The sequence below is a fragment of the Girardinichthys multiradiatus genome, chromosome 10 (assembly GCF_021462225.1).
Source record: "Girardinichthys multiradiatus isolate DD_20200921_A chromosome 10, DD_fGirMul_XY1, whole genome shotgun sequence".
In the NCBI taxonomy this organism is placed as follows: domain Eukaryota; kingdom Metazoa; phylum Chordata; class Actinopteri; order Cyprinodontiformes; family Goodeidae; genus Girardinichthys; species Girardinichthys multiradiatus.
The window spans coordinates 16,420,125-16,564,303 of NC_061803.1; the positions used below are offsets into that span (position 1 = coordinate 16,420,125).

Here is a 144,179-nt window from a genome sequence, read left to right on the forward strand (position 1 = left end):
GCTGCAGAATACAGGTGCTTGGTGAGATGGGGCTGATTAAATGAAACACATACAGCTGAGATAAATGAGCAAAGCTCAGAAGCTGTGGCGGGCATGGCGGGGCCAAACGAAAATCGGACGTTTTTTTTTAAATATCTAGAAGAATGACCACTTACATTTACATTCAAAAGGCCTTGTGGCTAATATGACTTCCATTACATATATTATTTAAACATAAAAAATATAGTAGTGTTAAATACAGTAGTTGTGCTATGGTGCTAATGCTAGCTTGTACATAAAGAGAAATCAAGAGATTTTTTTCAGCTGGGGTATTACATTTTTTTTTGTCCTTCTGTGACGATTCTACTGCACACAAGGTTGTTGCTAGTATTTGTACCCAAAAAAAAAAAGAAAAAGAAATGACATGAATAAATGGACAAATGTTTTTGACAATTTTTTCCACTGCCACTAGATCTGAAAAAACCAAGGGAACAGCCTGTGTGACAAGCCTTATCCTATAAACCTAATGTTCATATCCAACACTCGACCACTCAGAAACAAGTTACATAGCTGACCCTAAAAATGGGCAGGGCATAGCAGGAAAATAGTTTGGTAAGAGGATCACTCAACAAACCTGTAAAACACCTCAAGGGAATTTGTTCAGCCTGGGGGCTGTCGAGTGTCTTATTTCAGAGGCTGTTGATGACTTATATATAAATTAATATATAAATAGTTGTTTTTTAATGCTTGGTAGGAAAAACATGTTTTTGTGGAGCTGCAGAAACTTTTACAGTTGGTGTATTGGAAATTCATGCTGCAGTGTATGAATTTAAGCACTTTCACACCTTACAACAGTGAGTTAAACTTGAAGTAATTTTTCTTGCAACATCTACTATCAGTTCCAATTGCCCTGTCAGCCAGCAGGATTTTCCCTTCAAACATACAGTATTCATACTCTTTCAACTTTTCTACATTTTGGCATATTAGAAACACAAACTACATTTTTAAAGGGGATTTTTTGTGATAGATCAACACAAAGTAGTACATAATTGCATCAACTGCATGATGCATGTTTTTAAATGTTTTTTTACAAACACAAATCCTAAACAGTGGCTCCTTTAAATTTAAGTCCCATTTACTATGATGCCTTTAAATGAAAATACAATGCAACTTTAAGAAGTCACCTAATTGGTAAATAAGAGTCCATCCTTTGTTCAACGTGATCTCATTATAAATCCAACTGTTCTATAAAGGCCTCTGAGATTTGTTGAGAGTTTGGCATAACCTACAAATACATGGCCATCCACCTAAACTGACAGCATTAATCAGAAAACCATCAATAACGGGAGAAGCTGCAGAAATCCAGGTGGGAGAATCTTTCAACAGGACAACCTTTAGTTTAGTTATGCACTCCATAAATCTGACCTCCCTGAAACAAAAGTGGCAAAAGGAAAGCCATTGCTGAAAGCTTTAAGAAATCCAACTTTAAAAAGTGGAGTTTGTCACAAGCCATGTAGGTGGCACAGCAAACAAAAAAATGTACATAACCCTGAACACCATATCCACAGTAAAACATGGTGGTGGCAGCATAATGCCGTGGGGCTGTTTTTTTTTTTTTAGCAGGAACAGGGAAGATGGTTAGAGCTGACGAGAGAATGGACAGAGCTAAATGCAGGGCAACACTGAAAGAAAACCTGTTAGAGGCTGAAAAAGACTGGAGACTGGGGCAGAGGTTCACCTCCCAGGACAACGACTATAAACCTGCATCTGGAGCAATAATGAAATGGTTTAGATAAAAGCATTTTCATGTATTTGAATGGCCCAGATCTAAAAAATGAGGAATTTGTCAGTGCCTCAAAATTGTTCACAAACACTCTCCACCCGATCTGACTGAGTCTGAGCTGTTCTGCAAGAACAAATGCACACAAATGTCAAGTGCTGGATGTGCTCACATTTCAAAACTTGGTTTTACTTTAAGGAAAGTTTTTTGTAAAATAAAAAAACGTGTTTATGCTGTTTTGAAAGTCTGCATATGACATTCTTAAAAAAATGTAATAAATTGTACTTCTGTTTACAAGAGTTAAACAATTTCAGGAGAAAATACATGTCTACTCAAAATGTTAAAATAACCACAAATACTGACAGTAAAAAAAATAACATTATGCAAGTAAACAAGAAATGCTTAAAAGGGGCTCCCCAGAAGCTGTGAATGCTGATGATCTATATGAAGCTACAATGCATCTAAAATTACTAATCCTAAAATAATATTGACATATTTATTGATTGTGAGGTTCATTTTCTTCAGGTGTAAAGATAAATCTCTAAAAACTACATGTACTTTTTAATATTAAGTGATCACTAAAGAGGTACAACAAGCATGAGAACAAACTTGAATTTCTGTACCCAGACAAAGTTTTCTTTCCATCACCGAATCAAATTTTCAGTTTGAAGGCAATCATCTGCCTGCAAAAAAGAAGAGAAATCAGAAAGAAACATCAATTTATTCAAGCATTTTTTCAAATTATTTTTATTTGCACACACTCTTTTTCGCAAGCTGCTCACATTCATTTCGTTTTTTGTTTTGCTCCTGTCCCTTCTTCCACACAGTGTTGGACAGATGTTTTAAATAGTGATGTCTTTTGCATGTTGCCATCAGTTCTAATAAAAGCTTATTTTCCAGAAGACAAGCCTTTTAACACAGCCCTATAAATACAGACAAATGTTAAAATAGCATTTCAGAAGTGAGACACGTGACTGAGGTGTTTCTGTGAGAGTAATGAGAAGGAAACAGAATAAGCAATCCCGCTGATGAATGTGAAGTAACAACAGCAGACAGATGTTTTAACGGGTGGTCTCTCTCTGTGTGTCAGCAGCTGGACAGCGTGTGAACCAGTCCGATGAGAACATATGTTCTCTGGCCTGCAGCATAATCAGAGACTCTCTGATTAACTCAGATCAATTCAGTAATGGACAAAATTACGATGTCTTGCAAAAGTATTCATTACCATTAACATTACAACCACAAATTTTGACACATTTTATTGGGATTTCAAAAAATAATAACCTGAAAATCACCTGTGCATTTAATGATTACAAATAATCTCCATGAGCCATGGGTCTGCTTTGCTAGCTGGGGTGGATCTGTCATTGGAGCTCGCTGCAGCTGTAGAGCAGAGTTTTCAGTGTTGATGCATGACAAAAAGGACTTTAATAATTGTAATCTTTAATAACTGTAATCTTTACAACAATAGTTTCATCTAGCTTAAGGTCTACAAGCTATTTGTAGCTATAGTTACACAAGAAAACATTGAAAACTAGCTGATTAAAAAAATTGCTGAGCGAGTATTTAGATCCTATTTAACCAGTAAATAACACACATTTCATGCCCCCAAATAACTCCACAGGCTCTGATCAGGAGGCAGCTGCACGGTGTAGACGAAGTGGGTGGACAGGAGCCAGATGCAAGCTCCAGATTGACTCTTATGTTACATAATGGGGACTGGTGGTATTGTGTAGGGATTACCCTTAAATTAACAATAAAATAAACAGCATTATGAGAATAAAGAAATAGGCATAACCTCTCCCTCTACTGGGGGGCTCAGATACAACCTGGTTCATCTCCTGCCTGTGTATAACAGCAGAGAGATGGTCTGACTTAAGACTGAAGAAGCTCTGAAGGACTGTTGCAGCTCCACTGCTTGGGAAGGGCTCTGTGCTCCTCATGTTGAGGACATTGACAGCATCACAGACTACATTAACCTCTGATTGGACGACACAGTGCACCTCATGAAGGTACAGTGTTTCTCCAGTAACAAGCCCTGGATCGACCCTGAAATAAACGCTCTCCTGAAGGCGAAGAAGAGTCTTAACATCAGGAAACAAGGATGAGCTGAGAGTTGTGCAGAAAGAAAATCAGCTACAGGAAGAAGATGGAGGACCAACTACAGCAGAACATCAGTGGTGTTTGGAAGAGCATCCCTTCCCCCACCACCATTCTATTCCCTTTAACACTTCAGGTGAGGATCGAGCTGCAAAAGGCTGCAGGTCCGGATGGCGTCAGCTCCAGACTCCTGGGGTGCTGTGCAGATCAACTGTGTAGCATCATGGGATACATGTTCAACATGACCCTGAAGCTGGGGAAAGTACCACAGCTATAGATGACCTCCTGTGCGGTACCAGTGCCTAAGACCACACATCTGAAGGATCTCAGTAGCTACAGGCCAGTAGCACTGACCTCTCATCTAATGAAGACTCTCTCGAGGTTGGTCCTCAACCATCTTTCGCCTCTGGTGAGGTCTTTGTTGGATTCGCTGCAGTTTACCTACCAATCTGGCACTTAGGTGGATGATGCTATCATCTACCTCCTGCATTAAGATATGACCCACCTGGAGAACCCTGGAAGAATTGAGAGGATCATGTTCTTTGATTTCTTCAGTGCTTTTAAAACCATCCAACTGTAGGCACAGACCCACCACACTGACACTGGTGAACATCCAGAGAACTGACATTAAGATAGTGGACTTTTATAAGTACTTGGGTGCTCACCTAAAATATAAACTGCACTGGAGTCACAACATTGATGCTATTAACAGGATGGGTCAGAGCAGAGTCTACCTGCTATGGAGGCTGAGATTTTTTGGAGTTCTGGGGGTGCTCCTTACGATGTTTTCTGACTCTGTGGTGGCATCCGCCATCTTCTTTGGTGCTGTCTGTTGGAGCAGCAGCCAGTGGCACCATCAGAGGAGCAGCATGGCCCCCCTAGAATAAAACTGGCCATCCCAGTGGGCACCCCAGATGTGGTAAGTTGTTGGTTTAATGAATGAAGCTATGTTATGCACGCTTCAGCAATCGCAACTGCCTTTTCTTGTGACCAACTGTTACTGCACTTTTGTTTATGTAGCAATACTTTTAAAAGTCTGCAATAAATACTTTTGAATTCAATCAGTTCAAACAGTGTGATTGAAATTTGTCTAAATTACCCAGTGTTTTGTAAATAGTTTACATAAAGATTATTATTTTTAGAATATACATTTTGATTCATTTTGAAATGTTTTTAATTTTGTAAAAAGAAAGAAATCCTGTTATTTTAAAGGGGACATGTCATGCAAAATCCACTTTTTTAGTCCTTAAATACATTTTGTTGTGCACTTGGAGTCTGTAGGAGTGCACAAAAGTTTAATTTAGTCTGTAAGGATTATGATTATTGATTAATTAATATTTATCAAGAATTATAATTTACAATCATAATTTGAGAAAAATGTATTTCTTAACCAAAAATCTTTATTTACCAATCGAAATCAGAGATGTCCTCTGGTGTTGTAATTGTGGCTCAAAGCCCTTGATAATTACAATTATTAAATTCTCAGTAATAATTGATAACTATTACTAGATGTCACTGTTTAATCAACCGCTTCACCGAAACGTGGGGAACTTTGCCCTTATTTTGACAGACAAATCACTCTTGCTCAAAATAAACACAAACGCTTTCTCTACGTGAATATTTATTAAATCAACAGCCGTGATACACTTCACTATTCCGATCCAATAATTTTCACCTAATCAAGCATGCAACGTTCTACACAAAAGGGGTAAAATAATAACCAAACAAGATAAAACAGCACTGATTGTGTATGAAAATCAAACCACTGAACGGAGCTTTGGGAGCGGCCCCCCCAAAAGTGTAGCTCAGTGGAACACAAGCAGTCATAAAACCCCCAAAGTTGTAAGCTCAGTGCACACAAAGGGTTATAAACTTTTCGGCGACAACCAGTGAAAACACGAGGGTGAAGGCAAATAAAATGGTGAGTTTCCACCATGAGATTATGGCAGTCCAGCTTTAAAATGCACCTGATTCGGCTCTTCGGTGTTCAAACAAAACAGTGAGACACACACACTTCAAAGCGCGGAGGCTTTCAGAGTCCAACAACAATCAAAGTTTCAATAAGACATTGCATGTACATACAACTTAGAACACATTGGACTATAAGTGGCGATTCTAAATCGCCCTAAAATCCTACTCTATCCTGCCCAAGTTATTTCTAATAGAAATAAAACGAAACGGGTTACTTATTGTCGTCTCCTGTGGAAAAGAGGGAAGAGAGAAAAGGGGGGAGTTGTCACGCATCCGCGATGAACTTGTCAGGAGAGCGGTCAATCTCCGTCCTCTGGCCTCCATTGGCGAAAGGGGAAAATATGACTTGACCGTCAGTAGTTGACTGGAACAAAAACAAGGATGGCAATTCCATTTCCTTGAAACCTCCGTGGGGTTTTGGTCACGTGTTGAATTCACGTCTTCGATTGGTAAAGTGAAGTTTCTGGCCTTCCTATTCCAGGAACTTCTTTCATGAATTTTTCTTCTCGTTGGCCAATGGGGGAGAATGAATGAAAGTCCACGTGGGATTTTCTTCTCCAGAATGATGCGCTTCACATGCCAGATAGCGGTCCGGTTTCCAGCGTGAAAAGCAAAGCTGAAGTATCTCATATGGTTATATAGTCCATTGTGACATCAGAGCTGTGACACACACCCCCTTCCTATCAGCCACGATTCCTGCTGGGAGTTGTAGTATCTGACTATCCTGGGGTACAAAATGGCCGATGAATGCATAGCAGCTCCAGCAGCGTGGAAATGGTCCAACATTCAGCAACAAATTGGTCCAATAAGTCTCTCCAGGTGCTGCGTAGATATGGGTGAATAAACCCACACTATTCATTTCACCATGCCCCAGCATCAGAACCTTTTCAAAGTGCCTGGTTAAATTTCATTTTTCATGGAAATGTTCCCACATTAGTGGGAGAATTCCTATTTCCCCCACTTCAAGGATGAGTGTTTCAGGAACCTATGCCAGTATCAAGAAGGATTTACTGAAAGACTTCATCTGATTAAAGGGTCATCTCCTTCTGTCTATGGAAATGATGGACACAGCAAAGCAGTAAGATGAAAATAACGCTGACAACAAACAAAATTTTAGACATGAATTTATTTTGTGTTCATATGATATCTTGGCCATTGTTTAGCTGGCAGTAGCATTGTGCCTTATGCTTATGTTAGTGGTGTGTGCTGCTTTTACCTCCTTGAGGACATAACCATACTGCATGTTCTAAATAGTATTATTATATAAACAGTTTTGCATTGTTTTTGCAATTTTTGTCTTGTTTCTGTGCCGCTAGATAATTGTATCTTTGTTATTAAACTAGTAGTGTAATGCTCTTTGACCTTGAGGTGGGCGGATGTGAAGGCCAAAGCAATTCAGTTCCACTTTATGCAGACCAAAACTGAATGATTTAAAAGTCAAAAGGGAGGATTTAAAAGCATATGTTCCCTTTAAAGAATAAAACTGTTGAAAATACTTATAGGCTGTGAAGCCTCAAAAATACTAATTTCTATTCAGTCTGAAATATAAATGTATAAAAACAAAAGGCAAATAGTCTATGATGATTTGTTGTGTAGTTCATATTATATAATAATTGTATAACTTCAAGGCATTTTCTAAAGTCAGTCATTAGTTTTTATTTTGGTGTGCCACACTAAGATTTTTATTGGCTCCATGTGGCGCCTCCATGAAAATATTCAGGTGGTGCGACTGGCAGTAGCTTATCTACATCTAAGAGGAAGCAGTTAGATAAGTTCAGTAGGAAGGCCAGCTCTATCCTAGGATGCCCCCTCGACCCAGTGCAGGTGGTATTCAACTATATAACCATTTCTGCCATCAACCAGCTCAATACCTTTTTACATCACTGCTGTTGTTTGTACAGTTTTCCATTTCTTGTAGCCTCTTGTTTTTTATGAACGAATATACATGCACGTTTTGTCCATTTATAAAATCACTCTACTCAGTTACACATTTCTTTTAATCTGAGTATATCGTTTTTAATAATTGTACAGTTTTTTTACTAGCTAGCGTGGGGGGGGGGGTGGGGTCTAGCGGTGAAAAACAGACTAAAAATCTTTCTGTTAATGAGAGGGGATTAATTTTCTTTTATTTTAATACTTTCCCTGTCTTGCAAATAAATGCACACCTTTAACATCCACTCAGTTTTTGCAAGATTCTTGTAAAAATATCTGCAATGCAAAGCTTTAAAATCCCTTCTTCAGAAACATTAAAACTGTTCTGAAGAGCTGACAGCTGTGCCATGAGATAATTGAGCTTTAGATGCATAGCAACTGTGTATTACCCCTTTAAAGGACCTGATTCAGCTCAACAGAACTCATTGTGATATTTGTTTTGTCAGTTTGTCTAAAAGCTCTTGGTCTGTGTTAGGATCTGTTGGCTTATTGACTTTACTAAACTGCATATGCAATGATATATAAACAGAGCCTCTGGAGCCCCTAACTGTGAAAACATGACTGTTTGTAGGATTTGTTTTTGACTTGTTGATACTGGAAAATAATAATGAAAAAAGTATTACAGAACAGCAAAGAGAGGTGATATGAGAAGGAAAAAAGGGAGTGGAGATTAAGAAGATGAAGGTGAGTAACTCAGAGAAAACTGGAGCAAAAGTGGGTTGGGAGAGGAGGAGGAGGAGTTGATCCGAAGTGAAGGAGAGGGAGGAGAGAGGAGGCTTAAATCCTCGCACCGTCATTACCAAGGCGCACATGCAGCCCCTCCTGTGATGGAGTGAGAGGGGATGGAGAGAGATGCAGAGAAAAGATGGAGTTGCACAGGGAACAGAAAGCAGGATTACTGATGTGACAGCACAGCCAGAAGAGCGTCAGCGCAGCGTAGAGGGAGAAACTGCTGGAGGAAAAAAATAAATAAATCAGTGCAACAGGATGAGGACCTGCTAGTGCACAGCCTGTCCGACCCAACAGACCTACCATCTGTCCTGCTTTTTTATCTCTGTTCCTAACGCTTCCAGCATCCTCTAACATCTGGATCACCTCACATCCATATGGGAAGGAGGGCCGCAGCGGGGGAGGAACAAACCTAAAATTGATCCCTTTCTTTTTTTGATAAAGGAGGACCTGAGGAGGAGCACAAGCAACTCGGAACCTGGAACTGGACCAAAGGAGGAGGAAAACTTTCTTCAAACATGTTTAAGTGTGCACAGGACCTTTCCCCATGTGTTTGGGAAATGTCCTAACTTTCCATGGATCTGTTCTCTCTGAGGAGGGAGAGGAAGAAAGAGAAAGAGCAGACACCACCGTCAGCAGTGCTCAAGTGTTACAGAGGTTTGTGCTCCTGTCACTGAGGAAGCATTTTATCACTCTCCCTCCCTCTCTGCCTCTTTCACTCTCCTCTTCTCATCCGAGCAGCGGGGAGCCAGACGAATACAGACGGAGAACCAAACACAGCTGCTTAACACACACATACACACACATACACACTAAAGCTGCTGTGCCAGGGATCCCACACCTCCCTTTCCTTCTTTCACCCTCCGTCACTTTCCTCTCCTGTCCCATTTTGATGCCCTGTCTTCACCTCCACGACTACTTGTGAATGTGATGCACGGAGGAAAGCAGACGGGGAGCGGAGCAGCCAGACAGAAGGGTTTTTTAGGGAAAAAAAAGACACACACACACTTGCCATCACGTTGTGAAGTCCTTCAGGAGAGTGTGTGGATATCAAAGGCTGCTTTACACACACACACTCAAGGAGGCGCTGATGAACTCACACTCTCTTGCTCTCACTCAGAGACGTGGTCTAAATGTAGACTCCTACAGGTGCTGAGAGGGGAGAGAGAGGCAGGTGAGGAGCAGGTGAAGGCGAAAAGACACGCTTTAAGGAAAGAAAAAAAGAAAAAGAAAAAGATGGAGCAGCTGGAGTTTAAGTTGGATGAAAGCAGAAAACACAGGTAAGGCTGTCAAACGTCTCTTCTGTCATTGTTAGAGACCTATAATTCAAATCTAAGCTTGAATGGATACAAATCAGTGGATATGGGCAGAATAAGAGTATATTGTGAGTAGTGACACTTTTAGTTTTCGTAAGTGACAAGTTTCCTCGAGAGAAAGCGCTCATCTGTTGCTGACAGAAACAGAGCAGCTGGCTGTTAGTGGAACACCAGCTACTGTATGAGACTGTGAGCTGTTTTCTGTTTTCCTCTCAGAGGTTTGATTCATGTGCGTCTGAGTTCAATCTGTTTTAGTTTTGCTGTTGATTTGCCCTATAATCAGCAGCAGCTCTCTGCTCCAGTTTAACTACATAATACGAAACAATCAGCTGCAGCATTCGTGCTACACTGACCTGTGGGTCCTGAACAGGAGGTTTGGGGCCCTTCATTAAGGCTCAAAAGGGGGTCACAAAATATTTATTACAGCATTTCACTGGAAAAAGGAGCCATTCTCATTTTAATTTTAACTTTCTGTTTATTTGTTTATTTATAGCTCTGTACTCTTGCTATATTTCACATAAATGCTTTTCACATTTGAGCAACACATAATTATGATAATAATTTCACATGAGACCCTAATAATGATAATAATATGTTTACATGATATACTACATATAGTAATGGAGCACAACAGGGCTATTTTTTTCAGGGTCCGTTTAGATCAGATAAAGATTACCTTGAGTAAAAAAGTTAATTTGAAAGAATAATGGTAAACATGATCAACTTGTCTTCCTATGTCTGCAAAAATAAAATAACATATAGATTATTACAATATATTAATGTTGGCTAGGTCATATATTTGTCCTTTGGATTTTTATCTAAATAGTGAGCAAACACTCTGCACACTACAATTAAGTAGCAGCTTTCATGTAAACAAGCTTATTAGACAGAGTGTGGTATTATAACACAAGGTAGCTAGCCTGCAGTCAGCTGCTTAACAGAGATGCTGCTTGTAGATCTAAAACAATTTTTGCTTAACAGCTGATTGGTGTTGCTCCCTTAGTTTTCCTACTGGGAAAAACTATTTACAAACAGCAAAAATTGTCTTGTACGTATTGTCTTATAAGCGAGGAAAAATTGTAGTAGACTTTTTCCAGCCAGCAGACCAGCAGTGTGCAGCAACAAGGTGGGGAATGGCCAGCGTCGTGTTACTCTATGGTCCATTGAGTCGGAGAAAACTCTGGTCATGCTTTCACATTCTCCAGCATCTCAATAAAAGGATTTTAATGCGTAGGGGCAGTATGACGAATAACGTCTGCAGTTTTAATACTGACTGTTTAAAACCTCTGCATAACCTGATAAAAGAAAAACAGCCCACGCCTCATACCAATATGGGCTTTAAGGTCTGCATGTGACTCATTGTAGGTATGTCATATGTGTTACTTGTGCCTTGCTTTACTTTGAATATAGCTCTGAAATGTGTTGTTGGACATGAAAGCTGCAACATGTTTAACATTGACCGTACACAAACCAAGTATGAAAATATATGGTTGCCTCCAGGTCAGAGAGCTACTTAAAACAGATGGACAACTGCGGTATACTGTTTACTTAATAAAAAAACCCCAAAAACTATCTCACATCTAGCACTTTTCATTGTGTAGAATATTTTGTTAAGTCAAGACATTTGTTTGCAAAAATGTTGAGATTAGAGCTAACCTAAGAACTTACCAGTGTTTTCTGGAATCTTATTTATCCATTTTATTTCATTCATTTTTTAATTTCGTCAATTGTCATATCTCTTTTTAATTTTATGCGTCTTTACAAAGTACGCACTGGATTCAATATGTTTCAATGGCCTTTATAATTCATAGCACCAATGTAGCTTTGACTGGACTGCATATATTTTTGTCATGTACCTCAACTCAACTCAATCATTAGAATTTCCAAGCCATTTATATGGTCTTTGATTTGATCTAATTGCAATGATTTTATTAATGGATACTTTTTTTTTTACAAAATTTGACTTTATTTATAAATATCTAAGTTCTGACTGCAACTTTTAAAAGTTCCCAGAACGAGTCTTTGTTTAATGTTCCTCTATTTTCACAGAAGAAGATTGATGGTTCCTAACATCTTGGCTTCTAATAGATACAGTTTTACCTTTAAAGGCCATAACTATCAGAGCAAAGACTTTAAGGTATTCTTTAAGGCACTTAAAGCAGGTTAACCAAGTTTTTCACTGCAATATGGGTTCACTAAGGTTTGTTCAGATTGGTGTAAGCTTCTGTGTGTGAAAAAAGTCCTGATGTCATACTTTGTGGTTACAATTGGCCCAAATACAGGTCAGTAACAAATCACAGAGGAAAGTATGGTAAAGTGGAGTAAAATAAGCATAATAACTTAGTAACAAACTGTCCAAAGCACAGAAAATATAAAAGAGACTGGGAGGTATGTACCTTCAATGTAGTGTGCTGTGTGACATTGTTACATTAAAGTAATCTGTGTGAAATTATAAAATAATAGTAATAATAGTAATAAATAAATAAATAAATAGAGAATAAAAACATAAATAAAGAAAACACAAAAAATTGTTGTATTACTGCATATGCAAGAATGTCATATTTTTTAAATGTATAAAATGATCCACAGGGATTATTAATGGGTTTATTATCTGGAACATTGCCCAGCCAGAACCTATAAAATAAGGCTCAGGGGTTTTGATGTGAGGAGGGGGTTAGCAGGAGAGGAGAGGAGCCTCTTCTGGACTGGTTATGCTTCAAAGTTTGCCTGAAGAAGTAAAAATGTTGGGCTTTATGAAGACGTTTTTGTCTCAGCCATGGCAATAACAAAGACAAGGACTTTTGACTGCAGTGAAGTTAGTTTGAGGTTGGATATTGGATATTCACACAGGATTTAGATGGGTCCTTCTATTTGACCCGATGCAGGCAGTCTGATTACAGGCTCCCTCCACCTGCAGATGGTAGTTCGCTAAAGGACCGTCAATAAATTTCCAAACCAAACACGCTGTTTCATGGTGGTATTGTTTTGTGTGTTTTGGGGTAAATGTTTCGCGTCTGAACAGCTGATTTTATGTGTGATCAGCTGTTTTAGGTTGTTATTAAATACAGCGTGTCCCACCTGCATGTAATTCAGAGAGCTGACAATGTGTCCTTTTTCTTTTCTTTCAGACTTCAGGCATGGTTTATGATTTCTAAATAATTAAGTCATATTTTGGTTGGACTCGCTACGGCCATTGTGGTCCTTAATTTTATTGTAGTCGCTCTAGAGTTTTATTAACTTTTACCCGCAGAAACTCAGCAACAAACATCTAATTTATTCTGGTCCCATGGCCAACCATTGAACAGCAGGCTGTTTACGTCACATTTAGTCTTTACTCAGCCCCAATCGTACCTACTTAAGAGCAGGGACCAGAAAAGTACATACCGGTATGGAAAAAACAGTAATGGAAACGCTCGCAAAGTGGGCTGAGTTGAGTAGAGGCGGCCTAAACGGAGACAGTGGAAAAAAAGCCATCAGTGTATGGTTATACATGGGCTGTAGGAGGCTGAACCAACTAAGGGAAATTGATGAAAGGAAGAATTAACAAAACAAAGACAAAAGAACACCAAAACCAGAAACTAAAACTGAACAGAACATAAGCCAACCTAAAAATGAACAAAAGAGCCAAACTAAAAGTGATAAACAACAAACCAAGTCCTTTACATCATGACAACTGAAGAAATATGCTGGGTCATTCGTACCCTTGACCCTTTTCACATTTTGTTTCACTGCAACTAAAGGGTTTTTGTAGAGACCATTAGAGAAGAATAGGCTTCATGAATACCAAGGAACACAGCAGAGAGGTCAGTGATAAAGTTTAGGAGAAGTTTAAAGCAGTGCTTGGTTATACAACTATACCACAATCTTTGAACATGTCACAGTTCACTGTTCAATCCATCTGAAAACTAAAAGAGTATGGGACATCCACAAACCTAAAAAACCCTGGCTGACAATCCAAACTGAAAGGTATGGGAATTACAATATTGATCGTTACCTCTGGAGGAGCCGCAGAGATCCAGAGCTCTGGAGGTAGAATCTGTTAACACAACAGCTAAAGTCATGCACTCCATAAATCTGACCTCTTTTGAACAGTAGCAAGAAGAAAGCCAATGATCAAATAAAACCTAAGACGTTTTGTTAGTAGTTTGATACAAGCCATAGGGACACAACAAACCCATGGAAGATAGGACCAAAATGGATGTTTTTGGCCTATAATGCAAAACACAATATTTGGTGGAAAACTAACACTGCACATCTCTCTGAACACAACATCTTCAAATTGAAAGATGAAGGTGGCAGCATAATAATGTGGGGATACTTTTCTTTGGCAGGGACAGGAAAAGTGATCAGAGTTGATGGGAAGATGAATGGAGCTAAATACAGTGGAAATTTGTAGAGGAAAAGCTGTTAAAGGCTGTAAAAGACCGGGGTGGAGCTTCACCTTCCAAGAGGACCCTTAAAATGCAGCAAGAGCTACAATTTGGCTGGAGATTAAAGTATATTCATGTCTTAGAATGGTCCAGTCAAAGTCCAGCAGAAATAAATCACATTGAGAATCTAAGGCAAGACTTGACAACTGATGTTCATGGACAATTTCTATTCTATCAGGACGTGAGCTACTTTGCAAATAAGACAAGAGTTCAGTCTATAGAGGTGCAAAGCTGGTAGAGACACACTTTCAAAAACTTGCAGATGAAACTGCTTTGAAGTGTTGACTCGGAGCTGAACACAAATTCACACTACACTTTTCACAAAATGTAAAAAATTGTAAGGTGGTATGAACAGAAGGTAAAATAATACACGAATCGTTCGTCGTCTTCCGCTTATCCAGGACCGGGTCGCAGGGGCAGCAGACTCAGCAGAGACACCCACACGTCCCTCTCTCCAGACACCTCCTCCAGTTCCTCCAGGGGGAGCCCAAGGCGTTCCCAGGCCAGCCGAGAGACATAGTCCCTCCAGCGTGTCCTGGGCCGTCCCCTGGGCCTCCTCCCGGTGGGACGTGGCTGGAACACCTCCCGAGGAAGGCGTCCAGGAGGCATCCGGTATAGATGCCCGAGCCACCTCAACTGGCTCCTCTCGATGTGGAGGAGCAGCGGCTCTACTCTGAGCCCCTCCCGGATGGCCGAGCTCCTCACCCTATCTCTAAGGGAGTGCCCGGCCACCCTACGGAGGAAGCTCATTTCAGCCGCTTGTATCCGTGATCTTGTTCTTTCAGTCATGACCCAAAGTTCATGGCCATAGGTGAGGGTAGGAACGTAGACCGACCAGTAAATTGAGAGCTTTGCTTTTCGGCTCAGCTCTCTCTTCACCACAATGGACCGGCACAGCGCCCCCATTACTGTGGCAGCCGCACCGATCCGTCTGTCGATCTCCCGCTCCATTCTTCCCTCACTCGTGAACAAGACCCCGAGATACTTAAACTCCTCCACTTGAGGCAGGAACTCCCCTCCAACCTGAAGAGGACAAGCCACACGAATCAATGTTTAAAATTATTATTATTTATTTATTTGTATAGCCCCTTCAAAACTGCCAACTAGGCAACCAAAGTGCTTTACAAAGCATACATAAAAAGAAAAAAACGTTTCATAAAAGGTAAATTAGTAAACAACCAACAACAGAAACAGCAATAAAACAATACAAACGCTGGAACCAAACTACTGGATATTAAAAGCCTTTCTAAATAATAAAGTTTTAAGTTTTGATTTACAACAGCCCAGGTCAGAGATAGAGCGTTGGCCCAAAGGGAGCTGGTTTCACAGTCTAGGAGCTGCTACTGAGAATGCCCTGTCACCACAATATACATAGTAGTCCTTGGTACATTTAATAAGAACTGGGATGAAGACCCCTGGGATCTACCACGTACACAAAGACACAACAAATCAGATAAATAAGATGGGGCCAAACCATTTAAAACCTTAAAAACAAACAGTAGAAGTTTAAAACCTTTTCTAAAACGGACAGGAAGCCAATACAAACAAAATAAAAATAAAAATAAAACCTCTTTTGGTGGTACCCAAAAGAAGCTGGGCAACTGCATTTTGGACTAGTTGCAGATGACTGAGTAACGAATGACTGACACCAACATAAAGAACATTACAATAGTCAATTCTTGAGCTGATAAAAGCATGTATAGCTGTCTCAAGGTCTAAGTGGTTAAAAGGATTAACTTTGGACAAAAGGCGTAGATGGTAAAAGCTTGACTTGACTACTGAATTAATTTGCTTACTAAAGTTAAAAACTTGATCAAAAATCACTCCCAGATTTTTAACAGTATTGCTGAAATTAAAATTCAAAGAATTAACATTGGTGATGGCATTATTACTGAATAGAATATGCTCAGTCTTATGTTAATTTAAAAACAAGAAATTTTGGCTCAACCATTGTTTAACTTCAGAAATGCAGTCAAGAAGGTAATGTTGTGAGTTACTGTCACTTGGTTTTAAGGACAGATAGATCTGGATGTTGTCTACGTAACAATGGAAAGACAGTTTGTGCTGTGTGATAATGGCTCCGAGTGGTAGCATATAGAGGGAGAAAAGAAGAGGGCCAAGGATGGAGCCCTGTGCCACCCCACACAACAGAGGCACATGCCAAGTTGTTAATCATAGCAAGTTCTATCAGTAAGATAAGATGTGAACCACTTGAGAACTGCCCTATTGGATGGAGGTAATACATATTTGTTTTAAGGTGCTTAAAGGAATGATCCTGGGGTGACAAATAAAGTCCTACCTGCGCAGTAATAAACAGGAAAAAGACACAAACTGAAAAAAGTGCCTGACCTCCATTTAGAGGTTGGATGGATGTAAAATTAACTTTCTTCTTAAATTTTTTAATAAATTATAGTTATATAAATTTTATTGATTTGAGGGTATATTGAGAAGCTTTTTACCGTATATTTCATAGAGAAAAATATTTTTTCTCTGTTTTTAAAAATTCATAAAGGTTAGTTTTTACCTTAATTATTTAGTATATTAAAAGATATTAAGAACAAAGAAACGATTTCAGCTACACCTGAAAAAATGGGATTCTGACCAGTGACAAACATCCATCACTTTTCCCCCTTAAGTCGCCATCAAATCAGTTTAGGTAATACTGTGTTTGACAAATAACACGCTATTACCCCTGAACCAGGAACAGCCGCTTCGTCCTCATCAGTCAGCTCAACTGAGATACCATTTTCTTTCTTTTCTTTTTTTTTTTGCACTTTCATCCAGCCTTGTGGATGACTTGATGGAGACGAGCTGACATACAGCTCTCACAACCTCGTGCTCACATATGTTAAACATCATTACTCAACCTTCCAAATATAAATTAAACTCTCAATATGAATAAATACATGTGTCAAGCTAAACCCCGGAGCTTATTATGAAACATATCACATAACGTCTGCCACATGAATTTATCATAATTAGGATTTTTAGTGCTAACACTGCAACCCTGTCTGCCCAGGGGGAATTTCTCCTCTGACACATGAAGATTTGACAGCTTTACAGGAAATCGTTGCCAGACGTTATCGTCTGGATGACTGACGTTGACAAGGTGAGAGGATTTCTAAATCGGATTGGGCCTTCACCACTAAGATCTATAGCAATGAAAATCCCAGAGTCTCAAGATCTGTGGCTATCTGTTTTAAACAGACATTAAAAGACATACTGAAGATATATAAAATTAAGACTAAAACCATACATGCACATTGCAATTACTAGTAAAAAATAAATAATAAATGAACGTGAACATACATTTTTACTTTTATTGTAATTTTAAGAGTCCGGTTTCTTTAGATATCTCAAGTCTCATAAAATTCTCCAGACTGTCAGGTTGGCAATCGCAGGCAAGAAGCAGTGAGAAAACAAAACAACTGACTTTTGAAATAAATTGAAATTATTGGGCCTCTATAGCAGTAAATTAAAACAAAGTGCAGTAAACTGGAACAACTGAATATTGTCAGTGGACTAATAAATTAGTTTGTTTCAAAGAGCAAGTAAAAACTTGGGACCAAAGCATTTCGCTGTCATGTTTACCTCTGAGTTTTGAGTATACGCCTGTTCCTTAATTCAGAACTTGCAAGGGTCCTCTTATAAAAACCTCTTTCTTTCCATGTTGTCCTCTGCTTATCCATGATTAGGTCATGGGAATGTTAGCTTCAGAAAAGAAACCCAGAGATTTCTCCCCTCAGCGACACCCAACAGCTCACTCCTGGGTACCCAGGTATAATTCCTGTAGCCCCAGCACCCCAGACTCCCTATGGCCCCACCGCTCTAAATGAGACTGACTCTAGCCACTCTATCTGAGCAAGCTCATTTTTCCTGTAAGCCCTGTATCATGTATCTTCTTCTTGATCTACATCTTATGAGCATTGGTAAGGGTTGCGTTGGAACCAGTAATCTGTGATCAGAGCACCACCTGCATTACTGCAAACTAAGCCCCAATTGTTCTATCCATCTGTTACTAAACCAAGATACTTGAACCCCTTGCTTCGAAGCAGAGATTAATCCCTGAACTGGATAAGCCATCCATTATTTTCAAGTTGTTTTTTATTTTTTTTTTACTTGTCCTGTTGCGGCGTTTCAGGCACACCATATAGAGCAAATGGTTGCCTACAAACAGGATATCTCAAGACAGTGTCCTAACTGCATGATTAACTTTATTAATTCCAGATTCACTCCAGCATCGAAGTAGGCAGTCCACATTCATTGCATAGTGGCCTGTGTTCATATGACCTTTAACCATCTGGAGTAATTGTGTGACGATGCATGTGTGTGTGAGTGTGTGGGTAAATGGGTGGGTGAACATATGTGTAGAAATAAGTGTGTTTTTGTTGAGAAGGTGTTTGTGAGTGCAAGTTTGTCACCTGGAAGTGTAAATTGGCACCAATGTGGCGAGATCAGATGAAGACCTTCAATCCACCGCACCTAATAGCAGCAAAGGGCAGGTAAATTTGGCTCCGGAAGGTTGCAGCAGTAGTCAGCCATAAGCATCACCCCAAGGCAGCCATACGCGTCGCACAGAAGTATGTCAAAAGCAAGGCACAGGAACAGCAGCCCCCAGGCCAAAGAGGCACAGAGTGAGACGCAGAGCAATGTGCCTCCCAAACCCAGCCGCACTGCCATCCCCAGCTACACAGGCCAAGCCTGGGAATTGGTCCCCCCGAAGGACCAGGGCCCGCATCAACCCCCGGCAGCAAGACCGCCAGGCACCAAGCAGGACGGATCCCCCAGAGACCCCAACACGTTGGGCAGGCAACAGCTCACTGCAGCAGTCAGAACATGGAGGGACCATAGTAGGAGGGTCACACTGTATTTCATCCTGGGGTCCCCTATAGAGGTCTAGAGGGATGGATGTCCACCAGAGTCCAGGGCATCCTCTGCTGTCCTCAACCAGCCCCTGGGTGCTGGGCCCCCCAGGCCATCCCCACACTCCCAGTCCCCACCGGGCTGGCACGGACTCATTGTCGGGAGCCAGGGAACTATGCTGTGCCCCCTTATTTTTATAAATATTTTCCAAATTTGCTGTCACATTTGTACACAATGTTTTTGCATTGCATAATGTTTGATTATTTATTTTTTTTTTTTAAAAAGGGCAGCAGAAGGTGTGTTTCAACTATCGAGTAATCATCAGCCTGCCTAGGGGTGGCCAACTCTGGTCTTAGTCCTTCAAGTCTTCCCCCTGATTCAACACATTTAAGCAAAATTAATGTTTCATAATGGTGCCTCTGCTAAGCTTTATGACATTTTGAGGATGTAATCTAGCTATTATTTCAGCTGTGCTGGAGCAGGGACACATAACAAATGGAGCAGATATTTACCTTCACAGAACTCCTGGGAGGTTCATGAGAGTTTGGTTGTTCAGCCCACCTGTGGTTCATCTATCTCTGTTTTGTGTTTTGTCAATGTTTTGAGCCTAACCACTAGTCATGAAACATAAATCATCAAAGACTGAGATTCTGGATACTAGCGGCTTAAATAAGCTTCCCCAGAAGGGTGGCTGGACTCAGCCTTGGAGATAAGGTCAAAGTGGAGCAACTGCTCCTTTACATCGGAAGGGGTCAGTTGAGGTGATTAGGGCATCTGATTAGCGAATACACAGACATGGGGGACTACATATCCCCTTCTGACATGGGAATATCTTATGACCTTCAGAATGAGCTGGAGAGTAGTGCTGCAAATAAGGATGTCTTGGTTCCCCTCCTGAATAGAGGATGTACGACATAAAATATCATAACAGACATCTGCAAAGGAGACCGTGCAAAGGAAAATTGTCATGATATGACATCTTTGACTTTGTTGTGGTCTTGTGTTTTCAACTTTTATTTAGTTTGGGTTTTTGCAGTTTGTTTATTTCCTCATGCTTTAGCTTTATTAGGTTCACCTGCTCCCTTTGCCTCCCTGCCTGCTTGTCACACCTGTTCTTAGTTCCTTGATTACCTGCCTTTGTTCTCACTCTGTCTATTAGTTGGTTTGTTTCATTGTCCTTTGCTGCTTCCTCGTCTCGCAACTCGCTCACACTCGCTTCCCTTGTCATGCCATGTTCCTGCAGTGTTCAGTATGTGTAAGTTTTGAACCTCAACTTATTATCTCATACCTGCAGTGCTTTGTTTTGCTTTGAAAACCTTTTTGGAATAAAACTTGAAGACTCCTACAAACATGCTGCTGCCAAGCTCTTATCTGCACTTTGGTCCGATCCAAACCCAGACTGTGACAAAAATGGTAGTTAAAAATAGAAAAACAGGTAAACAAATTGGATTAAATCACCCAGGGCTAATTATATTGTAGACTGATAAGTCACTGACTTCCAGAAAGACTAACCTGTGGGACAGCTGTAACTTATTGATAAAGACCAGTCAGATTAATCTTTGATTATGACTGGAAAACAATGTCATATGACCCTCTGAAATCAATCTTTAGTGATAACACATCTGCACTTTAAAATTGCCAATCATGTGGTTTGCAAGGCTCATAGAGCGGAGAAGTTCAGCCATCTGACTAGAGGTCTGATGGCTGAACTTCCCTAAGAATATAAATTGATGTATGGAGTAGGGCACTTTCAGGCCTGGTGGGAATTCCAGGATTTGTTTTAATAACACTAGAAAGACAGCTACAGAGTAAAGGCTCACTTTGGGATTTCCTAGACCTCAAGTCTGCATAAATTATCTCCAAAGATTTTAAATGTTTCATCCAGCATTAGAGTGCTTTGTGAGCAGGATGTTGATGCGAGGGTGCAGTGTAATATGTTAATGTAAGCCCACTAATTCATCCACCCCAATTAATGTATTCAAAGCAAAAGCAGGGGAAAAACCCAGGTTCAAGACAGACATGTAGATTATTCTCTGATGATGCTGAGCTTCTTCCTCTCTGCTTATTTCGGACTACTCCGCATACAGACAACATCCTATCCCATGAGTTTACACAATGATTGTACAACTGGTACAGAATTCATCCATTCTGCTCATGATGAACATTATGATATTTGTAGGACTCAGGTAATGGATTCTCTTTGTGGATAAAAGATTGAACTTTATATTAATCAGTCAAAGGACCAGGGAGAGCTTACAAGGTTCATCTAATGTAGCTAAACATGTAAAAACAAAAATGTATGTCAGGAAGCCTGTATGACCAGTATTTTTTATTTTTTAAACAGCTTTCACACTAATCTTGATCAGTGCGGCTGTATATAAATTGTATAGATTACATTTTAAGGATATATCTGGATTTTTTAAATCTTGTTGGTGCCAAGGCAGGTTTCGATTTAAGTTTATTCTGCATAATTAAGCTGCTCCATAATAACAGAAAACATATCAATGATGCAGTTTGCCAACATCCTCACTGTAGATGCTGAAAAAAAGCACATAACTTGAAATCAAACGTTTACCATGTTGGCAATTTGGTGTAATGGTGTTTTTCACATGTATCCCACTCTGACCTCTTTGCAAGAACATTCACTTAATTTCCAATATAATCTCTGTAAAATGATTCAAGCCATGCCGTTTGTGTGTGGATTTCCTTTTTTATAAGATGTTGTAACGGCAAGCAACCTGGAAAAAATTTCTACTTTCTGCACTCACATCCACACGTAGGGCTTATCTGTGACCCTGTCATGTTGTACTTTGCCAGCAGATTATACACTGAAATGAAAACTTGACCTGGTATGCAGTCAACTGATCCACACAGTAAACACTTTTTTGCTAACTCACCTCACATCTATGTTTTTGCAATGTCTTCTTCTTTTGTTAGGCAGCATTAATTCCCTTTTAAGTTTAACGTCACCAGCCATACTTCAGAATCTATGTATCACGGCCGCTTTGCGTAAAAAAATAATTGACATTCAAAACCAATTGTGCTGATTTTCATATTTGTGAAACTGAGTAAATGTAGTTAGCTAGTTTTTTATGTTTTCACACAAACAGGTTATTTGTGTTTGTGACTGAAAAATATGCAGTATGTTAGTAGGGCTGTGTATCTCTGGTCTGTGGTTGACATAATTCATATCTCAATTCACTGCCAACGATCCAATTCTTTTTTTCGATACATAGATGGAAAAAACAATATTATACAACAAGCTTCACCCATGTGTCACAATGCAGTGTGATTAACTGATTTCAGGTGAAACTCTTATTCAATGCCACAAGACATACCAACAAATTATTCTAATAATGCTAATTAAGCATACAGCAGATTATACCAAATGGAAGAGCAAAACCTAGGCCCAGACAATATCTATTTAAAGTAATACTTTAAGGTTGCTTCTTTTGTATTTCAAACAAGATAACCAAAATAAACTCTGTGTTGAGTGAAGATTTAGCAGTGAAATTATTTTTTTTTAGTTTGATAGAGCAGTCAGTCTTCCAGTGTCTTGAGTGGCTCAACCATTGTGGCATTGGCCCGGCTTAATATGCATGTTAGTGCAATATGAAAATTGTGAACTTTAACATTTCTTTTCGTTATATAAACCCTATTGTTTGGCTAGAAAGATAAGACCAACCTAAACTTTATCTAGCAGGACAGGTTCCATTTTGGTTTTGGGCTAACATGATTAGTGCATTTATTCAGTACCTCTTCTGTGACGCCAAGTAGGTCAGGCAGTCACTAGTAAAAAAACGTAACCATCTGTGCATCTATGACCGAAAAATAATTTTCTAGAGAAAGATGGATTTTCATTAGTGTTAGATCTTTACCATAGCATATTACATCTTGCCAAGCTTCAAGTCCATATTTGTGTGGTGAAGGCAGTGGTTGGATAAATCCTTCATTGTATATTCTTCTTTTGACTTGACTCAACAGGGATTTGATTTATCAGTCAGTGCCACTGGTTTATTATTATTATTCACTCTCTTTCATTGGCCTGATTGGTTGAAGTTGGCTTATGGTGAGAGACAGATGGTTCATCCAATCATTTAATGTACTTGCCCTTTTGCAAACACTTTCAATGGACCACTTCCCCAGTGTTTTTTATGACAAATCCTCTCACATGCCAGGTTATGGCTATGCTACTGTAATCCAATCCATATTTTCTAAATAAATGACACAAATCAAACAATCAAAAGGTCTTTTGCATGTTGCAATAATCAAAGCAAAAGTATACATTTCAGGTAACCTACTCTCTATTCCAGATTGCTAAAGTATTCATACCACAAAGCCTGTGTGACGTAATCTTTGATCCGGAACCATTCCACCGGGGTCCATTAGAGGTCTCTGTGCGCGTCCACATGCAGCCCAGATTTTTTTCTCCATTGTGTTTGTCTGCACTGGCAGGGACAATAATAACTTCAGTCAGGGGGTGCCAAACACACAACAGATAAACAAAATGCTGGTCATATCATGAGTACAATAAGAAAAAACAATGTTTTTTAAAGAGATATGGTGAGGAGAGATCTTCTGTCTCCCATTGTTGATAATTTGTATCCCACGTTCAACAAGTATACAAAACCTGCATTGATATTCTGGTGAGAAATAACTTTATTTTTAATTTTTGGGCTTTCTTGTTCTCCTCTTCTGCGGTGACACTGCATAGACCAGTGCATCAATGTCCCCTAAAGGGTCTTGTCTAATTTGTATATCTAAAATTGGAACACTGTTGTTCAGTTGAGCTAAGAAATGCATGAATGTGCTTCTCTCTAAGGTCCAAGATTCATTGTATTTTGTGGGGTCTTTGTATGAGGGACCAACAAACAATTGTGCATAAATGTGGACTCAAAAGAAAATGATACATGGTTTTTAAATTCTTTTGCTAATAAAAATCTAAAACGTGTCATGCATTTTTATTCAGTCCTCCAGATACAAGATGTTTTACAATAACCTTTGGATAAAATTACAGCTGCAAGTCTTTGGGGAATGTATATTTCTACCTCTTTTGCTCATGTTAGATTGACATTTTGCCCATTTTTGTTACAAAATAGGTAAAGTTCAGTCAGATTAAATGGAGACCAGCTGTGAACAGCAATTTAACGTTTGCCTTAGATTCTCAATTGGACTTAGGCCTAGACTTTGACTGACGTATTCTAACACACAAACATGCTTTAATCTAAACAATACAATTTTAGCTCTGTCTGTATGTTAAGGGTTGTTATTTTGCTAGATGGTGTAAACATCCACCCCAGTCTCAAGTCTTGCAGCCAATGACAAGCGTCCTACTTCTAGGCAGGTTTGCAGTTGTGCAAGACCATTTCCATTTGCAGCTGATAGATTGAACATTGCTCTATGAGTTCGAACTTGGGATATAATTTGTAACCTGATCTTTCAAACTTCTCCACAACGTTGTTCCCAACCTGTCTGCTCTTTTCCTTAGTCTTTATAGTGCTGTTTGTTCACTACTGTTCTCTAACAAACCTTGGAAGCCTTTACAGAACAATTGGATTTATACAAGAATAAATTGCACACAAATGAACACAAATGAATAATTGGGTGACTTGTAAAGGGAAGTGGTTTCACTATATTTAATTTAGAAGGCAAAATGCTTACCACACATTTCAGACTTTTATTTGTTCAAGGAACTGAAAATGTATGTTTTTACTTACTCCTTACAATAGCATGCTTCTTTTCATTTTTATGCCATATGAAGTCCTGATAAAATTTTGGTTGTAATGAGGGAAAATCTGAAACAGTTTATAACATGCAGTGTCAGAGGCCCTTTACAAACTCAGCTCAAATTAGGCAGTTTTTAACTAATGACTGCTCCATTCGACTAGCTGTTTCTGAAAACAACAGATTGCTTCTAGTTTTTAAACTGTACATTTCTTCATGTGGACACCTAAGGCCCAGGAGCTTAAAATGTTAAGAGAAATGATTGGTGTGGCAGGAAAGTGAAGAGAGTTAAAGGGGGTGGTTCATGTTTAACTCTATGGTGCTTTGAATCAAAGCTGGGAGTTGTTGTTCATTAGGGGAGAGTCTCTGATGGCCACCGACTCCCTGTGTAACCTATCCTAACTATTAAATATGCCCGTGTACATGAAAATCTCTCTTATTTCTTTCCTTTCTTTGCTGTATGAAAGCCCTTCTGGCTTTACCAAAGGTTCAAAGGTAATACTCCAACAGGGGTCAATCTTCAAACAGCAAACATTCTAATGAAGTAACCTAATTCATATGCAGATGGTGAAAGCTGTGAATTGTTCAGGAAGTGAATATAGAAATATTAATTATAGAAGTGACCAATTTAACACAAAGAACCTATAATTTAAACAGAGTTTAAAGAAGGTTCTTTTTTTATTACGTTGGATTGTTCTCCTTGTTACATTTATTTGTTTTCCATTTGTTCTCTTATTTTGAACCATGTTATAGACATTTTTGTTATTCTAAATATGTTCATAGTAAAGCTGTAAATATATGATAATATATTGTTAGTATTATAGTTTTCTTTGCCTATTGTTTCATATGACCTTTGTATAAGAAGTCTAAACTGTCAAACATTTTGGTTACTCAAACCTTTAGGTGACTCGGCCTGTTTAAGATCTCATCACATCCTGTGTCCTTTCCGAAAATGTTGCATTAATCTTGATCTGGAACAGTGACTAGGGTGAATAATAAAAACAAGCATTATTTATCTTTTCATATCACAGAAACAGTAATCCAAGCCCTAATCCTTCCCTACGACAACCAAAAAATATAACTACATTAGCAACATGCCCACATACAGCACTACTTATGTCTCTTAGGATGATATTATTGTAGAACCACAGTCCACGATCCACAGAAGGATTATGTCAGGATGAACAGATAGGTCAAAATCCCTCATGGTAACATCTGATGGTAACAAGGAATTGAATTATTTTGAACTGAACAGCAGTCACTCCCTAACTATACTAACAACCAAAGTCACATTTATTACAATTTTTATATATGTTTTAGGAAAGCATTTCAATCTCCTGCAGATGGAGTAACAGTTGTTCAATAAATAATTTTTTACATACATTCTTCAAATTTTGTAAAATAGAATTTATCTGTTTGTCTATACCCGGTAGACAGGTCACCAATCATACCAACCAGCGCAGAGAAATAAGAGATAAACAACCATGCATTTGTATAGTCACTCCATACGACAACCATGGAGCTACCAGCTAGCCTAGCATTAATTATTTTTGGACTTTGGGATTATCCTAGAGAAAACCCAACGCATGCACAAGGAAAACATGGAACCATCACACAAAAAAGCTCAGATCGGGATCCAAAACAGAACCTACTTGCTGCCTCCCAACGAGGTCTTTAAAATACAAGTATGAAACAGCCTGACATAAATGATTCACTAAAGATTCAGATGATCAAAACACTCCATATAGTACCTTGCCATCCTGAAATGAAAATCAATGCAGGAAGTGCAATACAAGTTAGCCCTCTCGGACAATAATAATAATAATAATAATTAATTTCATGTCCAAAGACATGAAAATAATGAAACATGCGATTCTGTTATTTTTTTAAACAGAAATAACAATTTTAGATTCCAATTTATGCATCAAGGCACATGTTCTTAATCTATGAATTGTATTGAATTTTTAAGTGCATAAAAGCATCCTTGGTTGGTTGATGTGTTTATAGACCTTAAATGCTGGGAGTTCTTAGTTTTGATGCATTTAATGAAAGAAAAATCTGATTTATTTTTTTTACTTCTTGGCTTGAGATAATTTTACAGAGCTGATCACAGCAAAAAATCCTGAGTTTACCTTATTGATTTGTGCATCTTTAATTTTTGGATGTTTCCCAGCAACACAACTCTGTATTAACGAGTCAAGATCAGAGGGTTCTAAACTTTTCACCTTTTGTTCCACAAAATAACAAGAACATATGATTTACATCCTGGACTATCATGAACTGAAGCATGGAAATCTTGTAATAATCCCGTTTTAAAAAATGTCTAATATATTTTAACCTAAACCTTCTTGCTACCATCCAATCAGTGGAAACAGGAATTGAAGTTTTGTTTTGCCCCTTAAACTGTTAAAACACAGTCAAAAACACACAGTAATACTGAAACACTGCCAGATACAGACAGTAGAGGTTTTCTGAGAATAAAACAGTCATAAAATCAAAATAAACCCAGGCAGCCTATGTATGATTTTGGTCATACAAGAGTTAATCTTTTTCTAGTGGCAAGAGAATGTTGTGACTAGACCCAATTTCTGCCAAGCATATTTGGAACAAGGTGATGAAAAACAATTCTTCTGTGTGAAAGGTCAAATCTGGTGTGCTGGTGTACACTACACAACCGGTAAACCCTTTTAGAAACAGAAAAAAAACAAATGTTTAACATTTTTGTTTATTCCCTTTTGGAGTAGTGATCATGGCAATCCAGATCCAAACTTCTCTGTAAATGCATTGTTGCCAAAAAACCTAAAATGAATGCATTTAATATCTTAACGGTTTTCAAAATAATTATGGGTGTAAATACATTCCATATGAATGCTCTCAGTTTGCATTTATATTTAAATCAGTATTTCAGCTTTTTTGGATTTGAGGCTATTTTGACAGTGTTGACCATATTCATGAATATTTAATAAAGTTTAATCAAAATCAATTAAAGTTGTTTAACACAGCCAAAAAATTTTTTATTGAGGCTCTGAATGTACTTGTTTGAGTGGCGTTGTCACTTTGAGTGTTTCAGAAATCATACCATGTGGAAACACACTATGCTGTCGGAAGTATCGTAATGTAATCCCAGTGATGAGGATTGAGGACCTGTGCAAAAGTTCTGGCATCCTGTCTGTGTGAGTGTGTGTGTGCTGAATCAGAGATGTGTAGACATGAAGAGGTGATTACAGTCATGACACTAGGGGTTGGATTATGGAGGATTACATGCACACTGACTCTGACACACATACACACATAGATTTCATGATGACAGAAGAGTCTAAATTCAAGGCTAATCCTGCCATTCAAAAGGGTCAAACAGAGGAGAGAAATAAGGGGTGGATGTGTAGTGATGGATTAGGATTCATGTCAAAAACATCATAAAGGTAAAGAAGCTTGTATGTGTGACTGCTGCTCTCTTTGCTTCTCTCCCCCTTCCTCTTCCCCTCCTTTCCAGACAGTAGTCTGCCAACATGGGCATTCCCAGGAGACCTCCTCCTCACTCTTCTTGGCCTCCAGTTTTCCTGTTTGTCCTCCTCTTGGCCCCGCTGCAGGCTCGGCCGTTACTCGTCCACTCGTCCATTAACGTAGCGGTGGTGTTCAGCGGCTCCAGCTACCAGAGCGAGGTCAGGGGTCGCCTTAGTGGGGAGAACTTCGTCGACTTGCCAGTGGTGGTCAGCCCTGTGACCGTGCTTGTCAACGACACCAACCCCCGAGACCTGCTAACACATCTCTGCGACACAATGGCAACAGAGAAGCTGCATGGGGTGGTGTTTGAGGATGATGTGGGCTCAGGTGCAGATGCTCAGGTAAAAATATTTATTTTTAATCAATTTTAATCAATCAATCAATATTTGTAAAGAGCTTTATAATAAGGCAAGTGTAACACAACGTTCTTTACGGAGTTTAAAAACAAAGACATAAAAACACATTAGCAATGATAAAACAAAGAAAATGTATAAAAAACAATAAAGTAAAAAAAAAAATATCTGTAAATATGTGTCATTAAAATAAATCAATAGATAGCTGAATTAAACAAACAGTGCGAAAATGAAGGAACGTAATTTTGCAGGTTAGTGAGGAAACACCTGAAGTAAATGTAAAATAACACAACAATCATGCCACACAAATCTACAATACCACATGACCCAAACCACAATCACACCCTGGAGCCCACTGTACCTAACCCCCTGAGCAAAATGTGGACCCAGAGTCAAATGACAAAACCCCTGGTGTAACCCATAAACTCCAATCAGAGCATCAGTTATTTCATTGTGGATTAACAAGTCTGAAACACGGACATACTGAACAATTCTGTTTAATGGAAGACAAAAACCACAGATTTTCAAACCACATTTATCTTGCAAGCTTAAAGGAACTATACCAAAATTTATTTTTGTCTGGTTAAGAAAATTGATTACACAATGTATTATGAACTAAAAGATGTACTTTGATAATAACAATTGACTAATTGATTGCGAAATCGAGCGAGTCAAGGCCTTTTTTTAGTAGGAATAAGCAGTGAACTGGGGACAACACGGTACGACTGTTCTCTGCCAATGGCACAACGAGGGGTGGAGCCTTTTCTAAGCAGCAGCTCCTCTAGCTCGTGCTCATCAGGGTATGTAAACAGAACAGCATGGCTGCCAAAGCACAAGGGAAGGTAGTGATACCTCCATTGCCTAAAATATCATTTACCCCAGATGTAACCATTTTTATGTAAAAGAAAACGAAGTCTCTCGATGAAGCCTTGTTTCCTCCGGAGGCCTGTGGACGATCTTGAGGCGCGTGTTTAGTTTTGTGCATGTTGACTAGGAGGAGACCAGGAAGGAGAGGAGGGATTTTGAGGGAAAAAACGGTTGGAGGCGGAGCTTACACCTCAAACTAAACTGTTCTTCTCACTCATGGTTCGAATTTGTGGAGGATTAGGGATAGTTCCTTTAAAGGTTAAGTATTTTCCCATTATAACCAGTGTTGCCACAGTTACCTTGGAAAAGTAATCTGATTACTGATTATTCCTTTGAAAAGTAACTAAGTTTCTATACTGATTCCAAGTTATTTTATTAGTTATATTTAGCAGCTGCTGACAACATCCCCTCCCTCTGCCTTACCATAAAAATGACAACCACTTTTGCCAATACTCACTTTTTTTAAGTGCATTTTCATCAGTAGCATTGTAGCTCCTGACATTTTAAGTTGAACCTAAAAGCTGTTAACTGAAAAACTAAGTTTTTACAAAAAGAAAAATACAGTCCTTCTTGACTTTACTTTAATACTTTTTGAAAATAAATAAAAACAGTCTTTTTTAGTTCACTTAACATAAATGCTTTTTTGATTAAAAAAAATAAAAAAAGACAGTCTTTCTTGACTTCACTTGACAAATTTGATTAAGAAAATAAGTGTTTCTTGACTTTACTTAAATACTTTTTAAAAAATAAAAACATTACACGTTTTATTGTCCTGACATATTTATTTAAAACTTGCCATTTATAATCAACATTGTTTATAAATCTAACTATTAAAACCTTTTTAACATGTTTTATGAACATGGAGTATAACACCACATGCAAGCTCTATTGTCTCTTTGCCTTATTTTTAAGCTGTAATGGCTTTGAGTGAAACAGTGGTGTGGTGCGAGTGAACCAGTGGTTGTACCTCAGTAACAGAAGTTTTTCGAACCTCTTGTCAAAAAGTTTATTTCTTCTAGGTCTGAGCACTAACCCCCCAAGACTGAAAAGCCGCTTTGTCGCCATTGCCAGCACAGAGAGTACAACGAATCCATATATTATCATCTTTAGATGACACAAACTCAAAGTAGTGACTATATTTCCACTTAGAAAACACACATCTTTCTCCTTCCTGCATTGTGTCACTCAGTGGTTGCTTGCTTGTGTCCTAGTGTTGCATACGTGACATCACTATCCGAGATGCAAGAATAAAGCAAACAAGGGAAGACTACAAAAATAGTAACGCGCAGTGATTTAGATAAGTAACTTTAATATGATTACTATTTTGGAAATAGTAACACTTTAGATTAGTCGGTATTGAAAAAAGTGGCCACAGTAGAGTAACACGTTACAGGCATCACTGATTATTACAAGGAAACTTTTTTTTAATATCAAGATCACAAGAAAGTCATCCATTGTCATGAGGTGGGCACAGGGGCACAGTTGATAGCACTGTTGCCTTGCAGCAAGAAGGTCCTGGGTTAGATTCCCGACCGGGGGTCTTTCTGCATGGAGTTTGCATGTTCTCCCCATGCATGCGTGGGTTCTCACCGGGTACTCCGGCTTCCTCCCACAGTCCAAAGACATGCTTGTTAGGTTAATTGGTAACTCTAAATTGCCCTTAGGTGTATGAATGAGTGTGTGCATGGTTGTTTGTGTGTTGCAATGGACTGGCGACCTGTCCAGGGTGTACCCCGCCTCTTGCCCATAGACTGCTGGAGATAGGCACCAGCTCCCCTGCGACCCACTATGAAATAAGCGGTAGAAAATGACTGACTGCATATTTCGTTTTCTTGTGATAATGAAATAATTTATGACATGGATCATACAGTAGATGTCTGGATGTTGCACAAGTGGAGCAACTGCCTGCCATTTGTAAAGAAGCACAAGCAAATTTAGGTTTTGCTTCCCTATTTTTTTCAACCAAAAAAATGAAATCTGATCATTCCCTGCAGTCAGACGGATTTTAATCTTACCCTACTTTTCCTCTCAGTTGGTTAGATTTAACTGCCCCCATGCACCGTATTCCGACTTGGAAACATGTTGCTTTTTCGCATCATGATATCAGACAGCCTGCAGGCACTCACTGAAAATGTAAAATAAACAAAGTCTGTTTTAGTGTTACATTTCACTCACTCAGGGTAAATCAAAAACAGAAAAAACTTTGCACTCCATCGCACTGCTTTGGTGGACGGCTGCAGGGGTCAGACTTGTAAAGAAGAGTCATGCTGTATGGTGTTCCCTACAACTCAAACAAACAGCTTCCCAGTTACTTTCAAATCATATCCACCTGAAATTCTTCAAATTCACTTATTGAATCGGCAGATAACCAAGACAACAAAAACCAGCAAACACAACAAATCTACCGTGGTTCTGACGTGGGACCTACCAGAACAAAGGAGACTGTGCCAGACCTTTAAGTTAAGTGGCTTTAAGACAACAGATTTGCCACCATGCGCCAGGGTTATAACAATAATTAAAACCACTGACATCGGTTCATAACTTGTTGGTTTTAAAGTTTAACTCAGGGGTGCATAAAACACATCAAGCAAAGAATTTTATATATTTTACCTGATGGGATTTTTTTGGGGGGGTTGGGGTGAATCGGGTGGTAAAGCGGACAATCTCTTATTTTAAACTAACTTTGATTTGATGTACAAATTTGATAACATTAAAACAGTATGTAATAGTGCAAGGCATTTATGCAATAATTTTTTGACAGAAGTTATTTTATAAATGATGATAAAAATCTATTTTTAACAATTAAAGTGAGATTATTCCATGTTTTTAGGTTTGAAACCAAATCAAAAAAAGAAGCTGCAATCTCTTTACTTTTAGATCTAGGTGTGGAGGATCTTGTAAATCTCTCTTTAACCTCAAACTTCACCTTAACAATCATCAGGCATGGGCCTTCTAAGCAGTGGAGTGCTCTAAAAAAAAAAAAAAGTGATGACCACAGAGCACAAGAGGGCCACAAGAATATAGAAAAGCACTTTCAGGAAGCTATCTTCTCTGTTCATGATGTAATTAAGGATCAATGGAGGTCAAGTTGAGGTCTGAAGCATTGAAAGTTTCAGTGGGAAGTGGTTATAAGATTCCTAGAAAGGCCAATCAAAGCCCCTATTTAAATGCTAACAACCTTCAAGAAAATTAAGTTCCCTGAAATGGTGATGTGATGCTGGAGAAATATTAGTGTTTGGTTGAGTCAGAAGTAGAAAGAATCTTTCTGGTGTGATCACCACAAATTCAGCATCAGTTTACAAATAAAAAATATATACTAGTTGAATCCATAAATGGCTTCCTGTCCGGTGCATGTCATCCTTGCGAAAGACTCTAAACTCCCAATTAGAGCAATACGCTCATCTGTGATTAGCAGTGTGGGTGAAAGACAAAAACAAATGTTATTTATTCTTTACTTATCCCTTTATCCACAAAACTAGAAGCAGAAAACAGACAGAGCTAAATCTCCGTAAATCACAAGCTAACGATGTTTAGATGCCATTAAAATTTACAGGATACAGTTTGTGACATTGGTTTGTTACACTGAGCCAATGACATACAAGGTTTATTCAAAGAACGAGCTCAACGTAGTACCTTGCAGAAGTATTCTTACAAATGTAATTACCTTAAAAGAATGATCTGATTTGTACTTAATTTTGTTCAGACGTGACGCATTCTCATAATAAACTGTAAAGGAAGCACAGCCATCTTCAACCTTTAATTGTGACAGTGTACCCGTGGTCCAAAAACAATCATACACTTCTTAATTGATCTAATTACATCACATTCTTTCTGTTTTAACTCTCAGCAAGAGCTAGTATGGCAACTATCTTTTACAGCCAGTGGAGTTAAAGAACCAACACATTTTATAATATAACACAGTCATAAATGAACTTAAATGGATAAAAAAATCCTTTAATTTCACATACTGCTAGTAATAATGCAGACCAGTTATAGCTATCTAAGTAATTACAATGCATTGACAAGTCTGTCAAATGAGTTTTTTTTTGTTAGTATTAGGATTATGAATCTAAGAATATTATTTAATATTTAATATTAATATTTTAATATTTTAGCAAATATCTGTTAAGGGTTGTCCTGTGAATACCAGCCCAGTAAGGCGATGGTATTAGGACAAAATAGAAAGGTGTGAGACGAGCTCTGACATTATTGAACAGCAAAAACTCTGCACATACATGGAATGAATTCACACAATTTCTTAAAATACAAGAATTTATTAACAAAAATAAGTCAACTCAAAGTCAAACATATTTCAATCAACAAACTCTTTACTATGCTAAAACAATCCAACTAAACTACCAAGCAGAATTAAAGAATAACGAAGACTAATGGGCTATGTACAATATAAACAAGTTGATTAAAGATGATTGAGAACCATGACTGAAGGAGTGATGCAACATTACCATTCAATGTTATTTATGTTTGAGAACCAAGGATTATCTTGAAGAATCTGGAAGTGAAGTTAGGTTAGTCTTGGAACTAACTTAAGCAATAATCAGCATACCTTTAAACAACCATTCACAATGCAATATCAGATAAAATATTATTTTAATAAAATAATGTTTTAAATAATGATCTGCTGAATAAAACCAACCTTCTGGATGACTAATTCTTAATGGTGTCTCATTAGCTGCCTTTATTTATTGAAATAATATTTAAAGAAATGTTATTAAAGGAATTGGTAAAATATTTAAGGGAGTATTTTGGAAAAGAGCCAAATCTTTCTGGAGAAATGGGGCTTAATGTTGTTTACTTAGCTATCAAATTTAGTAAAATGATATTGGGGACACATTATTTACTGGATTGAAAATTAAACCTTTCTGGGTAAATATTATTTGGTAGCAAGCACGTGTCCTTACCTGTTAGCAGTTGAAACTAATAAAGGAGGCTGATAGCTTAGCACCAGAATCAAACACACACCTTTTAAAAATACCATCAATAAAAGGGTTAAAATGCATAAGCGCGGACGGCGCGTTATGATCAATCTTCTGTTTAAAATCACCCTTCAAGTAAAGTTTGTCTTAACTTCAAAAACATACAAACAAAGAACACAAAACTGAACACGTGTGCGGCAGATAAGTCTGCTAGCACCAAGATAGCTGAGTTCAACCCGAACAAAACCAAACTTTATAAAATGAAAAACGTTTTGATCATTTCAATCTAAATCCTTCTCTATTATTCTGTCCAAACACCAAACCTCGTATGAACGTGTTGAGGAGTTGTCCGGGTGACGATGAAGTTTGAAGAAATGTCCACAGTCAACAAACGGTTAGCTTTCAGCTAACCTCCATAGCTGTGGGGGTGTTGAAGGTGCGGCCGCTCTCTGTGAACCAAGGGTTAGCTTCCAGCTAACCTCCGCAGCAGTGGCTGGAAGACGGCTCGTTCTGTCTGCTGACCAACTGCACGTTACCGTAACCACGGTGATGCGGGGCCGTTGTCCTTCCTTCAGACTCGGCTTCGTAGAGACCGCGTCTCTGCAGGGAACTCTGGAACACACTTTGCTTCTGCAGGCCTCAGAGAGAAAGTAAAGCACTGCTTATACCTTAATCTCCCTTTTATGAATGAATACCAGATTTTTTCAACAGTAATTCATCATTACTTAACTTGTGCATATGATTGCGTGATCTTATGACACCCTTGGATCCAATTTGAAGAGTTTGTCTTTTTGCCAGCAAAGAGACATTAGTGCGCTTGTCTCTCCGGCCAGCCTCGCAGCGGAGTCCCGGGTGGAAGAGATCGGACCATTGGGGGAAGTGGGGTTTTATGTGGACAGTGTCATCACGGGAAGTTTGCTGTTACCCCCAATTCCTAAGTTGTGCCGGAAGTAGGTTAATGCAATTTATTTTGAAAGTTCCAGAAAAGTCCGTACCGCATTTCCTGTTGTAACTCATGGCTGTGGGTCCCAACATTAGTATGTGCAAACTTTCATAACATTTTTCTAGAATTTTAAACCATCTTCCTGTGACAGCTTGCATGTCACAGGAATTGTTTCTCTTAGGCAATAGGAAATTGCACATTGCAATCACCCAACCTAATGCAAACCCAAAATGTGACCTCCATCAAGCTCTGTGAAGTGTTGGTAATGTTGTTTTAAGCTTCAACAATGGCTCTGAATCAACTTGACCCTTCTCTGATTTGTACCTCTATTTTACCTGAATGCATGGTTGGTACAAAATGTCTCATGGCAGATGACACTTTTTGTTGCTTGGCACCCAGCTTGTTCAGGAAGGAAACAATCTAAAACACAAAGGTATAAAATGGGAAAAGGGCACAAATGACCAGGGCCCAATGTACAAGACATAAGCATGTCTACCAAATGCCAGGGTCTTTTGTTGGTAGGTGAGTGTATCATTGGATTCTTTTAGGTTTAGCCCATGATCCATTTTCTATACCTGCTCAATCCTCACAGGATACTCGGGGGGTGGGGTGCTCTCTTGGGTTATTGAGCAAGAGGTGGGGTATAACATGAACAGTTTGATAGTTCATCTCAAGATACCACGGAGACACGCAACCATGCTAACACTCTTACCTAAAGGCAGTTTACAGAAATGTTTTGCACTGTAGGAGCAATCCAAAGTATCTGAAGATCACGCAAACTCCACACAGAGAAGCCCCGGCCAAGTTTTAATCCAGGACCTTCTTGCTTCAAGGCAATAGTGGAACTGTGGTGCCCTATTTTTAACCATTTTGCAAGAGATTACAAGTCTACCATGAAGCTGTACTATATTTATTTCCACTTTCTGATGCCATTTTTATCGTGGTATCCCCGGGTACCTACGAAAATTTAAAATCTGTTTACACAGGTTTCTAATACTTAATATTTAATTATCACTAATGTTTTCGTTTTTTCATTGAGCAGTCTTTAACTGTTGTTGAACACTTATTTCTATCTGTTTTCTCAGGTGGCAGAAGTGGCACAAATCTTGGACTTCCTCTCCACGCAGACAGCTCTGCCCATTGTGGGCATCAGTGGTGGCTCTGCAGTTGTTATTCCATACAAGGTACTGTCAATACACCAACATGAGGCTGCGGTTTGATTTGAAATTCTTAGTCTTCTTGGCAAGCTGGTGAATGGTCTTCATTGCTGATATAGTTTCAAACAAGCAATGAAAAATCATGAATATGTATAAATGAGTGTAATTGTGTTTTGGTATATTATAAAAAGCTTGTAATGTAAATGTTGTCAGGAGCAGCACTCACTCTTCACAGACTCCCGTCTTTCTCGGAACTCCTTTTCATTGGCATTGTTAATCTTAAAACAACTTATGTAGGTCAGAGTGGTGAAACCTAGTTTTTGCAAGAAACTTGCTGCATGCAAATATTTGGAAATGAGTGAAATATCAGCCTTCGACCCTCATTAGCTTGTTTAATCTCTGCCTGGGAAAAAGTCTGAGTTGTTGGCAGGGAAACTTGACATAGACAGATGACTTTTACAGTCAATCTGAGCTTCAATCAATCATCCTGATGTACTAAATGGGCGGCAGGTTTTGTCTGCTTAGATGTAGGATGTATCTCTGTGATGAATAGAAATGCAAAGCAGTGAGCTGTGTAGTTATATTGTAAAGAAGAGATTGATGACACCAGATGGATTCTTAATCTCTACGTTCTCTCACTTTGAAGCAGGAAAATGGATTCATCCCGTCTTCCCGCACTTTCTGCTCATCTGCCCTTTTTTCCTTAGTCACTGATCTGCCACACTGAGCACCTTGTATTTATAGAACTAACTTTCAGACAGTGAAGCACATGCAAATAAACCCTGTCACACATGAGAACACACACTCACACAGAGGCATGCAGAGGCATATTTTTTTCCACACCTATTCACCACCAAGGACTCCACACTGAGCTGAAATGCAGCTGTGCACCAGCAAATGGTGGATTTCACCCTTCAGGAGACATTTTGTGAACTATGTTGCATTTATTAGCTTCCTGTTAATCAAAAGCTATCCACAGATGTCACATCATACACAAGTATTAAACAGGAGAGGGTTTTGGGGGGTAGTGATTGATTTACTGTATCTTGATGGCAAAGTGGGAAGGGCAGAGTGAGTGAGTCAGTAAGAACCTGAGAGAGGAGAAAGATGCTCAGATGATGCTTGACTGACAGCTGCCTGCTGGCAGCATTTTACTGTCTTAATGATAAGTCTCCCTTTACTCTTTTTTTGAGTAAAACACTCATCCTTGTTCTCACACTTCTTTTATCCTTTCAATTTTAGTTTTCTCTACTCTATCCACCTCATATCCACAGACTCGTTATTCCTTAGAAAACTCTTTAACAAATATATGTTTCAGTAAGTTTAAAGTAAGTTTGTTTTCATGCCGTTAGAATCCTTAAGACAAATTCTAGAGATGTCCCGGGGGCCACTCCTCTGTGCTCTGTTGGATCTCCAGAATGGCAAAACATTTGTTATTAGCCCGATGAGGAGCTTGAAGCCACTCTGTTGTGACGGCATTCAACCAAAGATCTAAACCAATCTGCCATCTTTGGCTGAATCTCCCCTACATCCACTGAAAAGGAACGTTTTAATGACTATCAATACAATCCTTGAAAAAAACCCGAGGACACCCCATGATTGAATAGATTGTAGAACCACCTTTAACAGCAATAACTCTCAGTGCAGTTATCAGTAGCACAGCTATCTTGCTGTCCTACTAATGCATTTTAATCAAGTTGAGATCAGGACGTTGTGCACACCTGTCATCTGCTTGGGTGCAGGCTTTGAGCGTCTATAGCTATCATGTAAGAAAGCTACAAACTCCTGTGGCTGATGTAGTTGTTCCTATGTTGTTGTGTTGCAGCTGCCCTCCTGGATCATTCTCCTGAACTTCTCACCCTATCTCTAAGGGATAGCCCATATTTTGAGGTGCTGAGCCTTATCCCACCAGTGTTCTTGACTGGTATATTGATGTCACACCATTGCTTTTCATTTCAATGGCATAGGAAGACACAATGCCACAAGGAAGTAACTCTCTGGCATCAGCTTAATATGCTTTTAAAACCCATCACCAGATAAGCCAGGCTGCCTTGGATATTTTGAAAAGAGTGCCGTAGGTCCAACATGACACATCTATTGCACATGTGCATCACTGTTACAGAATTGATGCAACTGTGACTCAAATACCTCAGCAATGACCTAATTACCATTTCATAATCTCAGCATATGTCTGCACACATTTGATGAAGATTCACTCACCTCAGCATGCTGAATGCTTGAAAATGAAGACAACCTACTCCTAAATAACTCTGCTAAGAATAATCGGACCAAGGTTGCACTCATAATGAATTAATATTTGATTGCAAGATGGTCAGTTTCATTAAATATAAAACAATCCAAATGGTGAAATCAAGGTAAAAGCAACATACCCCATCTTGATGCAGCATAATACTGTAATTTCCACAAACTTGATACCAACACACACACTATTTAGAAGACATACCTACTGCATTTCAATTCCTTGTATAGTCCCACATAATGCATTTTTCAAAAAACCAACATACTTTGTTTCATAGAAAACGGTGTGACAGTAGCTGTTTGTGCTGGTCTGCTGTGCGCATTTTGGGCAGACATTTGTGCTTCTTTCTCACCTTTTCAAACTGTGTTTCCAAACAAGCCATACTTGTTCAGTTTTTTTTTATTTCTTTTATCATAAATTTTGACATTTAGCATGCTAATTGAGGTTTATAGAATGTGAGATGGAGCCCTTGGGTTGTCATTTAGCTGAGAATTGCGTGATTTAGTCTTGGGATGTATTTACATGGATGTCCACCCCTGCGAAGATCAGCAGCTGTCTTAAATGTTCTCCACCAGCAAAATCAAAACTCCTGCTTTAAACTCCAGCTTTTCGCTGATGATCAAATGCATTTGATTAGCAGCACCTGGCTGACATTTTCTCTCTTAAAATGGCCCTCTGCCTTTTCTTTTTTGCTTTCAAATTGTGATCACGCAAACTCAGGTAAAAACCGACATTCTCTCCACTGGCTCTAAATTTTTCATAGTTTGTCAGTCCTGGACCATTTCTTTTTTTTAATTTCTAAAGCTGGTCATAACTGGTTCATTTAGTCATTCTCTCCAGCTGACAGCAGCAACAAACAGACTCAGTTTATCCATTGCACCAGTCTTTCTATTTTTCGGAAAGGTTCACAGTGGTTTAGTGACAGCTCTCTATATAGGACCTTACCAAATCCTGTACACTCTCGCCTTCACTTTCTTTTCCTTTTTTTGTTGTCATCAAGAATAAAAAAGCTTGTCAAAGGTGTCTGGCTCAATGGGACAGGTGGATTGAACGAAGAAAGATGCATACATGAGTGCATGATTCTCTTAAGGGATAAAAGAGCTCAGTGCTACTTAATTATCAATAGCCTGATGATGATGAATGCCTTTGATGGTGGTTTAAAAAGACGCGGCAGCTGCCTGGGCCACCTATTTATGGTTGCTGTCTCAGTGATCTCTTTCTATTGCAAACAACAAGAAGGGAATGACACAAAGATGAAAAGATTGAAGGGAGGAGAGGAAGTGTGTCATTTGTCATCCAGTACATACATCAAGCAGGAGCAAGGAGGAGGAAATGATAAAGTGTGAGAAATGACTGAGAAAAGGGCATAAAGACTGCTCAAAGGGCCCTGTGAGGGAAGAGGAAAAAGTATGTCTCTCTAAGGAGTTAGAAATCATAGCCTAGATGAGTTTCCTCTTTTTGTGTGCCTCTGTTCTTGGCTTGCAGTCACTGTAGTGTGTTGGATGTAGGGTGCTGCTTCCAGATGTGTGGTCATGGGAGTTGACGAGCAGCAAGGAGAGCGGGATGACAGCACAGTACCAGACGGGACAAAACAACAAGAAACTTTAATGTGTGAACAAAACTTTCATTTAACAGCTAAAATATTTCACTTTCGGATAAAGAATTATGGGAGCACTTTTCAAATGCTGTAATATTATAGTGTCTTGCAAAGTATTTGTAACCCTAAACCTTTTGAACCAAAGTAGTGCTTAATCTATAAAGAGCAAAGACTTTCAGCCATTACTTGCAATTTAGATAGCCCTTTGCGCATTTTGGCACAATTTTACCCAAGTCATTTCAGTGTCTGGGGTCTGCATTTCCTGGATAAAAGGTTCTGGTGTGGAGGTATGACTTTCAGATTACCCCAGAATTGTTGTGGGGCGGAGTTATGTGCTGAGTGATGACTGGTGGTGGACCCTTTCTTTTAGTGTCCTGACTTCTGTCTGTCTGTCTGTCTGTCTGTCTGTCTGTCTGTCTGTCTGTCTGTCTGTCTGTCTGTCTGTCTGTCTGTCTGTCTGTCTGTCTGTCTGTCTGTCTGTCTGTCTGTCTGTCTGTCTGTCTGTCTGTCTGTCTGTCTGATCAGATTTATTGAGTGCAAAAATTTATAATTGTCCTGTCAATAAATTCCTCCACCTGAGCTCTACAGCTCTTCCAGAATTAATGTGGGCCTCTTGACTCCATCTCTGATAATACTCTATGGCCTGGCCAGTCAGTTTAGGTGGACAGTCCAAATTCACCACAACTTTATCTCTTACTTTTCTGGTTTGTTCTTATCATTTTGTTTTAAAACAAAGATCAAAATTTTCTTTATACAGTGAAGTAGTATCAAATCTCTGTGCTTCGGCAAACTGTTAAGATCAATACGTTATCAAAAAAAAAATACTTATTGTTGTGTGTGATGATAAAACTGAGAATAAACAAAGCTGTTATTACAGCTGTATCTTATAGTAAAGTATATGCCATTGTTGTTTCAGGCATATATGTTCTAAATGTTTGGGGATAAAAGTCCTGAGACCTGGTTATGTTTGATTGGACTGGCTCAAGAATCCAGACTTCTCTTACTGGATTCTAGTGTTTGTTTCTTTTATTAGGGGTTTCTTGGTTTGTTCATGTGGCCAAACTGACCCACTTTCTCTGTTTATCCTTCTGTTTATCCCCCCACCCCTCGTTAATTTTGTCTCTCCCCTGGAAGCAGAAGCTTCCTAAAGAGGTCATAAGAAAATCAGAGCCACTGCACAGTGTTCCCACTGGAAACTGGAAACTACGGTAATGGCCAAGGCACCTCTAACCGTGACAGCAGGCTTCCTGTATTTTTAATGAAGTTGTTAGTCATACCGGTAATATAATAGGGTATGTATGTATACAGATGGCCATTGTGGTTTTGTAAATTTAAAAGGTCAGATAACAAAAGTCACTTAAAAACATATTCTGCCGTTTTTTAACCATTCACCAAATCTGCTTTAAAAAAAAAAACAAAACAAAAAAAACATCCCCAATGCTTTTGCAAACTGCTTTTCATGTTGCATTTGGAGTAATGGCTTCTGAAAGGCCTTTTAGCCCATGTCGTTACAATCCTTGTTTCACTGTTCATGATGAAACTCTCTTACCAGCTTTACTCAGCATCTTCACAAAGTCTTTTCCTTTTTTTTTTTCCCCCAGACCCCTTTCCCCGAGGGGGTCGGGGTCTGGGCCGTGGTCATTCAGTTCGGGCGTTGCACTAGTCTGGACTGGTGCTCGGGCTGCCTGCCTGTCTCCACCCTGGAATGGGGGGGACCAGGGGACCACCTCCTGGGTTGCCCCTCTGGGGTATTGGTACCTGGACCTGGGAGTATAGAATATATATTGGGAGTGCGAATGAGTGAACGGCATCCATTGTTGTGTGCCTGTACACTGTGTGTGTGGGTGTGAGTATTTTTATGTGTACGCATGAGACTGGTAATGTGTAATTGTGACTGTGTGTGCCTGTTTTATGTCAGGTTGGGTCTTGGGCTGTTCCCTCTCCTGTATCACCTTAGGCCCCCCATCAATTGTAGGGCCTATTTCCTCCCTGCCACAGGCCCCGATAATGGCTGTTGACTCTGCCCGCCGATGTATTGGTCGTTCTCGGTTGCTGGGTGCTTTGGTGTGTGCTGGCTCACTCCTGGTCGCTGCCCTGGGCCCCCTGGCTCTTCAGGGCCTCTGTGTCCATTGCAACTGAAATAATCCCAAAGCAGTTTCTGATATAAAGTTTGTTCTTATATATTTTAAGGCCAAACATGAAGCATCTGCTTACAGAACAACTTCAAACGCCGTCTTCTGTATGCGCGATTACGCACTCAGAGGCACCCTGCGCAAATTAACAGAGAGGGAAAATAATCTCATCAGGGCAGAGGCTGCGATGAGAAATCTGCTGCTGTTAATAGTGATGACAAAGGTTAACAAACTGTAAGAGTCCAGAAAAGCAGGTGCAGAACAGAACAGAAGGAAAATAATCAGCAACTGGATATTCCTCATTCAAAATGAAGAGCAACAGCCCCTGCATATTTCAAGAACCACAGCTTTTGTTCACTTTTCCTCTAGATCCGCTGGGGGCAGTAGCAGCCAGCCATTAGCACACGCATATTCCTCATTTAAATAGAGCAGACTGCACCTCTTTTGTGCCTGTTATCCGTTGCACATGCAATCTTTAAAGATTGTGCACAACACGCCCACTTATTGCATGTGCAATTCTTTTTTTGCACAAGCAATTTAGTGCTCCTTATTTGGGATCTTTGAAGATCAGGCCCCAAGTTTCAACTGCACAAAGATACTGCACCAATTGATTTCAAGTTTCTAATGTAATTGCAAAATCAATGGGTATTATCACCAACAATATTAGCATTAAAATAAACTATTCAAACCATTCTGTTTATTGTGTGCTTCAGACTATATGCAAAATAACTGCCTTCAAGTTTAATTTTAGTGATGTGTAGTGAAAATATGTGAGCTAAGCTAGAAGAAGGTACTCTTCTATTCACAAAATGTCTGCCTATGTCTTTGTATTTTGTATGGATTGAAAATATAATAAAATGAAAACATAACAATATATTAAAAAAGGTCATCATGTTTATTGTCAAAACCTACATTTCTCTCTGTAAAGCAGAGCTTCTGAAAATGTGTGTGACCCAGTTTACCAAAAACAATCATAGTGTTTTTCTTGAATATCACACACAGATCAATGCAGTCAATTGCAAAATAGATCTGTCTGAAGTTTGACAGCACAAAGCTACCCCCTTGGGAGGAGAGGACTATGTGTGCAGCCAACATGTCGACGGTCTTCCTGTCACATTACCATACGCTGCTTCAGTAAGACTGCTAATTACGCCTGCATGTGACAGCCGCGCTGCCAAGGTAGTGGCAACACGACGGCTGGGAGGGATAGATGAGAGGAGAGGAGGGCGAACTCTTGTCTCTTCATGTGGGTGTGCTCCTGTGAGAGGCAGATGTGGAAAAGAAGGTCACTTTGTTGTAATTTCTATTAGAATCCACAACCGAGTGAGTGAAAGAGAAAATCCTCCAATATGTCTGATTCTTACCTTAATTAGATGGCCATAGAAGGGAGTAGACCAAAGGTTTTATCAGATTATGAGTTTGTGTACTAGTTCAAACATGTCTAATAGCCATTAAATTGATGTGTCTCAGATGTTTTCTGGTATGTTGGCTGAAGTAGGGAACTACAGTAAACCGTGGCCGTCTATCCATTTTTTATTTATTTAGTAACAACCTGATATACCTGCGTTCTGCTATTTTTACAAGCTATTTTGATGCGTAGCCCAGCTTATGGTCTGGTTGCCACTTCTTCTGTGAAGGTGATTCTCAAACAAGCTCAGACAGATAAAACTTGTGGAAATACATAGAGGAAGAGTCTTGCTCTGATATTCTCGTGGTAGTCCTCATGCTGCAGCGCTCTCTTGGGCTTTGCGGAGGCTCTGAACTGTGGGAAAAAGAAGATCAACAGAAGGGAGAGATGACAGGTAGTCACCTCTGAGACACGAATAGACAGAAAAGATCTGAGACCTCGTCCCTAGCGGCGTTTCGTGATTTAACTTCTTCTTCTCCTACACATTCTTTCTTAAACATACATTTAAGACTTCGTCTTATGTTTCTTTTTTTGAATCATATAATGAGAAAGTGTTCATAATTATTAAGGAGACTTTGTTATGCTGATTCTTATCTTCTTACACAAGCTGTCTGTTAGCGAATCCAATTCAGAAAATTATAACTTGTGTCAAAGCCCTGCATACTCTTACTCTTGTTACAAAACAGGTCTGCCCATGCTCTGCAGCAACATTAGCCTGCTTAGATCCCCAATCTCTATAAACATTTAAAAAGAGGTGGGAATAGATCGTCCAGACGTTGAGACAACTTTCTTTATGAAAATTCCAAATGCAATTTTTTTAATTCACTGAAAATGTGACTATTATTGTAATATTAAGACAAACAAAATACAACACAATGGCGAAATAAAACATATTCTGAATATTATTTTTACTTTATTTAAATAAAACTGTAAATATTCATTTTAAATAAGTATCCTGACTCTTTATAATGACCTTCAACACAGCTGAGCTTCCTTTTTCTCTATGTCAAATCCTTCCTCATCTTGAACCTTTTAAAATACCAATACAAAGTAGTGTGCAGCTGGGAAGTTAAAGTGACATAATACATTGAATTTAGACGTTTTTTACAAATGAAGATCTGAAGGCTGTGGTATGCATTAACAACAAATATCCAGAGAAAAGTGGCCAAAGCAATTGAGTCAAAGGACAACTTGAGAATCTTATTTTGTTGTGTTGAGACAGAATAAAGATTACCCGTACAAATCAAGGCAAAATAAAACAAAACACCTTGTATATGTATAAAACAATGCATACACTTTATTTTTCTTCCTTCCTTCCTGCCTCGTTCCATTCTTTCTTCATTCATTGAGTCCCGCTTTGTGTCCTTTTTTGTGTCCTTCCTTCTGTCCTTACCATCTTTCTTTTCTCCCTTCTGTCAAAAATTTTGTAACCTTTCACAAGCTTCAGTGTGCTGGAATTTTGTCCCATTCCCCTGGACACAATTGGTTTAACTGGGTCAGGTTCGTAGGGCACTGACACATCTTTTTAGAGTTTCCTACATATATTATAGGGGACTGAAATCAGAGCTTTGTGATGGCCACTCTAAAACAATAATTTGTTGTCCTTAAACAATTTATGCTATAAAGCAGGGGTCCCCAACTAAAATAGCAAGAGGTCCACTACCTCCATTATCCAAACACTTTGGGGTCCGAACATTTTAAATCAACTGAGACACATAGTTTCTCAAATTTTTATTTAACATTTAATCAACACTAGAGTTTTTGGTTTTTTAAACTACGGATGCCCATAAAATCATCTGCCGAGCAGAAAAATGCAATCCAATTTAAGCACCAATATTAAATGCTGGGTCTGTACATCTTGGTATAACAGTTCAGCTCTTCTTGTGATTGTGGTAGACATGGCAATTTACTTAGCCCTTCTTAAGTTGCTGTTCTTCTTTTCCATCTAAACGTGTTTCTGTCACAGTTTCCATGCACTCTGATCATTTCCTAGTCAGTGAAAGACTTTTTGTGTTTTCCTAACATCCACTGTACTCACAGTAAACACTTGTATGCTAGCTGTTGTGCTGTGAGTGACTTTGTGTATCAGCCGTGTACAGGTCCTTCTCAAAATATTAACATATTGTGATAAAGTTAATTAATTTCCATAATGTCATGATGAAAATTTAACATTCATATATTTTAGATTAATTGCACACTAACTGAACTATTTCAGGTCTTTTATTGTCTTAATACGGATGATTGTGGCATACAGCTCATGAAAACCCAAAATTCCTATCTCACAAAATTAGCATATCATTAAAAGGGTCTCTAAACGAGCTATGAACCTAATCATCTGAATCAACGAGTTAACTCTAAACACCTGCAAAAGATTCCTGAGGTCTTTAAAACTCCCAGCCTGGTTCATCACTCAAAACTCCAATCATGGGTAAGACTGCCGACCTGACTGCTGTCCAGAAGGCCACTATTGACACCCTCAAGCAAGAAGGTAAGACATAGAAAGAAATTTCTAAACGAATAGGCTGTTCCCAGAGTGCTGTATCAAGGCACCTCAGTGGGAAGTCTGTGGGAAGGAAAAAGTGTGGCAGAAAACGCTGCACAACGAGAAGAAGTGACCGGACCCTGAGGAAGATTGTGGAGAAGGGCCGATTCCAGACCTTGATTTCCGAATGACATGCAGAATTTGCTTTCATTCGAAAAAAGTACTTTGGACCACTGAGCAACAGTCCAGTGCTGCTTGTCTGTAACCCAGGTCAGGCGCTTCTGCCGCTGTTTCTGGTTCAAAAGTGGCTTGACCTGGGGAATGCGGCACCTGTAGCCCATTTCCTGCACACGCCTGTGCACGGTGGCTCTGGATGTTTCTACTCCAGACTCAGTCCACTGGTTCCGCAGGTCCTCCAAGGTCTGGAATCGGCCCTTCTCCACAATCTTCCTCAGGGTCCGGTCACCTCTTCTCGTTGTGCAGCATTTTCTGCCACACTTTTTCCTTCCCACAGACTTCCCACTGATGTGCCTTGATACAGCACTCTGGGAACAGCCTATTCGTTCAGAAATTTCTTTCTGTGTCTTACCCTCTTGCTTGAGGGTGTCAATAGTGGCCTTCTGGACAGCAGTCAGGTCGGCAGTCTTACCCATGATTGGGGTTTTGATTATGAACCAGGCTGGGAGTTTTAAAGGCCTCAGGAATCTTTTGCAGGTGTTTAGAGTTAACTCGTTGATTCAGATGATTAGGTTCATAGCTCGTTTAGAGACCCTTTTAATGATATGCTAATTTTGTGAGATAGGAATTTTGGGTTTTCATGAGCTGTATGCCAAAATCATCCGTATTAAGACAATAAAAGACCTGAAATAGTTCAGTTAGTGTGCAATGAATCTAAAATATATGAATGTTAAATTTTCATCATGACATTATGGAAATTAATTAACTTTATCACAATATGTTAATATTATGAGAAGGACCTGTAGCTTCTTCTTTGTCGTTTTTTGGCGGTTGGCATACAACGATGTGGTGCACTACTGCCACCAGCTGGCTTGGAGTGTGGACCAAAATGTCACTGACATACATAGCTGCCCACTGCGCCTCTTCAAAAGTCAGACGCAGCAAGAATAAAATGTCTATAGTGAATGAGAAAATTATTTGCCGTCAAAACGCTCTGGGTCCGGATTTGAACTGGAGTCCAGGCTTATGGGACCCCTGGAATAAACTAAGACCATGCACTCTTATTGCATTGTTTATTTGGAAAGCGTTAAGTTCCTGACTGATGTTTTTAGATGTTTCTTCCATTTTTCCACATGACGTTCTTCCCTCAAGATGTGATTTATTTTGTGAAGTGCACCAGTCCCTCTTTCAGCAAAACACCCTCACAACGTGATGCTGCCAACCCCACATTCACATTTGGCATGGTGTTCAAAAAACATTTAAGCATCCCCTTTGTTGACACAGTCTTTGCCAGGCATTCCCTTGCTGTTTATCTTTCTGCATAATTCTTTGAACAGAACATGGCCCCTTCAGGCATCTAGAAATTGTACGAGGATAAACCAGAGTTGTGGAGGTCCCTAAAACCTTTCCAGGAATCTTTGATTTCTTTAGATTTTTTCATTATGTCACACAAGAAAGTAGTTTGTTTGAAGTGTTGCCTGGAAATACACCCATAGCTTTCTCTTAATTTAACTGAAATGTTGTGATTTAACCTAAGTGTAAAAAGCCATCCCCATACCCATTTGGGCTTTCCCAAATAGTTTAGATACATTGCAAACAATTTTCTGAATTTGAAGAAATACAAAATGGTACACATAACCTTTTATATTTGTGTATGTAAATATGTGGTTTCAACTTTATGTTCTAGTTGTTGGTGAAAATGTCAAAACTAATTTCAAATTATTCTGAAAAACTACAAGATGTAAAGTCCTTTGAGAGATTCAAAACTGTTTTTCACCGCTGTCTACCTTTAAATTCATGTAACTTCGTTTGACTTGAACTTACCTGCTATGCTATGAAAACAGGGCTGTTTGAAAAATAATTACACATGAACTAAATTTATTTTAAAAGATGAAATTTTGATTTATTCTGGCCAAGTTTTAAGTTCTTCCTCATTCGTCCTGTTAAAATATATTTGTTTGCCATCTCAAAACCTTAAACGCGTAATATTTTTATTGACTATAAATTTAACATTTTTATTGTAGACAGCCTTCAGAAAGATGACGTTATTAGCCCGAAATTTATCTTGAACTGAAAACAACACTTAATGAAGTGTTTACAAAACAATTAAAAGATTTACCCAAATATATTCATATTTATGATTTTGTTTTCTCTTTTTATTATATCACAACAGCAAGATTCAATATATTTTAAGTAAGATATTGTGTGATAAACCAACACAAGATTTTCAAAACCATTTTCATCTAAAAATCTGAAACGTGTGGTGTGGTCTCTTGAGTAATAACTTTGCAAACTTATATTTTTGGCTGCAATTACTGATTAAACTCTTTTGGGGTGCAACTTTGCACATCCAAATACATTGTTTGTATTTGTTTCCAAATACATTGCTATTTGGTTTAGTCAGATTAGATGGAAAACATCTATGAACCTTTAATTTGAACCCTAACCCTACATGGCTTGTGGTAAACTGCAAATGGAAAATTTTTTCTCCACATTTCCATGAAGGCCAGATTTGTTGAGTGCATAACAGGTGGTTTCCTTGTACAACAGATTCTCCTACCCGAGCTGTGAATCTCTGCAGCTCCCCCAGAGTTCCCGTGGACCTCTTGTCTGCTTCTCTAATCAATCCTCTTCTTCCCGGCCCGTCAGTTTAGGTGTCTTGGTAGATATTTTTTTGTGTTGTTCAGTTTCTAGTTTCAGATAATTGTTCAAAGCTTGGGATATTTTTTTAAAAACCTAACTCTTTAAACCTTACCTCAATGTTCTCCCTGACCTTTTGGCAGTGTTTCTTGGTCTTCACGATGGTGTTTGTTCACTAATTTTAGCTAACAAACCTACACCTTCACAGAACAGCTGCATTTCTAGTGAGATCAACTCAACACAGTTGCACTCTGAAGGCAGTTGGTTGCAATGGGTTTTTATTTGAGATTTAAAGTAAGGGGGACTGAAGACTAATGCAAGCCACGCTTTTCAGATTTTTACTTGTAAAACAATTTAAAACCTTTCCTTCTTCTTTAAAATTGTGTGTTTGTGGTTGTAGTTTGACAACATGTGAAAAAGTGCCGTAAATACTTTTGTCAAATCTGTAAGAAAAAGTACAGATTATATGAAACGGTTAAAAATACATAGCAAATATATTTCTTTAAGTTTTCTTCAATTAAACTTTTTGGCGAGCCACCAGTGGCTCTATCTGGTGACCCCTTTTGAAAACTTTCTATAAGCACCCTTGTATGTCAAAGTGTCTTATGTTCTGATTGCAGCGTGACAAGAATACACATGATTCATGCTTCATGATCTGTCCTTGTCATGCTTCTTCTTTGTCATCCAGTTCTCCTCCCCTCACTCTTGTTGCCATTTTTATGAGGAAGCTTCTTAAATGTGTTAAACAAGCCCACCCCTGTCAATGCACTGAGTTGGTATGCAAATGTATGCAAACACACAGACTTGAACAACATTGGACCTCCCCTTTTTGACAGAAAGAGAGCAGCAGGACTGAGTGTTTTCACTTTAAGCACACTTCTACCAGACTGAGGCAGAAAATGGAAAATCCAAGTCTGTTGTAAAATGAACGTCTCAATAAAGACACAGGATGTAATATTTATATTGATAGCCAAAGATTATTATGCAAATCAAACCTGCTGCATCATTACTGCTGGAGGGTGCATGCTGCAGCTGATGTATAGTGCCTATAACTCAAATTTTAGGAGGTTATGCTTCTTTGTTTAGGACATTGTTCGCCTAGATTAAAAATCTATTTATAGGCTAATTCGTTTAACATCAACACATATAAAATATGGTCAGGATTGATTAATGTTGTTTTCCTTAATTTTGTCTGCTACTCCATTCTGAACATAAAAGGCAGTCAAATCACTTACTGTAATGTTACAATTGAGTCCAGTGTTTTGTTGGGTACAGCTATAATGTTAAAGTAAGATGAAAGCAAACCTTTTAAAGCATTTCTGATAACCCACAGAACTATATCAGTAAAGGAGACTTCACTTGTTTTTCACAGGCTGAGGGATCCTCCTTTCTACAGATGGGAGCCTCTCTGGAGCAGCAGGTCATCTGCATGTTCAAGGTATGGAAATACATTTAGCCACATCTTGTTTACACCCTAGAGAGAAAAAAAAGGTTATCATAACAAATAATTAGAGGGTCAATCATGACTTCTGGGATCTCCGTAGGCCGATTAACACCATTGAGAGACATCCAAAGAGTCAGGAGGGGAATCCCTGATTTGAAGTTATGGCCCAATTTTCACAAACTAGTCCAATCTGGATTTATGGTGGATTGTAAATGTTCACATGGGATTAGATAACGTTATTGTCAAATATGTTTGCAAGTCAATCTCATAATCCCACTAAAGTCTGTTAGATTGTAATTCCAGCTCGTTTACGTAGACAGAATATTTTTAATAACTTTTTTTTTGTCATAGTGACACTTATATGAGGGAAAGGGCATGCAGGATTTGAACATTTCTCAAGTTGTAGTTTATTTAGGTAAACCCGAAAGTAGATTGTTTGGAAAATTCTCTATTAGTCAGTCAATCATTTTCTACCACTCATTCCATAGTGGGTCGTGGGGAACCTGGTGCCTATCTCCAGCAGTCTACAGATCGCCAGTCCATCGCAGATTCTCTATTAGTCTAATGTTTTAAATAATACTCAAATGACCCCTTCAGATATTTTAATAATTATTCATATTTTATTGCAGTAGACAATGGGATAATGAGATAATCCCACATTTGTGTTAGTGTGGAACAATTTAGTAAATGTATACTGTGTAAAACTGGGATCAGAGGAAAGCAACTAGTTCCCTCAATTTGGCCCACATGAAAAAATCACAGTGCCTTGCAAAAGTTTTCTTAGGCCTAAAAAATGTTTCCACCCGCAAAACCTTACTGTATTTAATGGTGATTTTGTGTTAACCAACATGGACTATTTAATGGTCAGCTTGAAGGAAAATTGTGCTTGGTTTCTTAAAAGTTGTATATGAAAGGCTTTTCTATGGTCTTCCGTTTATGTGGATGGACACTCCTTGACACTGAGTGCGATCTCCTACTCCAGGAGTACTTTGGTGATCTTGTGACACAGATCTACGCCCGCCACAATAGTGGTGTCCAGAATGAGACACCACTGGAAATTAGACTAATACAGCATTTATATTTTTTTATTAACAGTTGTGGTAGACTCCAGGAAAGAAAGGAAAAAATAGAGCTCTGGTCAGGATTACAATTGGTTATCAAAAGGCATACATTTGCTAATCTGATTAAGAAGAATTAAAATCACTTCTATTTTAGAGAATATGTCATAGGAAAAGTAAGCATCAGAAAACATGCTTCAGCTGCAGCATTACTGCTACATTCAAATCATCAACAATCATGGGCTGGTTAGATTGCTTTAATCTGTAACTCGGTGCGTAAATGTTGTTAAATACTCTTTACTTATACTTTATTAAGATCTTTTCAAAAGGCTTTAAAGAGTGCATTACTCTCTCACTCTCTCGCCATCTCTGTGGAGATGCTAATTAAATATTTACAATAAGGTTGTTAGATTTTATCAGTAAATTCGAATGCAAACTCTGAAAATAATATTCAGCATAGGTGAGTGGTTTTAAATATTGTGTTTACAAACAAAAATAGAGAACCACAGTCATATGATTAACAGTCAAGAGAAAGCATGAACAGCAAAGAAGCATAAAGATAACTGATTTTAATATGTTGGGGATATTCAGCCAGTCAGTCTGCATACTCCCACCACAAATCTTCAGCATTAGTTCAGGATCCATCAAAAAGTTCTACCTCTCTAGCAGGGCCGTTTTCACCTCTGTCTGGAAAAAAACTACCTTCAGTTAATTACTCAGGCTCCTGAAAAAGTTACTGAAGAGGAAATGCACCTAAAGAAAAATCAAAAACGTCCAGCGTGTATGTGTTTTCAGCCCTTTTTACCCTGATACCCTTAAATAAAATCTAGTGCAACTAGCTGCCTTCAAAATGACGAAAATAGTAAACAGAGCCCACCTATGTTTAATTTAATCTTGGTATAAATCAGAATTTTCTGTGAACATTAGTTTACAAATGGCATCATGAAGACCAAGGAGCACACCAGTTGTTTATAAGTTTGAATCAGAGGTAGGTTAAAAAAAAAAAAAAATCTCAACCAGGGAGCATTGTTCAATCCAACATACAAAAATAGTGGATGACACATTCACAAACTTAGCAAGACATGGCCATCAAACTCAACTGCCAGGCCTGGGAGCATTTCTCAGTAACACGGTCCAAAGGCCCATGGTTTCTCTGGAGGAGCTGCAGAGATCCACAGCTCAGGTGCAATCGAACAACTATTAGTCATTCACTCAACAGATCTGGCATTCAATGAAAAGTGAAAAGAAAAACGCCATTGTTGAAAGAAAGCCACAAGATGTCCCATTCGTAGTTTACCACATGTAGGCCTGTAAGGCCCACAGCAAACATGTAGAAGAAGGCTGGTCAGATAAGATCACATGCAAAAGCCTGTGTGTGGAGGAAAACCTACACTGAACACCTTTCCCACCAATAAACATTACTATGGCAACATCATGCTGTAAGGAGGCTTTTCTGCAGTAGGAGCAGGGAAGCTGGTCCGAATTGATGAGAGGATATATTGAGCTAAATGCAAGGCAATCCAGGAATAAAACTTGTTAGAGGCTGAAAAAGGCTTGAGACTGGGATGGAGGTTCACCTTACAGCAGAAACAGCCCACATACAATGAGAGCTACAATGTTATGTTTCAGATAGAAACATATTCTTGTGTTAGAATAGCAGAGTTAAAATCCAGTCCAATTAAACATCTTGGAAATGAATGTGTACAGATTTCCTTCTTCCAACCTAACTGAGGTTGAGGTATTTTCCAACGAGTAATGGGGGGAAAACAAATGTGTCTCTAGATGTGCAAAGCCCTAAAAGACTTGCGGCTATAATTGCAGTGAAAAGTGTTTCTACAAAGTATTCATGAAAGGGGGCTGAATATCAATGTATGCCACACTTTTGCCACTAAAGCCACACAATTTTTAGGGGTATGATTCCTTTCGCTTGGCACTGTGGGATTTCTTTCCACTATAATTGGTGGTCATTTGTAAACATTTGATCCTTTGTTTGTATATGTGTACCTTGGTAGGTTTTGCAGCATTAAAGCCATTTGGGAGGTGTATGTATTCACTTTAGTCTGAACCACATTTCTTGTAAAGCAAAAAGTCCTTAGAAAGCTATTTATGTTGTAATTTCATATTTGTAATTGTTTGCCTTTACCTCAACATGTCTGTGTCAGATCTTGGAGGAGTATGACTGGGCCGGGTTTGCTGTGATCACCAGCTTGATGCCGGGCTACGACACCTTTGTGGATATAGTTCAGTCCTACACAGACACTTCCTACTTTCTATGGAATCTGCAGGATATTTTGTCAATGGAAATGTCTGTTGGCACTAATGATTTGAAAACCAAACGCATGCTACAGCAGGTAAAGTTAAAAAGCAATATGCATCTTTTCCTTAGTGTAAAGTGTACTTCATGAAAATAGCAAAGCTGATAAGGGGCTCAATCTTTTACTAAACCTATATCTTCTTTTTTCTTTTTACCCCTGGAGTGTTTGGGAGGCCCTCAGGACATAGTTGCTAAAAGCTAAATTATTACACACTAATTTAGGAAATCATTCTTTTCCAAGCTTTTGCTCACACAACTGGTCCAATATAATAAAACCATATAAAACATATAAAATATGTATCTGGTCTTCCAAACATAGACGGTTTTACAGTGCTTATACATAGAAACTCTTTGTGAAAGGTGATTAAGCAACTATAAATTAGTTGTTTCATTGCCAAAACATCAAAGGTTAGACAGAAGTATCTTTTTAAACCAAAACCTGTTGAGATAAAAATAATGATTTGTTTCCCCCCAGTAGCTGGATAGATTGCTCATTATCTGTGGGTCTATGTTTACTATGAACCCAAAACAGAAAGAAATTAAAACTTTAAACATTTTTTTTATCACAAACTAAATCATCATTGCATATCACATATTTTCCTGATATCATGCAGCTCTAGTCTCAGCTACAGGATGTCGAGTAGAGACAGTCTAATTTTAATTATTTTACATAAATTTATTACTTGCAACTCATAGTGCTTAATCTGAGTATGCTATTTTGATAACTATACAGTATATTTTCTTATACTGTAAATTTTTCCCTTACTGTACAGTCAATTCTTATTAGTTGTTTTTCACAATTTTTACCTTTGTGTGTGTCTGCATGCTTCCATTTGCCTTTTACTTTGCTGCTGATACATCAGAATTTCTACTCTATATCGTGGCCCTGGTTTCGAACCTCAGCCAAGTCACCACTTGTAGCAGCCTGCGGGTTGATGACTTTAACAAAGAAGGGGAGACAACACCAGGTGGAAGCTTTCAAGAAATATAATTTATTTATATAAACCAAAATAACACTAAGTCAGTTTTCAGTAATGCGGGTTAGAATAGATGTTTGTAAATCTAACATGAAAAATTTCTATGGAAATACCATGCAAATGCAAGTGTCAAGGCTGCGTAAAGATTTACGAAGGAAAAACGTTTCCGCAAAGTGCTGAAAAAGTTTTGAGTTGAAATCCTTTTGGGTTGATCAGCTTACAACGTCCTTACAAACCCCACTTATAAAAATCTGAATTATTTTTGAAAGTGCTTCGCCATCTCTAGTTAGTTGAAAAATCTACATTTAACAAATTTCCAACAAAAGTCAAAACTATTTCTGCCCAAATAACTAAGTGTTCCAAAGCTTTGGAAAAGAAATTAGGACTTTATCAAACAATAGCTGCTTACATTGTAAATTATCATGATTAGGTGGGAAGGAAATGTTTGATTTTGTTAAGCTAACTTGCAATCTGGACATTCTTACTGATTTTATATTAATTTCCTCTTTTCATCCATGTCATTTAAAGTCTTAAGTGTCAGATCTCATTCTGAACAGAACAATTGGGATATTATTTAACAATTACACCTTATTTTATAGTTAGTTTATGTTTGGATTAATATTGACAATGGAAACGTACATTTGTAAACCTCAAATGTCCTTTTGTTAAAACCACCAGTTTAAATGGTGAGCTAATGTTACTCACTTGAGAGGACCAGAAGAAGTTTGTAAATCTGATGTTGTGTCCTGCATATTTTATAGACAACAGATTTCTTGTCTGTTTGCAGCTGGACTCCCAGGTCCTGTTGGCGTACTGCTCACATGAGGAGGCACAGTACCTGTTTAGTCTAGCAGGCGAGTTGGGTCTGCTGGGGCCCGGCTACATCTGGATCCTCCCCAGCCTTGCCGTAGGCAACCCCAACAGCCCCCCACCTGCCACCTTCCCTGTAGGTGTGATTGGTGTGATTACGGACCAGTGGAGGAAAAGCTTGCGGCAGAGGGTGAGGGAGGGTGTCGCCATAGTAGCTAAAGGGGCAGAGAGTTTCAAGAGGGTTTATGGTTTCATTCCTGAAGGACATGGAGATTGCAATAAACCAGCAAAACAGTCCGACAACAATACCCTTTTCAGGTAAGACATGTTTAATTCATCATGTCTTAATTTTTTAACAGCAAAATTTTTTCATTATCCTTCCTTGTGTCTTACATTTGCTGAGTTTCATGTTGCTGTGAAGTTTGCACCAAGAGTTAGTATGATGTTCAAATTTCCCAAAACGTTGCACGACAAGCCAAAATGTTTGAAACCAAATAACGTTTTAACAAATTAAGATCATAGGCTCATTTATATAATTATAGTAGACATAATTAATTTATACACAGTCACTTGTTAGACTTTTCAGGTATGACCAGTATTTTATTTTAGAACAAGAGACAATCAAATGCAGTCCACATTCATTAGAAAAAACAACATTGAAATTGCCCTTGGGTGCTGAAAAGAAGCTCTGAAGGAGATGAGGTCTTCAGCATTGTAAGAAGCTTAGTCACAGTATTCTCACAGCACTAAATTGTTCGTATCTCGTCTGTCACTTTATCACCATTATTTTATAAAAGTGTTGGACTCTTGCTGCACTCTTGTGAAACTGGTCTGTGTTTGGTGCTGTCTCTATATACTGACATATTCAGCTCATTTAAAAAGATTAGTTAATCTACTGTAAGGAATCATAAATGTATGGAACCTATGAATCATTGCTAGTGTGACAGATCGCTAAGAGCACTTTTTCAAAATGAGTCACATTCATTCAGCTGCACTTATATCAGTCACACATTTATACTCTGATACGCAGGTCTATTGGCCTTCAAGGGTTGAGTGCCATCAACTTGTGGTAGGAAGCTGGAATCTAACTCAGAACCTCTCGATTGCCAGACAATCGGAAGGTTGCTCTCTATCGATCTCTAAAATTATAAAACTACTTTACTACTAAGAAAAATAAACTGTTATGCAATAATTTCAAGTGAATAGGTTGAACTGGTTGGTTTATGAGTACAAAATGAAGGCAATATTTTAAATGGCAACCTGTGGGTATAAAAGGCAAATATTAATTGGCGAAGGCTCTAATTGACCCAAAACCTAATGCACACACTTCATATAACAGTAACTATAATAGAAGCTTTCAATTACTTGATCACATGAATTTACATGCTGAGTGCAATTGGATGGCACTTAATGAGACAGATTTTGCTTGAACAGAAAATATTTTGGCATTCTGAACATACGAGATCGTGCTACGCTCCACTAAACTATGATTGTTACCTCTATGTTGAAGGACAGTTTTAGCTTTTGCTCCTTGAACTCCTCTGTGTAAAATATGAAGTAAACATCGTGTGTACCTCTTTTACTTTTGTTGGGAAATGTAAAATAGCCTGGAGTAATTATTTAAAGCTCAGTCTATCTTGGATTTAGACCTCAACAGATACCAAGACCATTTAGTAGTAGCATCCTGACATCCAACCAATCAACTCGGATGAGCTGCTTCCTGTCTAAGACATTAAATTAAACCCTCTCAGGAAAGCTTTAGGCTCGATTAGAATCTGATTATTGTGAGAGTGTGTTAGTGTAAATGAATATAAAATATCCAATGCATAGACTGCTAAAGTTATACACTTCGATTGTGTACTTTTTACGAGGTTTTGTTTCTTTTATTTCTGTTTGGCATACAGGCACATGCTGAATGTAACATGGGAAAGAAAAGACCTGTCATTCAACAATCAAGGCTTTCTATCCAACCCCTCTATGGTCATCATTGCTTTGGACCGGGAGAGGCTGTGGGACAAGGTAAGCAGCAGCATGAAATAAACCACAGAATCACACATTAAACCTTCAGTTAACAATGCATCTGCAATGAAACGTGTTCTGTGGTACAAAATTTCTGTGGTCAGAAATTGATCTTTGGATTCAGCAATATTATGGACGATTAACAAAAGAAGCCTAATTTTCAGATTAGATACAAGTTAAAGAGAAACTCCTTTAGAGAGCAATTTCAAAGAACATTTGGGATTCATTGTATTGTTATTACAGCTTATAAAAGGCCAAATATAGATGTGCCATCACCCTGAGCCATATCGCCTGCGAATGTTTCCTTGTGCACGTTTCTGCTTGCTGATCCCTGCAAGATGATTCTGCTGCTGCTCTGTATTAAAAAGAAACACATCTTTTAGCTGGGGGTTTTAAAAAATGTTTTTAATAAAAACTGGGCTTCTGCAAATAAAAGGCAGTCTTTGCAATAAAAACTCATACTTGTAGAAAATGTAGCATGAAAATGTAATTTTCTCCCATCAGCAGACTTTCAGTTCTGAAACTTCTTATTGTCAGTTATTTGGAATGTCAATTGAAGCAAAAGTCATTGTCCAATTTTTTTCAGTTTTTTTTTTTTTTAAAGATTATGAAGAGACAGATTGGAGACATTTGCTTCCCCTTCATGTGCCTTTGAGGTAATTGATATCTAAAAGTCGATTTCAAGTACAGTGAATTGAGTAGCTCTCAAAAGTGTACAAACCGCTGTTAAAATGTCTGAGACCATGATTATTAATTAAAAATATTTTCACCATGAATATGACATATTCTTTACAGCTCAACTGAAAAAACAAACACATCTGTTTGGAGGAAAGCATAAAAAAAGAAAAAAAAAGGTGCAAAAACTGGTTTCATAAGTCTGCACATTCTTAATACTTCACTAAAGCACATTTTCACTTTCAAGTCATTTTTTTATTCATATGGATGGACTTACTTCTATTCATTTTAGCATGGACTTACTGTAATGCTAAAAATAAAAATCCATCTTCATCTTTAGCTTTCTACCAGACACTTGAAGATTTTTGGTCAAAACTGACTGCTCCCAATATTAATCAAAAAACATTTCCATCTGAAGAAAAGTAACTGCAGATCATGATGCTGCCTTTACCATGTTTCACAGTGGGCAGGGGGTTTTAGGAGATTTTAGATCAGGCCTGAAGTGGTTTATGCTTCCTGCTGTAAAGTTTTAAGGAGATTCTGATTTCATTTTCCAGCAGAACTTGGCACTTGCCCACACTGTGAAAAGTACCAATTCATGCTTTAATGACAATGGTATCACTGTGACTGATATAGTATTCTATTTTTCAGAGAAACTGAATTTTGGATGCCATTATCAATATAGGTAATCAAAATAAACATGTAAAATATGTCAGTCTGTGTGGGATGAATGTATGTACCACAAATTCCATTTATTTATTGAAATTTTGAAATAAATTTCAAATGTATTGAGATGCACTTGAATATTAAGGACACAAAATGTAATAACTTGCCCCTTCCTCTGTTTTATGGAGGATCTGCCTCCCTCTCATTCTTCATAACCTGGCCTTGCAATCTATAGTGTTTTTACTCCCTTTTACACATTGAAGCACACACACCGAGTTGGAGCCTGGGGGTGTATTGAAAAACTGCGACTAACCAGAAAGGTCTGAATATAATCTCACAGCTACGGTTGAACTCATTTATTTCTGTCCTGGGAAGACTAACCCACTTTGTCAATGTCACTTCCTGGCAGGACTGTATGTTTTAATGTGTGTACGAACCTGGACCTGTAATGTGCAAAACTCTCAGATGCTTTCTGTGTCTTTATATTACCATGAGAGTTAAAGTTTGCAAGTAACAAAACATCACATGCAAGGTCTGAATTTTCTGAAGCCTTTTCCCATTTTATTTTCATCTCATAACATTCAGATCACTCACTCCCTGTTCATCCTCTCTCGATTATGTCCTGTAGCTCATCTGTTATAACAATATGTCACAGAGCTCTTTTTAAGGTCCTTGTACTTGTCGTCTTCTGCTTTATCCGGGACTGGGTCACGGGGGCAGCAGAACTAGTAGAGACACCCAGACGTCCCTCTCTCCAGACAGCTCCTCCGGATTCTCCGGGAAGACCCCAAGCGGTTCCCAGGCCAGCCGAGAGACACAGTCCATGTCCTGGCTCGTCGCCGGGGCCTGCTCCTGGTCGCTGCAGTTTAAGATTGGTCCATACCCAGTAACTGAAAAGAGCTCCAGCAATTTCTAGGATATGCCAACTTCTACCATTGCTTAATCTGTGACTTTAGTTTACTTACTTCTCCTCTCACAGCACTCACCTCAATTAAGAAACAATTTGCCTGGTCCCCAGAAGGCGATGTCGCCATCCAGACTTTCAGGAAGAGGGTTTACACTGCCCCTATCTTGACACATCCAGATCCCAAGATCCAGTTTGTTCTGGAGGTGGATGCCTCGGATACCGGAGTTGGAGCTGTACTCTCAAAACGATCTCTTTCCAATGGTAAGCTCCACTTGTGAGCATTCTTTTCCAAAAGATTTTCTTCTGCAGAGTGAAACTATGACGATTGAGATCGGGAGCACTTCGCCATTAGAATGTCCTTGGAAGAATGGAGACACTAGCTGGAGGGCACCTCTCAATCCATGATCATTTGGACAGACCATAAGAACCACGCCTTTATCCAATCTGCCAATCGCCTTAATCCTCCTCAGTCATGTTGGTCCCTTTTCTTTTCCCGTTTTGACTTCATTATCACCTACCATCCTGGCCTCAAGAAGGTTAAACCTGATGGTCTCTCCAGGCAATTCTCCATGACAGAAGGCTCCCCTGAACCAACGTGCATCATTCCGCTGTCATGTGTTGTAGTCATTTTCTCCTGGTACCTGGAGAACTGGATCTGCAGAGCACTACAGGATGAACCGGATCCGGGAGAAGGTCCACCCTCTATGTCCCATTCAGCATCAGGTCCCAGGTGATCCAGTGGGCACACACCTCAAAGTTCTCAGCCCATCCAGGTTCAAGTCGTACAATTGCTCTAATCTGCCGATACTTCTGGTGGCAGTGTCTCGATAAAGATGTGGCTGAAAATGTTTCTCCATGTACCACCTGTGATAGCAATACAGACTCATACAGAGCTCCTGCTGGGTTACTCCAACCTTTGCCCTTACCTATCCATCCCTGGTCACATATTGCATTGGACCTTGTTACCGGGTTACCTCTTTCCAAGAATAAAAGTGATTGTATCCATTATTGATCGCTTCTCAATGGCTTCCCATCCTATTGCACTCACTAGGCTCCCATCTGCTGTGAACAGCATGACTTCTTATAAATCACCTTTTTAAGCTCCATGGCATCCCATCTGAAATTATCTCTGACCTGGGACCAAAATTCCTTTCACAGGTCTGGATTCCCAATCTGGGATTTTTGTTGCCAAGACTCAGCTATCTTCGGGTTTACAACCCCAAACTAATGGTCAATGTGAAAGACTTGACCAAGAACTTGAAAATATTCTCCGCTGCCTCTGTACAAATAACCCTACATCCTGGAGCAATTACCTGACTTGGGTCGTGTATACACATAACTCTTATGCCTCTGCAGCTTCGGTCTATCTCCTTTCAAAGCCTCACTTGGCTATAAACCATCACTTCTCCCCACGTCTTTCCCTAACACAGTCCTACCTTCTGTCAGATCTAAAACCAGACCAAGGCCGCCCTCTAACGAACTTCTCACCAAAATGAAAGGTACACTGAAAGAAGACAAATCCCGGCTCCCACCTACTCCCCTGGACAGGAGGTTTGGCTACCCTCTAAGAACTTTTCCCTCAAAGCTTACCCTAAAAAGCTAACACATAGGTTCCTTGGTCCCTTCAAGATAGAATCTATTATTAGCACTACCTCTGTCCGCCTAATTCTGCCTTTTCACCGTCGTGTCCATCCTACTTTTCATGTGTTGCAGATCAAACCAGTCCTTTTTAGACCTTTGTGTCTGCTTTCTGTCTGCCACATTGTGAACTTGTGGCATAGGGGTCTTGGAGTCCAGTATCTGGTCGACTGGGAGGGGTACAGTCCAGAGTATCTATCCTGGGTTGCCCGACGCTTTATCCTGGACCCCTTATCTCCAATTTTGAAGCTGCGGCTTCTTCCTCCTCTGGACATCCACCAGAAGGCGTCCGTTTAGGGGGGATGTGTACAGGGGGTTTGCTGTATTTGGTTTCTGTCTCTTCCTGCAGGGGGTGATTGGCAGGCTCAGCCTCACAGGTGCTACTAGTTGGACCTAATCAGGAGGTTTTCTTAAGGAGCAGAGACCTGTAGGGAGACCTCAGTTCGCTAGCTCAGCTAGAATGGTAAGCTGACCAGCGTTCTTAGATAATCTGTTTCTTTGTAAACCTGCTTTTACCAAAGTCTTTGCTCCTTCTCTCCAGACTGAACTCATCTGCTAAGGAATTCCTGACCCTGTTCTTCAAGCCTTGTTCAAGTGATCTCCTTGGAACTCCTCATCCTTATATCCAACCCTGAATCTCCATCCCCTTCCTGATATCCTCCTCCCTGGTTCAGCGAGACACCGCCAAGAATCACTTACTCTCAGTGCACCTGCCTGTCCACCCTCCAACCTCATCATTCACCTGAGCACATCATCTGAAAGGATCAAACCGTGTGAGAATCAGACCTGAAACCTCCCCGTTACTCCTCCTGCTAACCCTGCCTCTGTGAGTCACCTACAGTTTTCTGATCTGTCTCTGTCCTTCTCCTACAGTAAGTACTTTTCTCACCAGCTCTGTAAAAATATCAGAATCATTGCTCTGCAAGACCATAATCATCTTAACTCTCTTCCCCAGAGTCAAGCGAGAACCACCCTCTGAAGATCCGGTTGTTGAACCATAATCTCTCTGTTATCTTTCAATAAACTGGTTTGCTTTTCTGCCTGCATAGTTGTTGCCCATTTTCATAGCCTCTTGTTTTTTCATTACAACACTCAATAGAATCTCTGCACTAGATTCATGGTCAACGTTTTTAGTTAGTTAAATTTGGGAAAAAATAACATTTTAATTAAGTTGATCATAATTGGAGTTTTGTCCGCAACTATGTGAATTACTTATACCATTGTATAGTAGTAGTAATCAATTGATAAATCTCGGAAATAAAGAAATCCCACCCTTCAGGTTTGATACAATCACTGATCAGCTTCTTGCATGTTTCCACTGGTTTTGATGTGATTTACGTATCTTTCTGGATAAGCTCAAAATCTTTGAAGTTCGGAGGGCCTCTTTGCTGTCACCCTGGCTCAAATGTCATCTATCCTGAGCAATACAACTCAAAAACAAAGAAATCTGTTTGAATAAAAATAAATAAAAAAGATTGTGTGAGCTTACTCTTAGCTACGTTCACACTGCAGGTCAGATGCTCAATGCCAATTTTTTTTTGCTGAAAACTGATTTTTTTAGCGTGGTCATTAAAACTACTAATTATATCAGACGCCAACCTGAATGGTTCACAACCCCAAAGCGACCAATCACACAGCAGCGCACTTTTTGCGGAAGTAATAATACATGTCAAGGTCTTTGTGTTATTATTATGTTGTTGTGCCATGGGAGCCAACAATATTATGAACATAAAGGTAAGAAAAATGAGAGCACAACTACAATCAATGGCCTTTTGTGGAACAGTGACTGCTACCTCTGTAGAGCATGAGCAAGGACAATAACGTAAAAGTCAGATGAAATACAACATGACCGTTCGGACTGCGGATGCTTTAAAAACTGTAGGATACTTATCCGATTTTGTGCCTCATATGAAAGTGGCACAATTCGGATTTCTCTGGAAGTAAAAAAGATCTGGATTGGGCTGTTCAGATTGCTATGAAAAAGTCAGATATGGGTCACATATGGCCAAAAAGTTGCATTTGGGTCACATTTGCATGCAGTGTGAATGCAGCCTTAGATATAATACTATGGTGAAGCACCTTTTTATTTAACTCATCTAAAGGAACATAACTCCAAAGCAAGATACCGCCACCACCATGTTTCATTGTGCGCACGGTATTCTTCTGGTGATTAACTGTTTTTAAGCCAAACATGCCTTTGAAATTTGTGCTCAAAACTTCATGCTTTGTTCCATCAAACCCTAAAAACATGACCTCACACCATAACTCCCGCAATGTTTTTAGTAGATTTTAGTCAGGCCTGATTGTTTTCTTTGGAAGAAAACAATTCTGTATTTCACCCTACTATAAAGAACAAAGGATATTGCTGTTGTACGAAGAAAACAACCAGTAATTGTTGGAAATTTCTGCAGCACCTTTAGGGTGCAAAAGGACTGCTGATGTAAACTAACCAAAATCTATTATTTGGTAGAACACATCAAATGATGACATTTATTTTTGAGTTGTACATTGTCCCATTTTAAGTGACATCAACATTTAAAGTGTTGCTGTTAGCCTCTTGGGAGTCTTCCTGACCAGTGTCAATTTTGTCTTTTCAATAACTGTGGAAAGAATACAGGTTGAACAGGATTTTCAAATCATTATATTCTGTTTTTATTTACGTTTTACACAACGTCTCAACTTCATTGGAATTGGGGTTGTACCAGTTTTTACAATGTCACTGTTGTCTTACATTTTCTCCAATTATTGATGATTGTCTTCATTGTACCATGACTTAGAAATAGGACAGTGCTCATCTCCTGACTGATACTTTTGTAACCTCTCTGCACACGATCGCTTAAGCTAAAGGTTGCAAATGAGCAAATAAGCAGGAAAATCCAACTAGAGCAGATTAACTTTATTTCAGCTTCACTATAATTAATTGAAGGTTTGAACTCAAGAAGACCAGCCCCTCTTCACCACCCAAAGCCCTACCAATGGGGATTCGAGCTTTAAAACTGGATCAGGGAGCAATGGAAGAAAGTCATGTTTTCTTTCTGCCCTTGACTTGGCCTAAACGTTCTCCACATTTCAATCCAATCGAGCAAATGTGGGATTTGCTGAATAAACAAGTCAGATCCATGCAGGCTCAACCTTGCAGCATACCTGATTAAAGGATCTCCTGCTAAGTTGTTGGTGCCAGATTCTAAGAACCAAGATGCACAGCACATCTTCAGTGAGGTAGTGGAGTCAATGCTTCACCGGGTCAATTTCATTATCTAAAAAATGTATTCCTCATTTATCTTAAAGTCCAGACATGTAAATAGGGTATGAGTATGAGTGAAGTGTTATGGCTGATGCTTAAAGAAGCCCAGAGAATATTTTGTTTGTGTGTAATATGCTTTTACACTTCCATAATCCCTGCTCTGTATCTTAGCCTAGTTTATAGTATTCCATATGTTTTAACACCTTCCTGGAGGGAGCCATCAGCTGAGCCAATAGCGCCATGTTCTCTTTCTATAGATGACACACTTGTCCCTTCTGCAGCTAACTGTGCACTGTTTTTCATCCTGTAGACTGAGAGGCTGGGAGCTTTTATGTTTTGCTATGTTTCTCTCCTAGATAAAGACACTAAAGTGGCTATTCCTGTCATTAATTATCTTTTTTCTGTTTAACATAGAGTAGTCCTGGATCAGTGCTTCTGTACTTTTTGTGTGTATACTCTGTTTTCTCAAACCCCTATTTGGTCTCAGTAGAAGGCTGTTCACACTGAACCAGGTTTTGCTGGAGGTTCCTTCCTTTGAAAGGGCATTTCCACTCGACACTGTCGCTACAGGCGTGCCCAGTGTGAGGGATTGCTCAACAGTTAATGACACTACATAGGCATTCCACTCTCCACTGTTCAAAGATCAAGTTTGAATATATGTAATTGACTTTGAATATACTTATATGATTGGATTAAAATGACTGATATTTCTGTGGATAAATAGCATGTTTTTTTTTGTTTGTTTTTTGTAAAGTACCTTGAAATGCAATTTATTTTTTGGATTGGTGGTCTACAAATAAATTGAATTGAACTGAAGTTTGCTACTCCAATGGGGAATAAAAAGTAAATGAAATAGCTTCTATCTTCTCTAATATCATGTGTATCTATCCTGTAAAGGCATAACAAAAGTAACTGTTCTTCATTATGGACAGTGGTCTGATTCTGTCATTCAAAGGAAGATAACTCCCTATATAGTAGTTTTTTAGTAAATATGTAAAATTCATGTATCACAAAGAAAGAACATCTGCACGAGTGAGCCTAGAAACCAATCAGAATAGGTAATAAAAAAGTATTTAAGAAATTGGGTTTTCCTGTTCAGTAAGTCAGCAAACATTGAGTTCAGTGTGGCTCATTGGGTTGGCTGATGTGACAAAGACCATTTCATAAAGTTCAGAGCTGACATCTGAAGGGCTCTTCCAGTTCCAGTCCCAAGATTCTTTTGTTTGGATTAGAAAACACAATTTGTTACTTCCTTTGAATACTACTCTTGTTACACTGTCAAAATCTGTGTTAGGTAATTTATTTTCAGTTCCTTGAGCTTTATCACAAAACAATCATTTGAAGTTCACTGCAAATCCACCAAAGTCAGCCACAATGTAATAATACAACATAAAATTTCATAAAATTGTGATTTTATGTGGTAGCCTAACAAAGAGTAGCACACAATTAAAAAGTGGAAAGGAAGTGACATTGCTGCAGTGACAGCTACAAGTCTTTGGAGGTCTGTCTCTACCATCATTGCACATCCAGGGTCCTTATTTATGAATAACTGGTGCAGAAATGGACAAAGGACAAGTTGTGTGATTCATGAAAGGTGCATATAATGGCCAATCCTCTGATATGAACATTGGTAAATGTGGCTGAAAACCCTTGTGATTTAAATACCGCACCCCTGTTTAATCATAGTTTTGGTGACCTCTCCCACAGAATTTGCAACTTTGATAAATTAATTATGGTAAAATAGACATTTCTGTCAGATTTGTACATGACAGCAACACAAAGGAATAATACTGCTAAAGGACACAAACAAATGTAGTTTATAACACAAAACGACTGCAAACGTAGTGTGATGTTTTATTATTTTAAATAGAATTTTAAAAGTGCTGGATGAGGTCACGTGTCAATCTGATAGCTCTCAGATTCACCAGTTAAAATCCCTGCAGAGCATCAACTTGCAGCTCCAGTCTACAAGCGAGAGGCAGGATACACTCTGGACAGGTCTCCAATCCATCGCAGAGCAACACAGAGACATACAAGACAAACAAACATGCACACACTCATTCACACCTAAGGGGAATTTAGAGATAGTCATGTTTTTGGACTGTGGGAAGAAGCTGGAGTACCCGGTGAGAACGCACGCATATTTTTATTCAAATAATTATTATTAGAGGTGGGTTTTGCACAAGTTATTTACAGCTGCAGACTTTTTGATTCTTCTTGCATGCTGGCTGCTCTTTTGCCATGTTTAATGATCTGTGCAATTAGTCAACAGTTAATGAAAGACCAAGTATAGATAAATAAACTAAAACTGTAAAATGGTCATATACATGACAAATTCTTAGCTCAGTTAAAGCTGGCTAAAAATATTTACTTTTCAGAAAATAAAATAAACACGCATACATGATCTGATATCTGTGGTGGATTTTGAGTCTATCCTTTACACATTACATTTTGAATGTAGGCCAAACATTAAAATTATGGTCTCAACTGACCAGAAGATCTTCTACATGTTTACTGTTTTCACCACGTCTTGTGGCAAACTGTTAATTTGACTTCTTGCTTCCTGGGAACAATTGCTTTTTTTTCTGGTAGTTTTCCTCTCAACAGATTCTCTTACCTGAGTTGTGGATCTCTGCAGCTCGCCCAGAATTACAATTTGCCTTTTGGCTGTTGTTGTGAATAAAGCTCTCCTTGCCCAGTCTGCGAAGTCTATACAAAATATTTCATATTTGATTCAGTAATTAATGAAAGATTGAATAGTGCTTCATGAGAGGTTCAAAGCTGGAAATGTTGTTTCATAACCTAACCCTGCTTTGAGCTTCTTTTCAACTTTATCCCTAACTTGTGTGTCATGTTCACATTCTAAATAAAGTTGTTTCTTCACCAATGTTCTCCATTTTATTTTGGTGGTTATACAAATGCACACCACAGGTTAGAGATTTTCTTTTGAAAAAACTTGAAAACAATTTAACCTTTCCCTCCACTTCACAATTATGATCTACTTTGTGTTGATCTGTTGCTTTAAGTCAAAAGATGTTGCAGTGTTGTAATGTGACAGTGTCTGAACATTTGTTGAGGCAGTAAACTTTTTAAAGAGCCAAACAAAAAAACTATTATAAACTTAAGTTGCCACTGGAACAGTTCACATTTATGAACTGTGACTTGTAATTGTTGAGTTAGAAAAATTAATAACTGGAGCATTATTCAACAAAATGAACACATATTAAGGGTAGATCAAGGGTTTTATAATTGTAATGCTGTAAACTGCCTCTTTTTTTTAGCTGTAGGTGTTTGTCACTCCCCTTGTTTAAAGAGATTTAAGTCTGTGCAGAATTTGTTAAACTCGACTGTGCTCTCCTTTTATGTCCTAATCCCCAGGTCAGCACATGCAAATTCTGTTAAATAATTTAATAAATTCACCTATGCCTGTAGGGAATGGCTTGTGAAAAGAAAAGAGGTTGACATGAAGGTCGCCGCTCAGATTCGAATGGGCATGTTCGCAATACCAACTTGCTCTTTCTCTCTCCACGTTTACCATTTCAGGTGGGCACGTTTGCTCGCGGCATCCTTCAGGTTCGCTACCCCATCTGGCCACGGTATGGCAGCTTCCTGGAGCACATATCTGATGACCGTCATCTGACGGTGGCCACCCTGGAGGAGCATCCCTTTGTCATGGTTGAGAACGTGGACCCAGGAACCGGCACATGCGTCCGCAACACTGTGCCCTGCAGGCGTCAGTCCAACCATTCAGACAGGTACAAACAGGAATACTAGTTTCTTCCATGTGCATGTAAATGACCTTCATACTACATATTCACATACATATAAATCTTGATCCTGATACTATTTGTCATGGTTTTCTGAGAATTTTTCTGTTTCTGTTGTGTAAAACCTAAAAAGAGAAACATTTTGATAATTCCTGGCTCACCTTAACTACTGATATGGAAACCAATGAAAGTCCAAACATAATTCTAGAGTTGCAGCATTCCAATAAGACCCAAACATGTGCCTACTCCCTTTTTTGTCTGCTCCAGTTAAGTTCATTGCAAACCTCCATAGTTCATTTAACGCAGAGTAATTGTCTCTGCATGAAACAGTTAAAAAACACACACACCTTTGGTGTCAAACACAGATTGGTGCATGGGAGAAAAGATACATACAGATACATACAACAGCTATTACCTCCAACTACTTCCACACCATCAGCTTCCTTATGTTCAAACCAACACAAACATTATAGAGAAGTTCTAGCAATTGCAGTTCTTTATTTTTCTCTTCACAGTTTTAAGTTCAACAACACAATCACTCTGATATACTGTGCTGCACAAGTATCAATTCTTGTAGAACCTTTTCACATTTTGTCATCTTATAAATGGATTTTGCGTGATAGACCAACATAAAAGAGTGCATTATAGTGCTGTGGTCTGCATTTGTACTCAGACCCCTTCACTTTAAAACCCCTCACTAATACCCAATTCAAATCATTATCTGAATATAGAGTATGGGACAACTGTAAACAAAACAAAACATGGCTGTCCAAATAAACTGACAGGCAACTCTGGAGAAGCTGCAAAGATCCAAAGCTCGGGTGGGGGGGGATCTCTAGACAGGACAACTTTTAGTTTTACACACCACAGATCTGACCTTTATGTAAGAATGAAAAAGGACCAAATGATTGATGAAAGACGGCCAGAACAAGTCCCGAATGCAGTTTGCCAAAAGCTTTGTTGGAAACACAGTAAACATGTAGAAAAGACTGTTCAGTTCACATGCAAAACGCCATGTTTGGCAGGAAACTAACACTACACTCAACCCTGAACACACTATTCCTGCTGTGAATATTGGTGGCAGCATAATGCTGTGGATGCATTTCTTAACGGGAACTTAAGACTGATCAGGGTTGATAAGAAGATGGAAAAAAATTTGAAAAAATTTGTTCAAGGGGTATGAATGCTTTTGCAAGGTACTGCATATATTCAGTGCCACTATAAGACATAACATATCTTTTTCTGTGTTAACTAATGGTCACCCAGTAATGTTAGTTCGACTTAACTCTGTGTAATCGTCTGTGTAACAGTAATGAAGCCCTGTACAAAATCACATCAACTTTAAAAAAAAAAAACAAACAGGTACTTCTAGATAGATAGTTTTTCTTTAGAACCACTGGACAAAGGTGTCTGTATGTTTGTACTTGCTGGGTACTTAAGATTTTTTGACAAGGAAATAAATCTTTCAAAACATCACATTAGTCTGAGCACAACAAGCTAAAACTTTTTGTCATTGCTCTTGTGAGCATGTTTCTTTCACTCACGAATCTGGAGAAAGCTGGGGAATTCCCTGTTAATAAAGAAATGTGAGATATGGAATGCTTTTCATAAGTATGTGTAAAAGGGGCATCATTTCCAACCAAAGCACTTTGCAAACTGCACCTAAACAGAGCTAGGGCACTTTTTCATCCATCTTTGTAGCTCTTTGCGTAGTATTTTTTAAACCGTGCATTATTTTGACAAACTTTCATGCATGTTGGTTTATTATTGTTTCCTCTGAGAGCAGGATAATGCTGTTATTTGGATACTACTATAGAAATAAATCTCTTTTCAGGTAAAATTACAATTGGTAGAATCTATGTTTTTGACTGTCATATAGACATATACTGTATCCAAATAATTTTTTTTTTACTGTTTTTTCGTATTGGATGGTGCAAATCATGGAGCACCAACAATTAATTAGCTTTTTGTTGTTGTCATAGTCCTCTTTATTCTAATGTAAACTACCCACCTCTACATGCATCTACATGTATGTTAAGCTCAATAATTATACTTTAATTAAAATGGAGGTTCTCTATTCTCTGAGTCAGAAAACCACCGTAAGTTTCAGCAGCATGCATTCGTAGAGGAAGAGTCATCACAAGGGACCGAGGGACACAAGGGACCAATCTGAGGTAGATTTTGGATGTGGACTATGTCAACCTTGACAGCAAAGGAAAAAATGGATTCCATTATCTTTTCTAAACCCCATTTTTGAGACAAAGAGACTAAAACCTTCATCAATCTATTAACTAACTGAGTAACAATCTCATATAGTTTGAGGTCATAAAAACATTTATATCCTGGAAATTCTGGAAATGCCATCCGCATGGCATAAAAGGTTGTTTTGACTAGATCTTAAAGATCCAGGGAGAATATTTTCAATTAACCTGGAGGAAAACCTTGTTAAAAAGGTAAACGTTCAAATTTGACATAATTTTTTTGCCACAAAGAAAAAGATTAATAATGTTGGAGATCTGAATCCCAGCATATACAGAATTCAAGTCAACATTTCTCCTTTCTGCAATAAGCTTTAGAGATTTCAGTTGATGTTTGTCAGAGCAAAAATGTTGTGGTCGGAGTGCATCTCAGTGAGGGACTTGTAATCAAATGTATGTATAATTTTAACACTTTGCAGATTAAAGAGAATCTACAATAAATCCAAATTGTTTCCCCAAAAATGACTGCAGTATTATGTTGTACAATCGATTCACCCTGAAAAACAACAGTTAAATTAAATCATTAAAAGTCCAATGATAATCTTCTTTAACATTTATTGATTAATCAATTCGAAATATTGCACCGAAAATTTAACCTCAAAAAAAAAAAAAAAAATGTCTGGAAACCAAAAAATATTTTTTATTTAATCAGCCTGAAACTATTTCTCTTTCATAAAAGGGATTCTAAACTGATCTTAATCTATCTGAAAGTGACTAAATATTAAAAAACATCACTTGTTAATTCATGTATGTTTGCATGGGTATGTTGGTAAAGCTGATTGCAGAGGGAACCATTTCTGGCACATACATTATAGAACGAGTTATGTGCCGGCTGTTCTTGGGTGCAACGGCACATTGATTGCCAGTAAAGAAGATTTATCTGTCCAACACTGGGACATCTGTCAAAACATGGGACAATGTAGCCTCTTTCTGGTTCTCTTTCACTATTTTGCTCTAGCTGCCATGTCCCATTTGGACTGTGACCAACAAACAGGAAGGAGGAGAGTGGACTGCTTCTATATAAACCTCATAATCTTTCTGTGGGACTCTGAGAATGAGAAGCTTCACCGTACAGCAGATGTTTAGCATGATTAAACTTTTTGTCTTGCTCATTAAAACCCCTTCCTTTGGACAGATGATAGCTTTCTTTGCCAGAGGGCTGAGCTCACCTCTCTGTGCTGATTAAAAACATAAATTCAGCCCTAAACTCCAACTCCTGTATGTCCGAAGTACTATATTGTGGCAAGTTATGCACTGACCAGGTGCTAATTTAATGTGGGTTATAATTTGATTAGGTATTTGACAGAAGGTTGCTTGACTGGAACTTCAAAAGATGGTCACCGGTTTTGACATTTTTTTTTCCAGCTTTACAAATTTGAGAATTTTCTTCTTCTCAGAGTTTTATCTTGCTGTATCACCATATTTGACCAAAGTAACTGTGAGCTAGAGCAAGTGGGCATATTATTATGACCACCTCTGTAACATTGTAGTCACCCAGCTGGTCAGCTATCAGAATTTAACCCTTGTCAAAGCTGCTCATATCCTTACACTTTTTCATTTCTCCTGCTTCTAACACATCATCTTTGAGTAAAGAAATGTTCAACTGTGGTCTAATGCATTTCATCCATTAACTGGTAACCTGATCAAGAGGTAAATATATGGGTTAAGAACACTGTCAAAAACAACGTGTATGTAAAGACGGAAATGTGTGTATATGAGTCAATAGTTGTGCATAAGTAAAATCCGAAAGAGGTATTGTATATTTTCTCTATAAGAATACAAAATAAAATGTTACAGCTTCAAGAAATTACAAACACAAATTTCAAGTTTACAGTTGTGGTTTATTCTTTATGAATACAATATGCTATAACAGTTTGTGAATACGATTTATTTTCTTTGAGAATACGAATTTACATCAGCGACTTGGTATCACGTGATCTCAGGCTCAGAATGTAGTGGGTGGAGTTATACATTATGTACAGTAGGTGGCAGTATGCACCTCTGACTTTGTTGCGAACCGCCAACAGAAGAAGAGAAGAAGAAGCAGCAGCATTGGCGCCAAGATGACGGACCAAGAGCATATATTAACGACATTAAGACATATATAAACTTTTTAACATTACCTGGCTTTGTTCCGTAGTTTCTTGGTCCGTTCTTTTGGCGCTAGTGCTGCTGCTTCTTCTTCTTCTGCTAGCGGTTCGCAACAAATTCAGAGGTGCATACTGCCACCTACTGTACATCATTGTATAACTCCACCCACTATATTCTGAGCCTGAGATCACGTGACACCAAGTCGCTGATGTAAATTCGTATTCACAAAGAAAATAAATCGTATTCACAAACTGTTATAGCATATTGTATTCATAAAGAATAAACCACAACTGTAAACTTGAACTTTGTGTTTGTAATTTCTTGAAGTTGTAACATTTTATTTTGTATTCTTATAGAGAAAATATACAATATTTTACTTATGCACAACTATTGACTAATATGCACACATTTCCGTCTTTACATACACGTTATTTTTGACAGCGTTCTTACCCCATATAAATAGCCTTTTACACTTCACCAGTTGTGATAATGTTATGCCTGATTGGTGTAAGTGTAACACACATTATACCGACACATATGTCAAGTTTAATTTAGTTTTTTTTGTACGTTTATGAATGATCAAAATAAATATTAAGTACTGATTTGCTTTATCAACTGATTTGAAGTCTGGTTCATCATCATTGCCTCCCTCCTTCACTTCGAGACACTTTATCCAAAGTTTTCACAGTTTGTTGCTGCATTCACCAGATTCATCTGATAAAAAAGCAATTTGAGATCCAGGTCAGATGATACTGTGGTTGCCTTTGCTGTTAGGCTGATTTAACTGTAGTTTTATGTTAGGTATGCTACTGATCTGTCATTGGTAGTTGTGTCCTAAATAATATACTTCTTAAATTATAGGGGAAGGATTTGACTTTATTCCAATAAAGTTCATTGTATCTGTATTCTTTTGTTAGAAGACACACAACATTTTTGTCTCTGAGGAAATACCAGACATGTCTTGACTGAGACTTCTATCTTCGTCTGTCTAATGAAGACGGAAGCCTGCTTCAAAACTTGTCAGGTATGTCCTCAGAGACAAAAAAATTGTGTCTAATAACAAAAGAACATGAAGACTATAAAGGTTTGACTTACTTGTAGGAAGATTTATTTCTGAGCATCTGTGTTTGACCTTCCTAAAACTCCTATGAATAAGTGCGAGTGAATCTCTGCAGGCAGGTGCCAAAAATCTGGTGAAAAGTGGAGTCTCTAATAAAGACCCAAGGTCATGGATTCTTTTCCATCAGCTATAGTGAGTTTCTGCAGTCCGTCAGTGAGTATATTTACCCTTTAGACTTTATGTACAGGCAAGGGATAAACTAAGTATACCCCATGATTCAAATGCTTGTAAAATAGCAATAACTTTAGTTGTTTCCTGTATGACTTTATCAGACTCTCTCACCGTTGTGTCCCACTTTTCTTTACAATATTGTTATGGTTTCCAGAAATCTGTTTCTTCACACCTCCCTTGAGGTCTGACTACAACATTTCAGTCAGTTTGAGGTGTGAACTTTGAATGGTCCTTTGCAACACCGTGATTTCTTTCTTATTTCCCATTCTTTCATAGATTTGCTGCTGTGTTTGTAATCATTGTCCTATTGTATGACCAAAATTTGCGCATTTGTCCGCTGTCCATCAGATGGCTTTACATTTGACTCTAAAATCATTTTGGTAAAAAGAGGATTTCATAGTCGACTCAATGACTACAAGCTATGCTGGTCCTGGTAAACAAACCCAACTAACCCCACTCCAGCACCATGCTCAATTGTTGTTAAGGTGTTTGACCTAATATGCTGTGTCTTCCTACCTCGGCTTTGAGTTAACAGACACTTGTATGCTTCAGATGAGCAAACCAATCATCAGCAAACGTGACCATCTCAATATGCGTTTTGGCAGTTCCTCTTGCCACATTTCAGGCTTCAAACATAAAAATATAAAATTCAAATTTTTTGCGAAGAATCAACAAGTGGGACACAATCGTGTAGTGGAATGAAATTTATTGGATGTATCAAACTTGTTTAACAAATAAAAAACTGAAAAGTGGGGCGTGCAATATTATTCGGCCCCTTTACTTTCAGTGCAGCAAACTCACTCCAGAAGTTCAGTGAGGATCTCTGAATGATCCAGTGTTGTCCCAAATGACTGATGATGATAAATAGAATCCACCTGTGTGTAATCAAGTCTCCGTATAAATGCACCTGCTCTGTGATAGTCTCAGGGTTCTGTTCAAAACACAGAGAGTATCATGAAGACCAAGGAACACACCAGGCAGGTCTGAGATACTGTTGTGGAGAAGTTTAAAGCCAGATTTGGATACAAAAAGATTTCCCAAGCTTTAACCATCACAAGGAGCACTGTGCAAGCAATCATATTGAAATGAAAGGAGTATCAGACCACTGCAAATCTACCAAGACCCGGCAGTCCCTCTAAACTTTCATCTCGAACAAGGAGAAGACTGAGCAGAGATGCAGCGAAGAGGCCCATGATCACTCTGGATGAACTGCAGAGATCTACAGCTGAGGTGGGAGAGTCTGTCCATAGGACAACAATCAGTCGTACACTGCACAAATCTGGCCTTTATGGAAAAGTGGCAAGAAGAAAGCCATTTCTCAAAGATATCCATAAAAAGTATTGTTTAAAGTTTGCCACAAGCCACCTGGGAGACACACCAAACATGTGGAAGAAGGTGCTCTGGTCAGATGAAACCAAAATCAAACTGTTTGGCCACAATGCAAAACGATATGTTTGGCGCAAAAGCAACACAGCTCATCACCCTGAACACACCATCCTCACTGTCAAACATGGTGGTGGCAGCATCATGGTTTGGGCCTGATTTTTGTCAGCAGGGACAGGGAAGATGCTCAAAACTGACGGGAAGATGGATGGGGCAAAATACAGGACCATTCTGGAACAAAACCTGTTGGAGTCTGCAAGAGACCTGAGACTGGGACGGAGATTTATCTTCCAACAAGACAATGATCCAAAACATAAAGCCAAATCTACAATGGAATGGTTCACAAATAAACGTATCCAGGTGTTGGCATGGCCAAGTCAAAGTCCAGACCTGAATCCAATTGAGAGTCTGTGGAAAGAGCTGAAGACTGCTGTTCACAAACGCTCTCCATCTAACCTCACTGAGCTCGAGCTGTTTTGCAAGGAAGAATGGGCAAGAATTTCAGTCTCTCGATGTGCAAAACTGATAGAGACAAACCCCAAGCGACTTGCAGCTGTAGGTCCTATAAAGTATTAACGCAAAGGGGCCGAATAATATTGCATGTCCCACTTTTCAGTTTTTTATTTGTTTGACACATCCAATAAATTTCATTCCACTTCACAATTGTGTCCCACTTGTTGTTGATTCTTCACAAAAAATTTGAATTTTATATCTTTATGTTTGAAGCCTGAAATGTGGCAAGAGGTTGAAAAGTTCAAGGGGGCCGAGTACTTTCGCAAGGCACTGTAGTGACTAATGAAGGCAATTGCTTGCACTGGATTTTTTGAGTTAATTTGGAAAATATTTAAAACCATGTAATATTTTCCTTCCAATTCAAAATTTAGAACTACTTTATATTGGATAGTACAATACATAGTGTGGCTGTAATGGGACAAATTGTGTAAATGTTTCGAGAATTATGAATACTTTGTATGAGAAATGGTGATTTATAGCGTTGCACTAAATCTGTATATATTGAGAATAAAAAACACAAACAACTTTGTCTAAAATGATTCCAGTCAGTTACAGGGGTTTTTCGATAACTATAAATCAAACACTTAACATATTATTTTAAGAACTTGCTTGAGACATTGATCATTTCTCTTTTGAATGGTCTGTTGCACCTTACCTTGCTGTGCTCTGCAGATGTAAGGATTGCATAGTTTTAAACTGACATCAGTGTAAAACAAGTTGGAATAACAGAACAGACCAACTCTGAGCACTCCATGGAGCTTAAATACTTTACTATATTTATTAAATTGACTCATAATAAAACCTTAGAATAGTAATGCTTTGATTTTGTAAATATACAGAAATATACTTTTTATTCAGAAGTTTGAATAAAGCTGTAAAAATAAATGTAATATGACACTTCAAAATTCTCTAAATGAATACAGAAGCTGTGGATTGCTGCACTTCTATGATTAAATTAGATATGATTTTGTCTAGAGTATTCTGTTTTCTTAATAAAAGCACACAGCTTGTTGTCCAGTGGTGGCATGTTAACTTGAGAAAAACAAGCTTTGCTTTCTGGAGATAACGAGTTGGTGACAGGTGGTTCTGGTTTTTGCACCCAGTTTCATCATTTAGTATTACAGTCATGATGCTGTTCGTTAAAGATGGATGTTGCTTCATGTGACATTTCTATGTTGAGTCAGCAGGCAGTATTTGTGATAAAAGCACTTCTTTTGGTTTTGTGGTTTCAACATTATTTGTAGTTTTCATGAGACGAGGATATTTTTTATGTTGACATTATGTAAACAAATTAAGTTATCAACCTGTTTTCTAGGTATAAGGCCACAATTAAACCCTTGTTATGAAAAAGAAACAGCTTTCTTGTCACAAGATAAGGATTGGAAGCATGTCCTGTCCTAGTTTTAATAATTAGGGAACATAAACCATCCAGCTTTGTTAGAGTTTGTGTCATGGTTTTGTTTAATTGTCTGACCCACATGCACGAACACTTTCTGGAGACAAGAAAGATTTAAAGGTTTATTGAAAACAAAGATGAATGTGGTTAAGTTAATCTTGATCCTGGCTGGAAACTTCTCCGCAACATAAGATTGCAGCATCACTGGGGAGGTGAAGAGATGTGAGTGGAGGTAATATGACCAGGTGATGATGGAGTCAAGAATAGTGGAGGCTTCGTGGTAAATGTAGGTGACAACGCCAGGGAAATGTGTGGAATCTGGGGATGAGGCTGGTGTGGTGTGGTGTGTGGTGGAGAAGGAGGGCAATGAAACTGCAGGGGTAAAGGTCTTGAGGTGAACATTTGAGGACGGATAGGTTGCACAGAGGTGAGGAAAATGAGGAGCCTAAAGGCTGCCAGCAGCGGGAATGTATATCCAGATGTTATTTTTTGAAGGTAGATGGCTTGAGGCTTGAGATCCAGGAACACTCAGATTTAAGCTTGGAGTCAGTGCAGGGAAGCCTTGAACAAGGAACAAACGAGAGGAGAATGTCACATCAGAAACACAAGGAGAATCAGAAGGGTTAACTTACCACTTTAGGTTAACAGTCAAGCTTCTAAAGACTGGCAGCCAACTCCTAATATACTTCCACAGATTGTGGGAGTATATTGATCCAGAAGCACACCTGTGATGATCAGACCTTCAGTACTCCAACAGCGCAGGTAACGTTGTGCCCTCCAGTGGAGAACCTAGTGACTCCAAACAGAATAACACAACACAAGAACACAAACTCCTGGATACCTGACAGTTTGATTTAGAACCTGGAGGTACTTGGGCTGCCAGTTGTAGTATTCAGAAAAAAATGGCTGAATTATTTCAGTTGAATTCGGTCTAGCATATTTATATACCACACAATGTCATCACTAAACAACTTGCAAGGCAAACAGGTCCAGTTCATGTCCAGAAATATATAATAAAATCCTTCCAACATAATCCAAAAATAGATGGATTCTGTTTCAATGACATGTACTGTACATTCCAATTTGATCCTGGTAATAATACAATGCAATCAAATTCAGTTTATAATGCCAACTGGTATAGGTTACCTATCTAAGAAAATCCAGCTGATTGCATTGAGTCGTTGACTTTGCAGCAGTCCTTCATCCTGACTAACATGTGGTGACAGAGAAAATGAATCTCTCTTTCAACAAGAAGAAACCTCCATCAGAACCAGATTCAGTAAATGCAAACAACTGCCATCACTTCATGGGGTTTGAAAGGGCAGGGCAGACACAGACAAAAACAAAGAAGAATTCGTCCTGAAGTATTTTCTGAGTACTAAATAATACTAATACTAATGGCATCAGCAGCTGTGGCTTTATCTAGGAGAGACACAAGGGTAAACATAGAAGCCCTGAGCCTGCAGTGCCACCTGTGGGATGGAAAAGAGAGTTCCTAGCTCCTTGAATTTCTTTACCCAGGAATAAGAAAAGCTTAAACAGGATGTCTGAACCTAGTGTATAATCTAGAGAGAGAGTATGAACATATGAGCAGCCAAAGCTCAGCTTCTGACCCCTTCCAAGAAGAAGACATATTAAACGTGGAAACAAGGTAAATATGAATAAACTAATTGTGTTGTTGAGCTATAAGCACCAACAACCAAAAAGATGATCAAGCATGTTGATGTGCTTCATCAGAAACTTCACAAAAGAGAAGTGCAGCAAAAAAATTCAAGAGCATCTAGTCTGAAAGTGACCAAGCTAACTAACAATTCAAGCTAAAAAAGTATTTACCTGCATTTTAAACTTATTAAAACACTGGAGCTGCATGTTTACTGAATAAGATCATAGAGTACTGTCTGTGAAAATTTAATGCAATAAAAAATAACGAAAGTGCCAATAATTTCATATTTATATGCAAGAAAGCCATACTTGATTTTGAGCTTGTGGTAGGAAACCTAAAGCTTTCCAGCTAGATCTTTAACTTTAGGTTACATTTTTATTAATTGGAAAATTCAGCTTCTGAGTAAAAATGCAACACATTATTGAACTGTATGCTTTAACCAATCATGCATTGCTAATAGATGAAAATGTTTTATTGTTTGTTTTTATGGAACAACATAACAGACTGACAAAGTCTGTGGCACTACTGTTTTAAAATTTCTGTCAGCCTGTTGATACTTAGAATTTACTGAGATTGTTCTTGTTAGTCCAAATCAATCAATCAATCAATCAATCAATCAATCAATCAATCAATCAATCAATCTGTATTTATAAAGTGCTTTCCACACCCAAAGAACCCAAAGTGCTGTACAGGTCCATAAAATAAAAGGAAAAAAACAACAAATACACATTGAAATGCACCATCTATAGTAAAACTAATAGAGTCAGAGCAGTTAAAACAACTATTAATAAAACCAGCTGGATTCGTCTGCTTAACCAGAAGTAAAAGCCAAGTTAAAAAGATGAGTCTTTAGAAGAAATTTAAAATCATTCAAAGTCTTGGCCATCCTTACAGTGAGTAAAAGATCATTCCAAAAACTGGAAGCCACAACAAAGAAAGCTCTGTTTATTCGCTCAGCTCAGAAGATGAGTCCTAGGAACATAAAAACTTAAAAGGTTCCCTGACCACAGAGTTCTGCTGGTAACATGCTTGTGTAAGTAAGGAGGTGCCTGACTGTTAAAACATTTAAAAACAAGAAGCAAAATCTTAGAAACAATTCTATAATGTGCAGGATACCAGTGCAGGAAGAACAATATGGAAGTAATGTGCTCATGTCATCTTTCACCAGTTAGCAGAAGGACAGCTGCCATTTGGACTAGCTGCAGGTGACAAAGAAGGAAATTGTTCATCCCGGTATAGAGAGAGCTGCAGATCCAGTCTAGAGGCAATGAAAGAGTTAAACTCCTTTTCAATGGCACTATGAATTAGATAGGGCTTTATTTTAGTGATAAACCTCAGATGGTAGAATCTAGACTGGACTTATGAAATTTAAAATTGTCAAGCAAAAGCACAGTTAAAACTCTGAGGTTCTAAAACCAGAACACCCTCCAATCCACGATTATATCTTGACAATCTGTTCAAGAACAAACTCTCTGCATGTTAGGCTTGTAAAACCTTGGTGTTCTGTAACTAGCCCATGCATAACATTTACTCTAAAAAGTAATCTTATTCATTTAGCTTCTTAGTTTTAAATTAAAGCGGGTATTGGATAAATGAGGAAACATTAATATAATTAGATTTTTGATTATGTAAGGAAAATGACTGCTGTGATCATTTGCTTTGAGAATTCATCATGTAGCTCAGGGACTGGAAAAACTTTGGTTTTCCTTTTCAGTTGCTGTAGGATCCCAGCAGTCACATTTTCATCTCCTGCTCCATCTTCTCCTCTTGTCCTCTTTTCCACTTGCCCTCCTTTCGCACCAAACGAAGCTGCTGCCCTGTCTGTATTTGTCTGGGTGTTTATCATGTCTTTCCTTTCACACGTTTACCATTTCCTTCCCTCTTTCCTGGTCCAGCTGCCTCATCCTCTTCTCATGTATTTCCTTGCGTTTTAATTTGAAGACCACACACTGAAACATAAACACGTTACTGCTGCAAACTCCCAGATGAAAATGAGCTGCAGGTGAACATGTGTTTGTATGTTAACGGCCCAGTTTCAGATTGTTTGTGAGCACACGGGTGAATGGAAATCAGTGTTTGTTGACGACAGGTGGTCGGCTCCTGCAGCAGTTAATTAACACGCCGTTTTTCTGAGTTATTCCCATGAAAGAAGCAAAGCCACGTTTTTCCACAATTAACAATTTGGAAAACAATCAACTATAATCTTAATTGCTCACTTGACTTTTTTCATGTTTTCATGTTTATGTTTTGCTCATTTATTTTTTCTACATGTTGTCTTTATCATTCTACAGCACTTATGTTCACTCAACATGATGACATACTTAATATATCCTTCAGTAAGGAACACAAACACGCAGTCCCTCATTGATTTTTGGCCTGTATTTCAGTTGCCGTTTCGTGTGTTGACCCAATTTTCCATCTACTTTAAAAATAAATATTTTCTCTCTGTACTTGATTACTTTTGCCTGTTTTTACAAGAATGTTGTTGTCTTCCTTTTCACCCCAATAAGTAGCAAGGTTACACAGAGGAAGCTGGAAAAACAACAGACCTTAATAGATCTTGATTGCAGGCCAGCAGAGTCACTCAACCTTTAGCCAAGGCCTCTGTGGGACTGTGTAAAAGTGTATTTGTGCATCTCTGCAGCTTTTTGGCGTTCCTTCGCAAGTCTTTGAAACACACCTTTTAAGCGGCATTGATTTTAGCTAATGAACCTCAAAGCTCCTGTCCTTCATTTTGATGGTGCTGACAATGGTCACTGTCAGCATGAGAGCCTGGAAGTATTTAGCACTCACTCTGCGAAACAAGTATAACAGCTTTGATGCCTTGAGTGAAATGTAGCAACAGAGTGGGTCTTTGATCATAAGATGACAAAAAAAGTATATAGGTGTGATGTTTTTTTTTATTTTATCTTCCTTTTCTAACAGCACTGTCCACTCAGAGTCCTACACCAAACTGTGCTGCAAAGGTTTCTGCATAGATATCCTCAAGAAGCTGTCCAAAACCATTAAGTTCTCCTTCGACCTCTACCTGGTCACTAACGGAAAACATGGCAAACTGGTGCATGGGATTTGGAACGGAATGATTGGGGAGGTAAGGCTGAATACTGAAGCAGATGTGTGCCAAACGGTCAGAAAACTGTGTTGTAAAAGGTCCCTCCACAAGTTTGAAAGTTTTGTTAAGCTGGGTAGCTATAAAGTGATTGAAAATGTCCATCAGTTTTTCCTTCTCACCTGTCTTGGAAACTCATAGGTTGATTTCCATAGTGTTTAAAATGAAATACACCTTCTTTACTTTGGCCTGATTTGTCCAAAGATGTTAATGAGATAGCTTCACATTTGATTCTGGAATACTCTAGTATACAGATAAGTTTGTGGTCAAATCAATGGTACCAAGGTCCTGTGGCTGCAAACCAGGCCCATATTCTTGAGTGTTGGAATGAGGTGTTTATGCTGACATGCAGTGTGGTTTTCACCAAACATGAAGTTGTACATTATGGCTAAAAATCTTTACTTTGGCCTCATCTGTCTGAAGGACTTATTGCAGATGTCTAGTGGTTCGTTTAGATGTGACTTTTAAAAAAAAAGGCATGCTCCACTATTATTTTAGAGCGAAGAAGGCAAGTCATCTTTACAAGCCATACCTTCTTCAGTCTTTTTAAATTTTTTGGTCAAGAACTTTAACAACAATTGCATTTGCAAATATACTATTGTTTGCTGTTCTGTGCTGAATGCAATCCCCCAACATGATGCTTCCACCAGACTGTGTCACTATAGGGATTTTGTCTTCGAAATAGCGTAAGTTTTCCAGGGTCTGATTTGCTTTATTCAAATGCAACTTTCCAAACCTCTATGCTGTTTTCCTTTTCAAGAGAAGATGCTTTTTGCTGGCACTCTTCCAAACTTTTTGCTATTTTCAGATCCAGGTCAAATGTTTTGTTATTTTATGGAAATATGAATCAGTTGCAATCAGTTTATATGAAACACTTCTACATACAGACTTAAGGGCTTTTTGATGATGATAGTCATTATTATTATTATTACTATTGGTAGTAGTAATATTAGTATTAAATTGTAAATTATTAAGTTGTAAAATTATTAGGTCAAATGTGTTTGTTTTAAATTTGCTTTCGAAATGAATTTGAGTCAACATCATATAACATTTAACGTGAACAAACAAAAATTATAACAATATAAATAATCACAGGGATATTTCCAACACTACTAACCATTATTTAATTTAACAAAATCCAAATTGCCATCAGTTTTTGTTTGAAATATATGACGCTTTCCATTCTTAAAGTCTCTTTTCCCAGTAGCTGTTACACACACTTCAAGAAAAAAGTAAGAAATAATGTAATGCTACATGACTCACTGAGACAGAATGAATCTCTCTTTAGTTTAGAGATTGTGTACCTGCCAAACTACATCAAACCCAGCAGCAGCCAAATGTGAAACATTCTGAACAGATGTTCTACAGAGCAGCCTTCACGCTTGTGTTTCTGTGCCCGAGGGCATTCAGCTACTGTTACAGTATAATTGTGTCTGCTTACGACATTTATGAAGCCACTTTGGATTTGAGCGATCTTGAGATGGAGTGTACAGCTCCTCCTTCATGCTCAAATAAAAAGACAAATATATTTCCCTGCAGACAGCTACTATCTGAGTTCTTACACACAATTGCACACTCTTTCCTGAGGTCAGTAGTCAAATGAAGAACTTAAAAACTTCACGGGCTGCATGAGTGAAATTTGAGAAATCTTCCTGCTGTGAGAGCACAATAATACTTCTTTGTCATCCTTAAGTAAAGATTGGCCATGAAACTTTGTTTGTTTTAAGTACAGGAAATGTTGTTGGCCAGTTTCTCTGCATCACTACACTCTTTCTCCAGTAGTTTGTTCTGTTTTCTTTGTCTTTTTTTCCTCCATCAGGTTTTTTACAGGCGCGCTGACATGGCTATCGGCTCTCTCACCATCAACGAGGAGCGCTCCGAAATCATTGACTTCTCCGTGCCGTTTGTGGAGACAGGTATCAGCGTCATGGTAGCTCGTAGCAATGGCACAGTATCACCGTCTGCTTTTCTTGGTGAGAAATAGATCTTCCACGTTCATTTTGCATGCTCCCATGTTGTCAACACCCTCATTCCTAGTTCTTAGTTCTTTGAGGATGGCCTATTTAAACGAGTCCTGTGTTTGGAGGCATTTCAGGATACTTCCCATTAGGCATTAAGCTATACCACCAGTAACTGTAATCTAGAACTAAATCCTCTTGCATACCATACAAACACCTAAATCCCCTTTCTAAATGTGTACAACAAAATGTAGCACAGATTCCTAAATGGTGTCAGTTCACTGTTTTCCTCTCAGCTGTCTTAAAAAAGCAACATCAATAGATTGGATTTGTAAGCAGAAAATAAAAAAATAATAAACAAATAAAGATTGTTACTAAAATCCTAGTTTGGAATTGTCCTTTTCCTTTTCTCTCAGAGCCCTACAGCCCAGCAGTTTGGGTCATGATGTTTGTGATGTGCCTGACCGTGGTGGCGGTGACGGTGTTCGTTTTTGAATACTTCAGCCCGGTGGGCTACAACCGCAGTCTGGTGAGCGCCAAAGGTGAGTTCTACACCTTTTTTTTTGTTTAACATGGACAGTCCCTTGGAAAAGAATAAATGTCTCTTAACCATTTCACATTTTGTCATGTTACAACCAAAAACGTTCACATTTTTTTACAAATAAAACCCTGAATAGTGTGGTTTGTATGTGCGTTCAGCCTCCCTGAGTCAATACTTTCTAAAAACATTCTGTTGCAGTTACAGCTGCAGGTGTTTAGGTGTACAATTGTTCCAACTTTGCACGTCTAGTGACTTAATGTTTTGCCAAATTTTCTATCCAAAAAACGCTCAGTCATGTTAGATGCAAATTAAACGTCAATTAAACATCTGTTATTAAGTCTTTCCATAGCTTCTCAATTGGATCTAGGTCGAGACCTGACTTGACCATTCGAACATGTGTTTGTATTTTTAGGTTTAGTTTAGGTACAAGTACAGCTAAAAAAAAAAATCATAAAAAAGGTTATTTTTTGTTACTCTTTTGAAAAAGTGAAACTCTTCATTACACATAGAGGGACATATTTAAAGCCTTTATTTCTTGCATTTTTTTATGATTATTTCTTACAGATAATGAAAACCCAAAATGCAGGTCCAGGCATGGAGATAATCAGCCTGTGTTTCTGCTGAGGTGTAATGGAAGCACATGTTGCTTTGGTAGCGGCCTTCCGGTCATCTGCATTGTTAGCCTGCTGTCTCTTATCTTCCTCCTGACAATACCCCATAGATTCTCTGTGGGGTCCAGGTCAGGTGACTTTGCAGGCAAATCAAGCACAGTAACACTATCGTCATAGAACTAGAGGGCTAAATATAAATGCATGCCACACTTTTTTTATTTTTATTTATAAAACTTTTTGAAAGTCAAGTATAATTCTTCTCACTTCATATTTATACAAAACTTTGTGTTGGTCTATCATATGAAAATCCCAATAAAATACAGTGAAATCAGTGGTTGTAATGTGACAAAATGTAAGCATGTTTCTAGAGGTGTGAAAGTTTTGCAGGGTACTGTAAGGGAATGTAAGATAGAAAAGCAATTTGTCGTTACAAACACCCACCGCTGCCAATATTTATCCCCTAAAATTCTATATTAGGAGTGTGAAATAACTCAAAGGAGTAAATTTTGCTATTTATGTACAGTTTTCTAAAAATACCCACCATGTACATTGAAACTTCTCAGTTTCTATTACGCCAAATATGTCACAGTAAGCTTGCCTTAATCCAGTGTCCTGCAACGGAGTTGCTAAACAAGATTTTCAGGAGAGGACCAATCAATCCCTGAATGCAGTACTGGCAGAGCGTGCCTGTCTCCAGGTCCAAAAGGTCATTTCCTTGTTTCAATTAGCAATCTGGGCTGCACTAATTGAAGTGTGATTGATGAAGGTGGTAACCTCTGCTGCTTTGCTTGATCAAGAGTGGCAACACTGAAAATGGGCTGAAGCAGTAAAATTTGTCTCTTGTTTGGGACTTTAAACAAGGGCATGAAAAGGTTCAGGATTACTTACACAGCAAACAATGGACAACCATGACAAGGGAAACTAATTGAAATACAATGTTATCGCTATTACAGAGAAGGAATGTAAAAAGTGCCAGTTGCACTTAAAGATTCAGTGGAATATATACAACCCAATTTTTTTATTTTGATATGTATAATATGCTCCGGTTATTTTTGCTCTAGCCATATCCTGAAAGAAATGCAGTGTTTAAAAGATTACACCAAAATGACTTATGGGTTCCTGCAGAACACTGTCCTCCTGAACTGCCAAAAACATTCTAATAATACTCAAGGGTTTCGTGTCTTTACGCAAGAAGATCACAGTGAATCTTTGGCATCCCCGGAATGGATGTATGAAATACACTGCTGAAAAAAAATAAAGGGAACACTTAAACGACACAATATAACTCCAAGTAAATCAAACTTCTGTGAAATCAAACTGGCCACTTAGGAAGCAACACTGATTGACAATCAATTTCACATGCTGTGCAAATGGAATAGACAACAGGGGGAAATCTTTGGCGATTAGCAAGACACACTCAATAAAGGAGTGGTTCTGCAGGTGGGGTAGAGGGTGAAACGGGAGTGGATTTTCTCTCCTGTCCCATCTCACTCCCACAGAAAAATGTCTTGTCCCATCCCAATCCCAGGGCAGCATGAAAAAAATCCTGTCCCATCCCACTCCTGGTAAATTGACTCATCCCGCTCCCGTTTAGAATGACCCCCCCCCCCCCCCCTTCCACTCCCATTTTTGTTTTCTTCATTTAGTCTTTTGGCAATTTCTTTGAAGGACCAGTTAGGTCCCTGTTTTTAGCTGTAGTAAAGGCCAGTTAAAGTAAAAAGAAAATAATGAAGAAATAATAAAACATCAAACAAGGAAACAGAACATGCCTATCTTAGCTGAATAAACAAAATGTACATAGTTGTATTTTAGTCATTTATTAAGCGATTGTTTCCTTTGAACAATGACATTACTTTTATGTTTCAAATTGTTGAAACGAAAGAAAAATGCACCTAGGAAGAGAACTGCACTTGGTGATCAAAAGTGCAAAAAGGCATTACTTTCACAATTTAGAAACTGTAGCTCAATGGTTCACAGCCCTGGTCCTCAGGGACCCCTTCCCTGCAAGTTTTAGATGTGTGTCTGCTCCAGCTCACCTGATTCAAATGCTGACATGACCTCCTGGCATCAAGAATGGAGGGTCAACCTGGAAAAAATATAAAATCATAATTAAATAATCACTGGTGTCCTTGATTACGACTAAACACATTTTACAAGCAGCAGACTGCGTGTTAACACCACTACATTCAACTCTCCTGAAGTTTGGTAATATTTGCAACTTTCCTGTCAGCTCTATGAGTTTAATAGATAAGTCCTTACTTCTGACTTTACGTTGCAAATCCAATTTTACCACGTCCAGTTCTCCACCTGCGTTTGCTCCCTCCATTCTGCACGCAGGTGGAAAACATCGAGCAGAAGCACTGTTGGCTTGTGGGTCTTGTAGTTCCTTTGACTCACATTATAGTATAGGCTTCTTGGAAAAAAACTACACAATGGCGGCGTCGATCCAAGTTTTTGTTTCTTAAAGTTTATAACAAAGTCTCAGTTTTACATTTCCAAAGACGATTGATTATAGTTTATTTTCCCTCCTATTGGTTAGCTCCCACTCCCGTCTACTCCTGTTAATTTTGTATCCTGTACCCTCCCAATCACTTGATCTTTAATAATGCTGTCTCCCATCCCACGGGATTCCCACTCCTAATATAGAATTTTAGGGGATAAATATTGGCAGCGGTGGGTGTTTGTAACGACAAATTGCTTTTCTATCTTACATTCCCTTACAGTACCCTGCAAAACTTTCACACCTCTAGAAACATGCTTACATTTTGTCACATTACAACCACCGATTTCACTGTATTTTATTGGGATTTTCATATGATAGACCAGCACAAAGTTTTGTATAAATATGAAGTGAGAAGAATTATACTTGACTTTCAAAAAGTTTTATAAATAAAAATAAAAAAAGTGTGGGATTCCCGAAAAAATGTCAGCCTCTAAGTTGGGGACCACAGACCACTTCTCAGTACCTATGCTTTCTGGCTGATGTTTTGGTCACTTTTGAATGTTGGTGGCACTTTCACACTCGTGGTAGCATGAGACGGACTCTACAACCCACACAAATGGCTCAGGTAGTGCAGCTCATCCAGGATGGCACATCAATTCAAGCTGTGGCAAGAAGATTTGCTGTGTCTGTCAGCGTAGTATCCAGAGCCTGGAGGCGCTACCAGGAGACAGGCCAGTACACCAGGAGACGTGGAGGAGGCCGTAGGAGGGCAACAACCCACCAACAGGACCGCTACATCTGCTTTTGTGCAAGGAGGAACAGGAGGAGCACTGCCAGAGCCCTGCAAAATGACCTCCAGCAGGCCACAAATGTGCATGTGTCTGCACAAACGGTTAGAAACCGACTCCATGAGGATGGTATGAGGGCCCGACGTCCACAAATGGGGGTTGTGCTCACAGCCCAACACCATGCAGGACGCTTGGCATTTGCCAGAGAACACCAGGATTGGCAAATTCACCACTGGTGCCCTGTGCTCTTCACAGATGAAAGCAGGTTCACACTGAGCACATGTGACAGACGTGACAGAGTCTGGAGACACCGTGGAGAGCGATCTGCTGCCTGCAACATCCTTCAGCATGACCGGTTTGGCAGTGGGTCAGTAATGGTGTGGGGTGGCATTTCTTTGGAGGGCCGCATAGCCCTCCATGTGCTCGCCAGAGGTAGCCTGACTGCCATTAGGTACCGAGATGAGATCCTCAGACCCCTTGTGAGACCATATGCTGGTGCGGTTGTCCCTGGCTTCCTCCTAATGCAGGACAATGCTAGACCTCATGTGGCTGGAGTGTTTCAGCAGTTCCTGCGAGATGAAGACATTGAAGCTATGGACTGGCCCGCCCGTTCCCCAGACCTGAATCCGATTGAGCACATCTGGGACATCATGTCTCGCTCCATCCACCAACGTCACGTTGCACCACAGACTATCCAGAAGTTGGCGGATGCTTTAGTCCAGGTCTGGGAGGAGATCCCTCAGGAGACCATGCGCTGTCTCATCAGGAGCATGCCCAGGCGTTGTAGGGAGGTCATACAGGCACATGGAGGCCACACACAATACTGAGCCTCATTTTGACTTATTTTAAGGACATTACATCAAAGTTGGATCAGCCTGCAGTGTGTTTTTCCACTTTAATTTTGTGTGTGACTCCAAATCCAGGCGTCCATTGGTTAATAAATTTGATTTCCATTGATGATTTTTGTGTGGTTTTTTTGTCAGCACATTCAACTTTGTACAGAACAAAGTATTCAATGAGAATATTTCATTCATTCTGATCTAGGATGTGTTATTTGAGTGTTCCCTTTATTTTTTTTGAGCAGTGTACTTTATGGCAGTAAAATAATCTCACACTAAAAGAAATTTGAAAACTGTTTTCAACAACATGTATGGGGACATAATTAATGGCACCCTCTCCTATGGTCTCTTCTCTCCAGTTCTCCAAATCTTCTGTTGGACTTGGGTCTTGTGACTGAGATTGTCATTGAAGAAGGTTGATTTTGTGTCTTTGTTGGTTTAGCCACATTGAGGTTAATCCAATCTGAAAGACCCAATGATCAATTAATGAATTTTATACTTATTTAAACACCTACACCTTTAAGGATTAGTTGTGATTTTTAGGGTGAGGTTCTGTGAAGTAATTGTTGTTAAAAGAGTTGTGTGTCAAATGTAAAACTGTTTTAGCTGACTTTTGTAATTTAAATTAACTAAATAAAAACGTTCATATTAGTGTGATACAACATTATGTTAGCAGATATTAAGTCTACAATTTCACAACAGACCATTGTTATGCTTGGTACTGTTTTGTCCAGCTAAACAACGTCTAAACTCATTTCTATGGTGTTACCGTGGTTAAGCCTGCAGACTCTATCAATCTGCTACATTGATAGAGTCAGATTAGACAGATTGATAGAGTCAGATTAGCTGCGACCTGCTGATGTCTTCTAGCTCTTGCTGTACTATCCTCTCTGTGTATGGCAGCAAATAAAACATGGCTCCCCATCCAGCCTTGAGGTTTGGGGCTTGAAGAGATTCATATTTATACCCCAGGGAAACTGAAAGTCATGGATTATTATTATTATTTTTTTAGAACAACTCAGATTAACCTAAAGGAAAATCTCAAATAAAAGATTCCAATAATTGCAGTTGTACTTGTGACATGAACAATCACATTCAGTGAGTTAATATATTATTGAAAAGTTAATTTATTTTGGTAACTTAATTAAACCTAACCTAGGTATGGGCTAACCTATCAAAACAACACTTTAAAATATTCTAAACATGGAAACTGTCATTATAATATTATAAACAGTCGTAGTTACAAGTAATTTTTTGGAAAAGATTCATAATTAAAGCCATAAAATAATCCCAAAACTAATTAGCTGTTTACCATTCTCAATTACAGAAAAACACTGTCACAGAAACTCTGGCTTTTTAGGATAAAGCTTATCAAACCCAATGAAGGTCTTCAGGCTTGCTTGCACTGAGTGGTCACAAATCATTTACTGCAAACCACAATACTGGAGAGGGAATTTTGTTACCTGACATGATGAGAAAACCAGAGGTGAAAATGTTACATCTTTAAAAGTTGTGTACACTACAAAAAAGAATGACTACCACTAGATAAACTTGACAAAATGTTTAATTAAAGCACAAATCAGTCACCAAATTGGCCATTTATGTTTCAATGTTTCCACACTTGGCAACCAGTCTTAAAAAAGATTACCCAAAATGTCATATTCCACTTGAGAATCTTTAAACAAACGGTTTGTTGAAAAAACATAAAATGGAGCCTACTATTGACGGTTTTATTTCCTCTCACTTATGGGGTTAATTTTCACTAATCTTGGCAAACAACAAAACAAAACACTTTTATCATCTTCAGATGGAATAAAATGCTGCAGCAAGAACTTAAACGTGAACAGCTAGAAGACACGACTTGTGCTTCATTGTTTCTCTATTGATTAGCAGTTACTTTAGGGATTTATTAACATTTGTTTGCACACAAACTCAGACTTTTAGATCAACTGATCAACTGATCAGAGATTTACAGCTCTTTAGACCTGTAAAACCTTGTAGGGACTATTTTCTAATTTTATGTCAAGCATTTTTGAGTCTAGTATTTCCAAATCACTTTGTGATTTATATGAGAAAGTGGACAATTTTAAGGCTAGAATAAATAATTCTATGTTTGCAACAGATTACAGTTTATCTTTCTTTCTTCTGGTTTGTGGAAACCTTTGTGTTGAAATTCTGAATTGATCATTCAAACGTTGACTATCTCCACAATGTCGTTCCTCAGCTCCAGGTGGGCCGACGTTCACGATAGGGAAATCAGTGTGGCTGCTGTGGGGAATCGTCTTCAACAACTCTGTTCCCATTGAAAACCCCAAAGGAACCACCAGTAAAATCATGGTCCTGGTCTGGGCCTTCTTTGCGGTCATCTTCTTGGCTTCTTACACGGCCAACCTAGCTGCTTTCATGATACAGGAACAATATATCGACACTGTGTCTGGCCTTTCTGACAAGAAGGTAAGAGGCTGAATAAACAAGAATTCAATAATAGCGATTAGGAAGTTGGCAGTAATGCAAGTCGGCTGTTTTTGCAGTGCTTTGAGATATAGAGAAAACATCCTAGCCTTTATCTACAACTCATGCCAGTGCATCATCTCCTCTCCATGGTGTTTGCAATCCATTGACTAATAGACTGTGACCACAGCCGAGCCAAAGGACTCACAGAAAGCTGCTTAGATGGAATCAAGCAAAAGTATTTTGTAGTGAAAGCCTATGTCCTTTTCCTATCAGTGGGAAGTCCAGTGGTGTGAATGATTAATCAATTACAGCCGTCTGTCTATGCGGATGCTGTCTGAGTCTTAACTTGTTCTGTCAGTATTTAGGGTCTGTCTGTTCATCAATATTCCCTATGTGGTCTCTATTTCCAGTGTATGTAACACTGTTGGATCAAGATCAGAAAATGTCAAATGATTTTTTTTAAAATAGTAAAGCCAAATAGAAGAGCAAGACTCACATGTTCTTCATTACTTAAATCCAAACAAACACTCAACCTGGAAACCTGGTTCTAAAAGCAGTAATAAATTAGAACAAGAATCAGTACAAGAATAGCAGATACTTAAATGTGAGATTCCACATAGCAAAGACTTAGGTTTAGGTCACATCTTTCTGGTTTAATGTACTATACAAAGCTAATGTCCTTTCTTATTCTTTCTATCATCACAAAATGTTTTTAAAAAATCTGAATCAACACTGTTTTATTCTTCAAATTGTTTGGGCTGCAGAAGTGTTGGTCAGAATCAAACAAAAAAAAAACCAAGTTAAACCTGGCTGGCATTGTTTATTATTTTTTTGTAAAGATCAACTTCCTCCAAGAAGAACTAAAATAACTTTGAGAATTTCATATGAATGTTACTGAGAATATTGCATTTAAACCTGAACCCAGCTGTGCTAAAACCAGTCAAGCAGAATCAGCAAAATAATAACACTGGGAGCACTAATGCACCATGAGGGGTTGTACATTTTGAATAATTTAAAACCCTTAATTGACATTCATTTAAATAATATAAGTGTGATGTAGCAAAATTGACAAAATGAATGAATAGAATCTTAATTTAATAGGGACAATACAATTTGACATAGTTGCAATACACAGAATGCAAATGATGGGAGGTACAGACAGTTTATAGCTATTGCTAATTGTCAACTTTTGTCCCTAGTTATGCTTTTACATAATCAACACAATACTATTTAAATGACCAACTTGCTAAACCTACATTAAATCATACAATAAAATACATATACATTGTAAAGACAATACAGTAGTAAACATAATAAAATAACACATATAAAAAACGGTAAGCAAACACTAAAATCCACTAAAACAAAGAAATAAATAGGGAAAAGGGAACAATTAAAAACCCCTTTCAAGTTAAATGTGACCTGGCTCATGACACAATCAGTTCATTGGTGCAGTTTTATGTTTCTTTCAGCCAACCTTGCTGTATGCAGTTTTATTACTAAAACTAATTTGATTTCAGGTGCTAATATATTCTAAAGCCAACAGCCCTAAACTGAGAAAGTAGGCTGCCCAAAGATAGTTTTTATCTGGGGTATTTTACAGTTACCAATCACCAAGCTCTGAAAATATTCATGAAAGATTACTTTTTCTGTTATTTCATCCAGACAGGGTAGCCATGTGCAGGGGTGATCTAAATTCCCCAAAACAACAGTTTCTTTTGTGTAAACAACAACTGACAATGACGACTGTTTTCTTTATACCTTACAGACAATTATATTGTTCTGCAAGTTGTTTATTTGACATTGTTGTTGATGATGACAACTGTTGCAACATCAGCAAACATAAAGAGGTAGTTTATACTAAATTAGACATCAGTGTTGGTCAGTGAGTAAAGAGCAAAGAACTGAGTACACATCCCTGAAGACTCTGTATTGTCATTATAATAAGAAGTCTAAAGTCTAGTTACAGTTATCTTTTTCAGTCGATGTAGAGAGGGCATCACCAGAGTACGGTCAGTTGTATTAGAGCGGCAGTCTCCAACTCTCTAACTCCAACATAAAATTGCAGGACAGTGGTTCTCGAGGACTGGAGTTGTAGACCCCTGTATAGGTGAGGGAGTTCTGAACACATTATAGAGCAGAAGAAAAATGTTAATTGAAAGAAATGCACATATTACTCTGTGCAACAAAATACAAGATCTTTGATAAGAGATCCCAGTATCTTACTTTTAGTAGTGAATGTTACAAAACTACAGGATCCAAAGTCAGTTATATTGTGTTTAAAGGGTATGGTTGATGAGGGACCTCCAACTTTGCAAGTGTTAAATCTTCAGTTTTTCCAGTCTTATGGGAAGATTTTTCTTAATTGACAAGTCCATCTACAAATGGAATAATTCATAGTTTTCCACTTTTCTAGTCTTTAACTTTGCGTACAATAAGAAATAAATGTTTCACCACAAGTCACTAAATCATTGAGCTCTTTGTGGTTAATCTTTATTTTAGGAAGAAGAATAGCCAGAATGACTTGCTTTGCAAGTCTCGTAAAATATTGCAGACCTATTTGTTTCTAATCTCTAGCCTGAAATGTGGGCCTCTAGTCTGTCTGCTGTGAAAATGCAGCAGCATTTTAGTTGACTGTATTGTAGTTCCATCTGAAGACTGATTATATATGACATATTTTTAAAAGTATTTGTCTGTCTACTTTCACACTTATATGAACTTTGATGACATCCTATTCCTAATCTATATGGGCCAATTTGTTGATGTACACACCCCTTTAATTATTCTGTACACTTTTTTAGGTTTAGGAGTGAGTTCATAGTTAGAGAAGAAAACCATTATTGCAGCCTTCGCTCTAACTCATCTCAGAGGTGGTCAAGAAGGTTGAGGCCAGGACTCTGTGCAGGCCAGTCAAGTTTCCCCACACCAAACATTATGCACCTGCCACCATGGAAAAGATTGCAACACCAGAATTCATAGATTTGGTGGTGTGACCCAGTACTTTTGCCAATATGGTGTGCATTAACATGCTCACTTACATGCTCCCATGTTGATTGGATTCATTCGTTTAGCTCAGCTGAAAAGGTCAGTGCGTTTGCTAAGATGAATAGGTCCTTTCTGTTTACAGTCTTATTGAGCTCCAACAAATATATTCGTGCTTCACTATGCTGAACGTAACGAAATGTGAACTTTAGGCCCAGGCTCAGCTGGATTACGGTAAAGTATATGTAGCACAATTGTTCAAACAAATACGCATTGGCTAATGTCAGGTTTAATTACCTTGAGGTGAATGAGAGATCAACAGTCCATTTATTAGGATTTGCTGCTTATTGAACCAGTTTTGAATGCAACATTATTTTTTCCCTCCCTCCATCTAATCATCGGTGTGTAGCATTTTCTTATCTTTTTTCAGTACTGTGTTTTTTCCCTTTACTTGATCTCCTTTTCTTGCTACTGAACTTTTCCATCCTGTTAATTTTATTTTATATTGTTATTTTGTCCTTTGTCTACTTTCATGTCTTCCTTTTCTAATTTATTTCAATCCTTTTCCTTGCCTGATGCATTTGTCTTTTGTTTATCCAATCTCTGTCCTTTACCCTTGATCTTCTTCACTGTCACTTTGCTTTCCAATTTAAATGGATTCTTATTGGTTCTTGTTTTTGATCAATATTTTCCTGGTTATCACTTTCTTCCAGTGCCAATAGTTGTCCTTCTTACTTCTATTAACTTTTTTCAGTCAATAGTTTTATTTTTCATTTTTGGCTCTCATTTTCTCACTTTATTTACTTTTTATCTTTCTGTTTTCCGTTAACTGCTATCTTCTTTTACATATCGTATTTTTCTCTTTTTTATCAGCTGATTTTAAGAAAAAAATATCAATTCTTCCACAGCTCGTTGCAGAAGTATTCTTGTCCATTGTACTTTCCTACATTTTGACACAATGCCACCACAAACCCTAGTCTATTTTGTTGGGATTTTATGTAATTAACCAACCAAAAGGAGTGTATGATTTCGATCTGGAAGAAAAAGAAAATGTTTACTTTTTTTTTACAAATAGAAATCTGTGAAATGGAAATAGAAATGTGAAATGGATTATTATTCAGCCATCCTAAATCGATACTTTGTAGGACCAGCAGCGCAGGGCTGTCCAACTCAAAACCTCAAGAGTCAGTGTTCTGGATATTTTAGATGTTTCCTTGGTCCAACAAAGTAAATCATGGGCCTCCTCAGTGTAATATCAAGTTCTGCCGAGGCCTTGTAATGAAAGATTCATTTCAATAATTTATGCTGAACCTGGGGAACATTTTAAACATCCAAGAAACTAGCCATTAAGGACTAGAGTTGGACATATCTGCAACAGAGAATGTCTCAAGCCAGCAGGACAGTAACCCTGAAGATATGGACAGTTTAGATCAAAGCATAATCATGGGATAGAATGACCCAGTCAAAGTCCAGAACTACATCCCACTGAAAATCTGATCCAGGACTTGAAAACTGATGTCTATTTCAATTCAATTCAGTTTATTTATTCAGCACCAATTCACTACATGTCATCTCAAGGCACTTTACAAAGTCATTTCAATCGAATCATACAGATTTCAAGTTAGGTACATACATTCCAATTGTTCCTAATTTTCAAATTGGTTAAAATGGTTTCTATCTAAGAAAATCCAGCAGATTTCATCGAGTCAGTGACTTGCAGCATTCACTCCTCCTGGAAGAGCATGTAGTGACAGTGCGCAGTAGCTTGCTTTGACTTTGCAGCAATCCCTCATACTGAGCATGCATGTAGCGACTGGAAGGAAAAACTCCCTTTCAACAGGAAGAAACCTCCAGCAGAACCAGGCTCAGTGTGAGCTACCATTTGCCATGACCGACTGGGGGTTTGAGAGAACAGAGCAGAGACACAAAAAGAACACAAAAGCACTGATCCGGGAGTACTTTCTATGGGATAGAAAAATAAAACATTATTGGTAGTAGCTCCTTTAGTGGCTTCATCTCGGAAATAATACAGCCTAGCAGTTGAACTCTGAGGCAGTTTTCAAGTCTAGAGTATGAAAGAGAGCACATACAGTTAGTCACAGTAGAAGCTCAGCCAGTAGCTTTGTCTAGGAGAGACTGAAAGACAGGGCCAAGTGTATCATTGGTAGAAGGAGAAACATGAAGTTGTTGGTAGGAGAAGCTCAGCTGATGTCCCCCTTCCAAGAAGGTGCCACAGCTAAACACAGAGCCAGGCCAGATGTAGCTTCTAGGAAGAGAAAACAAAGAGAGAGCATAGAGTTAAAAGCTGAAATAACAGCAAATAATGTGAAATTGAAGAGTAGTATGAGAATGTAGCAGAGTAAGGGAAAGTGGTCATTATGTCCTTCATCAGCCTAAGCCTATAGCAGCATAACTACAGAGATAGCTCAGGATAACGTAAGTCACTCTAACTATAAGCTTTATGAAAAAGGAAAGCTTTAAGCCTAGCCTTAAAAGTAGACAGGGAGTTTGCCTCACGTACTAAAACTGGGAGCTGGTTCCACAGGAGAGGAGCCTAATAACTAAGGGATGTGCCTTCGATTCTACTTCTAGAGACTCTTGGAACCACCAGTGAACCTGCAGCCTGAGAACAAATTGCTTTGGGATTATTTCAATTGTTAAGGACACGGGGACAGAAATGAAAAGGAAAAAATAAGAAGCATGAAAGAGAGAGAGGTGGGGCAAAAAAGGAAAAAGGGAGAGAAGGAGAAAAGAATGGAGCAGAGAAAGGAGGATGAAGAGATTAAAAAACAACACCCTGCTTGCTTCTACGCCTGCAGAAACATTCATATTAACAGCTTTTTTACCGAAAATTGAGCATTACTTATGAATGCAAGATGTAATTAGCGGTAAATGAAGCTCAGTATATATATTTGTGTATAAACACCTGTGGGTCTGAGTGTGAGTGCACTTGAGTATACAAGGTTTCTCCATAAAAATATGCAATAGCGAATGTGAGGAGCCACAGACCTGTCCCCCTGGTCCTGGGAGTGATATAAAGGAGATCCGGGCTATAGACATCCAAAGGCCCCCCAGAGCACAGGAACCCCGGGAGAACCACCGCCGGGACAACCGCAACCCCCCCAGAGAAGAGCAGGGGAGAGTCCCAGGCGAACCACCCAGCAGCCACAGTGCAGAAGCCCCAGGGAGCTGCAGCGATGCCCGAGCAGATCGAGCCATGGACCCAGAGGCTTGAGACCCCAGGACATATCACTCCCCAAGCAGAGGCCCAACAGAGCCCAGGGGTCCAGGCCCTGGCAAGCAGCCTCCGGGAATGAGCCAGCACACACCAAAGCACCCAGCCCCAGGCACCGAGAACCACAAGTACTCCAGTGGGCAGAGACGCCAACCATCGGCAGGTAGTGTGACAGGGAGGAAATAGGCCCCGCATTTGATCAGGGGCCTAAATTGATCCAGGAGAGGGAGCAGTCCAAGACCCAACCTGACACAAAAAACAGACACACAGTCACAAGCACACATTCCCACCCTCTTGCGTACACATAAAAACACTCACACCCATGCACTCAACATAAAGACAAACAACAATAGACATTGTACACTCCCTCACACTCCCCATACATACTTTACACTCCCAGGTCCAGGTGCCAATACCCCATAGGGGCAACCAGCCCTCGGACCCAGGAAGTGGTCCCCTTTCCTCCGGGAGTGGAGACAGCCAGACCGCCCCAGCACCAGCCCAGACTAGTGCCGGCACCGCCCGAACCCCAACCCCGACCCCCATCCAGAGAGGGGGCCATGTACAAAAGAGGGGTCTACCTGGTCCAAATGAGCTCACCAACCAGAGCTGCCACATGATGAAACAGTCCCAACCCCCCAATGAATTCTGATCTCAACTCCATGAGCCCCCCACCCCAACATGAACCACAACATGAACTTCCCCACAGGGCCACCCCCAACCAGGACACAGATATCGAACACATGCCCCCGAACTCAAACGCCATGAATCCCCTCCCCACAGAGGCACAGCCCCAAAGGTGAGCTCCTTCCCCGAAAAGCTGATGACACCACACCAACACAGCGCAAGCTCCACACACAGCCCCACTCCAAGCCCCACTGCTGCATTCCTGTCCCCCACCACACAGCGAGCCATGACGGCAAGGCAAGGGCCCCACGCAACGCCACCCAGCCTCTGCCTACAGGCGCAACAGGGCAGACACCACCAAGCACCATGCCCACAACGGAATCCCCACCCCACACCAAGATGGGACAAACTCACCCGGCAAGACGTCCCCGGCCAGTGGCAAGCACCCGGGGCCAACGTCCCTTACCACGCCCCCGCAACCACACAAACAGGCCACATCACTGCCATTGCAACGATAGACCAGGGAGAAACATTATCCAGCTCATCTCCACCATCGCCGCTCAGCCGATTCAAATGCCGGTGACCCCACATCCAAGAAGAGGAAACAGCCCCCCGCCCTACACGCTGCACCCCCTCCCCGCCACCCTCTGGCCCGCCGTCCTGATTCCCCCACTAGACACAACAGCCAGCAGAGCAGCATACCGCCAAGCACGCCCAACCATCCCGCCACCGTCAGCAGCCCCAGGCTGCCAGTCCATCAGAGAGAAACATGAACCAGCCGGGTAACCAGGCACAAGCTATTTTTTATTATAGAATGGACTGTCTTTAAATGTGCAAACCTGGTAGATATACCCCCAAAAACTTGCTGCTGTAACTTTAGCGAAATGTAGCTCTATGTATTAATAACTCAGACTAACTAAATACAAATGCTTTGAACACTTTCCAAGTAATTATTAAAAAATAAATTGAAACCATATATCAATTTCCCTCTACTTCACTGTTTTGTACTACTTGGTGTTGGTCGATAAAATACACTGTAGTTTGCAGCTGTATTGTGATTAAATGTGGAAAAGTTCAAAGGGTATAAATCTTGTTTATTTGTATTCCCCTACCTATCTACAAACGTTTTTCACCTCTCCTCTCTTCTGCTGTGTCTCTTCAGTTTCAGAAACCGCAGGAGCATTATCCTCCTTTTCGCTTCGGTACTGTTCCAAATGGGAGCACAGAAAGGAACATTCGCAGCAACTATCCCGACATGCACACTCACATGATGAAATATAACCAGAAGGGGGTGGAAGAAGCTCTGCAGAGCCTGAAAACCGGGTAAAGATTTGCTCACACTATAAGCATAATTATTGCCTGGAAGCTATATTTAACTGATTCTTGTGACAGAGCAGTCATCAGATGAAAAGACGGCAATGATCACTATTTTGGTGACACAGCAGAGATTTGATGCTCTTTGTGTTTTACAACCTATTTCTGTTTTAGGCCAGTGTGATGGCTGTATTTTTAGATGCAGTCATATCTTTTGTTACTTAATTTGTGAAATATAAAAAACACTATCAAACACTTGACATGTCATCTCATCTTGAAAACTTGCTTAGATTTTGAAGTCTTTGAAGTTGATTTCTTGAGAATGTGCATATACCTTTTTTAATTTTCCTATGCTGGTGTTAGACGAAAATACATTTTTTTTAAAACCTGAAACATGACTGCAAAGTCAGCCCTTTAATGTGAGCATCCTTAGACTTACATTTTAGCCACACCATCCTTAAAAGAGCAAAGTAGCTTACAATACAGGACAACCAATTCTGTTACACTTTCCAAAAGATTTTTATCCTTGTTAGATGATGATATAGACTGACTCGTGTTGGTACAATGAGAGCAAATCATTAACAACGTGATGGCTGACAGCATCTTTAATGTCAAAAGACAGGCCAGGAGATTGACAAATTTAGTTTCAAAAGTAGAGCATGACATTTCCAAAATCTAAATATATGATAAAATTCCTATAACGTGTGAAGTGCCTTGTTAACTATAGCCATATGGAGCAGCTACTGCCATAGAGTGCTTCTTTCCAGAATTTCACTGCCCTTTGGTATTTAATGATCAAGCAGCCATGAAAGTCCTTCAGAGTTCTTTGATTAAATTTGGCTATGCCAGTGGTGACCATAATCATTCCTTGTAAAGCTAACTAAAGAATAATTGATTGATGGTTGTCTTAGGCATGTTTCAAGTGAGATGATTATTTCTGAAATTAGCTACAGCAAAGTTTTGGGTAGAAGGTAAACAAATCTCCTGTACTTTCCATAAGTTTGCACTAAGGAGTAGGGTTGTAAGACAGAAAGATTTTCTGCCAAAGAAAACAGCCAGACCTGGCTAAAATCCCCTAAAACCTTGCAGGAGAATGTGTTATATTCGAATGAAACCAACCTTTAAACTTTGAGCCACTATTTCAAAAGGTTTGTTTGGCACAAAAACTAGACTACAAATTACTAAAGGATAATAACAATCATGAGGAAGGATGGTTGTGACATACATTGTTTGCGTCACAGATGGATCTTACTGCTTTTCAAGGTGGGTGAAATTATAAATTGTTGCAAATGCAACTCAGTTTTGACCTGAAACCTTTAGTGGCCTTTTAGGAAGCTGAATATGAATTCATTTTCAGCATGTCAGTGTCAGTATATCCAAATCATGAAAAGAATGTCTTAATGGGAGGAAAATAATGTTTTGCAATGGCCGAGCCTGAGTCCTAAACTAATTCAAAGAGAAACTCTGTGAGGGTTGCCTAGAGAGGGCAGTGGACAAGAGAAGTCCTCACATTCTGATAGATTTGGAAAACTTCTGCAAGGTAGAAAAAGGCAAATATCACCAAGTCAAGATCTTACATTTTAATAAAACCCTACTAAAGAAGATTGAACATTGAATTGAATCAAAATGTGGTTTAACAAAAGTATAATTTTAAGGTTGTTTACAGGTATGCAACCAGGTTATTTAAAATGTTTTGTATATTTCCCCCTTATAGATGTATTTGTTTGTCAGCAGATTTTTGCTGCATAAATTTGGCATTAAGGTGGAAAACGTTTTCAAACCATCTATGTTATTTTTACCCCACAACACAGTTTTTAACAGGGTGGCATACACTTCTGAGACCTGCTGCATATAAGAACTACATTTGATCTACTTTTCTGCAGGAAACTGGATGCCTTCATCTACGATGCTGCTGTCTTAAATTACATGGCTGGTAAAGATGAGGGTTGCAAACTGGTGACGATTGGCAGTGGGAAAGTATTTGCCACAACAGGATATGGCATTGCTCTGGAGAAAGACTCTCGCTGGAAACGACCAATTGACTTGGCATTGTTACAGTTTCTTGGAGATGGTAAGCTAAACAAACTGCAATGTACAGGTTAATATTTTATACTTCTAGAAAAATAAAACTTCATCTGTAATTCTAGACCACTCTCGGCACTTTTGTCTTGACTATTACCAAAGGTTCCCATGTGATTCCTGCATAGCATTGGAAATGGTGCAGTATTTTAACTTCAAAGCCCTTGTCCAACTGACTAACCTTCTTGTCAAGGATGACATTAGTTGGTTCTAAAAAATTACCCATAGACCAAATAGCAGACTTTGGTGCGAGGTTGAAGTTCTAACACTTCATGACAATTTTTGACATTTTGATCTAAATATATTATTCATTGTGCATTCATCCCCCAGGGGAATAGGCTTATCTCATGACAGATGTATTTCGACTTCAAAGTCTCAAGTCTTGGGTAAGTTCTGCTTTGCGCATGTTCTATATATAATGAGGTAGCTCATGTGCAAAAGTAGAAGTTATTCAAACATCTGTGGTACTTCTATTCCTTCCAAAATATTCTTCCTTAAAATAAAGTCATGTTAAAAGAAAGTACACTTTTGGTCAATTCCTTGGTTTTAATTTATAGTCATTGATGACTACTTGTTTAACAGTGTGTTGGTCCTCCTTTTGCTGCCAAAACAGCCCTGATCTATTTGAGGCATCAACTAGATCCCTGAAGGTATGCTGTGGTATCTGGCACCAAGATTTTAGAAGGAGATCCTCTAAACCTTGTAAGCTGCGAGATGGAGCCTCAGTGGATCAGACTTGTATGTCTGGCACATTTCACATTCATTAAACTAAGATCTAAGGAAGTTGCAGACGAAGCCAACATCTCAAACTCGTTATTCTCCTCAAATGATTCTTAGACCATGTTTGCTTTGTGGCAGGTTGCAGTATCCTGCTAAAAGAGAGCACATCCAACAGCAAGTACTGTTTTCTCAAAAGGGTGTATGCTTAGCTAGGTGGTACATTTCAAAGTAACATCCACATGGACACATATTTAGTAAACACAGTTCAGTTCTGATGCTAATGTGCCTATTATTGGTGCGTTCAGCAGTCGAGAGAGCTCAGCATGGCCATGCTAACTGGCCTTCACTAATGCAGTCCCATGCAAACTGTGAGATAATGTATTCTGACACCTTTGCATCAGAACCAACATGAAGTTCTTTAGTAATTTGAAATACAGTAGGTTGCCTTATTTACCACAGTTCCTTCATTGGATGAATTTTTATATAAATTGATGAATTCAGTCTGATAACACTCCTGCATAGCAGCAGTTTGTCGAGATGCTTTGACCCAGTTGTCTAGCAATCAAAAAAACCTTTCTTCCCTGCTTCTGGCACATAAACTTTGAGAAGTAATTATTCACTTGCTGCCCCATTTATCCCACCCACTAATAAGTGCCATGATGGTAATCAGTGTTATTCAGTTCACCTGTCAGTGGTTGTTATGTTATCCTTGATTGGTGTGTAAATAATATGACCATTCTACCAGCTTCTAAAGTTACTTAAATCTAGCTTCAACAATACCTTTCTTCTTTGCTACTTGTTTCAAAAGACAATATTTGTTGAATGCATGACTAATAGTCATCAAGTTCAGAGGTTTCCTAGCTGCTCCTCTGGTTAATGCTGTCCTTGCCAAGCCTGTAAATTTCAATGGAAGGACACTACTTGGTAGGTTTGCTGTCACTGTGGAAAACCAAAGTAGTTTTTAATTGTATTTTTGAAGAGCCTGTTAAAAACTGGCTATAGTACCATCCCTGGTTAAGCAATAGAACATTTGTGGGAAAAAAAAGCATTTTAGAACTTCTAATATTGTGTAATAAATATATCCACATCTTCTGAAATATTTGAATGACCACTGAACAGAACCTAACTTTAGGAATCTGGAGAAGAAGCCTAGACATTATGTAGATAGAACTTTGCTTAAAAGCTCTTCATTGCATTCATAAAATTGTCAAACAATCACAACCGTAAGTTATAATTTCACAATCAAAGAAACAACAAGATAAAACTTTATAGTTTTGCAAGAAATGTACATTAAACACAATTATGCAATTTTTAATGCCTGATTTAAAAAAAAAAAAATCTACAGAAGTGAAATACAGAGGCAGAAACAGTTTGCTATGTAAAAGGTATAGCTGGGCAGTGATGACCAGAGAAGGCAATCCCATTGACTTATTGTACGTCATCTCCTTTGCTCCTGTGTTTTGTGATGTGACAGATGAGGACATGTGAGCCTCTTCCATTCAGTGGGATCAAGCAAAGTTCTTAATAATCCTCTGCTAAGTAAACATCTTTCTTCGTCCAACACGCCTCCTGCAAAAAGGATAACTTTAAAGCAAACTCCACAGTCTCATTCAACTCAAAATGCTCTGCAAGATCACTTAAAGGTGGTAATTTAGCTTTCAGTTTTATAGGTGTTTGAATTGAGATCCTGCGACTCCACATATACTAAATCTAACTTGTGACTGCTGTTTAAGGCTGCAGAGACAGAAGAACATTTTCAGCATGCCTTATTTTAGTCTGAATACCCTTCATGTCATCTTCCAATGTTAGATCTGTTTGGGAACTTTAGCAATAAATCATTGGACCCTGGCTTAGGGCTGATATGTCTGAAAAATGTGGTAGTGTTTATCGCAGTTTAGGATAAGATGTAGTGTTTTACACACTATACTCCATTGTTCAGACATAAATCTTTGATCAAGACCAGTATTACCATACAAACAAGGAATTTAAAAAGGTTCTTTAGGCCTGCTCAGTGATGAAGAACAGATTAATCACTAGATTGAGATGGATTATTAAACAAGGAAACTGCTGAAGGTTTAGAGCCACAAGTGCACAGTGGGTCAGCTGCTTTGTCAGTTTCGCTGCTCAGTGTTAATGGTTTAGGTTGGGAAAGCTGGTAAATTATTATTTATACCTTTTCACTTTTGATAAAATCCCTTTGACATATATTTGTGTATGTCCTCAACAGATTGAGAACATACACAAAAAGAAAAAAAACGTCCACTCTGTCTGCACTGGGATCAGTGACTGATCATTTAATATACACCATACTAGTGCTTCTGTAAATTGTATGAAAATTATGAAATGTCATGAAATTTTAGGAAATGTATGAAATTAATAAGTTAGTCAAATCACAACCTGACACACAGTAAAAAATACAGCAGAAAAAGGTACGTACAACTCTTGCATACAAGTTATTTATCTCATTATCTTAAGTAAACAATCCTTGTTTTCTCAGGATGACAAAGTATTTATTTATCTTAAATTTCACAACCAGAATGTATTTTATAGGGATTTAATAGAATAGACCAACAAAAATCAGTCCACAATTGCGTAGAAGAAAAATGGATACTGGGTTTTCAAAAGTTTTAACAAATACAAAGTTGAAAAATTTTTCAGTTAGCTGGCTTTAGTATTAGCCCTATTCACACTGACGCTCTCAGTATAAATGCAACTTTAAAGGGTATGATTTACTTGCATGCATACCAAAGCAGATAGGTTGGGCAAGGAGAGCATTAAGCTGAGAGGCAGCCTAGGCATGGTTACTCTGGAGGAGCTGCAGAGATCCACAGCTCAGGTAGGAGAATCTTTTGACAGGATAACTATTAGTTGTGCCCACAAATCTGTTTTTTTATGGAAGAGTAGAAAAGGAAAATGTATTTGTTAAAGGAAACCATAAAAATCCTGTTGCCAGCAATGTGGAAGAAGGTGCTTTGTTCGAATGAAACCAAAACTTTGTGGAGGAAAACTAACTTTAGCCAAGAGTCAACTTGTGTTCTTGAAAAAAATCACATTAAAATCAATAGTTCCAAAATATTACCCCAACAAAACTGTTTTATCAATTTATGGATATTATGTGTTAATTTTAGGTAAACAAGACGATGTTTTCATCGTGTCTTCACACTCTTTTGTTCCACAAATCCATTACATTAAGAACAGAAATGAATAACATTTACTTAGCACAACGTGGGATGTCCATTTTATCGTTTTCATCACCCCTTGGAAATTCTGACACTTCCTTTTTGCCCCCTCTCATTTATAAACTTGTAGGAGACACGGAACGTCTGGAGACGGTCTGGCTTTCTGGTATCTGCCAAAATGAAAAGAATGAAGTGATGAGCAGCAAGTTGGACATTGATAACATGGCAGGTGTCTTCTACATGCTTTTGGTAGCGATGGGCCTCAGCCTGCTGGTTTTTGCCTGGGAACACCTGCTGTATTGGAAACTGCGGCACTCTCTACACAAGTCTCATAAACTTGACTTCCTGTTGGCCATCAGCAGGGTAAAGATTTTGTAAAAATCCTACATTCACTGTTAGGTTGGGTTTTTCGACTGTTTATATTAATTCTCTAGTGGTTTAGAAAGGAGACAAGAAGCTGCCTATTGACTTTTACTTTGACTAAATGGTTAGGTTATTAACTGTACTGCTTTATGTGGATCAGTTGTGTAAAATATTTGTAGACATATTTAAAGACTTGCTCAATAATTTGATTAATAGAGTTGTATTCCACTAACAACTTCTAATACAAAGCTAGACGGTACGCTAATGAATGAGTACATCTAATAGCAGGGTATTACTTTGAGGGGAAGTCTCTATTTGATAATAGCCAGGTACACAGACAAAGACAAAATGTTAAAAAGCTTCTGTAATCCTGTTTATTTAGCCTTTGAATTTGATAGCTTTAGCTGTAGTTTGTTGTTAAATTGTTTAAGGATGTGTGTAACATGAGAAATCTCTTGTGATTATTATTTTAAATATATTATTTAATATTTAATATTAATATTTTAATATTTTATTAAATAATTATTTTGTCTGTTAAGTGTTGTCTGGTGAATACCAGCCCAATAAGGCGGTGATATTAGGACGATAATGAAAATGGTATTACTGCATTACTGAACAGCAAACCTCTGCACACATGTGGAATAAATTCACACAATTTCTTGAAGTACAATAATTTATAACAAGAATAAGTAAACGCAAAGTCAAATATTTCAATCAACAAACTCTTTACTATACTAGAGCAATCCAAGTAAACTACCAAGCAGAATGAAAAAATAAGAAAGACCAATAAACTCTATATACAATATAAACAAGTGAATCAAAGATGGTTAAAACCATGACCAATAAAGTGATGCAACATTACCATTCAATGTTATTTATGTTTGAGAACCAAGGATTATCTTAAGGAATCTGGAATTGAGGTTAAGTTAGTTCCAAGACTAACTTAACCCCTATAATTGGCATACATTCAAGCCCCCATTCACAATGCAGCCTCAGGTAAAACATTATTTTAAGAAAATAATATTTAAAAGAATGATTTGCTGAATAAAACCAACCTTCCAGATGACTAATTGTCAATGGTGTTTAATTAGCTGCCTTAATTTAGTAAAATAATATTTAAATAAATATTATTAAGGAAATATTAAAATAATATTTAGGGAAATATTATTTTTCCTATTACCAAACCTTTCTGGATAAATGAGTGTGTTTAATTAGCTAACACATTTAGTAAAATAATATTTAGGGAAATATAATTTTTCTAGATTGGAAATTAACAACCTTTCTGGATAAAGGATTCCTAATAGACTCATAAGATGGCCATAGGCGTAATTTGCCGGGGGGATAGTGGGGTCATGACCCCCCCAATAGTTTGATCCAATCACTATAAACCCCCAATAAAATCACATTATTTCGATTTACAAAAAACATCTTACATGAATAACATGTTAATTTTCTTTATTCATTATCAATTTTGGGTACAACATTAGCATGTTTAATCATCTGGTAATGTAACCCCCCCTCTCCCTGCAAAAACTTGGTATCGCCCAACCTGCTTTCACTATAAAGCAGCGGCGTTCACTGTTTACTTGTGGAAGCAGCTGCTGGGCAGTGAGTGATTCTGGACACTGTGATTCTGGCTATTTGGGGATATTATTTTAAATGAGAGCTGACTGTAATGAAGAGGTGGCAGAAATATTAGAAACCGTTGTGAACCCCCTCCCCGCCCAATAAAGCGCTTGGAAACATTTATTTATCGTTTACGATTTATTGAACGATGAGTTAATAGTTGGTTTACATATTTAAACAGCAGCACATAGGCATTCAATGCGATAGGCCGTCCAACTGTGTTCAGCGTCAAATACAAACAAATACATTATATTTGTTCTGTCAATGCAACCGAAATAATGTTCCGTGAAGTTTACAGTCTCACATGTATCAGTGCTTACGCAGTTTACATAAATACTCTTCTTCTCGTTGGTCTTCAAAATGTACATGCAGAGGAATGTACACTATCGCCCATGCGCTCGCAGAATTTGATGGGTCGCAGAATTTGATGTAACACCGGCACTTATTATTTCCACTTAAAGCACTGCTTAGAGGTACAAAATACACCTATTTACTGTCACACCTTCTACTTCTGAGTACAGTTTGGTACGCTTGAAAATAAGTGCCTAACCCCCCCAATGTTGGACCCAAAGTTACGCCCTTGAAGATGGCGGCGGGTTACGTGTTACTTTAGCCATTAGTGGTTGAAGCTAACCAAAGGAGCTTATAGCTTGTTATCACTAATTTAAAATCAAATATGTACTTGTAAAATACCATCAATAAAAGGATCAAAATGCATAAGCATTGACGGCGCATTATGGCCGATCTGTGTTTAAAAACCACCCATTACATAAAGTTTATCAGGTCTAAGAGTTTGTTTGCTCGCCGGCAAGGAGTCATTTCCCTTTGGGATTAATAAAGTATTTTTGAATTGAATTGAATTGAATTCGCACGTTGTGTCCCTCCGTCCGGTTCTCCTGCTGGAAATCCGTGTCGTAGAAAACAGTGATGTCATGGGGAGTGAGCCATGACTCCTCCTCCTGGGCTGGGTTAGGTACAAGTTAGTTTGACACTAAAATGTGTAGAAAAGTTCATACTGACCTTCAATTATGTACAGCTTAGAGTCCATGTTCATCTATGTTGTAATCCATGGCTGGGGTCCCAACGCTCTAATGGACGTAAGTCTTAAGTATATCATTTGACTATTGTTTCATAAACTTAAAAAAGAAATTGCTGTCATTAGTTCCTATTGAGCAGGTCTAAATTCAAATTAAAGTTGGCCCTCTCAGGAAGAAAAGTCATGGGATTTTGTTCCTTGTCCATGCAATAAGACTTTTTTCTGAAGGTGACTTTAGGCTTGGCATTGCTTTGCATTTGCTGGAGCAATCATAACACCTTTAATTATTTGTTTTTTTCAGTTCTGGGTGAATGCATAATAAATTGGTACCTTTAACATGCCTCAGGGCCAAATTAATTCATTAGCAAAACAAAGGATTTAAATTACTTCCAAGTTTTTGGTTTTTTAAAAGTTAATGAGTGGCTGGTTTCTGATCCAGAGATTGCTTAAAATTCTGCTGGAAAACAATACATTTTGGAATCTGATTGTTTGAAATAATCTAGGTATCTTATTGTCTTTGTCCTACTTCTTTTTCGTAACCAAATTTTTTTTTGCTTGTCTTTAACATTCCAGGGTATTTACAGTTGTTTCAAAGGAGTGGAGGATCCTGGACATTCATCTGGTTTGGCCAAGCCTGACCTGACCTCCAACTATGCTCAAGCAAACATGCTAAAGATGCTTCGCACTGCCAAGGACCTGGTCTCTACTGCAAATGTTGAGAGCTCCCTGGACAATGCTACCAAGACCATAGAGCAGTTGACCCGTCATGGTGGTAGTATGCCTGTTCGCGTCCCACAAGTTGCCACTGAGGCTGTTCCGGGGGGCTTTGCTTATGTTGCTGAAAATCACTGCTCCATTCCTCAGGGCTCCCTTACCCCGCCTCTGACTGGTGTTACCTCTTTGAAACAACACAGGGGTGTAACTAGGCCAACCCCACTACGCTACACACTTCCAACTCATTCAACATCGTGTCTGTATGACAGACAACTTCCTGTATCCAGTTTGAGCACCCCCCACCTGGCTGTAGGGGAACCGCTCCCTCATCAGCACCCACACCACTACCAGACTACAGGGAGGGTCTATGTAGGCTCCCATTCTCATTCCCCCTTTATTGCCTACTCTGATCTCCAGCTGCCTGACATTTACACATCTCATCCAGTCTCCTCACCTCAAAACCAACATTTCCAATTAGGCCTCTCCCAACCAAAAAGGAGGTCCAAGAGTTTTCAGTGTGAGAATGGGAATGTGGAAAGGAGGACATATGGGGATCAGGGAAAGAATGACAAAAGCACTTTGAGTCTGACTGAACTTAAAGCCAATCACCTCCAGGAGAACCATATCTCTGCCCCAAGTGTTGACAATGTTTACTCAGGAGAGGGAATATGTCCCCGGGTGGAGAATTACAGCTCTTGGCCTCCAGAGGATCTTGTGCTGAGAGGACGAAGGAGGCACCGCCGCCCATCTTTTCTTAAAGCAACTTGGGGCAATGACCAAATTCGTCAGCTTGAAGAATCACAGTCTTCTCTATCCAGCCAATCCCCTTCAACCTTGCCAGACCTGTTTCCATGTATTGTTACTCCTACAACATCTGCCAAGCCTTACAATCCTGCCCATGTTCGAAACAACCTGTGCCTCCCAAGGAACCAGGCCTACCTCCACATACGGGAGGACCAGAGGAGGCCAAATGGACGGAAGGGCCAGAGACTGCGCTACTCCCACTCCACTCACCTCCCAACATACGGAGAAGCAGTGCGAAATGGAACTGGATTAGGGCGGGGTATGGTGCGCAGAGCCACAAGCTTGCTCAGTCGACAGTACACACACTATCTGAACTCATACCCCGGACTCCCAATCTACCACAGCCCACTGGATCTCCAGCACCACAGCCAGAGTGCCAGCCCAGTGTGCCAGCTGTTGGCCTGTGGTGGTGGGCGATGTGGGGGTCAGAGAAGCCTATTGTATCAAGACAATGTGTATGGAGCTTATGGGGTCTATCAGGGACCCCAGACTGGTTCGGAGGCCCAGGTAGTGCAAGGCGGAGCAGGTCAGCCTGTGGGGAGTCCTTGTGTACTTCGGCCTTGGCGACGTGTTTCCAGTCTAGAATCTGAAGTTTGAATTGAAACATTAATGGATAGAAACTGTGATGATACAGAAGACGAGAATAATAAACGTTACAACTTCAGAAAGTTTTTTGCTGTTAGATTTACAGTTGTATTTATTTTTATTGTGTCTTTGTGAGGTAAAGAATAGTAATTTGGATCAGATGCTAGAAAAAGACTGCACTTTCACCAATCTACCCTTGATAAAGTTGTGGAAAGCTGGGTTTGACTGGTTTAACTCAGCTGCTGCTTCCCCATAAACAGTGTTCATCTTTTTACAGGATTCCTTGTTATTGGCACAGGGTTAAACTGTATTCTGAGATTTATTCCTGTGTGTGTGCTTGAAATTTTCTATGTGGATGGCTAGAATTAAACATTGATTATTATCTGGTAGACAAACTGTTTACATCTGGAAAGACAAGCTGGATAAGCAGCCATCACTAAACATTAGACATCTGAAAACAGCTGAAATTAAGATGTGAAGTGTTTACTTTTGACATGAGGCAATCAATACTGATTTTAAATAGACACAAAAAATTGCCAGTTTTCTGAAGCAAATATAATCACTCTGAGTCATAATGATGAGTTACAGGAAGCAGCCACTTTCAACTATCAACACAATATGCAAAACAATTCCAGAATTAGAACAGCATTGACCAGCACTAGGTGTCTTAAACCACAGATGTCATTCTCACTGTATCTACATATGAGGCTACAACACACAGGCCTCACATTGAATAAATTATGTATTCTAAGTACTATAACCTTATAGTCGAATGTGTTATTTGAGGTTGATTAATGTTATATTCATGTATTCTACATATATCAGGACTTTATAATCACTCGTTTTTTCTATACACACCTCTGGCACATTCAATTTTTTCTGTTTAAAAACTGCTGTCGGTTTAATGCGAACATTTGGTACTATTTTATTAACAGCATCAGTTAGCAGATGATCTCTTTCCCTTTTTTGACTCTTTTATATCCCTCTTCATCCCTCTTTTTACCATCCCCTCAAACTGTTTAATTATTGAAATAAATGAGGTGAGTGAAAACTATTATAGCATCTATATTACCAGGCTCCTACACCCTGTAATTAATCACAAAGACCAATTAAAGAGTCTTTTTCGATGAATATATAAGTGTCTTTTTTTAGAGCCTTAGCTTCATTCACTTGTGAAGTATATAAAGAAAACACTGTTTTTATTTGGTGTTTATTGTGGGGAGTTTTTTTTTTTTATGAATCTTGCTATGATTGCTCTCTTAGTGTGGTTTAAGTTAATTTAACCATTTCCACACAATCTCCGGTGAAATTTGATATGATTTGATCAAAAAAATACAAATGTATTACGTATGTTTGCTTGCAAATCAAATATTGGATTCATTAAAATTAATATTATGTTGCAATATGCTACATACAGTTGCAAAGACTTCAACAAAGGTCAGTAACTTTTAGGATCTTCTGTCATTTTGCTCTCTTACTCATCCAATACAATTTATCTAGAGCCATGAAACCTTTTGACCCCTAAAAATAAGATATAACACATTTCTTGTTCTTGTTTTTTATAATTTACATTTTTCCTTGCTCAACACAGAAGTTACTTACATTTTTAAGAAAAAATTATACTTGCATCTGTGAATATTTTTATGCATAGCTCTTCTTTTAAATAATCATAACCTGTAATAATGCAAACCTTTTTTAGTTGATTTTCCAAATTAACTGAAATAAAAAAAAGAAGTGGTTCATTTTGGAACTGAAAAAAAAAACTAGATTGAATATTGTTTACCATTCCTCTGATTATTGTGGTCAAAGTGACAAAAACACCACTGGAGAGGTGCATGCAGCTCTAGAGAAGCAGGTCACAAACCCTCAGCATTGAAAAAAGAGAAATGTCGACACCATTCCTGCAAACATCTTTGCTTCATTCAATTGTAAAGCTCATTAGAGAAATCCAAACCAGGATTTTTACTCAGCCACTGATTTGTCTTTGGAAATTCCAAAATGAGTCTTCTAATAATAATAATAAGGATTACATCAAAAAAGGTATCAGAAATAATAAGGCCACAATTAAATGAACAACTATTGCTCCTCCGGTATCAAAAGCTAGTGAATAAGCTAACTGCACTAAAAATCTATTTGATGGCCGGATCACAGGTCATAAAAAAATCCTAAGTCTGTGACTCATGGGTAGCTTAAACTGGTATTTTTCTAACTTCCTGTGGCAGCTAGCTGTACTAACGTTTAAATGAACAAAAACAAAATGGGTAGATTTTGTTTGAGTAGTGTCAGTACTTTATTTTATTCCCCCACTAATTAATTACTAAAATGATTTATTTCATCAACATGTCTACTTGTAACACGACCCTTGCTGTTGCTTGTGTAAAAAATGGTTTCCTGCATTAATACTTTTACAGGATTTTTCAATTTTGTTTCATGGGCCACTTCACTCATGCATCTGTGTTATGCATATTAAGCCAGTGACAATGAATTACATAGTTTTATTTCCCATTTTCCTGGCTTAATGTAGATAAGGGATGCACTACAATATGAGCATCATACCCTATACCACTCCACTGTATTGCCATTTTTAAAGAGTGGAGGGGTTAGAGTACCCTTGTGATCCTGAGGACTATGCAGTCCAGGGTTCCAGCTCCTGGTAGGGTCTCTCATTGAAAATTGACCACATGAGAGGAGTCAGACAAGGGGAGATTTAACAATCTTGTTGATGGTAGACCAAAATGATTGCTTGTGGTTGAACCTTAGCTCCTGAACCTTGACAGTGCTCAGACAATGAATGTTGTAGAAGACCCCTTCACCTGGACCCACCACCTGTACAGCAAAATATTGAAGTTGATTTTACTGTAAGCATGTTGATAGGCAAGGCCTGAGTGTGACTGGGTGGAACAATGTTCCACGTCTGAATACAAGCAGTTTTGTTATTGGATTTCTGTGTTAAGCATGAGATATCCATGACGAACACCATATTGGTTCATAGGGTGGTCCCTAATTATGAGTTCTACTATTGCCCCGCCCCTCATTACCCCTGTGATCCAGTCTTCATTAGGATAAAATCCCAAACAAATTATGACTCCACATAGGACTTTGTGGCACAGTGGGCTGCTGTTCAGATTCTACACTCAAGAGCTCCTCCTCATTTCCGATTTTTACTTCTGCCTAAATGGTCTTTTCTTCTTTACCCAAGTCACTTCATCATACATGGCAGTAACTGACATTATACTGTTACTATGCCCAGTCTAGGTATGTGCCTCTTATGTAACAGGAAATAGTGGAATATCAATAAGAGCATGGTAGTCTGTGAGTTTAGTGTAATAGTTAAGTTTAAACAAGTTGTGAAATAAGAGTGAATAACAAATGAAGAAGCTTATGTGGTTCCTGATCCAATTCCCCTTCTCTGATCCTGTTATATGGAGGTCAGTCGAACTGCTGAAGCCTCCTGGAGGAATACGCTCCATTGTTTGGGTCGGACTGTGCACATGTACACTACACAAACAGACCAACTTTCAATGTAAAATATATGTTAACCTGATAAAGTTTGGTTTGAATTTGATGAATCAGACAGATTTTCAAACAACACATGCTTGAGATAAATTTAGACAGATAAGCCATTTTAACTGAAGGTGACTGGATGCTACGATTATTCTCTCCCACTCTCTCTCTCTCTCTGTTGTGATGATGAGATAAGAGAGCAGGTGAGTAATGTTTCAGAGACCAAACATTGAGCACTTTGATTTTTCTATTACTCTCTACTGGAGCATTGCCTTAGACTAGACTGTAATATTGATTTAATCCTCTGCTTTGCTACTGATCCTGTATTTTTAAGCTCAAGGTAATTGAGCAGTGGAAAAGAGCTCTGGAGCCTTTGGTCATTATGTAATAACATTTAACTGTGAGCATAACAACAAAGTCTTTGTATCCTCTTGAAGTTGTTTTTGCTTATGCTTCAAAGCATTAAAAAAGAAAATCTGTCTAAAAATATGGATGAAGTACTATTGTATCAGGTTTCCTTAACCACCTTGAAGATTGGTTGAACAACCTATATCATACTGCCCAGGGTACACTGCACTATCAGTTTGCACTAGACATTTTTCACACCCAGTTGCCACAACACCTGTCATACTGACCATGCAGCAGTTCGTACCCACAGTGGGAACATTTGTACACCTGACGATTTACAGCCGTTTTCAATAATTTAATCATAGTTTACCAGGGTTTCAGATTTTTCTTGGTTACAAGACAGAGTGCAAGGAAGTCTGGTTAGAAGCAAATAGAAGAACTCAGATTGTTTGATTTGTTTGATAAATAAATAGAATAGAAAAATGTAAATATAATATAAATTTATAATTTTAAAGATAACTTTTATTATATTTATTTTATTCTCCTCTGTAAGCTTTACAGTGATGACTAAACCCTGTGATTAGGATTCTCCCCGCTCACTGTTGTCACCCGGTGCCTAAGAGCCTTGACAGATTGTGGCATACGTTTGTAATTGCGTGTCTTGTGGCAGCATCAAAGCTGATGAAGGACCTGTTTTGCTGTGTGTTGAAAGATGAAGGACTATATGTCAGTCATGCATATATAAGCAATCAATGGATTTTGCTGCAAACGTATAGAATATAACACCACCCATCATGTTTCACAAATATTCCAATAATCTTTCCTCAGGGAGGGATGCAAATTGAGAAATTAAGAACAATTAGACGCCTTTACCTGCGTGGAGGTTTAATATTCATGTCAGGAAGAATCCGATGCCTGTGAGGACCACCTAAGAAGTTGAAACATTATTCATTTATTCATGTTTTCACAGAGACACACAGCACTTCCTAATTTTCCACCAGGGACATTCAACTGTTTCATCTGGTGCAAAAATCTTTTTGCTTTTGATTTTCCATCAGACAAGATTAATTCCAAGATGAATAAACTGAATTTGGTTGCCCGGTAGGAATTTCTAAGTATGCAGATGAACTCCGAGCTGCAACCTTGACAGGGTCATCAGCCACAATGTTTGGATTCACCAGAAGGCAGGAGTCCAGTCTCCTCACAGCTCCTGGCTGCTATTAAATTGCGTTGTATATTGCGGCAAACAGCTCCAGATGCTCCAGGTCACCTTGAGACAATGGGCTCCAATTACGGATAGGTGAAAAGGAAAGAAAGAAAGGGGAAAACATAAAATGAGAACAACAATATCTGGGCCAGTGACAAAGGTATTTTTGAAGGGGGAAAGGAATGGAGAACATAAAAGACATATTAATAAAGAATAAATACCACTTACAGTCATGTAAAAAAAAATAGGATGTCATGTGAGAGCCGGTGTGTTCTACAAACATATTTGGACAAATGGATATATAGTGTCAGTTTTTATAATACTGAGAAAATCAAGTAAGGAAGCCAAACAACTCAATTAAAAGAAAATATTTTATAAATCTTTTCTAAAATATTAAATGTACATACAGTATATATAATAGATTATGGTATGTAATACCATAGATTATGGTATGTAATAGATTACAACAACTCCATGTTTATTCCTAATACAAGTGTGGACATGATGAGAACGATATTACTCAGCATTTCAGATAATTGAGAGTGAACATCAAGTAAGATCCAAAAAGCTGTCTGAGGCCTACAGTAAGAAGACTGAAGCAGCTAATGAGTCTGATAAAAGCTTCAAAGAGGTCTCAGAAGAATTTAAAATCAGCCATTCTGCTTTACAGAAAGCAGCCTACAAGTATAGAACATTCTAATCAGCTGCATGCATGCCCAGGTACAGCCCTCCAAGCAAGTTCACGCTGAAAGCAGTCTGCAAGATGTTCAAGGAAGACTCCTAAAACAAAGTGCATGCCTTTACAGTAAAAAAGAGACTGTGTTTCATTGTAGGTCTGCAAATAGGTAACATTTGCTCTCTAAGACACTTTGTCACAGTGAACAAAGACGAAGATCAAACATTTTATGGAAAAATGTTCTTTGGACAGATGAGTTTAACGTTGAGTTATTTAAAAACAAAATACATGGTTGGCATAGATCAAACACAGGACAATGTACAGCATGGAGGTAGATGTGTCATGGTTTGCAGTTGCTTTGCTGGAGGAGGACCTGGCCAGTCCACTGTTCTAGAATTCCCCATAACGTCTTCCATGTATCACAGGGTGATTGATTAATATTTGAGACAATCTGTTAAAAATAAACATAAAGCAGAACTGAACTCTGCAACATGTCAATGACCCAAAACATACCAATACTGCAAACTAAGAAATGGAAAGTCATAGACAGAGTCGAGGCCCAGATCTTTAATCTGTTGAGATGGGTGACTTCAAACAAACTGCAAATGTAAGAAACTGCTCAAACATCCCACAGCTGAAAGTGAGGAGTGAGGCAAACTTTCCTCAGACAGATTTTGAAATTCTAGATGGCAAGAAGAATTTTACTGATGTAATTTCAGCCAAAGGGGGTAAGGCTATATGGATGTAGGGTGTACTACCTTCTTCTGCAGCTCGAACAATGCATTGCAGTTGAATTACTATCTCTTTTAATTCAATTCAATTCAGTTTTATTTATATAGCGCCAATTCACAACACATGTTGTCTCAAGGCACTTCACAACAGTCAGGTACATACATTCCAATTAATCCTAACCATTGAACAGTGCAGTCGGAGTTAGCTTTTTATTCAAATTGGATAAAAAGTTTTTCTATCTAAGGAAACCCAGCAGATTGCATCCAGTCAGTGACTTGCAGCATTCCCTCCTCCTGGATGAGCATGTAGACACAGTGGACAGTCACTGGCGTTGACTTTGCAGCAATCCCTCATACTGAGCATGCATGTAGCGACAGCGGAGAGGTAAAACTCCCTTTTAACAGGAAGAACCAGGCTCAGTGTGAGCGCCATCTGCCACGACCGACTGGGGGTTTGAGAGAACAGAGCAGAGACAGAAAAAGAACAAAGAAGCACTGATCCAGAAGTCCTTTCTATGGGAAGGAAAAGTAAATGTTAATGGATGTAGCTCCTTTAGTCGTTTCACCTAGAAAGAAAGAACAGATCAACTCTGAGCCAGTTTTCAAGGTTAGAGTCTGAAAGAGAGCACATATAATTAGTTACAGTAAAAGCTCAGTCAATTTCCATGTCTAGGAGAGAGAAAGGGTTTGATATAACAAGTATTAGTTTCTTTTGAATAGAAAAAATGAAACAAATAAAACAAAGTTATTAAAATTAGACATTAATATGTGAATATTATAAATAAATTAATATTCAGTTGGGTATATTGAATATTTCACATCTCTATAAATGGCAGTACTTGTTCTACTTAAACAAAACGATGCATTTGATAAAGATTACCTCCCAATTTGGATTTTTTTCTCCTTATCTAATGCATTTGATACCCTTAATTTTGACATTCTAATTAAGAAATTACTAAACATAGCATTGGGCTTCGCACTAGACTGGTTTACTAGCTATTTGTTTGGAAGGCATCAACATGTATATGAAAATAAATAACAATCATCTTACAAATTCATCAGTCATGGGATGCCCCAAGGTTACATTTTAGGGTCCCTTCTCTTCATTTTGTGAATAAATGTCATTGCTAGTTCTTTGTTTGTACCACATGAAATATTATTATTATTATTATTGCTAGTGACACAAACTTGCTTTTATTTCCACCAGAATAAATTAACTTAAACATAATCATTAACATGCAAGTAGTAAAAATAGATATCTGGTTTAGGTGCAACAAAATTGTGGTCAATATTATTAAAATAAATCATATTTATTTTGTTTGTCAGTGTGTTTTTTAAAACACACTGACAAACATCATTGTAGGGGACAGTTTTAGAAAATTTCGGGGATCTTAATTGACAATTTTTTAAAATTCATATTGGTAATTTAGCAAAAAAGTATTTAAATATGCAGCTTTTTTGGTCGAGTTTGGCCAATTTCTTTCAGTCTTTCCACCCTACACACACACGCACATATATATATATATATATATATATATATATATATATATATATATATATATATATATATATATATATATATATACACTTAACTGTGTTTGACTGCTCTTTGACATGACAGAGCAACACAAAGTAGAACATAACTGTGAACAGAAAGGAAAATAGCAAGCCCTCTTTACTCCCAAAATAAAATCCAACTCAATCAATTGCCTTCAAAAGTTACCTTAATTGTACATAGAGTCTGCTTGAATGTAATTTATTCTTAGAGATTTGTTAGAGAACATTACAGCATCATGAAGACCAAGGCTTACAGCATGCAGGTCATATACAGGTCCTTCTCAAAATATTAGCATATTGTGATAAAGTTCATTATTTTCCATAATGTAATGATGAAAATTTAACATTTATATATTTTAGATTCATTGCACACTAACTGAAATATTTCAGGTCTTTTATTGTCTTAATATGGATGATTGTGGCATACAGCTCATGAAAACCCCAAATTCCTATCTCACAAAATTAGCATATTTCATCCGACCAATAAAAGAAAAGTGTTTTTAATACAAAAAACGTCAACCTTCAAATAATCATGTACAGTTATGCACTCAATACTTGGTCGGGAATCCTTTTGCAGAAATGACTGCTTCAATGCGGCGTGGCATGGAGGCAATCAGCCTGTGGCACTGCTGAGGTCTTATGGAGGCCCAGGATGCTTCGATAGCGGCCTTTAGCTCATCCACAGTGTTGGGTCTTGAGTCTCTCAACGTTCTCTTCACAACATCCCACAGCTTCTCTATGGGGTTCAGGTCAGGAGAGTTGGCAGGCCAATTGAGCACAGTGATACCATGGTCAGTAAACCATTTACCAGTGGTTTTGGCACTGTGAGCAGGTGCCAGGTCGTGCTGAAAAATGAAATCTTCATCTCCATAAAGCGTTTCAGCAGATGGAAGCATGAAGTGCTCCAAAATCTCCTGATAGCTAGCTGCATTGACCCTGCCCTTGATAAAACACAGTGGACCAACAACAGCAGCTGACACGGCACCCCAGACCATCACTGACTGTGGGTACTTGACACTGGACTTCTGGCATTTTGGCATTTCCTTCTCCCCAGTCTTCCTCCAGACTCTGGCACCTTGATTTCCGAATGACATGCAGAATTTGCTTTCATCCGAAAAAGTACTTTGGACCACTGAGCAACAGTCCAGTGCTGCTTCTCTGTAGCCCAGGTCAGGCGCTTCTGCCGCTGTTTCTGGTTCAAAGTGGCTTGATCTGGGGAATGCGGCACCTGTAGCCCATTTCCTGCACACGCCTGTGCACGGTGGCTCTGGATGTTTCTACTCCAGACTCAGTCCACTGCTTCCGCAGGTCCCCCAAGGTCTGGAATCGGCCCTTCTCCACAATCTTCCTCAGGGTCAGGTCACCTCTTCTCGTTGTGCAGCGTTTTCTGCCACACTTTTTCCTTCCCACAGACTTCCCACTGAGGTGCCTTGATACAGCACTCTGGGAACAGCCTATTCGTTCAGAAATTTCTTTCTGTGTCTTACCCTCTTGCTTGAGGGTGTCAATAGTGGCCTTCTGGACAGCAGTCAGGTTGGCAGTCTTACCCATGATTGGGGTTTTGAGTGATGAACCAGGCTGGGAGTTTTAAAGGCCTCAGGAATCTTTTGCAGGTGTTTAGAGTTAACTCGTTGATTCAGATGATTAGGTTCATAGCTCGTTTAGAGACCCTTTTAATGATATGCTAATTTTGTGAGATAGGAATTTTGGGTTTTCATGAGCTGTATGCCAAAATCATCCGTATTAAGACAATAAAAGACCTGAAATATTTCAGTTAGTGTGCAATGAATCTAAAATATATGAATGTTAAATTTTCATCATTGCATTATGGAAAATAATGAACTTTATCACAATATGCTAATATTTTGAGAAGGACCTGTATATGTGCGTGTATATATCTACACTCACCAGCCACTTTATTAGGTACACCTTACTAGTATCGGGTTGGACCCCCTTTTGCCTTCACAACTGCCTTAATCCTTCGTGGCATAGATTCAACTATGTATTGAAAACATTCCTCAGGGGTGTGGTTCATATTGACATGATAGCATCACGCAGATAATACAGTTTTATCGGCTGCACATCCATGATGCAAATCTCTCGTTCCACCACATCCCAAAGGTGCTCTATTGGATTGAGATCTGGTGACTGTGGAGGTCATTTGAGTCCAGTGAACTCATTGTCAGGTTCAAGAAACCAATCTGAGATGATTTGTGCTTAATGACATGGCGTGTTATCCTGCTGGAAGTAACCATCAGAAGATGGGTAATGTGGTCTTAAAGGGATGGACATGGTCAGCAACAATACTCAGGTAGGCTGTGACATTGACATGATGCTCAGTTGGTACTGAGGGGCCCAAAGTGTGCCAAAACAATATCCCCCACACCATTACACCGCCACCACCAGCCTGAACCGTTAAAACAAGGTAGGATGGATCCATGCTTTCATGTTGTTTACGCTAAATTCTGACCCTATCATCCGAATGTCGCTCAGAAATTGAGACTCATCAGACTAGGCAACGTTTTTCCAGTCTTCTATTGTCCAATTTTGGTGAGCCTGTGTGAATTGTAGCCTCAGTTTCCTGTTCTTAGCTGACAGGAGTGGCACCCGGTGTGGTCTTCTGCTGCTGTAGTCCATCCGCCTCAAGTTTCGACGTGTTGTGCGTTTAGCGATGCTCTTCTGCATGCCTTGGTTGTAACGAGTGATTATTTGAGTTACTGTTGCCTTTCTATCAGTTAGAACCCGTCTGGCCATTCTCCTCTGACCTCTGGCATCAACAAGATATTTGCGCCCACAGAACTGCTGCTCACTGGATATTTTCTCTTTTTCGGACCATTCTCTGTAAACCCTAGAGATGGTAGTGCGTGAAAAAGTATATCAGCAGTTTCCAAAATACTCAGACCAGCTCGTCTGGCACCAACAACCATGCCACGTTCAAAGTCACTTAAATCATCTTTCTTCCCCATTCTGGTGCTCAGTTTGAACTGCAGCAGATCGTCTTGACTATGTCTACATGCCTAAATGCATTGAGGTGCTGCCATGTGATTGGCTGATGATGTGATTGGCTGATTAGAAATGTGCGTTAACAAGCAGTTGGACAGGTGTACCTAAAAAAGTGGCCGGTTAGTGTAGCTTAAACTATAACATTATAAACGTTTCTAAAGACCACTTTTCTACACACTGAGGCATGCTGAGAATAGTTATCCTCAGAATGGTTGTATAATGTATATGTTACTTACAAAAATTACTATAAACTGTATGATATCTATCTAGTCTTCCTGCCTGTGTGCATCTTTACAACCTAAAAAATAAATCTAAATGATTCTGAAGAAAAATTTAATTGTACCAGCATTGATGTTGTGCGCAGATGACTGTAGGTTTTGAAGGAACTTGATATGAAGTTAATAATGTCACATTCAATCACCATGTTTAAAAAAAAGCAAAAATACACAACTATAATGAGTGTGTAGCTGATTATATTAGGAAGCTGTCTTATGGATCAGTTGGTTGGTGCTAAAATGTTATTTCTATTTATGTAACCACTGATTTTAGTATTGTGTTAGTTTGCAAACATACCTTAACTGTACTGGCTAATCTATCGAGACTAGAATGCTGGGAATCTTGGGAAGATAACTGGACTGAGTGAAGAGAAGAAAGACGAGATTAGGTTTCCAGATTGTGATAAAGAATAGATAATAATTTGAATTCCTGGGCAATAATGAAGGAACTAAAGAAATATTATGGGGAAAAAGTCACACAAGATCTCAGACATCATCCGTTTCTATCTAACAAATTGCATTTTCACAATAGTGTCATTAAAGAGATATTCACGAGCACAAAAACTGGAAACTATTTCAGTGACATACATTCAGAAATGTGACGTAAATGACAGCTCTGGTTGTTTTGACTTCCACTTGCACATTAACCAAATCATCAAAGTTGTACAGAATTCTGAGTGTGACAGCTGTCTGCGCATATGAGGACACGTTTTATTGTGCTGCAGGATGCAATTAAACTTTGAATTTGGAGCTCTGTTGTGTGTGCGTGTGTGTGTATATACGCGTACAGCAGCTCCTCCTGCATCCGAGACAAGACGATTGGATCTGCCAACCAGCGCGAATGTTAATTACTTCAGCAATCTTCAGGCTCACTTCTCTCCAATCACTCCCATCGCTGGAAATGGAATGAGCTCGGTCTTCGAAGGAAAGGCCAGCCCAAGACTGAACCTCCGATTGGAATCTGTTTTGAAAAAGGAGGAATTCAAATGAGCTGAACAGTAAGAAGGATATTGAGAGCATAGCTGCATTCCAAATATTTAGTTGGTCTCTCACTCACTCACCGATCAAGCATAACAACATGACCACAGATCATTTTTTCATCCTGGTGTTTTTGATCTCGAAGTTGGGATTAGGCGTTTGACAAAAGCTAAACATGACAGATTTGTCTTTTTGGGGCTGTATAACTGCAGATCAGTGAGAATGAGCATGGTGACCTCTTTCCACCACTGAAAGTGGCAACAATGGGCATGTGAGCATTAGAACAGGACCATGGAGCAGTCAAAGAAGGTGGGCTGTTATAATGAATCACATTTTATTTTAAATCATGTGCATGGCTGGGTGTGTGTGAGTCGCTTACCTATGTAACACATGATTCTGGGATGTATTATGGGAAGAAGACAGAGAGATGCTGTGGGGAATGTTCTGCTGGGAAATCTTGAGTCCTACTATCTATGTGGTTGTTACTTTGTAACACTTCCTTAAGCATTGTTGCAGACCATGTACGCCTTTTTAATTCAAATTGTACATTTTGATACCTGTGGCTTGTGTCTGTTGAATAATGCATCCCTGCCACAAACAATCCAGTAATTTAGGAAAGGTTTAAGGAGCACAGCAACTTTAAGGCATCATAATTCCCCTGAGCTCCACCTAATTGAACATCTATGAGATCTGCTGGCTAAGTAAGTCCCATCCATGGAGTCTACACCTCATGTCTTACCTTTATTCACCCCAGACTATCAGCTACAATTACAGTGGAACAAGAAACTAGCCCTTTTTCACTAAATGTAGCCTAGCCACTAATTATGACCCTACACAATAAATTAGAAGAAAAAAAAAACTGTAGTTTGTGAAAATAAATTTGAGGATGAAAAAAAAGTCTAAATTGTAATGTTCTTAGTCCTTCACCTCATCTAGCTGCTTCCTTAAACCTGATTTTTCGTCCCCTCCAAACTGTCATCAATCTCTGTTAAGACCACCGTCTCCAATCCTGAAGCACACCTGGTTGCTCAATGAGATTTTTTGGGGGAGAGCAATTTCCTTTTGGTACATAAAGGTCTGCTTAGTGTGTACACAGGTCATATATCATCAGGGATGCCCTCAGCAGGAATAAAAGAGATGCTAAAAGTGGTTAGCTTCTCATCATCTGATAAACAAATTAATTCATGCAACAAGAAGACACTGGTGGTGAAGCAAAGTAGCAGAAGGCTCACATAGTGATTAGCAGGGTTTACGTAGCTGACATCCTGTGAAAATCACAATAAAGCGCAGACCGTCGGCCCAACTTTTCCTTTTGAAATGGCAGTTCTGGGGATGTTTTGGCAACGATTACCTCAACAAATTAACAAAACCCTATGATGAGCCCAATGACAGTACAACGAGGAAACCAATCCACATATCTCAAGGTTTGTGATACATCCAACTCCCACACTAGCACTGCAGGCAGAGGAAGCCAAAACCATGGCCCTCTAATTAACTAGTCCCACCCTCCTGACCGAACAGCCAGGAGCGATCTGATTATCAGAAACATCTTTGGGTAATAGGAAGCTCAGCAGTGCGATCTGCTCTAGGAGGTGCGCTGAATGAGAGATGGATAAAAAGCATTTGCAAGTGTGTTGCAAAGGCTTTTTTTTCACTTTGTTACATTTCAACCACAAACTTAACTGTGTTTGACTGCTCTTTGACATGACAGAGCAACACAAAGTAGAACATAACTGTGAACAGAAAGGAAAATAGCAAGCCCTCTTTACTCCCAAAATAAAATCCAACTCAATCAATTGCCTTCAAAAGTTACCTTAATTGTACATAGAGTCTGCTTGAATGTAATTTATTCTTAGAGATTTGTTAGAGAACATTACAGCATCATGAAGACCAAGGCTTACAGCATGCAGGTCATATACAGGTCCTTCTCAAAATATTAGCATATTGTGATAAAGTTAATTATTTTCCATAATGTCAAGATGAAAATTTAACATTCATATATTTTAGATTCATTGCACACTAACTGAAATATTTCAGGTCTTTTATTGTCTTAATACGGATGATTTTGGCATACAGCTCATGAAAACACAAAATTCCTATCTCACAAAATTAGCATATCATTAAAAGGGTCTCTAAACGAGCTATGGACCTAATCATCTGAATCAACAAGTTAACTCTAAACACCTGCAAAAGATTCCTGAGGCCTTTAAAACTCCCAGCCTGGTTCATCACTCAAAACCCAAATCATGGGTAAGACTGCCGACCTGACTGCTGTCCAGAAGGCCACTATTGACACCCTCAAGCAAGAGGGTAAGACACAGAAAGAAATTTCTGAACGAATAGGCTGTTCCCAGAGTGCTGTATCAAGGCACCTCAGTGGGAAGTCTGTGGGAAGGAAAAAGTGTATCAGAAAACGCTGCACAACGAGAAGAGGTGACCGTACCCTAAGGAAGATTGTGGAGAAGGGCCGATTCTAGACCTTGGGGGACCTGCGGAAGCAGTGGACTGAGTCTGGAGTAGAAACATCCAAAGTCACCGTGCACAGGCGTGTGCAGGAAATGGGCTACAGGTGCCGCATTCCCCGGGTCAAGCCACTTTTGTACCAGAAACAGCGGCAGAAGCGCCTGACCTGGGCTACAGAGAAGCAGCACTGGACTGTTGCTCAGTGGTCCAAAGTACTTTTTTCGGATGAAAGCAAATTCTGCATGTCATTCGGAAATCAAGGTGCCAGAGTCTGGAGGAAGACTGGGGAGACGGAAATGCCAAAATGCCAGAAGTCCAGTGTCAAGTACCCACAGTCAGTGATGGTCTGGGGTGCCGTGTCAGCTGCTGGTGTTGGTCCACTGTGTTTTATCAAGGGCAGGGTCAATGCAGCTAGCTATCAGGAGATTTTGGAGCACTTCATGCTTCCATCTGCTGAAACGCTTTATGGAGATGAAGATTTCATTTTTCAGCACGACCTGGCACCTGCTCACAGTGCCAAAACCACTGGTAAATGGTTTACTGACCATGGTATCACTGTGCTCAATTGGCCTGCCAACTCTCCTGACCTGAACCCCATAGAGAATCTGTGGGATATTGTGAAGAGAACGTTGAGAGACTCAAGACCCAACACTCTGGATGAACTAAAGGCCGCTATCGAAGCATCCTGGGCCTCCATAAGACCTCATCAGTGCCACAGGCTGATTGCCTCCATGCCACGCCGCATTGAAGCAGTCATTTCTGCAAAAGGATTCCCGACCAAGTATTGAGTGCCTAACTGTACATGATTCTTTGAAGGTTGACGTTTTTTGTATTAAAAACACTTTTCTTTTATTGGTCGGATGAAATATGCTAATTTTGTGAGATAGGAATTTTGGGTTTTCATGAGCTGTATGCCAAAATCATCCGTATTAAGACAATAAAAGACCTGAAATATTTCAGTTAGTGTGCAATGAATCTAAAATATATGAATGTTAAATTTTCATCATGACATTATGGAAAATAATGAACTTTATCACAATATGCTAATATTTTGAGAAGGACCTGTATGTCATGGGATGGCCCATGATTACCAAGATACCGAGAAGCTATAAGCACTGAAGCTAAAAAATGTTTGGGTTTAAACCTTCCACTGTGTCTTTCTGTGTATACTTGATGTTTTTACAGAAAAGATGGGTGACAACTAGCAAGTATTAGAGTATTACTATAAACCATAAAGCTATGCAGTACCTAGCCATACAGCTAAGAAGGCAATAAGAATCTTTGAATATTTGAAGCCACTACATCCAGCAGTAGCATAATGAAAAGAGAAGCTGTACATCATGTGGACAGTGTAACTCATCTAAAGATGAATTTCTAGCCAAGCAGTCTCTTATAACAGAATATCCTTTGAATTAATTTAATTAAGGTAGACAGTTGCATTGCAAGTTTGATATCATATATTTTGTTTGTGACTGGTAATTTCTATTGATTTTTTTAGTTTTTGTTTTTAAATTTAGTATTTTCTGTATCATTCACCTCGATTGTAAAAGCAATGCCTAATACCAGGACATTTAGAAAACACTTGGACTACTATTTGTGATGCCGCAACTCTAATTTTTGTCAAATGCAGTAATTCTAGATGCTTCTAAAGAAGTTTAAAAAATTGAAAAAGTATGGCACAGATGCAAAACTATCAGAATATGGTGATCCATCTAAAGGGGAGTATTAATGAGAGAACCAGCCAAGAGACCCTTGGTAACTCTCAAGGAGCTGCAGAGAGCCACAGCTCAGGTGAGATAACCTGTTGACAGGACAACTATTAGTTGTGGGTTTCACAAATCTGGCCTTTATGGAACAGTGCAAACACCCAGCACAACACCCCTAAGGTGAAAGATAACACTGGCAGCATCATGCTGCGGGATGCTTTTGTTCACCTGGTACAGGAAAGCTGGTCAGGAGTGATGAATGGAGCTAAATACAGGACCATCCTGGAAAGAAACGTATTAGAGGCTGCAAAACTCATGGCATTGTGTTGACTCATCAGAGAGCTGCTACACTGATAAACAAGTTTCCTTTCTGCAGCATGCCTCTTGATGTACACATTGACTTGCCAGATAAACTGCAAACGTCTTGGAGTTTGTTAGCTACTGACTGTGTAATGGGTAAAGATTTTTTTTATTTTCTATTAATTAATGTCATTTGCTCTGTGTAGTACATATATGTTTTTAAATACAGGCATTAAAGTTGCAGCTTAAGTCTTTGGAAATAAGCTATTATAAAAAAATTCTGCGTTAATTGACTGATAATATTATGTACTATTAACATGAGAGAAAGAGAATGAGTTTACATCCTGAAGGACTTCATGTGCTGCTTTGATAAAGGTCACTGTGTCCCTGTAGCCACTGGGTTGGAATCATTATTTGAAATTTGTACTGATTTCCTTCGGGGTGCAGGCCTAAATAGACTTCACTCCACTCTACATAGTCCATACAGTTTTTTCCCTTATTTTGTTTGCCAGGCTGTGTTGCCATCATACTTATTAGTGAGTATAATTAGGCTTTGGTTAAAATCAAAACATAACGTATAAACTCTGATCTAACAAACACCTTGCACTTGTTCAAATTTTTTAACATTATAAACACAAACCTAAAAGCATTTTTGGGGGGGATTTTATGTGATAGACCAACACAAGACATTGCATTAGTGATGGGGAAGGTGCAAAGTACTTGGTTTTCAATAAAAAAAAATTAAACTACACAAAATTGGCTAGCCTGGATTTGTATTCAGCCCCTTGAATTTATACATTGTAGAGTCAACTGTCGCTGCAAGTACAACTGCCAGTCTTTTGGGGCTTGCCTCCAACAGGTTTACACATCTAGAGACTGAAATTCTTGCACTTCTTTTTTTTGCAAAATGGCTTAAGCTCAGTCAGATAGGATGAGGAATGACTGTGAACATCAATCTTCAAGATGCGGTACAGAATGACCACTGTGTTGAAATCTGGACTTTGACTGGACCATTCTAAGACAAGAACATAGCCTTGATGTAAACCATTCTATTGTAGCTCCGACTGCATGTTTAGGCTGGTTGTCCTCCGTTACAGTCTGAGGGCTTATGCAGCCTCTAACACATCCTCTTTAAGAATTGTCTTGTATTTAGCCCCATCTGTCTTCCCATCAACTCTGACCAGTTTCCCTGCTCCCAATGAAGAAAAGCATTCCCATAGCATGATACACAGAACATCCAAATAAAATACATACTGAACCTCATATCCCCTGCAACAATAATAAAGTAAAGCAGATTCTTTTTTTTTTTTACAAGTAAACTACACATTTTTTAGGGTTTTATTTTAATTACTTACATCAACAGCACTCCCGATGTTTTAATGATGCATGCATTTCTGAATCCTGTTTTGCTACTTGTCAATGTAAAGGTAAGTTCTATCAGGGGTGGTAAAGCTTTGTAGAAGGTCAAATTTTACAGAAGAATGTGCATTTGTGGATGACATCATGGTTGAATGGGATAGATAAACACCAAAAAGGTTGTGTGTGTTAGGAGATGATAAGATGAGCTCACCTTATCTGAGGCAGCACAAACCACTTCTAACAACTCCACAGTGTTTTTTTGCTCCTATGCTCTATAGGTATGTACCCCCTCATTACTTAGATGGACATTTTGCAAATTTTTATCAATGTAAATTACAGTGACCTTTGATAAATTAGAATATGTGTAACAATTAGGCTTGTTTGTCAGATAAAAGTTCCTTTTGAATGTAACAAGCTCTAAGCAGATATTAAGCATACTTTCCTAAGAACACATTTCTGTATTCAAAATGATTTTTATTGGTCTGATATAATATTCTAATCTGAAATGTTGTGTTTTCATTAGCTGTAAGCCGAATAACATCATAATTAACAGAAATAAAGACTTGAAAACATTAGTCTGTGTGTAATTAATCTATATAATGTGTTTTACCTTGTCAATTTAGTTACTGAAATATTAAAATTGATTAAATATGACTTTATATATTTAAGCGCTTTATTGGTTATTTGACTTTTTCACTTATTTTACAAGTATAATAATCAAAAAGTTAATTTATTTCTGTAATTGAGCTTAAAAAGTGAAACTTATATATAGATTCATTACACAGAGTATTTATTTCTGCTAATTTTAATAATTATGCCTTACAGCAAATAAAACTACAAATTTTATTCAGGGTTGGCTTAACAGAAGGCCTGCGGCCATTTTAGCACATCCTGATACATCTGTGTGGTGGTTCTTGATGTACTGACTCCAACCGCAGAACACATCTTGTAAATCTCGCTCAAACTCTGGAATAAGCCTTGTTTTCACAATTTCCCGGAAGCCTGCAGTTATCTCTTTCTCCTATACACCTTTCACTACACTTTTTCCTTCCGCTTAACTTTCCATCAATTGGATACAGCACTCTGTCAACAGCCACCTTTTTAGCAGTGGCCTTTTTTGGCTTTTCCTTCTAGAGGAGGGGTTGATACTGACTATCTGCTGGCTAACCTTTGTGTCAGGAGCCTTCCCCACATAAGATTTCTGGTTTACAAATCCTCTTTAAAAACCCTTTCCAATTTTCATTGGAAATAATGTCTGTAATATATGTAATATTCTATATTGGTGAAAAACAGAAATTGATGGTTTTCATTAGCTGTATGGAATGATCATTTAAATTAATGAAAATACACCTCTATGTGTAATTCTTTTTTTTTTTTTATCAGTTTGGATTTAATTCATTCAATAATATGGCTTTTTAATGATAGTTTAATGTTTTGAGATGTGCCTGAACACTAAAATGTCATTGGCAGTTCATGGCTAAAATATGAGAGTTTTTAATATAGTAAACTTCCTAATTTGATGAAGGTCTGTAAGAAAAGCATATACATCTGATGTACTATAATATAAAAAAAACACAGCCTGTTACAAATAAAACAGAAGTTGCAAAGTTGTCAAAACTTATAACGATAACTGTAGGAAGGGAAGGCTGAAACATAAACACTAACAAACATTATGAAGCCCTAGCATTAATATTTGGGCAAATATCCAAGAACTGATTTTTTAAAGGATTAGTGTAGAGAACAAATAAAAGGAGACTTTTTGGAGGTGGATAAATGCTAAAAATACTAACAGACACAGGTGACCACTCTGAATGACTGTGAGACAGTCATGGTAAAACATCATACTTGTTTTTGTATTTTACAGCCTACCACACACAATAAGAGCAATTCAGGTAAGGAGGCAGCAGAGGCACGCCTGAGTGGGTTGAAAGCCTCCAGAAAAAGGTGGTCTAAAAAGTTAGATTCCCAGCAGACACCACAGCTTCTGTCATCCCGGTATACAGAGAGACACTAATACACTGGCAGTCATCGTCTTGGGGGCAGCCAAAAGCTCTTGAAGCGTCTGAAGGTCAGCGTCTCTGGCTATGCTCGGTCTTTAAGGTCAGCAGAAAAACCTTTTAGGAGTAATAATCTGGTGATCCTAACCTTTATTGTGAAAAAATGCTATTTTTAAATAACTTTCAAAATTTGTCAAAGAAATACTATTTTAGAGTTAACTCTGCATGGTTTAAACATTCTCAAAAACTGATTTTCTGTATAGAGACATTTATAAATCACTTGCTTGAGCATATGTAATGACAGAATGTCAAAAGGTGTTTTTAGTTTCTCAACAATAGGAACATTTGTAGATCAAGGGGTAGTCAGAGTTCTGATGTGCCACCCCTTATTAACATCTGTAGTTTGTTGGGTATAACTGATTTGGCAGAAATATGAACAAACTTTAGGCTATGACAAGCTGCAGTAACCTGGCTGATTGGGTTGAAATTACAATACACATGTTGCCAAAACTCTTGAGACAAACGTTTTGTTTCTCACAAACTTTATTGCTTTAGGTTTTAGCAGTTTGTATCGAGGCTAGGCTGCTCTGAAAAGTGATCTAGTGAAATGTAGTAAATTAAAAAGTTAATAAAAGTCAATGAAAATTAACTTAATCACAAAAAACGTATTTTCATGTGTTTCAGCCTGGGCACAAATAACCTGCTTTGCATAATTTTAATTATTCTACTATTAACTCAGTGTAAGGGAGGACATCCTTTTTGATTTCATTTTGTCATTTTGGTTGAAGTTGAAGAAGAGAATATGGTTGCTTTAGAAGAGAGTGGTGCCAAGAAAACACAGTCTGTCATCATCACTTTGCATCAATACGGCTTACCCTTCAAGGATACTGCTGCTTGGAATCAAACATTTTTATCGAATCATCAAGAACTTTAAGGAAAGTGAAGAAAGTTTCAGAAGACCCAAAAAAGCTAATTAATAGTGAGGACCATTTAATGTAGGGAATGGGTTCTCCACTAGTGCAGAGCTTGCTCAAGAATGACAGGGTGTAGGTGTAACTGTTTCTGCATGTACAGTGAGGCGCAGACCTTTGGACGCTGGCCTGATGTAAAATAAAGGCAATAAAGATGTCACTTTTCTCCAAGAAACACATCAGTAACGAACTGAAGTACTGCAGGAAGAACCAGGACTGCAAAGCACTGGGGTAAAGCCCTCTGAATGCCTGGTGCATTTGGGAACAGGAATGTATGGAGAAGCAAAGGTGAACACAGCCATAAGCCCTGCTGATAGTGAAAAATGCTGAGAGCATTTATCAGAATCAGAATCAGCTTTATTGCCAAGTTCCTAAATACAAACAAGGAATTTGACTCTGGTACACTTTGCTCTCTGGGTTTTTTTGTTTGTTTAATGCGTTATAAGTATTTTGAATTGAATTGAATTGAATTGAATTCAATTTGAATTTGAATTTGAATTTGAATTTGAATTGAATAAGATATATTTATGCATATATCTTTATGTCCTTAAATATACATACAGGTCCTTCTCAAAAAATTAGCATATTGTGATAAAGTTCATTATTTTCTATAATGTAATGATGAAAATTTAACATTCATATATTTTAGATTCATTGCACACTAACTGAAATATTTCAGGTCTTTTATTGTCTTAATATGGATGATTTTGGCATACAGCTCATGAAAACCCAAAATTCCTATCTCACAAAATTAGCATATTTCATCCGACCAATAAAAGAAAAGTGTTTTTAATACAAGAAAATGTCAACCTTCAAATAATCATGTACAGTTATGCACTCAATACTTGGTCGGGAATCCTTTTGCAGAAATGACTGCTTCAATGCGGCGTGGCATGGAGGCAATCAGCCTGTGGCACTGAGGTCTTATGGAGGCCCAGGAAGCTTCGATAGCGGCCTTTAGCTCATCCAGAGTGTTGGATCTTGAGTCTCTCAACGTTCTCGTCACAATATCCCACAGATTCTCTATGGGGTTCAGGTCAGGAGAGTTGGCAGGCCAATTGAGCACAGTGATACCATGGTCAGTAAACCATTTACCAGTGGTTTTGGCACTGTGAGCAGGTGCCAGGTCGTGCTGAAAAATGAAATCTTCATCTCCATAAAGCTTTTCAGCAGATGGAAGCATGAAGTGCTCCAAAATCTCCTGATAGCTAGCTGCATTGACCCTGCCCTTGATAAAACACAGTGGACCAACACCAGCAGCTGACACGGCACCCCAGACCATCACTGACTGTGGGTACTTGACACTGGACTTCTGGCATTTTGGCATTTCCTTCTCCCCAGTCTTCCTCCAGACTCTGGCACCTTGATTTCTGAATGACATGCAGAATTTGCTTTCATCCGAAAAAAGTACTTTGGACCACTGAGCAACAGTCCAGTGCTGCTTCTCTGTAGCCCAGGTCAGGCGCTTCTGCCGCTGTTTCTGGTTCAAAAGTGGCTTGACCTGGGGAATGAGGTACCTGTAGCCCATTTCCAGCACACGCCTGTGCACGGTGACTTTGGATGTTTCTACTCCAGACTCAGTCCACTGCTTCCGCAGGTCCCCCAAGGTCTAGAATCGGCCCTTCTCCACAATCTTCCTCAGGGTCCGGTCACCTCTTCTCGTTGCGCAGCGTTTTCTGCCACACTTTTTCCTTCCCACAGACTTCCCACTGAGGTGCCTTGATACAGCACTCTGGGAACAGCCTATTCGTTCAGAAATTTCTTTCTGTGTCTTACACAAAATAATGCTCTTTTTTCAAATTCTGTGAAAATTAATGCCTAACAAAATCTGACAAAGCTGAAATGAACTTTAGATTTCTTGTAACTCATTTGAGTAGTTTTGTCTTTGCTTTAAGTGGTTAGGCTTTAATCCATCTTTCTACAGCAGACTAATGCAGGTGCACAGTCTTTTCATGTCCTCATCTCCCCATCTTCGACCACCTTTTGCCTATTCGGCTTCAACTCTTTGAGTACATCTGGGTCCATTTAGTTTTCAGAAGAAAGAACATTGCATTTTTTGATCACTATTCTTGAGTCATGGGGGTTCAGAGGATGCTAAGTCGATCAGAGCTGTCAGTGCTTGGTTAGAGAGCTCACTCGTGTTACACTCCAGATAAAGATAAAAAGCAGGCGACATGAAAGTGGGAGAAGATACTCTAAGGCTAAAAAAAAGTGAAATAGGAGAAGTAGGGAGAAAAAGATAAGTAGTAGAAGTGGAACAGAGACAAGATACCATGTTAGATAAATTAAAAATGAGGGGACATAAACAGAAAGAAATTAAACGTGAAGAATAAATTCTCAAATGATTTGAATACTTCACAAATTACTGTATGAGACAGTGCACATATAGCTGATTTTAAACCCCACAATCACTGGCCTATCATGCAGATCACAAGCCAAACCAAAGAAAATGATGGGAAAAAAAATAAACACTTCTTAAAATCCAATTTCACAAGATACCTGCAAAAGTATTAGAAGATAATTCTACCTAAACACTCTGAAGTTACCAATACATTACTGTTGTGGTCACTTCCCAACAAGATGCTACATCTCATTGACAGAGAGTCCAACTGTTCATGTTTGTGTACTATATTATTCAGCCTGATTTCATTGCTGATGTAGATTCCCCTTGCTGCATTTAAATTAACCCTCATTTATTCATCTGTGACAAACACTCACAGCACGGAAGTAATTGCACCACAGTGTTTAATGTTCTTAAATTCTCTTAAATTACATTAGGCGCCTCTGTTTTATTCTGTGATTGTCTTTGAGGTTTCCTTCATGCTTGTCTCATTGAACTTTCTGTATTTCTTGACCGACATTTCTGAGTGAAGACTGTATAGTCCAAAACCTATGGGGTAAGAACGCTGTCAAAAACAATATGTATGTAAAGACGGAAATGTGTGCATATTAGTCAATAGTTGTGCATAAGTAAAATCCAAAAGAGGTATTGTATATTTTCTCAATAAGAATACAAAATAAAATGTTACAGCTTCAAGAAATTACAAACACAAAGTTCAAGTTTACAGTTGTGGTTTATTCTTTATGAATACAATATGCTATAACAGTTTGTGAATACGATTTATTTTCTTTGAGAATACGAATTTACATCAGCGACTTGGTATCACGTGATCTCAGGCTCAGAATATAGTGGGTGGAGTTATAAATTATGTACAGTAGGTGGCAGTATGCACCTCTGAATTTGTTGCGAACCGCCAGCAGAAGAAGAAAAGAAGAAGAAGCACTAGCGCCAAATAAACGGACCAAGAGCATATACTAACGACATTAAGACATATATAAACTTTTTAACATTACCTGACTTTGTACCGTAGTTTCTTGGTCCGTTCTTTTGGCGCTAGTGCTGCTGCTTCTTCTTCTCTTCTTCTGCTGGCGGTTCGCAACAAATTCAGAGGTGCATACTGCCACCTACTGTACATCATTGTATAACTCCACCCACTATATTCTGAGCCTGAGATCACGTGACACCAAGTCGCTGATGTAAATTCGTATTCTCATAGAAAAGAAATCGTATTCACAAACTGTTATAGCATATTGTATTCATAAAGAATAAACCACAACTGTAAACTTGAACTTTGTGTTTGTAATTTCTTGAAGCTGTAACATTTTATTTTGTATTCTTATTGAGAAAATATACAATACCTCTTTTGGATTTTACATATGCACAACTATTGACTAATATGCACACATTTCCGTCTTTACATACACATTGTTTTTGACAGCGTTCTTACCCCATAAAAACCTTATTAAAAGATTGTTGCAATGTTTTGAAATATAAATGAAAGACAAGTACTGGATAATGAAAACTGTCACGTTATAAGAACTGAATATTAAATTAGATTAATGAGTCATCTGCTTAATTCACATTTCAACATTACTATATTGTAACTCAATTGGTCAAAATGAATGAGGTATTAATGAACTGTCTTGAAAAATCCTGAAGACCATGTTGTCATTAGCCACCCAACTCTACTACATGGTACCCTTTAACTCAATAAAAGCAATGGATAAAACACAAATATATTTCTTCCTTCTAACAGTAGAGATCAGATCTTTTGGGGCAAGCTTGCCTGTTTATTTTGCTCTGGTTTGCAAAGTTTAGCTAACACCAGGCTACCTTTTCCTGTGGTGTTGATGTGAGAAGGAGATTGGGTGAAAAAGGCCTCCATGACAGAGTTCCATGTAGAAAACAACTACAACACAACAGCCCATCTCACATTTACGCAAAAACATTTTAATGATCCTCTTACGACCCAGCTCAGCTAGGGTAAAATGGAAAATAACATTAAACCAGATGGAGGTGGTTTTTAAAATAAAAAGCAATGTTTTGTTTTGTCTTTTTCAGGCTTTGACAAAAGGAGAACAAAAGGAAGGTACTCCAACTAGTACAGACTGCCATTAATTGAGGTTTGCAAAGAATTTTTAATACATAAAAAAACAACAGTCATTTCCAATTATTTAAAGTTTAAGATGGCATTTACCAAAACTAAATTCAACCACAAACGGCTAAAATAGAAAGCCTTTAGTTACTGATCAAAACTAAACAAATAACTTCCTAAAGTGAGGCTTCTGAGCCTGTCTTCAGAAGCTCCCAAATGCTTTTAAAGCTACACAAGTCAGGCCTCTAACCAAACTCTTGGTTGCAACCTAGAACTGCCAATACCAACTAGTTTGAGCAAACATTTTTACAAACAAGCTGAAGTCAAATACTTTCACAAGACACCCAAACAAAGAGACAAGTTGCTCAGATAAAATCACAGCCGCTCTCATTGACAGGTGAGCTAAGTTTCAATAGAAGGATCTCTTCTGTGATTGGAGGACCCGGAGATGAACAGTCCAATCAGGTTTCAGAGGGATGTCCATCAGGAGGAGTTGGAAGAGGCCAGCCAATCCCAGACGTGTAATTGCCCAGCTGGGCCAGCAAATCATCAACCTGCAACAGCACAGTCTTATGCAAATCAAAAGGCCTCAGACCGCAACAGATCATCATTACTTATAGGAAATTATTCTGAGGACTGAGGACAAAACAACTAAACTTTTCTAAAGAGGTGCATCTTGTTACATCTACTGTAAAATTGACGCACCATTTCACAAAAAGAATATGATACTGACAGTCCAACGTGGTGGTGGTAGCGTGATAGTCTTGGGCTGTCTCAATGGACGATCTGAAGGTATTGATGGAACTATGAATTTGTTCTAGATCAGAAAATCCTGAAGGAGAACCTCCAACTAAATTGGAACCCAGGCTCATGCACACTTGGGTCATTCAGCAATTGATGCACCAAAGCACCACCTAAGAATGGCTAAAATATATTTACAGTTTGGAGAGGCCTAATTAAATTCTGGATTTAAATCTGACTGAGATTATGTTGTTTGACCTTAAACAGGTCTGTCATGCTTAAAAATTTAACAAAAAGTGTTCTAATGTCAGGCAAAAAACACATTTCTAATATTGCAAACATGTAGTCCTAACAAGGGTGGTACAACCTGTTATTAGGTAGAGGGACATTTACATCTTCACATAGGACCAGGTTCATATGGACAGCTATTTTCTTCTCAATAAATGAAATCATTATTTAAAAACTGCCTTTTGTATTTATTCAGGTATTGTTTGCCTGATGTTAACATTTGTTTGATGACCAGAAACCTTTAAGTGCGACAAAAGAGCAAAACCAAAAGAACTCTGTAAGGGAGCACTGTTTATAAACTGTGAGGCACAACTAGGTAGAGTGCTTTGCAAAAGTATTCACCTGTTGACTTTATTTTCCATTTTGTCACTTGTATTTTATTACTTCTATTTTATTGGTGTTTTATAAATTAATCCCACATAGAATTGCAGAATTGTAAAGTGGATGGAAAATTATAGATGGATTTAATTTTCTTAGAAATAAAAATCTGAAGTGTGATCTGCATTTTGATTCAGTGCTCTTTAATCTATTATATCTAAATAAAATGTAGTGGGACCAATTAGCCTTCAAACATGACCTATTCGCTAAAAAGAGCCCAGTTGTGTGTAATTTAATCTGGAATGAATCCAGTTGTTCTGTTAAGGCCAACAGAGGTTTGCTGGGGAACATCGGACAGAACTTTTAGCTATTTTGCAAAGAAGAATAGGCAAAAAACCTTATGCTCTAGATATGCAAAGCATGTAGAGACACAATATAATTTTTTGGAGCTCCCTAAGACTCAACCTGCTTTCAGTCCCCAGTCTTGAGGCTAGGTATTTTAGCTGTTTCACTAAAGATGTGTATTAGGTGGTTGAAGTCAATAACAAATCTATAAATATAAAAAATCACTTTTGAAGTTCAAAGTAATATCCAAGGTAATGACTTATTACTTTCTTTACACATCAACAGCCTCTACATATCGTGAGTAGCATTTCTTCATTTCTTTTGCAATGTGCATATAATGTGTGGTTGTGGAGAGTCGGAGACGTAATGAATGCTGGGTGAGGTTTGCATACTGTCCGTGTGACTTCCCTATTAAATGTCTTCACGCTCTACATCTCTCCCCATCTCCTGTGCCTGGCAACATTGTGAACAAAAAGTGGGTCTATGCAACAGCTAGAAAATTAAAGTCAAGCACCAAGGGAGGATTTCATTTTATATTCAACACCTGAACATTATGTGTGGTTTGTGGGGTCATTTTTACAATTTGACTGGGGACATCATGTCTAAATGAGGAGAAAATTGGTGTCACCATTTGATTTTACTTCTGCAACATTTAGCAGATGTATAGAGCTCGTTGTCTTAATAGCTGAGTTAAGGCTTGTAATTGGGGTTGAGATAAGGTTATTCCTTTAAGTAAGAAACTGAAGCAAAGTAATAGCCTAAAAATTTTCTGTGTATCTTTCTCAAGCCCTCTTAAGGGTTATGATACGCCTCTAAAGTATTTCTGTTCATATGATCTCCCCTTCAGAATAAAAAGACATTGTTTTCACTAATTTCTTCAGTAGTCAGTTTTGAAGGTTTGACTACACACTGACAAAGCAAAACCCACATTTCATCACAGTTAACTGAAATTCAATCCAGACTAGTTGAGTCAATATGTCCACCAATGTTTTATTACACCAATGTTTTATCACATAAAAAGTGTGACTTTTACATCTGATATAATATTATACCAGATGCAAAACTCATACATTTTAATTGAAATGTTATGGTTACTTCGATAAATGCAACAGGTGTTTGTGCAACAGCTTTCCATTATCTTTTTATCTACCTGGGCAGTTTCTTGTGTGCATTTTGACTAGAGGTCTGAAACCTGGGACGTTTACGTAGTCCCCTGATGCTGAACAGGTCCTCCTCTTGCAGGAGACCCACTGTGATCTGGGGACACAGATCTTCACACACTGCAACATAGTCCAAAATGTGATTAGAAACAGCAAAATAAGAATGATACATGATCAGTCTTAGAGATTTCCATGTTGGATAGGGTTTAAACGAATAGAATAGAACCATCCTTTTTTGTCCCTCAGTGAGGAATGCCAGCAGCAACGTAAAAGGCAAATGGGCGCATGCCAAATGAAATAAAGATACATTTTACTAACAAATAATAATAAAAATATGAGAAAGGACACATTTACAACATAGAAAAAAAACCTATACATTTGTTAAAAATTGCATAATTATGTTCCATCAAAATGTGTAGGTTGAATTGATTTCAAATTAACTGCACTGATCTCAACCCCCAGAAAGAAAGGAAAACAAGAAAGCTCTAATCAGGATTAGTCCGCTTTTAAGACTATTTAAGACAATTTCAATCTTTCCTTTAGCAGCAACAAAGAATCTCATTGAAGTTGTTGAGAAGACGGATAGAGCTAAATACAGTTCAGTCCTGGAAGAAAAATGTTGGAGACAGCAAAATATTTGAGACTGGGAAAAATGTCACCTTCTATAATGAAAACAATTGTAAACATGTGCCTACTGAAAATCAGTGGCAATACTTGAAAGCTAATAGTTACAGATGCTTTCTATCCAGTCTGAGCTATTTTGCTAAAAATAATGGGCAAACAGTTTAGTATCTAGATGTGCAAAGCTAGTAGAGACAAACCCCAAAAGACTAAGACAGCTGGAATCTCAGCAAAAGACATCCGGAGAAAATTGGTTGCATTGGGATTTATTTAGGTGCATCAGATTTGCATTTGTAAACATTTTTAAAAGCCATGCATCATTTTCCCCCTGCTTTGTAATATTTGTAGACTTCGGTGCATTGGTCTAGTATGAAGAATGTTGAAGAATGACACAAAAGTGTGAAAAAGGTCAAGAGGTATAAATACTTTTAAGATGCACTCTTTTCTAAAAGATTTTATATCTAAGTGTTTCCTAAACTTTTTATTTGACAAGGCCATGAACAGTGACCACTGAACGAACCTAAAAATGGAGATAAACAAATATACATATTTACCTCTAAAAATAATCACCATTTAAAGCTGTGTGACCTTAAAAAAACTGCGTCTTTAAAAGTGTCGTCTTTTTCACTGGCTGACAGATGAAGTATTTTCTAAATCCTTTTTTCACGGGAAGCACTTAGCTTATGCAGGTGTATGTGGACCCAGATGAGCCATGTGTCAAACCAATCAGCCGGCCTGACGGTATCACTTGAAACATCGTCCTTCAAGCCATTCATCTGCCTTCCACTGCAAAATCAGAGATGTGAGAATAAGGAAAATCACTTTTTACTGGCAGGGGATTTAGATCACGCTGACGCCATAAGAATGATGTAAAAGCGACTTATTTAAATCCACGCTCTAAGATTCATGCAGTGTATGCAAATTGTAATGTTTCAGTTTTCTGCAATGCTCATATGTTCAAAGATGTACAGTGTCTGTTATAGCTTTCATTTTTATTCCTGCAGGAATAAAATGAACAGAGCAGTAATTTGAACATTGGTCATCTGTTCTTCTCTTTTATGCTTAGCATAATTCTTTGACTTAGTTTCAGGGAGACAGAAATGCAAGGGTATCAATAAAAGGAAGAACTGTATCAAATATTTACTCAGGTTGTCGAAATATAACCAAATCAGAAGATGACACAGATTCGATGCACAGAATTAGATTGAAATGAGGTTTTATTGTTCCAACTTAGGTAGACCTTGATTAGAGTTGTTAGAAGCCAGAGGATGAGGAAGCCTCAAGGATCCGAGCAGAGAGAGAGTGTTCTGGCCGTGGAAATATTTACAGTGCAGGTTTCCTGAAGAAGAGTTCCATATGGCGACAGGCAGGCAGACAGATGGGCAGATCGACAGGAAGGCAGGACAACAAGCGATCAGGCAGGTTGACAGAAGTCCACATAACAGAGACTATGTTCCAGCAACAGACTGTGTCAGCATCTGTCTTAAAAAGCCATGAGCTCATTAGCTGGATGAGTTGCAGCTGAGAACAATGAAGTGCCAGAACCAGCCAGCAGAGATCTCACAGTACCCTCCCCTCAACGATTGCCTCCAGGCAATCCCGAACGTTTCTCCGGATGACGTCTGTAAAAAGATGTAATGAGAGCAGGGTCCAGGATAAGAGAACGAGGTACCCAGGTTCTTTCTTCAGGTCCATATCCAGCCCAATCCACAAGGTACTGAAAACCACGCCCCCTACGTCGAACATCCAGGATACGATTGACTGTGTAAGCTGGATGGTCATCAATGAGACGAACAGGGGGAGGGAGCTTGGTGGGTGGATTCAGGGGACTTTCCGAGACTGGCTTGATCTGTGAAACATGAAAGGTAGGATGAATGTGCATAGAAGCTGGCAACTTGAGTCTCACCGCTGAAGGGTTGATGATCCTTTCTATGACAAAAGGACCGATGAAACGGGGGGCCAACTTTCGAGTAGTATCCTTTAATTTAATATTCTTGGTGGAGAGCCAGACCTTCTGATCAATGCAGTAGACCGGTGCAGTGGAACGGTGACGGTCAGCAAACCTTTTATTCTGTTCCAAAGTGCGTAGAAGTGTCCTCCTGGTCTGACGCCAGATCTTATGACACCTGGAGATATAATGCTGAACAGAGGGGACAACAGTGTCAGGTTCAATACTGGGGAATAATGGAGATAGATAGCCCAGAGAAATCTCAAAGGGAGATAAACCAGTAGCAGAGGAAGTATGAATATTATGGGCATATTCTATCCAAGTGAGATGTCTACACCAGGAAGAAGGGTTGTCATTAATCACACATCTCAATGCTACTTCCAGTTCCTGATTGCATCTCTCAGTCTGCCCATTAGACTGAGGGTGGTAACCAGATGAAAGGCTTACGGTAGCACCAATAGTCCTACAGAACTCCTTCCAGACTTGTGAAATGAACTGCGGGCCTCGGTCAGAGACAATATCCAAGGGCATGCCATGAATACGGAAGACATGAAGAACCAGAAGTTGAGCAGTCTCCAATGCAGACGGAAGCTTAGTTAAGGGAATAAAATGAACAGTCTTAGAGAATCCATCAACAACGGTAAAGATGACTGTGTTTCCGTCAGATGGCGGGAGACCAGTGACGAAGTCAATAGAGATGTGGGACCATGGGCGACTGGGGGTAGACAGAGGTTGAAGAAGACTGGCAGGAGGTTGATTTGAGTTCTTGTTACGGGCACATGTGGAACAAGCTGCGACAAACTCTAATGTCGGGATTCATAGTGGGCCACCAGAAATACCTCTTGGTAAAAGTGATCATACAATTAATCCCCGGATGACAGGTAAGTTTATTATTATGAACCCAATCCAGAACTTTATTGATGACGGAGTTCGGAACGAACAGTTTGCCTACAGGACCAGTACCTGGGTCTGGTTCAGATTGTTGTGCCTCCCTGATGTCCTTTTCAATGGCCCAGGTGAGGGCGCCCACAATGCAGGATTCCGGTAAGATGGAAGCTTCAGTCTTGGATTGCTCAGAATGAGAAAATTGGCGAGAGAGAGCGTCGGGCTTGATGTTCTTGGAGCCGGGTCTGTAAGAGATAGAAAAATTAAAACGAGCAAAAAACAGGAACCAACGGGCTTGTCTGGAGTTAAGTCTCTTGGCATTTTGGATGCAAGAGAGGTTTTTATGGTCAGTCCAAATGAGAAAAGGGACTTCCGCCCCCTCTAACCCTTGCCGCCACTCCTCAAGCGCCAACTTGATAGCCAGAAGCTCTCGATTTCCCACATCGTAATTCTGCTCTGCTGACGACAAACGACGAGAAAAATAAGCACAAGGATGCACCTTGTTGTCTATAGGAGAACGTTGAGACAAGATGGCCCCTACTCCAATGTCAGAAGCATCAACCTCCACAACGAATTGCGCACTAGGATCAGGATGAGTCAGAATGGGTGCAGAAGAAAATAAAGTTTTCAATTTGCAAAAAGCTTTCTCTGCCTCAGGAGTCCAATGGAACGTTTTCAGAGAGGAGGTGAGTTGAGTGAGAGGCACAGTGACCTGACTGTAGTTCTTTATGAACCTTCTATAAAAATTTGCAAAACCTAAGAACCTTTGGAGTTGCCTGCGATCCGTTGGAGTAGGCCACTCTGCCACTGCCTTGGTCTTCTCAGGATCCGTTCTGTACCTGCCTGCTTCAAAAATAAAACCCAAGAAGGTCACAGAAGAAACACCGAATTCACATTTTTCGGCTTTTACAAAGAGTTGGTTTTCATAAAGCCTCTGGAGTATGGTCCTGACATGCTGGTGAT

The 144,179-nt window shown here is 38.7% G+C and overlaps 1 protein-coding gene across 5 annotated transcripts; it reads left to right on the forward strand.

Moving 5' to 3' along the window:
• Window positions 1-8,628: 8,628 nt before the first annotated feature.
• Window positions 8,629-112,532, forward strand: LOC124875669 (glutamate receptor ionotropic, NMDA 2C-like). 5 transcript variants are annotated; one of them, XM_047377958.1, is made up of 16 exons: window positions 8,629-9,771; window positions 28,318-28,669; window positions 36,511-36,609; window positions 50,651-50,716; window positions 53,943-54,131; window positions 55,859-56,199; window positions 57,786-57,900; window positions 68,574-68,785; window positions 82,318-82,483; window positions 84,321-84,474; window positions 84,876-85,001; window positions 91,906-92,135; window positions 100,142-100,302; window positions 102,177-102,364; window positions 106,402-106,634; window positions 109,870-112,532. In XM_047377958.1, the coding sequence occupies exons 2-16, from the start codon at window positions 28,334-28,336 to the stop codon at window positions 111,409-111,411; spliced, it is 4,158 nt and encodes a 1,385-aa protein (XP_047233914.1). In that variant the 5' UTR covers window positions 8,629-9,771; window positions 28,318-28,333; the 3' UTR covers window positions 111,412-112,532. The 5 variants fall into 5 exon arrangements, with proteins under 5 accessions (XP_047233914.1, XP_047233917.1, XP_047233919.1 ...); XM_047377961.1 differs by having other exon boundaries at window positions 28,322-28,669; XM_047377959.1 differs by lacking the exon at window positions 8,629-9,771 and adding an exon at window positions 20,265-20,355.
• Window positions 112,533-144,179: the final 31,647 nt, after the last annotated feature.

Excerpts from the sequence above, each read along its gene's own strand:
- LOC124875669 (XM_047377958.1), top strand. The coding sequence starts at position 28,334 with ATGGGCATTCCCAGGAGACCTCCTCCTCACTCTTCTTGGCCTCCAGTT. Across the intron at positions 57,901-68,573 it reads GGGAGAGGCTGTGGGACAAG|GTGGGCACGTTTGCTCGCGG; the intron begins GTAAGCAGCAGC and ends TTACCATTTCAG. Across the intron at positions 106,635-109,869 it reads TCCTGTTGGCCATCAGCAGG|GGTATTTACAGTTGTTTCAA; the intron begins GTAAAGATTTTG and ends TTAACATTCCAG.